Source organism: Pinus tabuliformis, chromosome 4_1 (assembly GCF_031772625.1).
Source record: "Pinus tabuliformis cultivar Carrire ecotype Pingquan chromosome 4_1, CPIR1, whole genome shotgun sequence".
In the NCBI taxonomy this organism is placed as follows: domain Eukaryota; kingdom Viridiplantae; phylum Streptophyta; class Pinopsida; order Pinales; family Pinaceae; genus Pinus; species Pinus tabuliformis.
This window is the reverse complement of record NC_142303.1, coordinates 793,593,832-793,738,010: the sequence shown is the minus strand read 5'-3', so window position 1 is coordinate 793,738,010 and position 144,179 is coordinate 793,593,832. Positions and strand designations below refer to the sequence as shown.

General features: G+C 39.9%; 1 protein-coding gene and 1 pseudogene across 1 annotated transcript; both read right to left on the bottom strand.

Moving 5' to 3' along the window:
- Positions 1-20,491: 20,491 nt before the first annotated feature.
- LOC149178588 (DExH-box ATP-dependent RNA helicase DExH6-like) lies at positions 20,492-29,831 on the bottom strand (annotated as a pseudogene).
- A 17,728-nt stretch (positions 29,832-47,559) lies between these two features.
- LOC149178587 (uncharacterized) lies at positions 47,560-115,996 on the bottom strand. Its single transcript, XM_089420391.1, has 6 exons — positions 115,658-115,996; positions 55,179-55,311; positions 54,847-54,950; positions 49,324-49,495; positions 49,069-49,209; positions 47,560-48,976 (listed from the first exon to the last, which is right to left on the bottom strand). The coding sequence occupies exons 1-6, from the start codon at positions 115,705-115,707 to the stop codon at positions 48,326-48,328; spliced, it is 1,251 nt and encodes a 416-aa protein (XP_089276517.1). The 5' UTR covers positions 115,708-115,996; the 3' UTR covers positions 47,560-48,325.
- Between the last annotated feature and the right edge of the window lie 28,183 nt (positions 115,997-144,179).

Below are 144,179 nucleotides of genomic sequence, written 5' to 3'. Positions count from 1 at the left end.
AGCCATGGATGTCCAAAAATCTATTCATCCCTGGTCTTCCTTGGTAGCATAGACCATAATCACTAGTGCCACGCAAATACCTAAAAACCCGCTTCACTATTTTCCAATGCTCCTTCCCTACTTTTGACATAAACCTGCTCAATACTCCCACTGCATGTGCAATGTCTAGTCTAGTAAAGACCATTTCATATATCAAGCTAACGACTGCACTTGTGTATGGAACACAGGAAATATCCTCTTCCTCTTCTTGTGTCTTGGGACATTGCTCAACAAATAACTTTACACCTACAGGAATAGGAACCTTCACCGGTTTACTATCCTGCATATTAAACCTCTGCAACATTGTCTCAACATATTTCCTCTGGTTTAACCAAAGTGTTGATTTGAGGTAGCATCAGATGTACTCTAGCCATGAAAATTGGTGGAGAGGCTAAAGCACATGAGATCTCCAAGACCCAAAAATGGTTTGGGTAGATTCTAACCAGTTTTGGAGATATTAAAATAATTAATATTTTTAATGGAGTTCCTAAGTCTAAACATAGGAAAAATAAAATATTAATGGGTATTAATATAAAATTGGGTTAGAAGGTTCCAAAAGTCATGGATCAAGCCAAATTTAATCGTAGTCGTTGATTAGATATTTAATCTCAACTGTTGATGGAGCAACGAGAAAAGTATAAGAGGAGGCTTGAGGGTCAGTTGGAGGATACACCAGAGTGATCAGTCATTCTATTCTCTAGAGCGGGGTTTGCTAAGAGAGATAGAATCAATGATCAGTTGCAACGAGGGTCAGTGAGTACGAGGCAGAGAGGCAGGGACAGTGCCAAGAGACCATCACAGAAGCAAAGAGAGGCAGACGCAGAGCCAGAGGGAGCCACACAGAAGCGCCAGAGACTGCACAGAGCCAGAAGGGCCTGTGTCATCCACGCAGAGGCTACAGGAGTGACGCAAAGAACTAGAGAGGTTGTGCAGAGGCCAGCAGGGCTGATGCAAAGGGTTTCAGGCTAAAGCAGAGGCCAGCAGGGCTGATGCTAAGCTTCAGATTGTGCTAGAGAAGGATTTTGTGGAGCAGGCTTTCTGAATACCTGTTTCTGAAGAGAGGTATTGCTGCCATATTTTTTATCTCTGTCAGGTTAGCCAATTTGGCACCCAGTGTACTCAGAAAAGAGTTTCTTAATAATAAAACCCTCAGATACCTGCACTGGTTTTCCCGCATTGGGTTTTTCTGGGGACATTAGTCCAAAAATAATGGTGTCATTCGTGTGCTTGTTTCTATTTCCTACAGTTGATGATATGTAATATGTTGAGCATGCACTTGTATTTATTTTCAGTATTTACATGGTAAATAACTTGTTAATTAACAGAACAAGTAGGTAGGAATAAATCAGTAAAGTGCATGGAGGGATTCTAACTGGTATACTTAAAAACTTCAACATGGTATCAGAGCGTGGTTGCAGATCATAGGAGAATTGAGGACATCAGCCGAACAGAGCAGCAGCAGCAGAAAACAATTGTCTCGAGTGACAAAAGTTGTTCCTAGTAGCAAATCAGCAAGGAAGGGGTGACGCAGTGCCTACCTCATCAAGTTCGAGCCAAGAAGAGGCTGTGTAGAGGCTAAAGGAGGCAAATACAAGCCCACGCAGAGCCACGCAGAGGCCAAGAGGGCTGACGCAGTTGGTTGGGGGAGCTAGTTTGCCAATGTCGGCACTGTGCAAAGCCTAGGAGCTCTCACCTTCAGGTTGTTTGGTTTTAGGAGGCTATGGATAAGTTGCAGAGTGGAGTTGGTGGGGTAATGTAGTCAAAACAGTACCTAACAGGGCAAGGCCAAGGAGGAGGGAATTTCTATCGAGGGTTTCTAGCCGAGAAATCCAGATCAGTGGTGTAGTTGCACAGATGATCAGAGTAGGGGGCATCGTGACATCGGCAGAAGGGTTTCCAGGAGGGAAATCAAGGCTCAAAGGGAGTCACATCGAGAACTTCCAGGAGGGAAGTAGAAGAGCAGCATGGCACTACACAGAGTAAGAAACCAAGAAAGACTGGACGAAGCCTCAAACTTTGCAGTCTAGAAGGCCAGAATCTTATCCGTACTTGACAGAAATCATGTCAAGCACTTCGCTTTGAGGACGATAGCGATCCTAGTTGACCCAACTAATAACGACAAGTACGAGGAGGCAATGGCAAGGGCCAAGAGCATCATCCTTGACGGGGTCAAGGACCTTGTAGTACCACACATTACCGAGAAGGAAATGAAAAATGAGATGTGGGAGGCCCTAAAGAAATTGTACCAGCATACTTCTGTGCAGAGAAGGATGTTACTATAAAATCAGTTACGGTCATACCAGATGAAGAAGGGAGAACCGATCGACACCTTCCTCGGTCAACTGAATGAGATCCGGGATTAGCTGACTTCCATAGGGGCCACGCCATATCAGGAACTGATGTTGAGAACAACCCTGAACGCAGTCTCACAAGACTAGGAGGTATTTGTCTAGAGTATACTTGGCAGATAGACCCTTCCGCATTGGGAGGAAATGTGGGTGGCTCTTCGCCAAGAAGAGATCAGAAGGCTAAGCAAGATGGGATACAGCGGCAAGGGGATCAGAGTCAAGCAGGAGGAGGACGATGTTGCCCTAGCATCTGAGGGAAAGCAAGAGAAATGGAAGAAGAAGGACCTCTCCAAGGTCAAATTCTTTGTTATGCTCTTAACCTGCGAGAAGATGCCAGAATACCAAATATGCGAAGAAATATACCCAGAGCGCAGAACAATAAGAAATAACAGCATGTATTTTATTATTCAGAAATGAAAGCAATGTTCACTTGCCTCTTCGAGGGGGCAACCTCCAATAGAGTTGGGCTCAAATACAAAATAAAACACGACACTCCTCGAGGGGAGTCTCTATCCTTTATATAGGATTCGTACATGCAATACCATGGGTCAGTACCATGGTTATTATTAATAGCATCTATCTAATAACATGGCCCATTTGCATCTAACTGTGGTCCCTTCTTTAAATGCGGGTCAACCACTTACAATTATTAATATGGGATTTCTTGACTCTTTAACTAACTATAACTATGACTCGACCCTATTACATAAATAAGGGGGTTAAGGTTGGACCCTAACATGCCCTCCCCCATAAAAATAGCCTTATTTTCAAGGCTGAAGATGCTAAAACTGCTGAAGAACAGTGGCTGGTTCCCAGGTCACATCTTCTGGAGAGGTGTCTTTCCACTTGACGAGGACTTCCTTGATCGTGTGGTCACGCAGGTGTCGTTCTCGCGTATCAAGAACCTATTCTAGTTGGAGCCAGATTGAACCTTCTTCATCCAATTCCGGTAGACTAGTTTGAATTCTGCAATGGTTCCCAACCACTTTCTTGAGGCATGAGACATGGAAGACAGGATGGATTTTTGCATTGGGTGGCAAGGCTAGCTTGTAGGCTACTTCTTCGATGCACTGAAGTATTTAATACGATCCGTAGAATTTTGGAGATAATTTCTGACAACCCTTGTCTTTGAGTGATGTTTGATTATATGGTTGCAACCTCAAGAATACCTGATCCCATTCTTGAAATTTACGCTTTGAACAATGTTGGTATGCCTGTTGCTTCATGTGATTTTGAGCTTGATGGAGATTCTCTTTGAGGTGGGCCAGCATGTTTGCGTGGTTCTGTAGGATTTGATCCACTGCTTGTACCTTCGAGTATCCCTGGCTATAAGAAGTAGGTGAAGGAGGGAGTTGACCATAAACTGCTTCATATGGAGTCATTTTGGTGGTGGCATGATAGTTAGTATTATACCACCATTCGGCTAGAGGTAACCACTATACCCATAGATGTTGTTTTTCTGAAGTGAAACACCTGAGGTAGGTCTTCAGACATTTGTTGACTGCTTCAGTTTGACCATCAGTTTGGGGATGATAGGAAGTACTAAGTTGTAGTTGGGTACCTTGTAGCCTAAATAGTTCCTGCCAAAAGTTACTAGTGAAGATCGGGTCACGATCAGACACAATGGAAGTGGGCATGCCATGTAATTTGAAGATCTGGTCCATGAAAGATTGAGCCACCAAAGTTGGTGTAAAAGGGTGGGGTAGGGCACAAAAATGAGCATACTTATAAAGTTCGTCCACAACCACCATGATGACTGACTTGTTGCCTGACTTCGGAAGACTCGTAATGAAATCCATAGAAACCTCTATCCAGATTGAGGTCGGGATGGGCAATGGCTGTAATGTGCCTGGGGATTTGACTGTTTCTCCTTTGTGGCACTGACACACATCACACTCAGCTACAAATGTAAGAATGTCCTTTTTCATGCCTATATAAAAGAATGAACGTCGAGTGCGAGCATAAGTCTTCTGAAAGCCGGAATGGCCTGCAGTGGGAGATGAGTGCAACTCTGCCAAAATGAGACTTTTGAGGGTGGATGTTGGTGATATCACTACTTTGTCCTTGTAACGAAGAATCTCATCCTGCCAAGAATAGCCCACTGTGGAATTTGGATCCACCCGCAATTTATTAATGAGTTGGGAGAGCAAAGGATGTGAAAACCATTCCTTGCAAGCCTCTTCAATCCACTCTGGAATGGGAAGAGAGATTGCTAGCAGGCTGCCTTCCTCCTCAAATTGGCGTGATAAAGCATCCGCTACGACATTTTCGTGCCCTTTCTTGTAAATTATCTCATAATCATATCCCAACATTTTGGCTAGCCATTTATTTTGTTGTGGTGAGGATAGGCGTTGCTCCAAAAAATATTTAAGGCTTTGATGGTTTGTTGGATTTGGAAATGCTTCCCTAATAAGTATGGTCGCTAGGTATCCACTGCATGTAAGACAGCCATCATCTCCTTCTCATAGGTAGATTGTCCAAGATTTGTCCCACTTAGTTGTTGGCTAGTGAAGGCCAAGGGTCGACCTTCCTACGTTAAGACAGCCCCAATACCCGTACCTAAAGCATCACATTCAGTCACAAAAGATTTGGTGAAGTTGGGTAGTGCCAATATGGGAGTGGAACACATGGCATGTTTAAGAGCTATAAATGCCTTTTGCGCTTCATCATTCCAGAGGAATGAATTTTTCTTGAGAAGGTGAGTGAGGGGTCTAGCAATGCGACCATAATTGCGGACAAATTTTTGATAGTAGCCCATGAGACCCAAAAATCCTCTCAAGCTCTTCAAGGTCTTTGGTTGAGGCCAATCCTGCATTGCCTGGATCTTTTTGGGGTCTACCCTGACACCTTCACGCCCCACAATGTGGCCCAAATACTCAACTTCTTCGATGCCAAAAGAGCACTTGGACATCTTGACAAATAATTTATGTTTTCGGAGCAGTTGCAAGAGCAGATCTACATGCTGAAGATGTTTTTCCCAAGTGAGGCTGTAGATGAGGATTTCGTCAAAGAAAACAAGGACAAATTTTCTGAGATATGGTTTGAGAAGGTGATTCATGAGGCTCTAAAAATTGGATGGGGCATTACAGAGACCAAATGGCATGACCAGGAATTCATAATGGCCTTCATGAGTTTGGAAAGCAGTCTTTGGAATGTTTACTTCTTTCATGCGAATTTGGTGATAGCCCGAGCGAAGGTCGAGCTTAGTAAAGAATTGAGCCCCATTTAGTTCATCCAGAAAATCATCAACAACCAGGATGGGAAATTTATCTTTGACTGTCAGCTTGTTGAGGGCCCTAAAGTCTGGACACATACGCCATTCTCCATCTTTCTTGAGCACCATGACCACAGGCGATGAATAAGGACTAATGTTGGGACGAATGACACCTGCTTCCAGGAGTTCCTTGATGATTTTTTCAATTTCATTCTTTTGGGCGAAAGGATATCTATATGGGCGCACATTTGGTGGTTGTGCCCCTGAGACCAAAGTAATGCTATGATCATGTTCCCCTCTTGAGGGTGGAAGCTCATGAGGCTTGTCAAAGACCGGCAGATGGTTGTTTAAGACCTATTGCATCTCAGGATGAATATGAAGAGAAGTGGGTTCAAAGGCCTGGATGGCATTAAATTGGGCTATAACTCCATGGTGGCCCTTTTTTAACAATTTTTCCATCCTATGCGAGTTGATGATAGAGGGAGCACCTTCCTGGAGTCCACGGAGGGTATGTGTGTGATTATTCTACTTAAAGCTCATATATAACTCCTGTAAATCCGTTGTGATTGGGCCGAGTGTGCGGAGCCATTCAGCACCCAAGATAATGTCACAACCACCCATGTTGATGGCAAACATGTGGGTCTTTAGGTGATAATCCCCCATTTGAATTTTGACATTTTCACAGCAGCCTTCACATTTCATTGTCCCCCCATCAGCAATCTGGACCTGGAAATTAGACACTGCTATAACAAAACAATGCACTGCTTCAACGATTCTTTGATGGATAAAGTTATGCGTACTACCACTATCAATCAAGACTACTACAGGGCAATGCTTAAAAAAACCTCTGATTTTGAGAGTTTGGGGAGAAGAAATCCCTGACAAAGCATGAAGCGAGATAACTGGTTCTTCAAGTGTAGCTGGGAGCTCATTGTCTAGCTGGTTGTCCTCATCTTCCTCCTCTAATCCCTCAAATGGTGGGGCTTCCTCAGATGATCTATGATTAGTAGCATCAATTTGAAAGAATTTGGGTTCCTTGCATTTATGCCCCGGGGAGTATTTCTCATCACAGTCGTAACATGATCTTTGCTTTCTTCTTTCCACCATTTCCACTGGTGACACCTTTTGAACCTTAAGTGTTTGGGTAGTGCTCGGAGCCTGGGTGGGGCGACCCTTCGCTATGAAATTTGGATGAGTCAACTGGGCCGCTAATGCACGTTCTACTTCACGAGCTATCGTGCAAGCTACTAGCCATGAGATTGGGTGTTGCAGTGGGACGTGGGATTGTATGGGGTCTTTGAGACCACTGACAAAACATTGCAAGTAGAATTCATCTCCTAGACCTCCTGTGCGGAAGGCTAATGCTTCAAAGGCTTTAATATATTCTTGCATTGTGCCTGTCTATCAGAGCTTAGTAAGACGACCCAAAAAGTTAGATTCATGGTCAAAGCGATCAGAAAGGGCTTTTGAGAATATCGACCAAGTCACTGGCCTTCCATAGCAGCGTTGATGCCACTGCCACCATTGCCATATTTCTTGGTCCAAGTACAGGCTTTCCACACTTAGATTAGTCGCATCATCTCTGATGTGATTAAATGTGAAATATTGCTCTATTTGTGCTAGCCATGTGGCCAGATGAGAGCCATCAAATTTATACATTTCCAGCTTTGGTGGTCAAGACTGGGATTGTTAGTGGTTTCCATAGAAGTGAAGAGAATGGCTAAACTTGCACTCAATGTTTTCATTAAAATCATATGCCTCTTATTGTTCGCCCGACTTGCCCTTTGTGAGTGTGTCCTGTAAGGTCTGGATCTGCTTCGTTAATGCCTCCAATTTGTGTTCAAGGGTGTCTATCTTCTCATTGGCCATAGCTTGAGCTTTGGTTTGTACCATGCACAGATCTGGTGCACTTGTCGTTATTGAAAAAAAAATATTTGGGACCACTCGAAATTTTGACGCTGACAAGTGAATGGTACCACCTTGCTCAGCCCGTCAACTTGATTCTTATGGGCTAAGTCTCCTATAAGCGTCCCGAGAGGAGTTTTAGTCCTCGCTTGGGAATACTGCAGTAGTTGATTCCCAAAAAAGTTCATTTTGCCCAATGTCCTGGGAGAATCACACCCAGGTATAGGAGCCACACAAATAGTTAGATCTGTCAGCAAAACCTTCAACTGCGGGCGGATCTGATTGTTGTGACTGCTACAGAACCCAAACTGCTAGATCTGAATGGCGGATCTGATAAATCTGATTGGCGGATCTGATAGATGTGAATGGCGGATCTAATAGATCTGAATGGCGGAACTGATTGTTGCGGCTGCGACAGAACCCAACCTGCTAGATCTGATCTAGAAAAGATGATGCGTGATTGAGAGAGAGACAAGGGAACTATGGTCTCAAGGAATGTCAGGTGCTACAAATCGCAATATACATAAGGATCTAACAGTAGTACTCGGCCTAATCTTTCAGGGCACTAACCAAGGAGGATCAACCGTACCCTTAGCCGTACAACCCGACTACCCTATCGTATGCACGAGTAATCTCCCCGAGTGTTGTTCTCGGTGTACTGTAGCAGCAAGACGGCCAACGGTTTATCTATGGCAAGGTTTCAAGAGAGCCTAGGGGGCTTCCGATATACCCAGAGGGTACTTGGAAGACAGTCCATGTGCGGTTCTGTCTAATGCGCTACTACTCAAAGGGGTACCCATAAGGGTTACAAGGGAGTCCAACAAGCATGACCACCTCTTGTATTTCTTGCATGCATGCCTCCCCAAATCCACAGGTTTATGCACTCAATGACAGATCCTATGGTTTAAAGACGCTGGAACACGTCTCTAGCCAAAAAAAATTCTGTTAAAAATGGAGATCCCACCGGCCCTGGAAAGTTCTCTAATACCACTTGTTATGCTCTTGACCTGTGAGAAGATGCCAAAATACCAAATATGCAAATAAATATACCTAGAACATAGAACAATAAGAAAAAACAGCATGTATTTTATTATTCAAAAATGAAAGCAATGTTCACTTGCCTCTTCGAGGGGGCAACCTCCAATAGAGTTGGGCTCAAATACAAAATAAGACACGATGCTCCTTGAGGGGAGTCTCTATCCTTTATATAGGATTCGTACATGCAATACCATGGGTCAGTACCATGGTTCTTATTAATACCATCTATCTAATACCATGGCCCATTTGCAACTAATTGTGGTCCCTTCTTTAAAAGTGAGTCAACCACTTACAATTATTAATATGGGCTTTATTGACTCTTTAACTAACTATAACTATGACTCGACCCTATTACATAAATAAGGGGATTAGTGTTGGACCCTAACATGCTTCCACTATGGGGAGTTGGGTCATTATGCGACCTAGTGTCCAAGGAAGAAGAACAAGGGAGAGGCCTCCGAGATCAAGGCAGTGCTAGCAAGGGCAGAGAAGGAAGTGGAGACAGACGATGATTGTGCCATGAGTGCACACACGCCACTTGAGCGGAAGTGGGGAGACATCGAGTTGTAGTCAAACGAACTACAGGCGATAAGGGGCAGGGTCCTCGAGGTACCCAGCCTCTTGGATTAGACCTTGCTACGGACGCCCCGAAGAGGAGTAGCAGGACTAGCAGATGTGAGTAGAGATGGATGTGGATGGAGTGGCAGAGAGTGCTATAATGCAGGAGTCTCGGGACAACGTGAGGCTAGCAGGCTGCAACAGTGCAAGAGGCACGGGATTGTTACATCAGTGCAAGATGGCACAGAAAGGTGTGCAACGGTGCAAGATGCAAGGAGTTGTTACAGCAGCGCATAGGTCAGTAGAGGGATCACTTGTTAGCGACAGAGGGAGTGTCTCTAGCCTGACAGGGATGTCAGAGTTGGGTGGATCAGTTACTTACTTCTTAGTATATGTGTTGCAGTGCAGTAGCAGTATGCAGTAGCACGATGTAGCATGATGAGAGGGGGTTGCAGTGTAGATGTAGTGTTGGGAGAAAGAACCAGCAGCAGCACAAATGCAGAGGGAGTTGTCGTACAAATCCAGCAGTGGCAGTGGCAGGGCCATGGGCAGTAGTAAAGGATGCAACAGTGTAGAGGATGTTGGGCGGAATTTGTCGTACGGATGCAGCAATGGCAGTGGCAGGGCCATGGGCAGCAATACAGGATGCAGCAGTGCAGAGGATGTTGGGTGGGGAGGCTTAGCATTAGCACAGGTACCGGTGATGTATAATTAGTGTGATGCTCAGTGTGGAGTATTACTAGAGCATAGTCCTCGCTAAGAGGGAGTGTTGATTTGAGGTAGCATCGGATGTGCTCTAGCCATGAAAATTGGTGGAGAGGCTCAAGCACATGAGATATCCAAGACCCAGAAATGGTTTGGGAAAATTCTAACCGATTTGGGAGATATTAAAATAATTAATATTTTTAATGGAGTTCCTAAGTCTAAACTTAGGAAAACTAAAATATTAATGGGCATTAATATAAAATTGGGTTAGAAGGTTCCAAAAGTCATCGATCAAGCCAAATCTAATATTATCTGTTGACTAGAGATTTGATCTCGACCGTTGATGGACCAACGAGAAAAGTATAAGAGGAGGCTTGAGGGTCAATTGGAGAATACACCAGAGTAATCAGTCATTCTATTCTCTAGAGTGGGGTTTGCTAAGAGAGGTAGAATCAGTGATCATCTGCAACGAGGGGCAGTGATTATGAGGCAGAGAGGCAAGGCCAGTGCCAAGAGACCATCGCAGAAGTAGAGAGAGGCAAACGCAGAGCTAGAGGGAGCCACGCAAAAGTAACAGGGACTGAGCAGAGCTAGAAGGGCTTGCGTCATCCATGCAGAGGTTGTAGGAGTGACGCAGAGAGCCAGAGAGGCTGTGCAGAGCCTCAGTAGGCTGACGCAAAGGGTTTCAGGTTGATGCAGAGGCCAACAGGGTTGACGTTGAGCTTCAGATTGTGCTGGAGAAGGATTTCGTGGAGCAGGCTTTCCGAATACCTATTTTCGAAGAGAGGTATTACTGCCAGATTTTTTTATCTCTATCAGGTTAGCCAGTTTGGCACCCAGTGTACTCAGAAAAGAGCTTCTTAATAATAAAACCCTCAGATAGCTACACCGGTTTTCCCGCATTGGGTTTTTCCAGGGACATTAGTCCAAAAATAACGATGTCATTTGTGTGCTTGTTTCTGTTTCCTTCAGTTGATGATCTGTAATATGTTGAGCATGCACTTGTATATATTTTTCAGTATTTACATGGTAAATAACTTGTTAATTAACAGAACAAGTAGGTAGGAATAAATCAGTAAAGTGCATGGAGGTTTTATGAATGGTAGACTTAGAAACTTCAACACAGAGGTTCCTCTTTTCTTGATCTCGTTTAATTTCCATGCCCAAAATACAGTTTGCAGCACGAAGATCTTTCATGTCGAATTTGGAGGACAATTGGGTTTTCAAATCCTGGATAATTTCTGTGTTATTTCCAAATCAGCAACATATCATCCACATACAAGACCAAAAAAATATGGTCACCAATTAATTTAAAATACACACAGTGATCTGCTTTGCTTCTGGTGAAGCCAAGTCCCCATATATATGTATCAAATTTTGCATACCACATCCTTGGTGATTGTTTTAACCCATACAGAGACTTTTTTAACTAGCATATCAGTTCTTTCTTACCCTTCACCGTAAAGCCTTCATGTTGCTTGATGTAGATCTCTTCTTCCAGACCCCCAAGAAGAAATGTTGTCTTCACATCCATCTGTTCTACCTCAAAATCAAAAGCAATAACAGCAATAAAAGTAATCTAATAGAAGCTACCTTGGCAAAAGGAGAAAAAATATCACCAAAATCAATTCTCGGCCCCTGGGAATAACATTTTGCTACCAACTGAGATTTGTATTTTTGCACCTTGCCTTTTTCATTCATCTTCTTCTTAAACACCCATTTGCTTCCAATGGGTTTCCTTCCAGACGGCAACTCCACCAAATCCCAAGCCTCATTTTTGTCCAAATATGTCATTTCATCAACCATGACCTCTTTCTATAGTTTGCCATCCTCTAAATCTACTACCTCACTGACAGTTCTGGGATCATCATCAGTAATGGATAAAGCAAAATTTGAACAAAAAGCAGATGAACTATACATTTTTGGTTGCCTTCTTTCTCAAAATAATCTTCTCACAACTGGATTTTGTGGCTCTTCATCTTCTTATTATTGTTTTGTTGTCTAGTCTGATTCTTCCTCCTTTAGCTCAAACTCTATCTTTTCAAGTTCCTTTGGTAGGACTTCATGTTTAATAACATATTTCGTCTCTCTAAACACCACATTTTGTTTATACACAACCTTCCTTGTTTTTGGGTTCCAAAGCTTATAACCTTTTAAACCATCCTTATACCCAATAAAGATGCACCTTTCAGATTTACTATCCAAATGTGTTTTTTTCTCCTTTGGAACATGTACATATGCATCACAGCCAAATACCCTCATATATGAAAAAGAGGGTTTCTTACCAGTCCATACCTCATGTGGATTCTTATCCTCCAACGTTGATGAAGGTGATTTGTTGACTAGGTAACATGCAGTCTCCATTGCCTTTGCCCAGAATTCTTTTCCTAGCCGACACCACTAAGCACGCTTCTTGTCTTTTCCATCAATGTCCTATTCATTCTTTCTGTAATTCTATTTTGTTGAAGTGTGTATGGAGTATTCTTATATCGTACTATACCACACTTATTACATAACTCTTCAAATTCCTTATTGCAGAACTCTCCACTATTATCTATCCTCAACACCTTTATCTTCTTCTCTGTCTGGTTTTCTACTAGAGCCTTAAATTCTTTAACCTGTCAAAGACTTCAGATTTCTCCCTGAGGAAATATATCCATGTATTCCTTGAGAAGTCATCTATAAATTATACATACTACAAAGACTTACCCAATGATGGAACTGACATAGGTCCAAACACATCATTGTGCACAAGATCTAATATCCATTTCGCCCTCTTAGCACCAGAGGGAAAACTCACTCGATTTTGCTTCCCATATACACAATGTTCACAAAAATCTAAATCCAGAGAGAAATTAGACATGCCTTCTACCATACCATTACCATGAAGTATTCGAAGGCCCTTCTCTTCAATATGTCCATGCCTTTGATGTTATATCATGGTCTTTTCTCCAAAGACCACTAGATTTTCTGCTCTACTTCCAGGATCCACAAAATTGTTGCACCCATCAATAGCAGTACTACCCAAAAGTTTGTACAGAGTTCCAATATGAACTCCCCGCATCAATACCAGTGCTCCTCGAACCATATTGCAAGTATCTTTCTCGAATATTGTTTTTACACCTGCATCATCCATCTTGCTTACATAAATCATATTTCTGGCCAATGCAGGAATATGTAGAACACCCAAAAGTGTTCTAATCCTTCCACCTTGCAACTTCAGCTTGAATTTTCTGTGTCCGACGATTCTAGTCTTCCTATCACCCCCTAAGAAGACATTACCACCCTAATATTTCTCATACTCGCAAAACCATTCCCTATGGGGAGTGAAGTGAAAGGATGCACCTGAGGCAATCAACCATGCCTCATGATCTACATGTGTACTTGAAGAAGAACCCGAGTACACATCCCCACCTTCATATGAGGTGGTTTTCGCCTCTGCAAAAGGAGCATCATCAGATCCCTTTCCTTTCTCATGAGCTTTAGATCTATAGTCCTTTTTGAAGTGCCCTTCTTTTCAATATTTCAAATACACCTTTACAAGTTTTCCTGGAGATTTAGATCCCCCTCTAGATTTAGATCTCCCGCTCGAGGAATTATTTTTGTTTCTATTCTAGGACCATCCTCGTACAGACAAGGTACCTCCATTCTGGCCCTCCATATTTCTTTTTCCCATCTCCTTCGACAACAAGGATGAGACTATTTCAACAAAATTCAAGGTAGTTGTATTGCTACCTATTGCAACAACCAGACTATCCCACGAATCTGGTAGAGAACACAACAAACTGATGCACTTATCTTCATCCAAAATTTTAATATCAACATATAGAAATTAGCTTACCACAGTATTAAAGGCATTCAGATGCTCTGTCACTGAGTCTCCTTCCTTCATCCTTAGGTTATACAGTTTTTTCCGTAGAAACAGTTTGTTCACCGGAGACTTAGATTGGTACAAAGGCCCTAACTTGTCCCACAAATCCTTCACCATAGCTTCCCTAGATACATTCAACAATAGTAAATCTGATATACACAACCGTATTGTACTCTTTTCTTTCTAATCCAACTTCGCCCAGTCTTCATCTGACATTGTCATTGGTTTAGTACCTGGATCTACTGCAATCCACTGATCTTTATCCACCAGCAGATTCTCCATCTTGATTTTCCACAACTCAAAACTTTGACCATTAAATTTTTCGATCTTTATATTTCCACTGCTCGCCATTTTCTTTTACCGCAAGAATCGATCATGTAGATCTCCCACTGAACAGGGCCTACCATAGGCCCGAGAAAAACCACTGAGCAACAAAGGCATCCCCTTGAAGTGGAAACAACTCTGATACCAAATGTAGGTTTTAACCCTGTACAGAAATTGCATGCATATGAATTCTAAAAACATAAAATAAACAATGGCGAGAACTTAAAACATAAAACAGATATACAAAGAGATTTTTCCCTAGATCCCAAAACCGAGACTACTAGATTGATTTTCCATGTTCCTTTCAATGTTACAATATATATATATATATATATATATATATATATATATATACATGTCGAAGCATTCATAAACCCCAATCCACTAAACCTAGATTAGAACATAACCATAGTTCCCTTAATTGGATCTACAAAATACCATGGGCAAAAAACCATATGCAAAACCCATGCACAAAACCATAGGTAGGTCCGCCTACCTAATATAGGTTCCAAAAAAAAAATCTCGAGGTGCTTCCCTGGACCCTGTACAAGGGGGCTACCGCCCCCATGAAACCCCCAAACAGGGGGGGTTGCACCCCCATGCTGCGCCCGGAGCAACGAACAGGGGGAACCTATCACCCCCCCCTTGTGACCCCCCATGCATGCGACTAGTCGTGGAAAGAATATAACACACACCTAACATTCTCCCACTTGTTTTCTTTTCCACACAAGGGATCACAGGAGAGCTTAGTCATTGGTCAACCCTTGGGCGAGGAAAGAATATAACACACACCCAATAGAAACATCAAGAGCATCAATCATCAAGAAGGACTAACCCTCTCATCATATTGAAATGGAATAATTAAAAGCATCAAAGAAGGCCTCAAAACCCCTCATCCAAAGAAGGGCTCCACACTTAAAGCATTCTTGGGAATCTCACATATTCTACAATCATTATCACAAGGAAGGAATATTGAAGCACTTTTGGGTTTGTTTTTTCGGGCTATGTTCTCCACATGTGAGAAATATTAAGACATCCTTCTACAGCAGCAAGTGTAGAATTACATCCACCATCAAGGATCAAGTTCTTTGCCAAGAAAGGTATCCCTTGTAAGCCGAAATAAAAATAAAAAGAAGACAAGTCAAGCAAAGTAGAAAGGAGGAAAAATTTTCCATCTTCTAACCACACGTGTGAACTAGGGTTATTTCATAATACGCTGCAATTGCAAATATGCTACATAAAGCCAAAATTATGAAGAAGGGCTGAAATTTGAGGTTGTGAAACAAGTTTAACTAGCGTTGTCTTGAAGGAATAAAAGCACGAAAAAACGTTGTCATCGTCATCAAGGAATCAATTTGATCTCCCTTTGAGCCAAGGATCAATTTTGAAGAAAGACATCTTCACCAAGAAGACAGCTTCTATTATCTACATCATCATCAAAATCAAGAAGGCATCAAGTTGAAAATTTATCATCTAGGTGTATCTTCACTTGACAAGTAAGTATTTTTATATCTATATTTGATTATGTTAAAATGATTTCATATTACAAGGAGAGCAACAAATTGGTTGATCATCAAACTTTCTTGCATGGAAGAAGAGGATAGATTTGATCCTCATAGAAAATGAAGTCGTTGGTCATGTTAAGGGTTTAAGTGTCGAACCACCGAAAAAAAGAAGCTCAAGCTCTACAAGATGAAGATATAAAAAAAAGAATTAATAGCCTCGTACTTTATGAGGGTGTTAGAAATAAGAGACCAACTCCAAGAATTGGGAGAAATAATGTCTAACAAGGAAACGACTACCATAGTGCTCAATGCACTACCAGAGGAATGGAGCAATTTCACATCAAGCATTTATGGGAAGAAGGAAGCTACTCCATTCAACAAACTATGGTCATTGTGAAAAATCGAAGAAAACAGGCTGAAGGAAAAAATCGATGTAGGATCAAGCGAGCAAGCTCAAGCATTTACTGCTATGGCTAGACGAAAAGGGAATTTTGGAAAGCTTGGTCCTCAGAAAAAGAAGAACATGTCGAAGATCCAATGCTATGGTTTTCATGAATATCGGCACTACAAGAGATATTGTCCAAAGCTCAATAATGAAAGCAACAAAAGAGGAAGGGAAGAAGCCGATATCACTAAATAAGTGGAAGAAGTTGAAAAGAAGAAATCCAAGAAGGAAGAAGTAAAAGATCTCTACTATGATTGAGATAGTCTTCCTCACCTAGTTCTTTTCAAGTTTATGTTTAAAGTTTTTTGTTGTAAAGTATAACTATCATGGTAGGAATTGTTAGAAGCATGATAGGATACATCATATTAGGAGATGGCATCATAAAAGAAAGAGCTCGTGACACCATCATAAAGAAGCATGAAAGATAGCTGAAATAGAAATCTATGGTTGTCACCTATAGAAGGATGTAGCCCTTGGTAACCTCATTAGAAGCACAAGTAGTACTTATGAGAAAAATAAATTCATCTAGCATAGAGCTAATCATACATCATTCAAAAGGAGAATTTTCAAGATGAGGATGATCAAGATCCTTTGTTGGAATCTTCATTGGAAGGTTCGACTACTGGAAGAAGCAAGTTTCTCATCGGGAATTACAACTTGTATGGGATTCATGGGATGATGGTATGATGTCAAAAGAAGTGAAGAAGGTCAAGGGATTTAAGTTCTTTCAATCAAGGAAGTTGTCAAAGGAAGTCTATATGACCAAAAGAAAGAGATGAGGTATGTATGATTGTACTTCTTAAAATAGAGTAACGTCATATGGTTGCAGATATCATGAATGAGTGCTCTACCTCAATAGCATGATCAAAAGAAAGGATTTCCTCCTATGAAAAGATGCATGAAGGCATGGTTCGCACATTGACTAGATGAAATCAACATAATATGTCTTCATATGAAATATGAGGTGGTTGAGAAATTTGAAGGAACTATGATTGGAAGTTCCTGAGAGGAAATCTATGAATAAAGAAAGGAAGAGATCATGAAAAATGAAACTATGGAAAAGCCAATAAACATCCAAGGACTAGAAGATTTGTCTATGATATCTCCATGGAAAAGATATGAAGATCTTTATAAAGTCTGAAAAATAAAGACACCCTTGACGTTGTATATATTTTTTGAGATGTGTCAATATATATGAAGGATGCTAATGCAAACAAGGAGATGTTATGATGAAAAACCATCACAAAGGTATTTTTGATTTATTGTTCACTTTCTATTTTTGAACAATATTTGTATGGGCTAATGCAGAGCTACCAAAGGAAGAGTTATAGATGTCATCTACAACTGACACTCATGTGGTAGGATGAAAGATATTGAAGGAAACATGATGCAAAGAAGGTATAAAGGAAAGGTCAGAGATGGAATAATGGATCACTTTCCAATGAAAGAAATGATGGCATGATTGACATGATTCATGAATGAAAGTGATGGATGGTCAATGCCCTACAAAGAAGTCCCAAAAAGATGAAGACTCCTGAATAAAGAAAAATAAGTTCATGGCATCAGAAAATGGAGTTTGGTCAAGTCCCTAATTAAGAGGGAGCTTGGGTACATTTCTTTTATAGGAATGGGTACATTCCTTCACTAGAATGGGCATATAGAGGGAGAGATAGACACATCATTCTTGTCTTCACCTTGGAAGATAGAATGGAGGATTGGGTAAGCATCTAACATCCGGTAGTCTTTGAGGATTTGATAGGGCAATATCCAAGATAAGAGTAGTCGTAGAGGACCTATATTCTTTGAGGACTGGGAATCCAATATAAGATAGTCCTGGTGGAACATACTCTGAGAGAACCCGAATGGGGTATGTTCCAAGATAGACAATGATGAGGGTGTCTGTAAATCATTGGTTTCGCCAGCATTGTGCTCTGATCTTATGGAGAGATAGATTTGTTAGTCAAGGCCTTTCTATGTGACAATGTTGGATGATATGATGTTAAACAAATGGGTTACAATCCGACTCTTCTTATGAGAATTCTTCAGATTGAGAATGCCCAAGTACCTTGTATGAATTATGAATGCCTCCCTAGTTAAGAGGGAGTGTTGAAATATGTAACTAGGTTCAATCTCCATAATGGCATATGTAATCGAGATTTTATGTATTTAATGAAAAGAGAAAAAGAAAGTTATTATTTGTGTTCTTGAGGCATGGGTTTCATGCTCAAGGAAAATTTATTTTTAGGCCAAGCACCCATTGAGTGCTTCTAGGTTTGTCATAAATTCAATTGAGTCATTGTCATGTATTGAAAACCCATTTGGGCATGTTACATATTGTAAAGAAAAAATTATCGAGTCAAAATAGAGTCAAAAGACCCTCCAAGACCTCGTCATGGCACAAAGATCAAGTCGGCCTACATGAAGGGATAAGTCAGCCTCAAGATAACAATTTGTACCCCTCACAAGTCTATAAATAAGAAGGCATTCGACCTCATTTGCACACTCACTCAAGGAAGTTCGATCTCCTCAAGATAGAAAAGGACGAAGAAGAAGAAAAAGATCAAGATCAAAGTTTTTGGGCCTCTCTCTCTCTCTCTTTTGTTAGGGTTTCTACAATTTTTGGGCTAGACGATATTCTAAATCTGCGTCAAAGTTGTGAAGTTGCAAGGTCGAAGTTGTGAAGCTGCAAGGTCGAAGCTGTGAAGCTACCTCTAGATCGAAGTTGTGAAGCTACTAGGTCGAAGCTGCAGAAATTGTTGTTGGGGTCGAATTTGTTGGAAGGTCGAAGTTTGTTGTTGGAAGTTGTGTAAGGAAATCTCATCAAGAAGGGAAGATGACTTGCTCTTAGACGGCCTTCGTCAAGGGTGGTCTTGGAATTTTTCAATTGAATTTCAATAAGAAGAGAAGGATTTTGATGGGTTTTCCTCTTAGTTGGAGAGGTTTTGGCCCTGGATGATCGCCTATATCTTGTGTCCTATTGTCTCATTGTTATTTATGATTTGGTAGTTGTTTTATGATAGAGAACACTAATAATAATAAAGGAAATAAGAAGTTAATAAAGTAAAGTAAAAATACATCACAAGCAGTTATCAAAGTAAGAGAAATCACCTACGCTTGTTGTCCCCTAGATTTCTCAATAGATTGAAGGGTATCCCTTGAGAAAATCATACTTTCAATTGCATTAGATTCAAGATTAGGATTATGTACATTGATATGATCTTGAAAAACCATGGGATCAGCTTTCACTCTAGGTCCCATGCAATTATTGAACCATTCCAAGTTATCCCCCATAAGATATAAAGCATGAGAAGGGGATGAAAGTCAAAGAGAGGGATTAGCAACTTGTTTTTCAGATTTCCCAATTTTAACATCATCATAAGGAGGGACCCAAATTGGTATTGAGAAAGGAGGAGGAAAAGGAACAAAATGAATAGTAGGTTATGTTGTCATTCTCAAGGGACAATTCATGGTTGTGGGGAACCCGTGCCCGAGACATCTTCAAATTAATTAAAAATAATTTGAAACCAATGGAAGGAAGGACAAGCCATGAGGGCTTGCAAGCAAAGCTTCTAGTTCCAAAACCCTAGCTTTCCAAAGTAGAATGTCCAAAGAGGCTATGAGAATTGCAGGGTGGAGGTGTAAAGCAGAAAATGGAAGAGACAGAGTTTTGGCATAGGAAATCAAGAATTTTTGCTTTAACTCTGTAGAAAGAATAATGTAAGACTGAGAAAATATAAATGAAATTTTTGGATGTGGAGCGCTTCATTAAGGGATTCAAGATTAATTTTAATGAGTACAATTAAGTAAATTCATCAAAAACTAAATCAAAGCACCAGTTGCATCTTACATTGTCCAAGAGAGGAAAATACATCAATTTGAATGTTAAAACTCAAGAGAGAAACAATCACTACAACTTCCTAATGTTGGAATCAAACTGCAATTTCATCTTCAGATTTCAGAGAGAATGTTTTGTTTGTTTTGTTTACATTATCAATCATGAATGACTCTGCCCTTCCAAACCTCTTCAAAATATAAAATATATTGTCCCTCCTTTTATCCCCTCCCTCATATCCGCCTCCCTCATAGGCCAACAATAATTATTAAGTAGTTAAAAAATGGTTTTGATGAATTTTGAAACTGATTCAGTTATTAAAATTGCCTTTCCTCCTTTTAAATTTACATTTAAATATTATATATAAAATAAAATATATATAATACTTATTTCAAAAGTTACTCCACTTATAACATAATTTTGGGTTTTCGACCCAAAAATGAAGAATACACATACGTGAGCACTAGTCATAATAAAGGAGGAGCGAGTGGGCCCGAATACTATGGCATTCATGTCCATAAAAATCACAAGGAACTTGATCAAAACCGTAAACTCTTTCACGGAGGCACCTTAGGCGGTTTTTTAAGATGAGGAGGGTGATATCGTAAATGATCATGGCTGTAGATCTTTAGATGGATGGTTTTTCAGAATCCACCTACGGCACCACTTTCCTTCTTAATTGTCGTGCATTTTGTGGTCTCGTAATCTCATGGATCTAAGCACAAATGCTATGAACCGTCGATTGGAAAACAGAGTATCCATCATTTAAATACCTCTTCACCTTGCGCTTCTTCCTTGTTGACCTGTGAAGACGTGCCTTGTTGTCATCTTCATCCACACTGCATTTTGTCTCCCCATCATCTATTTCTTCATCAGGATCATGCGAAGCAACCACCATTTCTGTAGCAAGTAATAGTAGTGGATAGAGCTAGACTAGAGTACAGTTTTTAATGGACATTGATGCCTCATCGTGTGTTACCTCATCAAACACAAATAGAGGCATGTTCAAGAATTCCTTTCTCTGTGAATTCGAATTGTAATATACCAACCTAAAATTTGCAGAATGAGTATGAATACGTACTTTTTCACCTCTGGCAGTCTGCACTACTGCTTTCTGACCATTGGGAAGAGGTGGCAACGAGATTCAATACCATTGGATACAAACCTGCTAATAGAGCTGCACGTAGAATACCCGGATGCTGAGCATTCAAGATGAAGGACTGTAAATCCTTTTAGACTAATCCGTTCTAAGTAAGCTCATTCCACAACTGCTTACGTATACCATCCAACATAAAATTCTTAGCACAGAATGCAATTTACTGTCCATTTTCTTTGCTTCTCTCCACTGATCAAATATTGTAACCACTGCCAAAAGATCACTGTAGCCACCATAGCATGACATGAACTCCATCTTTTCTACAAAGGCTCATTTTTTTGTGATGTCAATGGCAAAACAAAAGGCTCTCTGTAGCCTGCAGCACAGGCTATTGTCAAAGCAAGATCAAGGCAGTTCAATAATATTGCAAATAGTAACATCTTGCTTGTTGAGGAGGGATGAACTGGTACGGAACCCAACTGCTTTCCCAGTTCTGTAAGGTTTTCACCTTGCGTTAAAACCCCTACATCTTCGAGAAATGTGATATCATTACGAACAAGAAGATCGACTGGTGCCTCAATTACTTTGTAAACGAATTCACTAATATGACAATCAGGATCTAGTATCTTGACCTGCGAACATAGCTACTCCAAATAATATATACGGACCCGGTAAGTGAACCCTGTTAAGCTCTATTAATTTTTTAGCAACTGCTGGTTACAATTATGGAAGTAAACTGCAGTCTTTCCTTAATTTCTGGAAACCAACTGCTGCTTACAATTATGGAAGTAAACTGCAGTGTTTCCTTAATTTCTGGAAACCAATTGCAGTAATTTCCTTAAATTAAGGAAATCAACTGATGTTAATAAATTTATTGTTGGAAGCTTCTGAAGTGGTCCATGTCCATTACTCCTTTGTCTGTAGTATATGGTATGTGATTATGGCATCCGGCATGATTTGTATGGAACTATAATCTGCAATGAACCTCTGAAAACAACAGTGAAGAATAATTGAAATTTAGCTATATAGTCATTGTTACAGTCTTGGTCTAGTAAATTTTGCAGCTCGACTTACTAGATATTGTGGGTTTGTTTGGCACTGTTGTAAAGATGGTCGTGGTTTTCATTAAAAGGTATTTAAAGTTTATTTATTTTGAGGAGAAATCTTGCCATTATTTGGAGTAATACTGATATTTATCCCAGTTTTTACTCATATAGTTTTTTGTATGAAGTTTATCTAAAAATGACAATTTGACTTATTCATTTTACTAAACATTTTTTTTTAACTCTAGTTAAATAAATGTTTATAATTTTATAAGAATTTTTTTTTTTTAAGAGTTTGATTAGTGCGGTAATTGTTTCTGCCATCCATATATATATATATATATATATATATTGATTTATATTAAACTGTGTATATTTTTGTTTATGCAATTTATAATGGATAATGTCTAGTGATCCATATAATTTTATTTTTGCAGCTCCACTTACTAGATATTGTGGGTTTGTCTGGCACTGTTGTAAAGATGGTCGTGGTTTTCATTAAAAGGTATTTAAAGTTTATTTATTTTGAGGAGAAATCTTGCCATTATTTGGAGTAATACTGATATTTATCCCAGTTTTTACTCATATAGTTTTTTGTATGAAGTTTATCTAAAAATGACAATTTGACTTATTCATTTTACTAAACATTTTTTTTTAACTCTAGTTAAATAAATGTTTATAATTTTATAAGAATTTTTTTTTTTTAAGAGTTTGATTAGTGTGGTAATTGTTTCTGCCATCCATATATATATATATATATATATATATATATATTGATTTATATTAAACTGTGTATATTTTTGTTTATGCAATTTATAATGGATAATGTCTAGTGATCCATATAATTTTAATTAATTAGAGAATAGCCACAGCATCTTTAATTAAATAAAATTATATATTATGATTGGTGTGATCACATGAAGATTATTTAGACATTAAATTGTAATTAATTAGACTAAATATAATAAATTTTATCCCACAGGAATTTTTATTATATTTATGTAATTAATTAGGATAAAGTTTCATAACCTACTTGCAGGAGTTACGAATTAATAAGTTTTATCATAAAGTTCAGAATTATAAAAAATTGAATCTGTTTGAATTGAAAATTTAGCCCACAAGCAATTTTTATGTCATTAGATTCAATTTTGGGCATGATTTACATTGGTAAAACATGAAATTTTATCTAAGCCTCAATTTTAACATAAGCATGTGATTTTTAATTTTGATGCAGTCGTACAACCTGCAAATTTCTCTAAAATTCGTTGTGACATTCCCAAACTTAAGCGAGATAACTATTAGGTTTGGAAGGAGAGGATTCTCCTTCATTTGGGGTGGATGGACATAGATTATGCTATTAGGAAAGATGAACCACCGGCACTCACTAATACTAGCACTGCAGCAGACATCACGCTTTATGAACGATGGGAGCGATCCAATCGTCTAAGCATGATGTTCATTAAGACTAAAATTTCAGCCGGTATTCGTGGTTCCGTTGATCAGCATGAAAAGGTCCGAGACTTGTTGAAGGCCATTGATGATCAATTCGTCACCTCAGACAAGGCACTAGCAAGCACCCTAATCATGAAGTTTTCATCCCTAAGGCTCACCAGTGTGAAAGGTGTGCGCGAGCACATCATGCAGATGAGGGACACTGTGGCTCAATTGAAGAAACTCGAGGTTGAAATATTGGAGTCTTTCCTAGTGCATTACATCCTGAACACCCTTCCGCACCAATATGGACCTTTCAAAATCTCATACAACACACATAAGGATAAATGGTCAATTAATGAACTCATGACCATGTGTGTTCAAGAGGAAGAGAGACTGGTGATGGAACTGGGAGAGAGTGCAATGCTGGTAATGCATGGAAAGGGCAAATCTCAAGCCAATCGGAAAGGGAAAGGTAAAGTACCTCCCCAAGCCGATATCAAAAAGGATTCCAAGTGTTTCTTCTGTAAAAAGAAGGGACACATGAAGAAGGAATGTGCCAAATTTCAGAAATGGCTTGCGGAAAAAGGTAATTTAATCTCGTTTGTTTATTATGAATCAAATATGGTTAACGTCAATATTAACACATGGTGGATTGATTCTGGATCAACAATTCACATTTCGAATTCTTTGCAGGGTTTGCAAAACCTAAGGAAACCAGTGGGAAGTGAGCAAAGCATCTTATCAGGAAACAAGATGGGCTCGCATGTGGAAGCTATAGGAACATGTTATTTAACTTTAAGTAGTGGCTTTGTTTTAGAATTAGAAAAGACCTTTTATGTTCCAAGTTTTTCTAGAAACTTGATTTCAGTTTCAAGGCTTGTACCTTTTGGATATTCCTTAAACTTTTCAGAAAAATCTTTCAGTCTATTTTATAAATCTGATTATGTTGAGAATGGTATTTTGTCTAATGGTCTTTACTGCATTAATTTACAAAACAATGTCACTTATGATTTAATGCATGTTCACACTGGCACTAAAAGATGTGTTATTAATGAAGATTCCTTTAAATTATGGCACCAGAGACTAGGTCATATCTCCATAGAAAGAATTAAAAGATTGGTAAATGAAGGGGTACTTAATACTCTGGATTTTACTGATTTTGAGACTTGTGTGGACTGCATAAAGGGAAAGCAGACCAACAAGTCAAAGAAAGGTGCCAATAGGAGTTCGGACATATTAAAGATCATACATATTGATATATGTAGTCCAGACATGGACTCACATGGTCAGAGATACTTCATCTCCTTTATAAATGATTACTCATGATCTATGTATCTCTACATGCTTCATAAAAAGAGCGAAGCATTAGATGCCTTTAAGATATTTAAGGCTGAAGTAGAGAAACAATGCGACAAGCAAATTAAGATCGTGAGATCAGATAGAGGTGGAGAATATTATGGTAGATACACAGAATATGGACAAGCACCTGGGCCGTTCGCTAAATTTCTTCAAGAGCGTGGGATTGTTGCCCAATACACCATGCCTGGTTCACCCGACCAGAATGGTGTAGCAGAAAGAAGAAACCGAACTTTATTGGACATGGTGCGGAGTATGCTTAGCAGCTTCAATCTTCCTAAATCCTTGTGGATTGAAGCACTTAAGACGGCAATGTATATATTAAACCGAGTTCCAACCAAGGCGGTTCCTAAAACGCCATTTGAATTATGGAAAAGTTGGAAACCGAGTTTGCGACATATGCGCGTTTGGGGATGCCCGTCTGAAGTGAGAATTTATAATCCACAAGAGAAGAAGCTGGACCCAAGGACCATTAGTGGGTATTTCATTGGATATGCTGAAAGGTCTAAAGGTTACAGATTTTATTGTCCATCTCACAGCACTAGGATTGTGGAATCAAGAAATGCAAAGTTTCTTGAAAATGACTTGATCAGTGGGAGCGATCAAACCAGGAACATAGTTTCTGAGAAGGATCATTCAGAGTTTCAACCTTCCACCTCAAGTGATAGATTGGTTATTGTTCATAGCACCCCTCAAGTACAAACTGGTGTTGAACAACCAATTGTTGAAGTTCCACAAGTTGCTGACGACATTCCAGTAGATCAGGTAGTTCAAGAGTTGCCAAGAACTTTTGAACAACAAGTTGAACCACATATTTCTCAGGAAGATGATGGTATAACATTAAGAAGATCTACTAGACCAAAGAGATCAGCAATTCCTAATGATTATGTTGTGTATCTACAAGAATCTGACTACAACATTGGAGAGGAAAATGATCCCGAGCCATTTTCACAAGCCATGAGTTGTAAAGAATCAGAACTATGGTACAATGCCATGAAGGAAGAGATGAATTCCATAAAGAGTAACGAAGTCTGGGATCTTGTTGAGTTGTCTAATGGTGCAAAAGCCATTGGATGTAAATGGGTCTTTAAGACAAAGAAAGACTCATTGGGCAACATTGACAAATACAAGGCAAGACTTGTTGCTAAGGGATTCACTCAGAAAGAAGGAATCGACTACACAGAGACTTTTTCTCCTGTATCTAAGAAAGATTCCTTGCGCGTTATTATGGCATTAGTAGCCCATTTTGACTTGGAGTTGCAACAAATGGATGTGAAAACGACTTTTCTTAATGGAGATCTAGAGGAGGAGGTTTACATGAAACAACCTGAAGGATTCCCCTCTAGTGATGGTGAACAATTGGTTTGCAAGCTCAAGAAGTCATTATACGGTTTAAAACAAGCATCCCGCCAATGGTATTTGAAATTCCATAATGTAATTTCTTCTTTTGGTTTTGTAGAAAACATTATGGATCAATGTATATACCTGAAAGTTAGTGGGAGTAAAATTTGTTTTCTTGTTTTATATGTGGATGACATTTTGCTAGCAACCAATGATAAGGGTTTGCTACATGAGGTGAAACAATTCCTCTCTAAAAATTTTGATATGAAGGATATGGGTGAGGCATCTTATGTCATTGGCATTAAGATCCATAGAGACAGATTTCGAGGCATCTTGGGTCTATCACAGGAAACCTATATTAATAAAATTTTAGAGAGATTTCGGATGAAGGATTGTTCACCAAGTGTAGCTCCCATTGTGAAGGGTGATAGGTTCAATTTGAACCAATGCCCGAAGAACGACTTTGAAAGGGAACAAATGAAGAACATTCCATATGCTTCTGCTGTCGGAAACCTAATGTATGCTCAAGTCTGCACAAGACTTGACATTGCATTTGTTGTGGGAATGTTGGGACGATATCAGAGTGATCCAGGTTTAGACCACTGGAGAGCTGCAAAGAAAGTAATAAGGTACCTTCAAGGAACCAAAGACTACATGCTTATGTATAGACGGACAGACAACTTGGAAGTAATTGGCTACTCAGATTCTGACTTTGCTCGATGTGTTGATTCACGTAAATCAACATCAGGTTACATTTTTATGATGGTCGGTGGAGTTGTATCATGGAGGAGTGCCAAGCAGACCTTGATTGCCACTTCCACTATGGAAGCCGAGTTCGTCTCTTGTTTTGAGGCTACTTTACATGGTGTATGGCTTAAGAGTTTCATTTCTGGGCTTAGAATTATGGATTCTATCTCTAAGCCATTGAGAATATATTGTGATAATTCATCTGTTGTTTTTATGGCTAAAAACAACAAAAGTGGGAGTTGAAATAAACACATCGACATTAAGTATTTAGCTATAAGGGAACGTGTTAAAGAAAAGAAAGTGGTCATTGAGCACGTCAGCGCTGAGTTGATGATCGTTGATCCTTTGACTAAGGGCATGCCACCATTTAAATTCAAGGATCATGTAATGAATATGGGACTTGGTTCCATTATGTAGTTTCTCATTGTATGGACAATGTTATTTTAATGAAATTCTTAATTATTGTGATGTTTTTTCTCATATTTATGTGCACCTTAAGTTGATTTGAAAAAATTCATTTAAGAAGGACCAAGAATAAACATAAGGTTTATTCATTAAGAAATTGTTGCCACATAAATTATAATAAGAATAAATACATAGTAATACATGGAAGATAATACTCGTCATTAGAGGACTTATCGCCATGATTCATGTATCTATTACTTAATACAGATTATCAATGGGTTTTAAGTTGAGACATTAAGTTAGGAAGTATGGACCAAGTGGGAGAATGTTAAGCTCCATTAATTTTTTTACCAACTGCTGCCTACAATTATGGAAGTAAACTGCAGTCTTTCCTTAATTTCTAGAAACCAACTGCAGTAATTTCCTTAAATTAAGGAAATCAACTGCAGTTAATAAATTTATTGTTGGGAGCTTCTGAAGTGGTCCATTACTCCATCTGGAGTTCTCTACCTTGATCTGTGGAACACCTGACACATAGCCATCAGAAGCTTGATGGAAGCTTGGCTATAAATTTATCTGTTTGGTCCCCAAGCTTGCATCTCAATCCCCTTCAGTTTTTACACCATCAAGCTGAGAGAGCAGAGCTTGGAAGTGCCTTCAGACTTTCTGTATTCTTTTCTTTCTGCTTGGATGAAGATTGTGTTACGATATTTTTAGGCGTGGATAAAACAAGGCAGCAGCTGCTGCTCCTCATTTGAATGACTTTGGATTGAAGCTGGAGCGCTGTTTTCAGTCAAGAAAGCAAGTGGACTGTGGAAGCGTAATAGGAAAGTTTTGGTTTGCAGCAAGAGCGTTATCAATGGCTGGAGGTAATTTATTTTCCCTGGGCATTAAACCTTCATTTTGATTCTTTAAAGAAATTAATTCCGAATGTAAAGAATCGTATTTCTGCTTGCATTTTTACTGGGCATAAAAGTTTATTCCAGTTTTTACGATTCTTTAAGTTTTTATGATTTCTTTAAAGTTCTAATTCCGCATATAGAATCACTGTCATAAACTAACAAACCCAGGGACATTAATGATAGAGAAACCATTGAAATACTTCAAAAACAATTTGGCATCAAGAGTGGAGATCATTAATATCATGCGCAAATCTGGCCGAGAAGGAAGCAAATCTCTGAGTATAATCAGCATAAAATCAGCATAGCGATCTCCTTCATGGATTTCATCCACAATAATATGAGTCGCATCGACGCCATAGGAGCTGCTTGTACTTTGGCTTTGTCTTACATCTGTATGAGAATGTTGACTTCCTGAGCCAATCAATTTTCGCAATAGAACACCATTTGTACAGAACATCAAAGATGAATGCTTTCCACCTTTTGACTCCAGTCTTATCTGATGCCCAACAGTCCCTCCAACATTTTCTCCTATTTCCACAGCTATTCTATCTGCAACTGATGTACCCGATATTCTCTGAGGTTGTGTACATAGTATTTTACGGCTTTTGCCTTAGTTCCACATATGACCCAATATAAATTGAGGGGCCTGAGTTGTTTTCTCACAACCAGTTTCACCAGCAATGAGCACAACCTATTCTGATGAGAGTCCACTGTTGATGTAATGGGATCTTTAAAAGATTCTATTGGTAACTTTGATCTCTGTTATCACTGCGGCTCTCCCAGCATGAACAGCAAAGTTTAGACCTTCACTCACTTTGCCACGACAAACATCAAAAAAGACCGAGCGAAATTCACAATTGCGTTGCTCTCAAACTTTGAAGCCTGCATTTTGCACTAAACAAGAGATTCTCTTCTACAGTAAAGTTTCCATGTATGATATCGTCTTGGGGCACAAAGCCAATAATTTTTTCGTATGGGTGTATTGAATCTATTTTTCCATTAATAAACACAGAACCAATCACAACACAGCCAGTTGTCTTGCCAGCTAGAGCATTCAAAAAGGTTGTTTTTCCAACTATAGTAGCAATACGTCCTGGCAATAGTTTCCCGGTAACATTTGCTAATATTTTCTTCCCATTTCATTTAAGATTGAGGATAAGATCCTTGAAAGAAACTTCAGTTTTAGGTCAGGTTTGAACCCCATATAAACCAGCCTTTTCAATTATTTCTGTCAATGGCAGGCGAATTTTCTCTCTCATCTTTTCCTTTTCTATTTCACCATAAGCATACTCAAGAATATGAGAACGTCTCTGGCTAGTATGAGGTGTCTGTCCTTTGTGTTTCTTAACATTGTAAGCAGTAAAAGCTGATGTGGGAGCCTCTTGAAGATAATCTAGTTCATCAATAGAAGCGAGGTGGATATCATACAGGTCACTTGTTTCTTTAGAAACAAATTTTGTTTCTATGGATGATCCTTGGAGCATATTACCTTCAGTAACAGATGATTGCACAAATCTTGACACATCATCAGAGAGGAATGTACAAGGAACAAAAATCTCTTGTTCTTCTACTGCTTACGAGATTGGTCGCATGAAAATGTATCACTGAAGTATATTTGGACATTCGTTTCCCTTAACTTTGCAGCTTCTCTCACTAATCTCCATCGTTCATATGCTTGTGTTCTTTCTCTTGCAGACAAAGCTGCTGCTTCTCTGGAATTCATTTTTCTTCTTTCACGAATGATAAGAATGTGATCGAAGCAGTTATAGATGAGCAGAAACAGAATTATGATCACAAAAATAAGCATGATTCCATGGGCTCAAACATCTTGATTAACCGTATTTGAATGACATGATGTTAGTGCATAGCATCTTTTCTCTGAACTAGAGCCTAATCTACAATAGTGTCCACTGCTACAAGCTATTTTTTGGGTAGTAGTTGGACAGTAAAATCTGGCTGGGCAGAAAACTTCTTGTGTGCTCCCAACATCATCCCATAGATCTGCTGCTCCACATGAGTGATTTCCCTTTCCAGGTGGTAATTGGTAGTGATATCTTCACCAATACGAGTTACATAAGCCGGTTGATTCATTCTAAGCAAATCAATCCTTTTGCAAACATCTTGATAGCCATACCTATCAAAGTTTCGATGAAGCTCCATAGCGAGTTGTTCAAATGAATGAATGGAAGCAGCGAGTAAAGTTTGACACCATTTCTTAACTCGATCTTCAAGAGTGAGGGTGAACAATTTACTAGCGATGTCTTCACAATTGATATCATAATATTCAAAAAAATTGAGAAATAAATATATATGTTGAGCTATGAATGTTTCACCCTCGCCATCAAACTTCAAATTTGACAAGTCATCAATTAATTCCATGGGGATTGAAAGATTTGATCTATTAGAAAAACACTTTGGGATTATGATTTGGGAAAAAGTCATTTAAGATGAGAGATTTAAAAGAGACTCAACGGGCACAGCTTGTCATTTGGCCCTCCTTTTAGTGCTAATTGTTGACGGTGTTGGAAATCCTTCAACTAAGGGGGTCTCCCCAATGTGAAGTCCCAATTAAACCTCACACCATTTGGAGTAGAAGCCCCATCTGAAGTATCGGCCCATCCACCATAACTTTAAAGTTTGCCTTCACTGCAATGAATAACATGATAGATTATGCAGATAACCTTTCAAATTAGCAAGTTGACACTATGAAACACCAATTACAATGTGTAAAAACAGATTTTCACGAGAGGGAAGTGAGAGTGAATCTCTATAAGGAAAGTAATAGTACTATTCTAAGAGAGGCACATGACAGCAGGAAAATATTCGTTAATTATCTGGCGAAATAGTTCACAAAGACACAACGAATATTAAAGCAAATACAACACACATTCAACAAGATAAGTACCAAAGCCAAAGAAGTAGTTCAATTTCCTTAGTACATATAAACAAAACATATACTGCAAACATCTAAATAATAGTCTTACAATATTCACGATAAATGCATGAAAATGTGTTCGCTCAGCGAGCTTTTGATTATTAGGAAAAAGATTCAAGTACACAATTACAATGGCGAACCACTATCTCCAATAGTGGAACATTGAGTCACTTCTTATTTCTCCAAAGAATGATCTTCTCTCCTATGCTAAGCTAGAGAAGCCAAGGCTAACTCTCCAAAGGCTAAGCCTCCAAAAGCCATTTTCTTGAGTTATGAGGTTTCTTTTATAACAAGAAGAATGAACTTTCATATCTTCTATGACTCTTGAGTTACCCTCGTGACTCTTTTACTTCTAATGTGACCTTTGGACTTCTATATGACTTTTGGGCTTTTCATTAAGACTCTTTTGTCCATATATGACTGTGACTTTTCATATTCCACCTATGACTCTTGGACTTCCACACATTACATTTTTTCCTTTCTATTTGATAATTACATCATTACATCCACAAATGATGTGGCAAGACACATGGACACACGTGACATTGTGATGACATTGGTACAAGTCACAACTTGATTCATGATGAGATGGCAATGCCAAGTTGTTCTTTTTGTTGCTTTGTCTTTAATCTTCGTGAGAGGTTTGTTGAGTACTTCATCTCTGTGAAAGATCTATTTTTTTCTTCATTTTCACCCCCAAAAGGGTTGAATCATATGGAGTCTTCATGTGGTCCTGATCTTTGGTCTTTTGTCGTAAACTAGTGTCCCTTCATCTTCTTGCTTGATGACTTCTTCATGGTTCCCGCTTCACAAGTGTCTTATAGCATAGTCTCATTCTCCTCCTTTCTGAGCATCATCCTGTCATGTCAAAGTACAGTACCTGCAGATGAAATTCACTCATGACAAGACGACATCAACCCGGACATAACCTATTCTAGCCTTCTTCATGAAAACCACTGAGTGACCTGGAACCGAGTACTGAACATGGAGGAAGGCTCAAGAATTGCACAGTGTGCAATTACAAAGGACAGGAGTGAAGGACTGAGGCTTGCAACTGTGCAATGTGCAATTCTGGAGGCCTGAGAAGCAGGGTTGCGCAGTTGAGGGTCACAGTGAGGCAAGCTTGCCCACTGTAACTATGCAATGTGCAGTTCTGAAAGGAGACTAGGTAGTTGGATTGCGTAGTTGCGCAGTTCAAGGAGACAGGGAGATAGATTGTTGCTTGCAATTGCGCAATGCGCAAGAAGAGGCTGACTGGGAGGCAATACTGTGCAGTTTTGAGGGGCGGGATGCAATCCTTGAGTACTATGACTGCGCAATGCACAGTCCTTGGAGGAAATGACTACGCATTGTGCAATTCCAAGAGGCAAGGAAGGTTGATTGAGGCCTTAGACTGCGCAATGCGCAATTCTGTGAGGAAGACTGAAGGAAGGTTGACTGGAGAAGGATCAATTACAAAAAATGAGTAAGTGTGGGATCAAAGATCATATAGATGGGACCAGAACATGACTTGAACGTGATCACACACTTATAGACGATCAACCACTCGAAAATGAAGCATTTATCAACATGTCCTCATTGAAACAATGGCAAAACAACACTTACGTCCAAGTGCAACACTTAAGATACGCTTTGTGACACAAGTGACGACATTAATGAAACACTGCTCAAGACTTGGGGAATGAGTCTAACGCATGTCTTTATGATGGATAGAACACAGTAAAGCGGGAGAATGCATAAGAGTTTCCCTTCACGAATTTACAAATGACTCCCTTTTACTAGATGTGACACTTCCCTAACCAAAAGATGACACTTACGAAAGTAAGAAAAACATGAAAATCACACTTGCAAAAGCTAAAGAAAGTGGAAGCAACACATGTTATAGCAAAAAATGTCACTTGTAGGAGTCAAATCAAGCAAAAACAATAGTCACAAAAGTCAAAGTGACACTAATGAAAACCAAAGTGCACAGAAGTGGCAATTGAGAGAACTCACTGGGGTGATGATACAATTGCAACTATCAATGAGAAATCTATCATCTCAGGATTGTGCATTGACTGTCTACAAGGATTGCATAATCTTTGTCTTTAGGGAGTGCACAATCACTATCCTTGGAGATTGCGCAAGCACTATTAGCAAGGATTGTGTAGTGCTTTACTTGCTAGGGTGTGCTTTGACTGTTGAGCTTGTTTGAAAGGAAAACGCTTGTAAATGCATGAAAGGATAAGCATGTGTGAACGAGTGCCTTCAATAGCTAGAACCTCAAAGGAAGACTTGAACACTTAGAAAATCATCAACCAATCTCGAAGCGGCTATGAACAATAAAGGAACGACTAATCATAGTGTTGATTTTGGGTAGCATCAGATGTGCTCTAGCTCCGTAATTTTGTGGAGGGGCTAGAATACATGAGATCTTCAGAACCCAGAAATCGTTTGGAGAAATTACACCCAAATGAAGAGTTATTAAAATAATTAATATTTTTAATGGGTTCCTAAGTCTAAACTTAAGAAATTAAAAATATTAATGGGTATTAATAAAAATATGGGTGAGAAGGTTCTAAGAGACGAGGATGTTTGTTTTAATCTTAGCTGTTGATTAGAGACTTAATCTCAGCCGTTGATTCATCAACAGGAAAAGTATAAGAGAAGGCTTGAGGGTCAATTCATCAACAGGAAAAGTATAAGAGGAGGCTTGAGGGTCAGTTGGAGATACACCTGTGAGATCTGTTAAAGTCGGTCTGGTCATCCCTCCGTCAGAGATCAAAGCTCTTTGTGCATTTCAATTTTAGGTGTCCCGCTCCATTCACTCAGCTGCATTTCGCTAGGGACATGTCATAATCTGACGGAGAAAGTCATGCTACTCATTTTCCCTCATGTCTGGCCCCTGCTGGTTCAGGTCTTGATCCACAATCACTAAAATTCATGATAGCCAAGGTCTGGTCATATTACAGGTCAAAATCCTTTTTATTGCTGGGTCTAGGAAATCATCAATGTGGTTTTTGAAAAAACTTGTCCAGAACAAAGTCATGCAGGCCAGAGGGAGATCTTATACAGTTGTGGTTCAAGAAAGCGTCATCATCACCTAAAGAAACATCGACTCTTCTTCCAAACTCTGTTTTGAAGAAAAGTCAAACAACGTCAACTATGACAAAATTTTCCAAAAAATCGACAGTTGACATTTTCAAATGCAGTCATGGATTTCAAAGCCAGAGGCCCAGTCACACAGTCCCCGCAAAGAAATGCCGAAAATTTTATCATGAGAGCCAAAATTTCAAAGAAAAAGGGAAAAAGCAGAATGTTTTAAAGTCAATAAAAAGTGCAAAACTTGAACATTATAAAGTGGGTTTTCAAAGAAGAAAAAATTGAACCCAACTCTCTCAAAGCCTATATATATTTGTTTTGACCCAAGACTAAGTCATTGTGTTATGAAAAAGCTTGAGAGAGGCATTGTTGAAGAAAAGAGAGCTAAGGAGGAGGAATTCGAGTAAGGAGGGCAGATTGCTAGGTGGCGCGGCGCACACACCAGGGCGCGCGACGCACACGGAGGGCGCGACGCATTGGCAGCCAGCCCACAGTGCAAAATCCACAAGGGCGCGACGCACTCACAGTGCGCAGCGCACTGGGCTTGGCGCGCGACGCACACAGCCAGGGGCATAAAAACAGTGCCAAACCGTTTCAAATCTTTGTGAAAGCTATCAAATCACGAGGTAGGCCTTATGACACCTCTTCTCCATCAATTTGGTCAATGTTTAGCTGTTTGTAAGATGTTTGAAAGGTATCCAAAAGCACAATGGCCTTCCATGGAAAAAGCAACAAGAAAAACGGTTGATGGGGTTGCCAGATGGTAATGATTAGCACCAAGGTCACTTTCCTCCCCTTGTCCCCTCACTCCTCATCATTTTCACCTCCATTCCTCCTTGTCTCCCAAGCAAACCCCCTAGAAAACTCCACTAAGCCCCTCCCCCTATTTTTCAAGCAAATTCGGGTGAAATTCACAGTGCGCGGCGCACACCCAAGGTGGCGCGGCACACTCAGGGCGCGTGGCGCACTGGGAGCCCGGCCACAGTGTTAACACTGCACTGGCGCGGCGCATACCCGGTGCGCGCGCACAAGCCTGTGAGCCTAAAAAAGCACCAAATCTCCCAAATTTTTGTAAATTGGCTCTCAACATTGCAAAAGCGCCCCTAGATCTTTTAATCATTGATCCTTAACTCAAGGAAAAATATATTTTGGTGGCCATGAAATCAAAGGAAAATTTTTATTAAGCAAACACAAAAATGACACAAAGAGGGACAAAGAGCTAGGGTTTTGCTACAGTAACATGATAGCTTGATATGCTCCTATCCTATCTCTATCTGCTAAATTCTCCTGGAGCAAGTTTTCCTAATAGTTACCCTAGCTACATTGTAAACATATCCCTTTGTCCCCTTTACTCCTATAGCTCAAAATGTCCTTAACCCTACCCCATCAAAACCATACCCCAAACACTCCCAAATCCCTGATAAATTTCTCCTTTAAACCCCTATTCCCCTTTTCATCATTCCCCTCCTAACACTCCCCTGTTTTATTGTCCCCTTGGTAACAGATTTTCAAAGCATTCATCAGTGTCATTGGATTCAAAGGGCAGCACTAAACTCAGGGTACAAGCAGCAGTGATGGCATCAGAAAATTCATCAGATTATGAGGGGGATACACACAGTGACACATCTTCAGGAGAGAGGGCCCATAGGAGACATCACCAGAGTGGCAGACATCTCAGAGACGAGCCCAACACCCTCACAGAGCTACAGGCATGCCCACTTGCCATGTCTTGTTTCCAGCACTTGGCATGTTATGAATTTTTCCAAAGGGTGGCAAATGTCAGAGTACATCATGAGTTGGCCCGCCTTTTTGCACTTCATCTACAGGGAGGCCAATCTGTACTGGCTGGGGTCACTTTCACCTTGACACCGGAGGCTATATCAGTGGCAACAGGGATACCTAACGTTGGAGAGCAGTGGCATAAGAAGAAGAAAGTGGAGAGGCATCACTATGAGCCTTATATCAAGAACAGCTGCTTGAGCCAGCTCACTAGAGTTTTTCCATTCAGATTTTTGAGGGATGAGTATGCCCCACTCATGAGATTGATCATGAAATATTTCAGTTGCGAGGGGAGGTTTTCTCGCCTTTATGCCTATCACATCCGCTTGCTCATGCACTTCACCAGGGTGAAGATGATGAGCCTCCCATTTTTCATCTGCAACAACATTGAGAAGATGAAAAACTTCATGCAGTGCAAGACCCCACGACAGTAGCTAAACAGTGTCTATCATTTTGCTCTCATCCGGATTTTGGTGGACCATCAGTTGGGATTACAGGGTATAGCTTGGGAGGACTTCATTTCCCGTGATTTCTTCAGCGCGCCACCGGTGATATCAGAGGCAGAACATGAGGTGGGAGGTCCTTCACATCAGGCTGAGCATGAGCTGGGAGGTCCTTCATATCAGTTTGAGCCTAAGATGGGAAGTCCTTCACATCAGTTTGAGAGTCATGAGACTGCCACCATGCCAGTTTTCATCACATATCAGAGAGGTTATCCGAAAGGCACCAGACCGTTGTTTGCAGCAGCAAAGCGAGTGTTATCTCCACCTGGGGTGGAAGGGGCCTCGCTTCCGCCATCAACATCACAGGAGCAGGGTAAGGGCAAGGAGCCAGTGCATGAGGAGGGGCCATCAGGTGAGCAGGAGACCGAGTTTGTTCTCCTCCAGGATGATGAGCCAGATGCAGAACCCACCAATGAGGAGCTTATAGAGATCATCAAAGAGCAGCAATCAGAGATTGAAGACTTGACCATTGATCTAGAAAGGGCCAAGTGGAACATGAACTACCTGGAGCGGAGAAACAAACAGCTTGAGGACCAACAGACGATCATGGAGCTGCAGAACATCCGTGAGCAGTGCCAAGTTGCTCAAAGAAGAAGGGTTCCGCTCACCTCTTTGGAGCAAGAAATCAATGAAGACCGGGAGTCCAACCTTGAGAGGGTCAACATGCATTTGGAGAGGCTGTTGGAAAAAGCAAACAGGGAGAAAGACATGCTGAGACGCTTGACTCATCACTACCAGGCCCGCAACATGAGTTCCAAGGCGAGAATCAGGAGCCTAAAGGCAAAATTAAGCAAAGCGAGAAAAGAGGCAAAAGAGGCAAAGGAGCAAGATCGGCTTCGAATCTTGGCTGAGGCTTCCTTGGCACAGCAAAGCACTTCATAGGGAACCTCCAGCCCAAATTTCAAAAAATTTGGGCAAATTTTGGTCACAGGCAAAATTTTTGGGCACAAAACAGGAAATTCCTCCCTGTGCGCCGCGCCACTGGCACGACGCTAAAATTCTAGCACTCTAATCGAGGAATGGCTTGCATATTCGGATTCAACATCGAAAAATACGTCTACTAGTGTCCGGGCAAGAAATTTTGACAAGTTTTGGGTCTCCTAAAGGTCAAAAAACACTCAAAAATGGCCTCTCTGCCACTTTTTGGACACACAGAAAGCAGTCTTGGGAGAATGAAGTTTTGGAGGGGAAAATGAGCTTCAAATTCAGAAATTCTAGTTGGGTTGGAAAGTAGACAGGACAAGATTTCCAACAAGCCCACTTGGGCACATTTTGGACACCTGCAAGTGCCCCAAAACAGGCTCCAAAGTGGCGCGACGCACAGGGAATTTGGCGCGGTGCACAGGGAAAAAACTGCCAAATTGCTCCCGTTTCGCGAAATTTCGGGTCGCGACTTCTCCAAGTGGGCCCGGTCATCTACTCTTCGGTTTTTTGGCACCAAGGGCGCCTTTTAAAGAATTTTCTCTCCAGGTGGGCATCTATCCAAGTGGCAAAAGAATGCAAAGGGTCACCCCAGCCAAATGTCATGCTTGAGAGCGTTGCACCTATAGCTGATGGTTGGCTCTCCATCTCCTTTTCGAAATGATTTGAGTAACTTCCCAACCCCTGGGCGTTCCATCTCTTCTCTACACTTTCTATATATTGTAAGCAAGTTATTTGCAAAGGGTTGGCTGGCTTGTAACTTCTGGGAGACTGTGGGAAAGAAACTCTGTTTCTGCACTGTGTATTTTTTGACAGAGAGTTAATGAAAGGCAGCGGCTCTGTTTCATGAGATTCTTGTGGTTGTGAGTGTAGCAAATGTGTTCTTATGTTCCATATGTATCTTGTTATGTTTCATAATTCATTTCATGTTTCATTTCAGTGAAATTTTCTAAGTGAGATTAGGTAGAATTCAATTTATATTGCTCTGCCTGTGGAAAAATTTCATGTGCAGTGCTATTCTTCTGTTGAAAAGGATTCATGCGACCATGCCCTTTTCACTATCTTCGGCAATCTTTCCATTCCGCGTCACCTTAAGTTGAAATTGTTGCGCTTCCCGCCTACCTTGCCTCACGGAATAATCTGTGCCTTCATTCTCAATTCTCTGTTCTTTGCTAAGCGCCAGTCCCATATACATCCCAGAAGCTCGGTCACTTTCAAAAATCTTTTCCAAAATCACTTTTCACTTACTAGCCTAAGGTAAACATCGCATTGTAAGTCATCTCAGACCATTTTGCTTACCCATTCGTTGAGTGTGATTCAGAGAGAGCCCTCTCCTGCTCTGGTAGGGCTAGCTACCAGACTGAGCGTAGTTTGTGGTTACCCTAATTTTTGCCTTTTTCAGCCTAAGGCAGATTTAGGTGATAACAAGATCAAAGAGTTCGATTTTTCTGGGGCGTGGTTTGCTGAGAAAATCGATCTAGTGATCTAAGTTGCAGTGAGAGGGGCAGTTCGGCAAAGGGACTTCAGTCCAAGGCTAAGAATACATAGCAGAGAGGTAGAGCAGCACTAAGAAAGACAATGCAGCGCCAAAGAGGGTGACGCAGAAGCCAGAGGAGCTGACGCAACCATTCGGAGGCAGCGCTAGGATTTCCATGAGGCAGAGAGAGAAGCAGTTCAACATATCGATTTTTGAGCAAGGAAGGCTCACTGGGAGGGTGACGCAGTTCCAGCGCAGAGCTTGGAGCAGCCATCGCTGCCCAACACTGGGAACAGCATTGTCATCTGTGGGGTTTGATCATCTAGTTCCTAGATTTGCCAAAATATTTGTCTCCAGATAGAGTTACTTCTGCCAAGTTTATTCTCTGTTGGGTGAGCCGGATTTGGCACCCTAGTTGTATTTAGAAATTTGCTTAATAATACAAACCCTCTATATGTTGCACCGGTTTTCCCGAATTGGGTTTTTTCGAGGATGATTGTCCAAAAATAACGGTGTCCCTTGTGTGATTGTCTCATTTTATTTCAGTTCCTGATCTGCATGTATGTGTAGTCTGCAATAGTGTTTTCATCGCTCTTTAAATAATTAAATAACTTGTTGAATGTAAAGAACAATTAGGAGTTGATAAACCAGTGATTGCATTAGGATTTCTAATGTGTAGATTCAAAAATTTTCACATGGTATCAGAGCATTGCAAATCATAGGAGACAGAAGACACCAGTCGAGAGATTCAGCGAATTTGCTACAGAGAAGCAGTTGTCCCGAGTGACAGCGTTGTTTCAAAGGCAGAGGAGAAACTGCAAGAGAGACGCAGAGGCTCAAGCAATTCCTGCATCAGCATTTCGAACCTGCAGAGGGTGACGCAAAGCCAAAGAGGAGCCCACGCAGTGATTGCATCAACTCTCTGGGCCAGTGCAGAACCTGACAGGTTCAAATCAGTCAGTTGTCGGGGCTGGAGACGCAGAGAAGATTTGATCTAAGGAGCTGGTGGGACACTGTTGTTGTTGGTGCAAAATAGTGTCTATGGAGATAGAGCCGAGGTAGAGGGAGTCACCACCTTGACAGATTTTTGGCCAAAGAAATCTAGATCTGGGTTGCAGCAGCAAAGGAGGATTTCAGAGAAGTGATTCGACATTTGACCGAAGGATTTCTGTGAAGGAAATCAGGACTCAGAGGGAGTCTAGAGGAGCTTGTTCCTTAGAGGGTTTCTTGCACCAAAAAAATCCAAATCCAAGTCTTGCTATATTGACAGTAGGAGAGAGAGAAGAGAACTAGTCCTATTTTTTAGCAGAGATGGCAGGGAATAGGTTGAGGGATAAAGACAGATTGGATGGAGCATCTAATTTTGTCATTTGGAAGGCCAGGATCCTGGCAATCCTATACAAACATCGCATCAAGGACTATGCCTTGAAGGTAGTTGCTATTATGGTCGACGTTGATCTGTTAAAGAAGTACGGGGAGGCCCAGGCTAAGGCCAAGTGCATGATCCTAGACGGGGTCAAAGATCATGTAGTACCACACATTGCTGAGAAGGCCATAGCAAGGGAGATGTGGGAGGTGTTGACCACCTTGTACTAGGGCTCTTCCGTCCAACAAAAGATGTTATTAGAAAATCAGCTGAGATAGTACCGGATGCAGAGGGGAGAGGAGATCGATCCCTTCCTTCTCAGGTTGCAAGGGATTCACAACCAGTGGACTTCCATGGGGTCTACACCAGATCTTGAGTTCATGGTCAGCACTGCCCTAAATGCAGTCACCGAGTACTGGGAGACTTTTATCCAAAGTATCTTGGGCAGAGCGACTCTCCCCAGTTGGGAGGAGATGTGTGCAGCTCTTCAACAAGAAGAGTTCAAGAGGTTGACCAAGACAAAGAGTAGCAGAAAGGGAGCTCTGGTCAAGGAGGAGGAGGAGGATGCAGCTCTCGCATCATCAGGGCAGCAAGGACAGCAAAAGAGAAAGAAGAAGGACATAACCAAGGTCAGATGCTTCAATTATGGGGAACTGGGACATTATAACACTCAGTGCCCCCGGAAGAAGGGCAAGGAGGAGGCTTCTGACTCAAAGGTTGCTCCAACAAAAGCTGACAAGGAAAGCGAGGATGATTGTTATGTCATGATTGCTCATGCGCCTCTGGAGAAGAGGTGGGGCGACATGGAGTTGTAGTCGAGAGGACTACATGGTGGGCAGGATCCTTAAAGTGCCCAAACTCTTGGATCACATACGGCTACGAGAGCCCTTAATGACAATAGCAAAATGATGGGTGTCGGTTGGAGCGAGGTGTGATGGAGCAATAGTGGCAGAGCTAGAGTGCCAAAGTCTGAGGCAGCTCAGTGGATGTTGTAACAATGCAAGAGGCACAGAGCAGTTTGCAACAGCGCAGTAGCAACAGAGGGTCATCACAGATTAGCAACAGAGGTAGCTTCAGCGTCACGAGGCATCCATATTGACCAACATGTCAATTTTTGGGTGAAGTTTCAGTGACTTACTTCTCGATAACTAAGTTGCAGTGTAGCAGTTAGTAGTGGCAATGCTATGGGCAGCATGATGCAACATTTTTGAAAGGGAGCTACAGTGCAGATGTAGCAGTGACAGTGGCAGAGTCATAGGCAGCATGCAGTAGTGCAGATGTAGCAGTGACAGTGGCAGAGTCATGGGCAGCAGTGCAGCATGCAGCAGTGCAGGATGCAACAGTGAAGTAGATGAAGGGCAGCAGACCAAGCATCAGCAGCGCAGAGGACCGATGCAATAGATCAGTGTAGTACTTTTGTTGAGAAGTATTACTAGAGCACATTCCTTGCTAAGAGGTTGATTTTGGGTAGCATCGGAAGTGATCTAGCTCCGAAATTTTGTAGAGGGGCTAGAATACATGAAATCTCTAGAACCCAAAAATTGTTTGGAGAAATTCCACCCGGATGAGGATTTATTAAAATAATTAATATTTTTAATGGGTTCCTAAGTCTAAACTTAAGAAAATAAAAATATTAATGGGTATTAATAAAAATATGGGCGAGAAGGTTCTGAGAGATGAGGATCAAGTCTGTTTTAATCTTAGTCGTTGATTAGGGACTTAATATCAGCCGTTGATTCATCAACAGGAAGAGTATAAGAGGAGGCTTGAGGGTCAGTTGGAGATACACTTGTGAAATCAAAGAGTTCGATTTTTCTGGGGCATGGCTTGCTGAGAAAATCGATCTAGTGATCTAAGTTGCAGTGAGAGGGGCAGTTCGGCAGAGGGACTTCAATCCAAGGCCGAGAATACATAGCAGAGAGGAAGAGCAGCACCAGGAGAGACAACGCAGCTCCAGAGAGGGTGACGCAAAAGCCAGAGGGGCTAACGCAGTCATTCAGAGGCAGCACTGGGGTTTCTGTGTGGCAGAGAGAGCAGCAGTTCAACATATCGATTTCTGAGCAAGGAAGGCTCAATGGGAGGGTGACGCAATTCCAACGCAGAGCTTGGAGCAGCTATCGCTGCCCAGCACTGGGAACAGCATTGTCATATGTGTGATTTGATCATCCAGCTATTGGATTTGCCAAAATATCTGTCTACAGATAGAGGTACTTCTGCCAAGTTTATTCTCTATTGGGTGAGTCGAATTTGTCACCCTAGTTGTATTTAGAAATCTGGTTAATAATACAAACCCTCTATATTTTGCACCAGTTTCCCCGATTTGGGTTTTTCCAAGGACAATTGTCCAAAAATAACGGTGTCCCTTGTGTGATTGTCTCATTTTATTTCAGTTCATGATCTGCATGTATGTGTAGTCTGCAATAGTGTTTTCATCATTATTTAAATAATTAAATAACTTGTTGAATGTAAAGAACAAGTAGGAGATGATAAACCAGTGATTGCAGTAGGATTTCTAATGTGTAGATTCAGAAATTTTCACACATAGGATCACAGGTAGGCTCCAAAATACAAGTGTACGCAAAATTTTGGAGGGCATTTCTCACAGCGACAACACCCAACTTTCATAAGAAATGAGATCTCTTTCATCTAATTTCTCCTTATCATTAAACCCTTAAGTTCCCCTTAGCCCTTCAATTGTGCCCCTGTTGATTTCGATGATTAAAATATCATTTTCTTCACTTGTTTTCGTACCCACAACATTGGGTACAAAACCCATTGCTTGGGTACACTGCCCATAGACCACTTGTGGGTCAACTTCTCCCAAATCCAATACCTAAGGGTTGTGGGAGTACCTCCCAAGCTACAAAAATCAACCATCGGTGGACGTCCAAGGCCTTGGTCTTCATGATTACCATTCTGTTATAAAGAAGCCAATGGTCCTTGGTACAATTCAAAGGTAGATGGATGCCAAAGATGGAACTCGAACAAGAATGTACATGAATTTGTGAAGATGTGAGGTTGGTTTTCAAAAATGCAATGACTTACAATAATGATCAGAGTGATGTTCACTTAATGGAAAAAACTCTCTCGCAAAAGTTTGAAGAGAAATGGAATACATTGTAGCCAAAATTCATTGAGGAGACGAGGAAGGAAGCAAGGATGAAGAAGGGGATGATTTGGTGAACTCGTTGTTGGAATGACTCTTCAGCATTGAAACAAATGGTCTTCCCTCAGGATCAATAGTTTCAAGAAGTGTTTCAGGTCTGGGGGCCACTGATATACAATCTGACCGATACTTTATTGGGAAGAATCATTACATAGCATGGTTGATACTCTAATCATGTGAACATTTCTACAGTTATAGGATTGTGGACCAGATACATAATCTGGCACCCACTGAGGCACGGGTCGTAGGAGCGTTATGAAATAGATTAGGAGATAGAATGCACTATGCATCTTCCAGACTTGACCAAAATTAAACCTAGACAAATTAGCAGAGCATAATTTGTATCTGTCTTCCATTGTCTGCCATGTCACCTGTTATATGCATTACCTATGAACTTGAGGAAATGCAACTATGGTAAGCATTGCATAGCTTGACTCTATGGACCTGAGGAGTTACAACAAAGGAATCTCAGGCCTCTAGCATACGTTGAAACGTAGATATGATCATGGGATCATTACAATAGAGCTGGCTTGGATAGTAGAAAATTTATGATGAGTTACATAATTTATATACTAAGACTGAGACTGAGACTAGCCATGTTACATGGACTGGAAGAACGTAGAGGACTGAAAGAACGTTACATGGACTGGCATACCTAGGACTTAAAGAACGTTAAACAGTTACACAGTCTGAAGAAGGATTGACACAGTGCACAAGAGTGGCAGTGTAAGTAACAGTTACTAATCCAAAGATGCCTGATGCAGCGTAAGTACCAATCATTAGTGATATCCTTTAGGATTGAGATGCCTTACATAACAGTCTACGTTACTGCAGACCTAAGAAACTTTGTGGGCCTGTGAAGTATGCATTACAAGCAATATGTGTATGTGTTACACCTGACAATGCGGACCTATGGTATCATAGAAGCATTACATAATCAGAATACTGTGTACCTGGGCAATCTGCAGATCTCTAGGAATGATAGATTAGTTGCCAACCCCTTTACATTCACAGCAGATGGCAGAGCAAAGCAAAGCAACTACAATCAACCTGTTGAGCATGAGAAGACCCATTATGAATCCCTTGACTTTGTAGAGGATCGAACTGTGAATGTACTACGTAGATCCCATGGCTGGATTTCTTGTGGCCTTCATGACAATGTACATGGAGAGTCACTGCTCTTGAAATCTCATACGTAAAATTTTTGAGGTGGAATTTGGTGTTGCTAACATGGAGGAGCATAAACTGAGAATCCTATCAAAAGATTTAGCCACAGCAGTCCGCTTCTTTGACAAGAAGATTCGGCCACTGAAAATGGACGAAGATCAGATGAGAGATTTTTATTTCCAGTACCTGCAAGCAACTATTCTATTTATTTTGATACTTGCTCTTGTGACAAACAAAATCATTGAGGAATAAGTGATCTATACATGGGTTTCATCTTCTTAATCATCCTATTCCTCTTTCTATTTTTTCTTGCTAACAGGCTTCCTGTGATTGTGGGTCTCTCCAAAAATTGAACAACTAAATAATAAGAATAAGTTGGCAATCATCGTCTCATCTTTCAGATAACAAACTCATAGACCTTATATGGTTTGCAATGTTCATTTTATGCATATGTTTCTCAAGAGAGAGGAAAAGAAAAAAGGTCCTTTCTATATATGGTAGAAAATGGGGAGATAATTACAAGGATCCAGTAGCGTCTTTTTAAGGTGGCTTAATGATATTTTTAATCTCAGGATATTGCTGAGTGGACGTATTTTCTTTGTAACAAAGATGACTTCCCATCGCCACCCGAGGACAATGGAGGTACCTCTTTTTGTACAGTAATGGACTATTGTTGGTTACATTATTTCAACGGAAAATTATTCAATTGGTCTCCCATACCAGATTGATATGTTTTCAGTTAGTTGATGCAGTCAAAAACAGATAATGAATACATAGCTTAAAAGCAACATTGTGCATATATTCATGGAAGTACTAAAAAAAAATTAAGTTATCAAATTTTTTTCATTACCATATTGTTTGTTATTTATTGGAGCAGATATTGTTATATTTGGACACTGATTGGAGCAGATACTGACGGTCTAGAAGACTAATAGTTTGTATGTTACATATTCAAAAGGCTTTGTATGCTCATTCATTGATTGAAGAAAAGACAAAACAAACTCGTTCAACGGTGTATCAAAAGGAAAAGTAACTGTGAAAGGATGTTTGGTGATAGTCGTGGCATTCTCTAGGTGATGTATTTCATGTCTCTATCTGTCAAAACACTTGTTCAAAAGATTAGTCACGTGTATGGCCACCATTGTTGGCACCTCTTTTGAAGAAACTATAGAACTAAAGAAAATTGCAAGAAGAACCCATGAGGTGACCAAGAGGGTCATTCAAATGCACAAATATGACAAGAAGGTTTGCAGGTTTGCAAGTGTCGAGTTTTTGACCCCCTTGTCATTGATGTCAAAGGGGGAGGTAGAGAGAAATAAGGAGAAATGTTTCTCGAAACAAAAAAGGGGAGGACCAAATCAGTGTTGCCATCAATGCCAAAGGGGGAGATTGTTAGCATGATGGTGATATTTCTCGAGAGATATTATGTCTTGTGAGATATTTATGAGTTTGTCTTGAGAGATATTGCTCAATGATCAAAGGTTATTTGTATATTGTTGTTGAGATAATGGTGCTTGTATTCTGAGTATGATGATGTTGACAGAGTGTGTTGCTGAGCAGTGAGGTATGTTGCAAAGGTGCTTGAAAATGTTGTGATGTAAATGGTTGCAGATGTTGTGATGTAAATGCTTGAAGATTGATGTAATTAGTTGCAAAAGGAAAACCTCAGGTTTTCCAAATGAAGTTACATTGTTTGACATTGTTTTGTCCTTCGCTTATGCAATTGTTACAGTGGTTGATGTTAATATTTTAGTATTATTTAAGGGATCATTTATTTTGTTTTGATATTCAAAATTTGGAAGAATGTGAAACGAATAGGTGTAATACAAAGATAGCTTTGGAATACAAAGAGGTTGCATTAGAATACAAACAGGCAACTAGTTATATAAAAATGAAATTTTTGTAATGCAGTTGGGGTTACTGAGTTGATTTGAGTTGTTGTGAGACCCGATTCGACATTTTACCTAGCAAAGAGAGAAAGAGGAAGAAGAGTAAATATGGAGCAGAATTGAGGAAGAGGGCTAGATGAGACAAAGAACTATAAAGGGAGCAGAGATCATGTACAGAACAGAGACAAAGAGAAGGAGGTATTCAGAACTAAAGACCAAGTAAGCCAGCATATTAAAACTTTATGTATCAAGGGATTGGTGTCTCCTTTTAGGTCGTAGCCTGAAAAAGAACAGGTTGGAGTTTGTAGAAGTGACAGTGGGTGCTTCCAGTGAGTTGTAGCTTGCAGAAGAAAAACAAGGTTGAAACCTCATGTAGGTAGGAGCCTACAAAAATTGTTGTAAGTGGGAGTGGGTGCTTCCAGCAAGTTGTAGCTTGCAAAATAGAAGAGAGGTTGAAGCCTCCTATAGGTGGGTGCCTACAAAAGTGATGTAAAAAGGGAGTAGGTGCTTTCATTTACATCACAAAACAAAATTCGTGGTTTTCTCCCTTTATGGGTTTCCACTTATATTTGGTGTCTACATGTGTTGCTCTTATGTGTTGATTCTTATGTTGTGATTTAATATTGTTTATATGTTAAATCTACTATTCATATGATATTTTGTTGTTAATATAATAGTTTAGATAACTATCGGAAAGAAAAGTAAAAATTGATAATTGATGACCATTAATGCACTATACTGATTCACCCCCCTGTTAGTATAGTCAAGTTTCCAATAGTTCACAACTCAAACTTGTGATTCCAACGAATCCCTGCCAGATTTTGGACAAATTTCACTGGAAAATATGCCCAGAAAAACTCCAAGATGTAGAACAATTAGACTACAGTGTTGATGTTATCTTGATTGCAGCCAGCTGGACACCTTCTATGTTTGTCTTGCTCTTGGCTTCTAGCCCTAAAGCTATTTGGCTTGTTATTTTATGTTTAACTATTAAAGCATTGATTGTTAACACTTATGATGTAACCCATCGGCAGATGCCAGATGCCAAGATTTTTGCTTGTAGCAGATGCTTTATGCGGCCCACTTTTTTTTTAAAGAAAATGCCTCTACATATCATTATAATAATATAATAGATTTTAAAGAAGGCATTTTTTAAAAAGAGAATAATTAAGTTCAAATAGGATTCAGCATTCTAGCCAAACACAATACATTGCCTTAGCATAGCAGAATTTACTAACCAACTTGGAAAATAGCATTCAAGCTGGTCAGCAACACACTGAACTAATCTTACAATGCAATTACAGTATATAGTTGCATTATGAAACTTGAATACAATATGCTTCTACTTTGTGACTAATGGAATCAGGTATTCATTTTTTTTGGTGTGCAGATTGACACCAACATCTCAATTACTATTGACTCAAATACTCCAGAGTAGAAACTCCAAGTCTTGTTGCCAACAGCCACTATAATTGAACTCAGGATGATAGTCCCAAGTCTTTTAGAAGAGATTGAAAAAGCTCAATTTATGAGGTCTGGAATCAAATTAACGATGAAGCAGATCAAGAATATGAAGAATCAGGTAAAGGTTTGGTCAAAAATATTGGTTACGTTATCCATTGCAGTCAAATATCACTGATTTGATCAATGCTTAAATGCTAACTGCTGATTTCTGAGGATCAGGGTATGACTTGTAAGCACATTCATAAAGCTGTTTTTACCATTAGACAGCTTTAAACTGACAGCCTCAAAAAGAACCTCAATTTCAAGAGGCTTCTTCATCTCAAATATACTTTTCATTGAATTGACACCTCCATATCAACATTACAAATTTTGAACGCCATCTTCAAAGGATCAAAAGCTGCTTAGCTTCTATTCCCTATAGCAGGTAGGTCTCGTTCAGAAAACAGCCATTGAATGAATCCCTCTTTCTCTATCTTTCTTGCCTAAAGAAGCTGGTCTCAGAACCTTCTCGGGAGATGCCATGAGGAGTCTTTGCCTTGAAATCAAAAATTCTGACTTTAGCAAGATCTGCTGCAGCACGAGCAGCTGCTGCTGCACGATCTGCAGCTGCCACTGCTGCTTGGGCACCAGCCATAACATCGGGGAAATCCACAGTGGTTTTAGCTTTAGGGCTTGAGATGGAACATGCCTGGATTTCAACTTTTTTGTCAATAGGCACGTGGGGGGCTGATGAAGAAATGATGGGAACAGACTGCTTCTCCATAACCATGTCATTACATATAAAAGAAGTTGAAGTTGGTGAGCTTTTATTTGCAGCTGAAGCAAGTAATTGGCTGGAGGCAACCTGCAACATCGTATTATGCCTGCCTCTGGTGTAAGTAAATTTGGGAAAAACTTGTTCCATTTGATGTGATCTTGCAATAGGACTTTGTGATCCTGTCACGGAAACATTTTGTGCCTCTCTCCGTTGTGACACTGCCCTGCCAGGAACTTCTGGAAGCTCTAGAACATCATCAGATGTCTCTGGTATAGGACCTTTGACTGGAGTGGGATGGGATTCTTTTTCTTCCTCAACACTACGTTCCACTTTCACCCCACTCAAAATATGATTTGATCCATCCTGACAAAAGAAAATTATACCAATCAGATGCTTCAGATACTTATGTAACATCTGTGCTGCTGTTGTAAAAGGAATTCAAGTAAAGAACTCACCAGCAAATCTTCATGCAACTTAAAGAACTCTGCTTCTGTAGCAGAAGAATCCCATCCTACTTCATGTTCTCTGGCTATTTCTTTCAGTGTCTTCAATTTTATCTCAGCATCTGGAGCACGAACTGATAGTTTTTCGATAATCTATATTGCAACATAGAACAATATTCACACTGACAAGAAACTATAAAGTAAATCATAAAAGTGTATTACAGAAAGCTTTGATGATATAACATACAAAAATTAATTCTAATTCACCTGGCGGTTCACACCACAATCAGGTCGAAGTTCTGCAGCAGCTACAACAAATTCCTTTCCATATTTGGCAACAAACAAATTGCGGATACGTAGTAGTTCTGGTAGGTCAGAACATCTAGGTGCAGCATATATTAAGGTGGCTATTGCTTCCCGCAAGTCTAAGGGGCATTCCCTGCAATTGCCAAGAATTTGTTTCAGCAATAAGGTCCTCTTGTATGTGTAAATGTGTACCAAAACAACAGATGAAGCATGATAACCCAGTAAACTATACTAAAAATGAGCAAATGATAATGAATGACTCCAGCCATTTTCTTGAGTTTCTTTGCAGAGGAAAAATCAGTTGATCGATCAAGCTCCAATCAATATCATCCTCTGAAGTTAATATGTATTCATCTCTTAGCACCACTAAGTGGCATAATTACATCGTTCAGGCATCATAATGTCAGAACGTCAAGAAGCAACGCATCCATAGCACTGGATTAATAGAGCAGGTTGCCTGATCTGAGCGACCATACCCCAAAACATGGGTAAAAACAGAATTCAGTATGAGCGGTGGGTGATTTGAACAACTTGCTATATGACAACATGGTTGTCTAGCTCTAAATTTTATCAATAACTAAACAGATTTGCCAACAATAGTATTGGCCATGAACAAATCTATTCATTCAAGTTGTAAGAGCTCATGGCACTAAACATGAAAACATAACTTGGATCCATCTTGAAAAATTATAAAGGATAATACTTAGAATGATAACCAACATACTAATTGACTTAACACCATACCTAGACTAGTCGACTTAACACCATACCTATGTACTCCTAGCTTTGTATCATGACCCATAACTGATAAGAAATTGTTCCCACACTAAACTTCAGGATACAAAATTCAATTCTCTATCCAACAAAATGTTTGTCCCCTGTTACACCTCATATTCACTATAGTGCACCTGACACTTTCACCAAATGTGACCCATCATGCAGGCAGGTTGCTATGTTTATCATGATAAGCTGAAAGTGTGACTATTGTTGTACTCATGTATTGTATTGGGCCATGCTGGGATGACTTATGTAAAAATGTGTGGCCTAGGTGGTAACCCAGACCCCATTGTGGTCGGTCATGGCAAGTCCTTTTAGTCCCCATTCCAAGACATGCATTGTTCTTATGGCTCCGGCTGACTATCCCTTGATGGCAGTGACTCACCATCATGCCATCCATTTGTCATTTGGGTAGATATGCGAGTGGATTGATCTACTAGGACACGTGATCTGAGAGAACCTCTAGTCTCATTCACTTCTTTTGTATGTAGAAGTGTTGCTCACATTGTAAAGGCTGTCATATCTACTTGGAAGCACACTTATCTTATGCCCTAGCATGGACCCCCATCTTATGTATTGTCACACTTCAGTTGTGGACTCTTGAGATGATTCTGCAATTGCTCATACAATTTCACATTTCCTAAGGTAGACTCATAGATATTGATGCAATTCACATATCCCAAGGCATTGGTCACATCCTCTGAGGCACATTTGGGCTATTTTCACTTGCATGGTTCTCCTCCTGACATGCCACATTGAAGATCTTCGGCATAGTTTGAGCCATTTATCACTTGATTCGAGGGTCGACCCACATGTAGAGACTTCACGCTAGTTGTTGGGGGATATTATGACTTTATTTGGATGGTCACTTTCCATGTTTTGTTGGGGGTTCCTTTCATGACTTCAGGACATGGTCATGTTGACCACTGGAGTGGCACCTGATGATTATATGAACACTCCATGCCCAAGGATGATCCAGAGGACACTTGTACCATCAGATATCGTTAGTCAATAGAGTTTTTTAACTCTACTTCTATTTTCTCATCATCTTTCTTATACCTAGATTCCACATCCTATGGGGAATTGTAATAAGTGATACTAGTAATGATGAGTTTTGAGTCTGTAGGATGTTGGGACTCGATCAGCAAACGAATACACCTTGGAGTGTTTTTTTTATCTAGTTAATTATCCCCTTTTTTTCAGAGGTGGATAATTTTTTAGGTTTTTTCACTCACTTTTTACCCCAAAACTGGGGTGACAGTTTGAAGGTTGAGCAATTTATGGTCATTGTCTATTTGAAACAAATTTTACTTTCCAGTAAATTACTTGTATCATTTTAATTCATTGATGAAACACATGCAACACTTGTAAGCTAATTTTATTCCTCCATTTGAAGTTATAATTGCAACTTATGTTGAACACTATTTCATTCTCAAGCATTGCAAATCAATCTCTTTGAAGCATTTGCATGTATCATTATTTTAATTTGGGGAATTAACACAATTTGCATTTCATCTAGGCATTTTAGTGTAGGAAGGCCCCAAGCCTTATTAAAATTTTACCTCCAACATAAGTTGGTTGAAGTAGACATCTTAGGGATCCTCTACTCCTCTATTGACTCCTCACTGTGAGATCCATATCATTGGGCGAAGGTGAGGTCTGAGGATTGAAGAGTTAAATTATAATCTTGTTGTAGAGCTAATTAATAAAATTAACCAAGAGCACTTTCCATTACATTTACTTTACTCGTCTCTTGATGGTTTGAGTTTTTATATGCAAAGTCTATTCCAAAAGCAAGTATTGCAATTATTTCAAGCAAGTGTTTTCTTTTCATGTTTCAAGTCTAATTGCATATTGATGTCTTGGTTTAGCACTTCCTTTCTTTTACATTTCCAAGTTAATTACTAATTTTTGGGTTTTGGCAAGACATGTTTCACATGTTTTGATTTATAAAGTTGATTATCTCAAAAGCATTTTGTATCTTACATATCTTGTGCTAACAATTCTTATTTACATTTCAGGGTGAATTTGTTTTCTCTTTTGAGAGCATTGCATTTTACTTTGAGCAAATTCCTTGTAAGGCACTAGTTTTATGGTTTTTAATCATATTAATGATTGCCATTGTTATTTCAAGTTGCTCACTTCATATTTGCTCATAAATCCTTAAAAGTAATCCATTTTCACTATAACACTCTCCCAGAAGCTCACATCTTTTAACTTACTTTTCATTAGGGACCACCCCCCTTAGCTAACCTAGGAGATAGCTCAAACGGAGAGAGTCGGGATTAGTGTGACAGCCCCTTCTCTGAGTTCCCTGCCACCAACCACACCTTGTGGGGTTGAAGGATTTTCTCACTGACTTATAGGTAGGTGTAGGTGGCAGGGTCAACAGGTCACACCTTGAAGGCATCATATGAGGACATATGAGCATGATTTAGGAAGTCTTCCACTTCTTGGAGCCTTATTCACTTATCCATGAGGTCACTCCACCTTTGAAGGCTAGACATTGACCATTGAAGGTTACAAATTGAAGGCTAGATTGTAGAAAACTTGAGCATTTCACCATCAATATTTATGCACCAAATAAGAAGCAAAATAGAGAAGCTTCGAGAATTGACACCAACATCCACAAAAAAAGTAACATATGCTCCAAGAAAGATATATTAATTAAAGATCCAAGGAGTGAAGGCATGCAAGAGAGCTAGGTCACTACCTCAATAAATATTCAAGTGGTCAAATATATAAAAAAAATGTGTGCAATAAGGTTAGCACTCCATCAAGGAGTGTTAGACACATCATAACAAAGTGGTTTATGTGTGCAATTCCCTCATATCTCCTAGGGTGTTCTAACCAGGAGGCTTCAAAGTTCAAACTCATCACTTCAAGAAATAACTATTGAAATATCTAGACAATGTGAACAAGGAGCAAGTATAGTAGGCATCTCCAATAAGAATGATATCCAAAAGTGCAAACCATAGGAAATGTGGCATCCAAAGTGCTAGAGCACTCCATTTTAATGAAGATTAATCATAATCAAACCATGGTAAAACAACCTTAATTTAACCATCATACCAATGAGCAAATTATTAAAACTAGAAACCTAGGGAGACCCTAAATTGATGGTTGCCACTCAATGAAATGCACTAAGTGTTAAATAATTCCTAGCCAAAATAAACCAAACATGCCAACACTATCAGAGAATGAGGCTGTACCATATTGTCGAGAGTTTAACCATTAGGCACATACTAATTCATCAACCCGGCCATGATTACAAAACTAGAACATCTCATCCCACGCTTATTAGCAACAATCAACCAAAGATATGCAACCATGAAGAAGGAACCAAGCCAAGTCAATCCAACACAAAGGAACAATGGATCTCCTCCAATCAGAGCATCATCACAAAGTAGAAATATTAAGTGTATACACCCAAACCATCAAGAACTCCATAGATATCATGCTGCAAATCATATCTTCTGATGAAAATCACAAGAGTTACCCTCACAAAATATGGCGGGTTGACGAGACCCATACCCAAGTATGGGAATGTTGAGAGCACAATACATAGCTCAACTTGCATTTTCATGATAACAAGTTTACAATAAGAGAGGGGAACCTGAAATTGGATATCGTTATTCTAGAGAGGAATATAGCACAATTTGAGCATACAATGTGTAATATTTAATCCAGACCTCTATTTATGCATTGTCACTATTCATTTAACCTTTCTAACGCACAGCATCCAATACTACATTGCTGACATTGAATAGAACAACAATCAATGGAACTGTCCTAAGACATAACATTGGTAATTCAACAAACAAAATGCACACTAGCTCAATGTACAACATAGCTGGCATGTGATCAATCATCATTCTACAAGTATTAATTATTACATTTCCCATGGCTTGTCAAATAATAGAATCTTTAAGAAATTCCCCACATGTAGATGCTGGAAAATATCTGGGTGCTTGGATGGAGATAAATCATAAAACAAAGCCAAAATAAGACTGCATAAACTGGGCCATGCCAGACTTTACAAAACAATGACTTCACATTAGCTTTAGAATTTCTTAGTGATTCCTATATTGCTTATTCAACTCAATCAGTATTGTGAACAAGGAACAAATAATGCATATACAAAGAAACTAAGAGTAATATAACATAATGAGACTTATGGAAAATCAAGCTGTTATAGGAAAGGGTAGAAATGAAGACATCATAGATTAGGCTAATTCAGTAAAGCTGATGTGGATGAGCTGTACGCCAGACCACCACCTTTAGTGTAGCCTACGTCTTCAAAAAAATATTATATATTTCAATGGTTTTAGTAAGCCCTTATATAAGAGACTTATTCCATAACAGATATATCATAGTGTCTTATACCAATACCTCTCATACAGATAATAAATCTGTAAAAAATCCTGAGTATATATACTAAGACTGTGGTCTCAAAAGGAGTGAATAATTTAAGTATAATAAAGGTGAGTAACTAGATCCATACATGAAAACTGCAGGAAAGCATTTTCTCTTCCAAACTTCAGACCAACCAAATAAACCTGACTGAATCCAAATTTTGAAGCATATCAAGATTAACAAGCTAAACAACTTGAAAAACAGACAAAACAGCACATACTTTGTACACAGCATTGAATCCTATGCATAGAATCTGGACACTATTCACAGAAAGCTAAACGATTAACTAACCTTTGAGCTTCAATAATTGGGAGCCGAACAACCAAAAGTTCACCAAAAAGCTCAACAATTTCATATGCAGCCAGAATGTTTTGTTCTCGTATGACGTGTTCCACCTGAAATGTAAAACAAGGTACAAAACTTAGTTGCATGAATGCATTGGCAAGTCTCCATAAGAATATCCATTTTCTGTTTATCAGAGTTTAAATGATGCATGTATGGGCAAAAGCATAAAAGACAGCTCGGAGATTTAGTCATAAAATGATAAATGCGTGCCCATAGGGTCAACTTTTCTCTTGAATAAGCATTCCACTTTATATATTATTAAGAGTTTGTTCACACACCCGAATACGAGCAGTAGCCTCCTGCCCAACCTGTAAAAACTGTGCAATCTCCTTCTTCATTTGATTCAACTGTATCTCCCTCTTGTTCCTCAGCAACTTAATGCGTGAAATAGTCAGCTTCAATAAGGTTTTGCTATTGGCAAGAGATTCAGTAGTTATAATCAGATATAACACTTGCTAGAACAAAAACTCAGAAGTACGAAATTTAGGTTGCTTTCCAGTGGATTCTATACAACTATATGTGAGAAATAAAAGTAGAAACCCGCCTTAAACTTGAGTAATAATTTCAGAGACAATTATATTAATATCATAACCAAAAAGAGGAGATTAGAACAACAATCAGAAGAATAAATGTGTTCCAGTGGGCAGGTTTGTACATTCAGGAATATGTTAAAAGTAAGTTTCGGCAGATGACAATCAGGCTACTCACTAATTACTTACTGCCAGAATGTGTGTGATACCAATGAACACATATTTGGACCTCATGAAATTTTCTTGTGTAAGTGCCATAAGAAAGATAAAAGAACAGGGCATTCAAGCTTTCAATTGATTGGTTAGCACCTTTCAAATGACAAATCTTTCTTTCTTCTATTACATGTAATGTATTTCTATTTCTATTTCATACATTTTCACTCCTTGCAATCAATGGTTATGGGCCCTGTTGACCACTCTGTGTCAACTATCCTATAGCAGTACACTTTTTTGCAAAGGGATTCCATCATGTTCGAGCATTCAGAGCATCATGAATTCATCATCATCAATCATCAGTTCGTCAGAATTGTAAACCCATTTTGCAAAATGTTAGAAACTTGATTGATAGTGATGCCTCAAGGCACTTCACTGGGTATAAGGAAGCTCTTTCAAATCTGATTAAAAATGATACAAATTTGGAAATTATCCTTGGAGACAATGCCACCTATCCCGTGAAGGGAGTTGGGAATGTTACTCTTCAATTGAATCAAGGTAGCACCATTCGTCTACAACTTACAAGAAGTACTAAATGTACCTGATCTAAAGAAGAACCTGGTATCTATCTCGACAATGGAGGACAAAGGATTCAAGGTGTCATTCATCGATGGAAAGGTACGTGTGTGGAATAAAAATTTCAAAGATGCATTTACACTTGGATTCAGTGTTGATAACCTATATCAAGTTGGAGGAAGTCCATTGGGAGCTATGTCTTGCGACGCATCACTTCAATCCGAATTATGGCACCGGAGGTTTGCTCATCTACATTATATGCGAGGAAGATGGTGACAGGGATGCCCGAATTTAAAGTAGAACATGAAGGTGTTTGTCAGGGGTGTGCCGAAGGAAAGTATACAAGGGGACCATTCCCCTCAAGTGATAGCAAGACTACCAACATATTGCAATTGGTTCATTCTAATCTATCTAGTATGATGCCCGTGAACCTAAGTTGCACGAAATGCCAAAACGTTTCGGAGTTTCTGAAATGAGTACATTTAGAAACGTCACCTTCTAAAAATGGAAATGACAGTTGAAACGTCATATATGTATAGATAAATAAAAAAGAAAGTTATAAATAAGTGAATAACACATTATCTTCCAAGAAAACGGGGAATAAGACCCATAGATGAAAATTTAGAAGGAAAACCAAGTCTATATTAACTCTCATAGATGATTACATGATGGTCGAGTTTCGGTTGAGTTTTAGCCGAGTTTCAGAGTTTCGGATACAAGAACGGCCTGAAACATCAAGTTCCTGGAAGTTTTGTGCAACATAGCCGTGAACTCATTGGGAGGATATTTATATTATGTTATCCTTATGGATGATTTCTCTTGCAAGACTTGGATATATTTTTTGAAGAAGAAGGACGAAGTATTCTCATGGTTCCATTCTTTCAAAGCTTTGGTCGAAAATCAAACCGGGAAGAAGATCAAAATATTGAGGACCAATAATGGAACTGAATATGAATCAAATGAGTTCAATAATTATTATAGAGAAGTTGGCATTAAGAGGGAGACTACTACTGCATATACTCCTAAGCAAAATGGTGTTGCTGAAAAAGAGAATCGTTCTATCGTAGAAGCCACTTGTGCCATGCTTCATGATCAAAGCCTTCCGAAGTTCTTATGGGCCGAAGTTGCAAACACCGCCGTGTATGTTCAAAACAGATGCCCTCATCAAGCATTGGACTCCAAAACTCCCGAAGAAGTTTTCACCGATAAGAAACCTGATGTTTCTCACTTTAGAGTTTTTGGTAGCCCCGTATATTTTCATGTGCCGAAAGAAAATAAAAGCAAATTGGATGCTTCTGGGAAGAAAGGAACATTTGTGGGCTATAGTGAAAATTCTAAGGCATATAGAATCTATGTGCCTAGTCAAAGAGAAGTGGAGATAAGTCATGATGTCACCTTCGATAAGGATGTTGCCCTTGGAAAGATTAGTAACCTTCCTATTCCAAGGAAGAACAAAGAAGCAGATTCAAGAAAGCGAGGAGAACCGCAGGATGAGTCGATGCCCGATGCTGAAGAACCAATGGATCCCATTGATCCACCCCCTCATGAGCCCTCCTCCTCAAAAGGAGACCCACTTGGCTTAGGGAAACTCTTGAAGATGCCGAGAGACATGTTGCACCTAGGGGGACATTTCGTGAAAGTAAGAAGCCGAATAGGTACCAAGGGTACTTAACTGCAATGAGCACCATTGTTCAATCTGAGCCTGGCATGTTCAAAGAAGTTGTGAAGCACCAAGTTTGGAAGGATGCTATGAACGAAGAGTATGAGTCGATTATGAAGAATGATGTCTGGAATGTGGTCCCTAGACCCAAGGACAAATCCGTTGTCACCTCGAAATGGCTCTACAAGATCAAGCATGGAGCTAATGGAAGTGTTGAAAAGTTCAAGGCCAAATTTGTTGCTCGAGGCTTCTCTCAAAAGGAAGGTATAGATTAAGATGAAATATTTGCACCAATTGCCCGCTACACCACCATCCGTTCGATTATAGCCCTTGTTGCCTCGCAAGGATGGAATCTACACCAGATAGATGTCAAGTCCGCTTTCTTACATGGTTCAATTAAGGAGGAAGTCTATGTAGAACAACCCAAGGGGTTCGAATTTCAAGATCGTCAAACACATGTATGCAAATTGAAGAAAGCCCTCTATGGGTTGAAGCAAGCCCCCCAAGCTTGGTATGAGAGGATCGACAGTTATCTGATGAAGCTAGGATTTACGAGAAGTAAAGTTGATCAGAGCCTTTACTTCAAGGTTGAGAATGATAGACCTCTCATCTTGGTACTTTATGTGGACGATCTCTTTCTGACTGGTGCAGACCCTCTCATTCATCCAATGTAAGAGGGAGTTGGCTTCCGAATTTGAGATGAAGGACCTAGGATTGATGCATTACTTCCTAGGGTTGGAAGTCTAGCAAAAGCCAGGTGAGATTTTCCTTTAATCAAGGAAAATACATTGTGAAGCTACTTGAAGATTTGGGATGGTGGACTGCAAGTCTGTGACTACTCCGATGGAACTTAACTTCAAGAAGTTATGCGAAAGTGCTGCTGGGCCCGATTTGGGAAATCCTTCTAAGTATTGTCAACTCGTGGGGGCCCTGATGTTCTTGGTGAACTCTCATCCGTACATATGCTTTGCAATGAATACATTGAGTCAGTTTATGGTCGAGCCTCATCACATACATTGGATTGCTGCCAAGAATCTCTTAAGATATCTCAGGGGTACAATCACTTATGGACTGTGATATACTACCAGGAATGTGAGGCTCCATGGTTATTCTGACGTTGACTAGGCTAGCAGTGTGGTGAATCATAAAAGCACATCGGGATGTTACTTCTCTCTAGGTTCAGTTTCGATATCCTGGATAAGCAGGAAGCAGAAGTCGATTTCTTTAAGCACCGGTGAGGCCGAATACATTGTTGCTAGTATGGCCTCCTGTGAAGCTATTTGGTTGAGGAAGCTCTTTAGCGAGTTGTTTGGACATGTGTTGGATACCACTGTGATCTATTGCGACAACCAGAGTGGGATTCGTCTTTCTAATAATCCCGTGTTTCATGACCATTCCAAGCATATTGATATCAAGTACCACTTTATCCGAGATATGGTACAATGGGTAGCAATAAGGCTCCAACACATTGGGACTGATGATCAGGTCGCCGATATTCTTACGAAACCCCTGGGGAAGGTCAAATTCTTAACCTTTCGTGAATGACTTGGAGTCGTGGAGAGACCCTCTTATGAGGGTTCCGTATGAGATGGATGTTGAGCTCTGGGAACTTCAAAGGGCTTGGGGTACTTCTTGGAGCAATGAGCGACCATAGGGTGAGTGGTTCACCTTCCCCTAATGGTGTGCAATGTACAAGGTGAGTGCTTCACCTTCCCCTATGACACCCCACGCTGAGATATGCATAGGATGAGTGGTTCACCTTCTCCTATGGCATATGAGTAGGATGATTGGTTCATCTTCTCTTGTCAGCACATCCTACCCATGTAGTCTGGGACTCATGGGAAGTACCTCTCATCTGACCAATGAGTAGGGAAATGAGGATAGGAACCATAGCACTACCGATGGATGCATTGTGTATTACCGTGCTCCCTATGCTAGGATGTTTGATATTGATCTGGGATCAATGGAAACTGACTTCGGGTCAATTAAGAGTGGTATGACACACTCTCTATTGTTGGAGACTGACTTCGGGTCACTGGAGAATGGTATGATACATTCTCGATCATTTCTTCTTTCTTCATGGTTTAGCAGAGCAGAGCAGAGATAGGGATGGTACAGATTGTTAGACAATTTGGCAGGTGAAGTTCTCCCTAGTTGAGAGGGAGTGTTAAATTTGGCAACTAGGGCCAAACTTCACCTTGGACAACTCATATGATACAACTAATATTTTTATTGGATTCCTCTCTCCGAGACCTGTAGGATTGATCTAAAGATCATCTCATTCTGACATGTACAATTGGAATTATGAATTTATTTTTTTTATGGACAAATTCTCAAGGTCGGCCAACAAACTAATGTAGGCTCAGAAGCCCAATAGCCACGTCTATTCATCCTCAATGTTTGCATATAAATACAAGATGCCTCCTCTTCACTTAGACACTTCACTCACTCACATTCTTCTCTCTCCTTCGTTGAATGGGTACGGATTTCTGAGGCAGCTCTCCACACGTGCGAAGAAGGAAGAGTTTGTCCCTGCGTTGACCAAAGTTGTAGGAAGGTTGTTTTGACCAATGTTGACCTGTTTTGACTGCGTTTTTGTAAGGGAGATCTCTGTTTGGGTAGGCCGCATTTCTGGGCACAGAAATCGAGGTTGTTTGACTAGCGTTGACTGCAGAAGGGTTTGTTGCAATGTTGACTTTCGTTGACTAGATTTGACTGGATATTTTCAAACTATTTTTGGGCTGATTTGACTAGTTGTTGGAGGCCGAGTTGACCGAGTTTGACCGAACTGTTTTGGAGGTCAAAATCTACCCTGTTGACCAGTGTTGACTTTCTAGTTAGGGCTTTTTGTTACTGTTGTTTGACTGGTCAGATTTCACTTTGATTGGGCAAGTAAATATTGTATATTGTACTCTCTCTTTCTGTTGAACTTTTGAAGAATAATAATAAGAATTGATCAAGGGTTTCCCCACATTGGGGTTTGTCCCTGGCTAGTGCCATATCTTGTGTCCTTTTGTCTTGGCTTGTCTTCTACTGTTATTGTTTATGTTCTATCTGCATTTTACTATCATGTTGATGTGATTGCTAAACTAGATATTGATATTGGGCTAATAAGAAAATTGAAGTAAAATTGCTCTTAAGCATAGAACATACCATTGTTATCTAAAATTAACAAATCTTGTCCTTCACACTTTCTCTAGCTCTTCCCTTGCTCTTACTCTTCACTTGCTCTCACACTTCTCTTGCACACACTCAACACTAGCTCTCCTTCACAATGAACATGCTACTCTCAACTTTCACTTGCTCTTGCTTAAATAGATGAGAAAGGAGAGGAGTTACAAAATGAATTCATACCTTGAGCCAATAATAGGAGAATCGAATTCCATGAAGAAGGAGTTACTTGAGGAAAAGTGTAACTCATCCCAAGAATAGAGAGAGAGGTACACTTGTCTTGAGGAGTTACAATTCAAATTAGGGAGAGAGAGAGTTACACTTAAACATGAGAGAATATTTGGTGAGAGTTACAAATCGAATTGAATGAGGGAGTTACAAGTGCATTTAATGAGGAGTTACACTTTTGCCATACATTGAATTAGAGAGGGAGAGTTACATTCTCTTAAGTGTGGAGTTACTATTTTATTCCAAGAGAGAGGTTTGATTTTCCAAGTAAGATTCTCAATTTAATTTACTTATTCCATGAGAGAATTTGTTTTTATTAATCTATTAAAGGTGAATGACTTTAGACTATTTTATAAATAATAGTATCATAATAATAATAATACTAGTAAGCATAAAAATATTAATTCTTGACTTGTATAATCATGATTGATTTTATTTTAAAGTGGATTCCATATGTCGATATCATCCTTGATCATTTAGACATGACTTTCTATTTTTGGAAAGTCACTTCCAAATTGAGATGTGACTTACTATTTTTGGAAAGTCATATTAGAATTGTTAGAAATGAAATTTTATTATAGGTGGTTCAAACAAAACTGAAAGATATGATTTCTTCTAGGAGAAATTCATCCCTGAATTGTCAAATTTTAACATATTCACAATGATATACATATTTATACAATGTCTTATGACCCTTGGTTTTCATATTCCAAGTGATCTCTTGGACTCCAATGACTATTCATATTCTACATCATAACCCTTAGTGGATTAGGTGTCCAACATTCCCACCCTTAATCCGAAGGGTATATATGAGTCCAAGAAGAGAGCTTAAACACATAAATGCAAAAATGCACAAATGCATGGCACAATTGGATGATTGTGCTCTATGAAATGATGGTATAAGGTAGGAGAAATCGAGGTCTCAACTGGAGGTGGTTTAAGGTTGACCACCAACACTGGAATGCTTGGTGTAGCTCCTGGAACAATTCCAAATCTGGTTAGAAGTTGAAGTCTTCTGCTGGAGGAAGTGCTCCCTAATGCTTTGAAAGCATGGGAGACCACTGAGGTCTCAACCAACTTTGGAATGCTTGGCATAGTTCCTAGAATAGTTCCGAATTTGGCTAAAAGTTGAAGTCTCCTGCCAGTAGAAGTGCTCCCTAATGTTCTAAATGAGAGACCAATAAGATCTCAACTAGTGGTTGTTTAAGGAAGGCCACCAACCAAAAAATATTCTCATGGGGCATGACTCTATCTCTGGCTACAAATCTAAATTTGGGTATGGCTAACTCTGGCTCTGGGCTCATGCAATAGGCTCAGGTTATGGCTCAGGCTCACTTGATGTATCTTTGAAGCTTGTAGATGACCCTCAATTCCCCCCTATCAAATACAAGGTGAGAAGATGAAGAAATCTCAACTACAAGACGTGTCAATACTCGAGAACAAATTTTGTGGTATGACTAAAATATCTTCTGAGTTGTTGAAGACCATTGCCAAGAAGCGATCCATCAAAGGCGAATCTTCGTTCTTGCATGAGGCTTGTTTCTGAAGCATCTGTTTGAATAATGAGTATTTTTATGACAATGCTCACACGGGTGAAGATCAAAACAGTGATCTTTCACATGGCCAACTCTATCACAATGTTGGCATTTGACAATTTTTTATTGTTGTGGAAGAGTAGGATTTGGAAGAGGTGAAGATGCACCGTCTTGAATAAATCCAACACTATGAAATTGAATGGGCTTAGTGTAGTCTGGTATATGAAAGGACACATCCTTGTCATATCCAAGACTAGTTCTATTCTTGTTATTAACAACTTCTTCCCAAGGTCTGATGATGGGCTTGGGAAGTGTAGCCTGAACTTCTACGTCTTTATGAAAAAGTTCCCTTGAAATGGGCACTTGATGGCAATCAACCTCAACGTCACTGATCTGATTAGTTTCTGACTCATGATGGGAGTTAGTGTCAAACAGAGAATTGTTCTGAACAAAAAACAGTTCAGAATTATGTCTTTTCTATTGTAACGCATCTTGCTATAGTTGTGATTCGAGTTGCAAAATATCGATCTTTTCCTGTGGATGTTGTAGACTGATTCTAATATCGACAAGAGAGGCTTTGGCAATTTTCACTGTATCACAATCAGTGTAGTGTATCAGAGTTTTTAGGAACTCTAATACCTTAGTAATTCTGGCCATTTAGTTAACAACTCACGCTCAACAAATGAGGAGATAATGAGAAAAATATATCCACTTGTACTCTTAGCACATTAAAAGGAAGAGACTATAGATATCAAAAATGGTTATGAACAATCTTCCAGATGCACTAAGTTCAAATAAAGTGACCAAAAAAGTTGGTCTCAAAGATTAAAAAAAATGACACCATTGATAGACAAACACTCTTCCTTTCATTGGATTAGCAATAATAACGTGTGAGCCCTCACTGCTCTAAGAGGCAAGAGACAAAACTATGGTCGTTGCACTATCAAATTGTCAGATCATTTACTTGTTGAGCAGTACATAATTTGAGCAAACAATGTAGTTATTATGTATGCAATTAATGAGTCAAATACTCTCTTCTATCAAGAAGTAGCTGTGAAGGCTACTACTAGTGCTTAGTATCTAAAACTGAGAGTGCATCTGGTCATGGATCAGGAACTTGAATTAAAGCTTTTGCCTTTATTTCCACAAGTTTTGGCACGTAAGGTACAATTGTTTATTGTCTTTAGAAAACCACGTGCAATGCTTCATTAACTAACATCTCTGCAAACTGGCCATTAACTGGAATCTCTACAAAAGCTTCCATCATTGAATTTAATTGTGCCATTGAAATCATACTTTTAGAATCTTTGAACTTTGTTTCAGTTGCCACTACAATCTATCATGAATGATAGGAATGGAATACGAAACCAAGTTGAAGAAAACAAGAGATCATTTAGATATTCAAACACAAAAAGTTGTCTAGTTTACTGTTGCAAAAGCATCTGTAAGCACACTGCATCAGAACTTTTAAAATACTTAATTTTATTAGCCTTAGAGACCCATTTTCAGAAGAATGGACTGGCTTCGAAAACCTCTTAATAATAGGGAAACGAGAATGTATTCTACTAAGTGCATCTAATAACAAACATTCTCCACTTCTTCAATCGTCCTAGAACTCTAGTTAACGACGTCTCTTTGAACTCTGTTCTTACTCGCATTTTACAACAATGTTATACTTGGCAACTGATCCGTAAACTGTTGTGGATATTACACTGGACAGTTTGTCAGAATTAGATCTAATAATATTATATTAAAACTCTGAAAATTATACACTATTACAACTTATTAAACTTCTAGATATGTAGATTTTATTGTAATTAGTGCATGCATGCTAATGGAAATTATGTAGAAAAGTAGAGAACGACAAAATAACCTCACACACATATGACACAAGATATGCTCTCTGGGAAACCCTTTCGAGAGAAAACCCACCTAGAAGGTGAGGCCGCTTCGTTCTCTCTTGGCAATCCCTCCTATCTCCAAAGGTGAAGGTGGAAAATATCCAGAACAAGTCTCAAATGGGGACCTTCCTATAGAAGTGTGGAACAAAATGGGGACCTTCCCTATCTCTCTTGGCAATCCCTCATCTATGGAACAAAATGCTCTCGAAAGAATGGAATGCCTCTTCCTCCTAGTGGCCCGATTATAACACAGCCCGATAGCCTACTAGTGGTTAATTTTGACTACATCAACTCTTAACTAGAGTTACAATATAGACTCTTTTAGAGTCTTTTACATCACAAACATGTGGCTAGCCCCTTTTCCATGAATAATGGGGGCTGACGCGGCATCCTCCCGAACTATAGGTGTGAAAACAAGAAGGTCAACTTCTGAGTGGCATAACTTTTGCATACGAACTTCGATTGACGCGCTTCTTGCGTCGTTGGAAAGATCTATGTGTAGAATAGCATGAAAAGGTGTTGCGCTAAAGCAGCAAAGTTTTACCCCCAAAAAACGTCGTTTGATGCCTCAAAACGCTCCTGAAAGGTTTCAGACCTCGTTTCGCCAAACTTGGTCCCGTCGGTAAAAACAATCTCATGAGTTGATTCCTCCACTTTTTCCACTCCAAATGCATCAAGATGGATGACAAACAATATAATGATCCAATTCAAATCACACTTCTCCATTTTGGGAGGCTTTTGGTGACCAAAAGCTTTTACTAAATGAGGTGAGGAAATTTTTCCTCCACCTTCTCTCTAGTGTACCATTTAGCTTGGCTTAGAAGTTGTCCCTTCAACCCAATCTGCCAAAGGTCATGCTACCCTTGTCTTACAATTCTGGACCTCTTTTGCAAAACTGTATCTTCTGTCAACTCTGCCCGAGCGTCTGGTGCCAAATCCTCCACATAAGGCTCATAGAGTTTCAAATCCTCCTGATCTAGCATGGAAGGCTCATAGAGTTTCAAATTCTCTACATTCACAACTAAGTAAATGCACATATATGGTGGTAAACGAAGTCGATAAGCATTATCACCCACCTTTTCCAGTATCTCAAAGGGACCATACCTTAGATTCTTGATTTTCTTACCAAGCCTTTGCAGCCTCTCCTTGTTCAACTGTAGCCATACTCTGTCTCCCACCTTAAATGACTTCTCTGTTCTGTGTCGATCATGCCTGGCCTTATACTTCTCCTGCAACTTCTGCAGTGTTTCCTGTACCTGTAGATGGATCTACCTGATTTTCTCTATAAATTTTTCAGCCCTCAAAGCATCTCCTGTAAGATCTTCCCTCACTCCTCCTTGCTGCCCATATGCAATATCCAAAGGTGAAGGTGGAAAATATCCAAAACAAGTCTCAAATGGGGACTTTCCTATAGAAGTGTGGACTGCTCTGTTATAAGAATGTTGTATATATACCAGATTTTCATCCCAGGTCTTCGAATGCTTCTAGTTGTATCCCCTCGGAAGTTGCACCAAAAACTTGTTGACTACTTTTGTATGCCCATCTATCTGTGGATAGAATGTTGTAGATCTCTTCAACTTTGTGTCCATCTTCTCCCACAATGTAATCCAAAATGCACTAAGAAATCTCGTGTCCCTGTCTAAAATGATGTTCCTTGGTATCTCAAAGTGCACCCAAACATGTCCAAAGAACAAGTTTGTTGCTTCTTGTCCGTTGATGGTCTTTCTATAGGGCATCAGAACACACATCTTGTTGAACCTGTCAACTACCACGAACAAGTAGTCATGTCCCTTCCTGGTTGTCGGTAAACCTCCCACAAAGTCCATGGAAATGTTTTCCCAAGGACAAGTAGGTATAGGTAAGGGATGATATAGACCCTGTTTCCTGTTACTAGGCTTGTTGGTACAACAAAGCATTCATCCTCTTATGAACCTAACTACCTGCTCTTGCATCTTGGGCCAATACACATACCTCTACAAGTTAGCCACAGTCTTCCCTGCACTAAAGTGCCTTGCAGCCTTGGAGGTGTAAGCCTCTCTAATCGGCTACAAACGCTCACCTTTAAGAACACGTAGCTTATCTAGCTTGCAGAGTAACCCATCTTGAAGATGGTAGTCAACGGTGTTGTCACCATCATGCACATGATTGTTGATTTGGGGTAGCATCGAATGTGCTCTAGCCACGAAATTTGGTGGACAAGTTGCGGCACATGAGATCTCCCGTACCCAGAAAGGGTTTGGGCAGATTCTAAACAGATCAGGAGATATTAAAATAATTAATATTTTTAATAGAGTCCCTAAGTCTAAACTTAGGGAAAATAAAATATTAATGTGTATTAATATGAATCTGTGTTAGAGTGGTCCAAAAGACATGGATCAAGCCAGATCTAATCTTAGCCGTTGATTAGGGACTTAATCTCAGCCGTTGATATGTCAACAGGAAAAGTATAAGAGGAGGCTTGAGGGTCACTTGTAGAACACACCAGTTGATCAGTCATTCTATTCTCTAGAGCGGGGTTTGCTAAGAAAGATAGAGTCAGTGATCAGGAGAGCAGCTGAGGGGCATTGAGTACAGAGAAATAGAGAAGGCAGAGATTGTGCCGAGAGACCAGCACAACAACCAAGGAGAGTGACGCAGACCCAGCAACGGCTCACGCAGGGCCACGCAAAGACAACCAAGTGCTGCGCAAAGCACCAGAGAGGCCAACATGTCTGACGCAGAGGCCCAGAGAGCTAACGCAGGGCCTCTTGGAGCTAATGCAAGCCAAGAAAGGTTGACGCAGGGCCAATGTGAGATTGAGAGGGGCTAACGCAGTCCAGATTGGGCAAACATTGGGGTTGCAGAGCAATTTTGTGTTGAGGAGCTGCCGGAAGGACTTTCCGAGGTTTCAGCCAGGAGATTTCTCTCAAACTATGACGTATAGCTGCTAAGGAAATTCTCTGTTGGGTAGCCCAGTTTCAACACCCAGATTGTACCCTGATATTGCTTAATAAGAAAACCCTCAGATAGCTGCACCGGTTTTCCCGCGTTGGGTTTTTATGAGAACATTGGTCCAAAAATAATGGTGTCATGTGGTGTGTTTGTTCTTGTTACTTTTAGTTGTTGATCTGTAATATGTTGAGCATGCACTGGTATTTATTTTCAGTATTTACTTTGTAAATAACTTGTTGTAGAAAAAATCACAAGTAGGTTGGAATAAATCAAAAAAAGTGCATGAAGGGTTTCTAACTAAGGAAAATTAGAAACTTCAACATGGTATCAGAGCGTGATTGCAGATCACAAGAGGACTAAAAAACATCAGCCGAGCGGAGCAATAGCAGTAGAAAACAGTTGTCCCAAGGTGACAGAAGTTGTTTCTAGCAGCGCAAAAGCCAAGAAGTGTGACATAGAGCTAGCCAAAGCCACGCAGAAGAAGTCGAGAATTGCGCAGAGCCTCAGAGAGGCCAGCGTTGCTGACGCAGAGGGCCAGAGGGCTGACGCAGGGCATCCCAGGGCTGATGCAAACCCATCTAAGGTGACGCAGAGCCAGCGTGGGGCAGAAAGGGGCTGACGCAATTCACAAAGAGGTAGTTGTTGGAGTCTAGAAGGCTATAGGAATATTGCAGAGTGGCGCTGGTCAGGTACTGTAGTCAGAACAATACCTGACAGAGTAGGGCCAGAGGAGTTGTTACTGAGGGTTTCTAGCCGAGGACCCTGGATCAGCGGTGAAGTGGCACAAGACGATCAGAGTAGGGGGCATCTCGACAAGCGGCAAAAGGATATCTAGGAGCGAAATCAGGACTCAAAGGGAGTCCAGAAGAGAACTTCCAGACGGGAAGTAGAGACTCAGAGGAGTCGAACAGAGAACTGCTAGGTGGGAAGTAGAGGAGCGTCATGGCACTACACGGGGTAAGAGACCAGGATAGACTGGACGGAGCATTGAACTTCGCACTCTGGAAGGCCAGAATCTTATTAGTGCTCGACAGGAACTTCTTACTGTAGTTGCCATCCGAAAATCTCAGAGACAGATCCAAATTTTTCTGTGTGTAAATGCAAAGAGCCTAGCTATGTATATATAGTAGTTTGTCTCTATAAATAAGCCGACATGATGTAGTGAAGGGATGTGTCTCCAAAATAAGTGAGTCGACATGTGTTTCTATTTCTTCTTAAGGCCGACATCAAGAGGAGAGCTTGTGCTTGTCGTTGGAGGAATTTCTAGACATTTTATAGACTCATATACATTGTTATATCCCTAAGAATGGTTCTTCATACATGACATAGATTCTTTGACTCTAATGACAAATCCCAAAGCTCTCAATGGGAGCCATCTAAAATAAAATCACTTGCTCATGAAACCCATGAAGCAAGGATTACAAAAAAATAATTTTATTTTCTTCATTACATCATTTACAAAAGTCAAGATTTCATGTCATTATGAAGACCGAACCTAGTTACACTTTTCAACACTCCCTCTTAACTAGGGAGGTATTCATGATGGTACTTCGTCATCCTCAATCTAAATAATTTCTCATAAGAAGAATCCGAATTAGTAACTCATTTGTATAGCATCATATCAACCAGCATTGTTACATAGCAAGGCTTTGACTAATAGCTCCTTATCTCCACAAGATCTGAGCTCAATGCTAGTGAGACCAATGATTTATAGACACCCTCATCATTGTCTCTCTCGGAACATCCCTACCCGGGTGCTTAGGGTGTGTTCCATGAGGACTATTCTTATCTTAGACTTCCCAATCCTCAAAGAATATCGGTCCTCCACAACTACTCTTCCATTGGATGCCCTATCTCATCCCCAAAGAGTATCGGATGCCAAATGATTACCCAATCCTCCATTTTGTCTTCCCAGGTGAAGACCAGAATGACTTGTCTATCAGACTCTATCTCTTCCTCTCAAATAGGGAGGACATATTCCAATAAAGGAATGTACCCATTCCCACCAAAAAGGAATGTACTTAAGTTCCCTCTTGGCTTAGGAATTTCCAAGTTTCTTCCAAGTAAGAAACTTCTTTTCAGGCTCCCTCCTAACTAGGGACCTATAGTGGCTCCTCATGTGCAACAACAAGTTGCCTGAAGAACTCCTCTCTTCTTCGATATCATCAATTTCTTTTGTCATGGAGTCTTCATCTTTCGAGGACTTCTTCATAGGGCACAAACCATCCATCACTTTCGTCCATGAGTTAGTCATGTCCCCATTTCATCAAAATGTGGTTCATCAGTTTTCCATCTAGATTTTCTTTATGTCATTCTACTTTCATGCCATATTTTCCGAAAGGATCTTACATCCCTCAATATGGTCCTCTTGGAAGTCATTCATAGATCTTCCTTTTGGCAGACCTACATAAACCCATCCAGATATTAGTTCAAAAATAAGAGATGAAAACTTAAATTACCTTTGTGATGATCTTTCATCATGACATCTTCCTGTAAGTATCAGCATCCCGCATTCATGTTGACACATCTCTCAAATATATCCATTGTCAAGGGTCTCCATCTTTTCCAGACTTCCATCAAAGTCTTTATATCTTTCTGGGAGATTTCCTAGTCAAATCTTCTTCGTCTTTCGAATGTTGATTGCTTTTACCATGATTGCATATCTCACGATCTCTTCCTTTCACACATTTCATTCCCAGAGGCTTCAAATCAAAGTTCCTCTATTGTAGTCATCCATCTCATACTTCATATGACATATTATGTTGATTTCATCTAGTGTGCATCCTTTCAAAGGAGGAGATCCTTTTCCCTTGATCATGCTTCCCAAGATAGAAGTAGTGATCCATGTTACCTGCAACCATACGACATGAAATTATAATCTTAAATACAAGCATACATACCTCATTTTCCTTTTGGTCATCTAGGCTTCTTTCAGCATCTTCCTTGATTGAAAAGATCTTCAACCGCTTGATCTGCTTCATCTCTCATGTCATCGTACCATCATCCCATGAACTCGACAAGTTGGAGTTCCTAATGAAACTCTTGCTTCCTTTCTAGATCGGTGAACCCTCCAATGAGGATTTCATCACAGAATCTTAAGGATCTTGCATATCCCTATCCCGCAAATGTTTCCTTCTTGATGTATAATGAGCCCTGTATTGGATGACTTCTTCCTTTCCTTAAGTTTGCAATGAGGTTCCCAAGATCTATATCCTTCACATTTGACTGCCATGGATTTTGTTCTAGACATCCTTCATGTTTCCTATGGTGATGCCGAGCTCTTGTTTCTAATGATGCCACGATGCATCTTATTATTTATTATAGCCATATCCTATAACATAAGATTTAGAAGCTATGTCGAGACCTTTTGTGAGGGAGACTATCTCAATCATAGTAGAGATCTCTTACTTCCTCTTTTCTTGGACTTCTTCACATAAGCTTCCTCCACTTCTTTCGTGATATGGCCTTCTTCTCCTCTTTTGATATTGTCCCTTTAAGACAATCTTTCCTGTAATGTCCATAATTTTACATTCATAGCTTTGAATCTCAAATATGCTATTCTTTCTTCTATAAGGACCAAATTTTTCAAAACTTCCTTTCCTTCTTGCAAATGTTTGAGTCCTTTAGCCTTTAACACTTTTTCCCTCAACTTGTCTTCTTCTATCTTGAATAGAAACTACAAGTTGTCGAATGAGGTACCTTCCTTATTCCCATGGACAATTGTAACATTGTTCATCAGTTAGTGCGTTTAGAACAATGATGATTATCTTCTTATCATCTCTCCCGGATCTCGCAGTTGAGATCTTATGAAGATATCCCTTCATTCTTTGATACCTTCAATTTTGTGTAGATCAAATCTAAGTCATGTGACCTTCTTTATCGCATCTTCAGAGAATATTCTTACGAGCTTATCATATACATCTCTTTGATGTCTCCAATATTGCTATATGAGGGGACCTTTCATAAGAATCCCTTTCCATGAATTCAAAGGAGACCTTTTTCATTATGTGTTCAATGTCTTCACCTTCTTCGAGGACTATGTCTATCCTCCTTTTTCATGCAAGGAATTTCGATGACCCAACCAGCTTATAGATCTCCTTGCAACACAAAGTCATTTTACCAAATTTATTTAAAGAATGAAAAATACTTACTTGACAAGTGAAGATGAAATCTTCATCTTGATCACTTTGATGATGGTTGAAGAAGATGTATTAGTGCTCCCTCTTGGATGATCTTCTTCCAAATGAAAAAGCCTTTCTTCAATAGAGAAGGTTGCTCCTTTTGATGAGGATGATTTGTTGCTTCCTCGGATGATTTTCTTCAAGGACAAGGAGAGGATCCTTGCTTGCTTTATAACCTTGAAGATGATGACAATGCCTTTTAGCCTTCAAGATACTTCGACTTCTTCAGTAGTGAATGAGTGCAAATTAGAATTGTTTCTAGGGTTTCGACTTTCTTCAAGATGATGTGATCTTCGTCTTTAAAGTTCTTCGAGCTACCTTGCTTTGTAGATAACTTGATGATGACTAGAGGATCCAAAACTTTTGCTGTTGTAGACTACTTCTTCGATCTAGGGTTTTATTCTTCAATGTAGATCTTGATCTTTTGCTTTGATAACCTTCAACTTGCTTAGATGCCTTTCTTGAAACTCGATCCTTGAGTGTCTCTTTGATTTGATGCCCTTCCTTTCACTTTAGCACCTTACTCGGATACCATGTTGACAAATCTAAGGCATCAGCATTAGGTGATTTCTCTTTTATTAGTGACTACTTGTGAATGCTTTTTACGTCTTTAGATTAGGATCTACTTCTTGTTAGATAATTAGTGTTCTTCTTCATCAAAGAATAACCAATGCATGCACATAAATAGACAAGAGACACAATATGCAGGCTATGAGCCAGGGCCAAAACCTCTCACTCTTTGAGAGGAAAACCTGCACAAATTCTTTTCTATAGATTCCAATTGACAAATACCAAGACCAAGACCCTTGACCTATTAGCCACTCCAAGACCAAGCCACAAGTCCTCTTGACTGTCTTCTCTTCTCTTGACTCCTCTTCCTCTTTGATCTTCTGAGCATTGAAACATTGACATCATTGAGATCTCATCTAGATCTCTTCTCATGGGACCTTCTTACTGTCATCATCAACAAACTGAAGATGTCCTAGTTGTCTCTACCTTCTCTATCCAAGTTTCATCTCCTGTACTGAACCCAGGCACCCGAATTGTACTCAAGAGGGATCTGAATTCCCTTTATCACAAAATTGTAGCCTTCTTCACCGAGTAGGAGACCTGAAACAAAGGGGATCTGATTTTTCCTTGCTGCCACTGTTTATTAGACTTCTTTGTTGTCCCTTCATTAACTTCCTTGTTGCTCCTTCCAACTGAGTTCATCTCTGTTTAGAGATTTGAATTGATCTTTGTAATACCCAACCGAAAATTTAGCGAGATGCAGAGATCTAAACTTTCCTTTACTGCCTTTTGTCCTCCGAAATCACAGAAATACCACCGAACTTCTGACTGTAGTTGCCATCCGAAAATCTCAGAGACAGCTCCGAAAATGTGAAGAGTTTAGCTATGTATATATAGTAGTTTGTCTCCATAAATAAGCCGACATGATGTAGTGAAAGGATGTGTCTCCAAAATAAGTGAGCCGACATGTGTTTCTATTTCTTCTTAAGGTCGACATCAAGAGGAGAGCTTGTGCTTGTCATTGGAGGGCTTTCTAGACATTTTATAGACTCATATACATTGTTATATCCCTAAGAAGGGTTCTTCATACATGACATAGACTCTTTGACTCTAATGACAAATCCTAAGGCTCTCCATGGGAGCCATCTAAAATAAAATCACTTGCTCAAGAAACCCATGAAGCAAGGCTTACAAAAATAATTTTATTTTCTTCATTACATCATTTACAAAAGTCACAATTTCATGTCATTATGAAGACCGAACCTAGTTACACATTTCAACATTTAGTCCATAGCATTGTGGTGCCTAAATTGTTGGAGGACCTCGGATAAATTGCCCTGGTCAGGAATCTAGTCCATGGCATTGTGGTGCCTAAAATTCTTCATGGTTCATGTGTTCTGAGATCTTCTTTGCACTTATACTGATGAATACCTCCCTAGTTAGGAGGGAGTGTTGAAATTTGTAACTACGTTCGGCCTTCATAAATATATTTGAGATGTACTTATCAAAAGAATGAAGAAAATATTTTTATCATTATTATTATTATGACTTATTAAAGCATGGGTTTCATGCTTGGGTCATCATGTTTTAGGTCAAAGTCCCCATTGAGGACTTCTAGGATTTATTCTGAGTCATTAGAGTCATTGTACATTTAAAGAGACCCTTCTTGGGCTTTCGGATCATGTAAAAAGAATTATTTTTGAGTCAAAAATGAATTTAGTCTCCTCCACACCAAGTCGGCCTCAAGACAAGTAATTCGACCTCCCCAGAAGGCTATAAATACAAGGAGCTCGAATTCATTTGGAGCATCTCATTCTCCCTCACATAGTTCGATCTTTGAAGCTAGAAGCTGGAAAAGTGCGAAATTGTCTAAGGGTTGGAAAAGAAGTTGGAAAGAAGTGTGAGTTTCTAGAGGAAGATAGAAGGGCTAAAGATCAAAAATTTGGGACAAGTCTCACTCAATTCCGAGGTGTATCAAGGGAGATCGAAGTCTTCCAAGTTTGGTCGAAGCTACTATTGAATCGAAGTTGTTGCTAATGCTGCTAGGTCGAAGTTGCTTGTGAAGGGCTGACATTTGCAAAAAGGATTGAGGGTTGACTTGGTGTGGAAGGAATCTTTGTTTGGATCTAGAGACTTGGATTATCTCGAGAAACTATAGAAGGAAGAATTGTTGACTGGGTTTTGCCCTAGATTTCCACCTGCATCTGTTGTCCTTGTGTTATTTTTTTGGTAATTGCTTGATGAACTAAAAGACTTCAAAAAGCACTTCACATGATCAATAAGCAGGATCTGGTCAAAATAGAACCATTACATTGTCACAACTTTTGGCTCGGCAATCAAATTAGTACATAGTGCACATGCATAATCGACGATGGTCCCCCACATCATATTAGGATGCACATGCTACCAACATGGAAAGAATGCAACACAAATTCAACACTGACTCCTCTTGGCCCTATTCAGGCCTCCTTTGAAACCTCCTTTCCTCACCTTCCCAATGAGGACTAGGTTTTGGATCTCCTCTACTCTAGCTACAACTATCTCTTACCTTGTCTCCTCTTGGATGGAATCGTACCAAAGCTTCTCAAAAGAGATCAACTTTTCATAAGCAAAAACACCGTAGACAAAGGCCTCCCAAGTGTTGATTTTTGGTAGCATCGGATGTGCTCTAAGTCTCAAAATTTGGTAGACACATGCATTCTCCAATACCCAAAAATCGTTTTGGGAAATTCCACCCGGAGATAGTTTTATTAAAATAATTAATTATTCTTAACGGAACCCTAATTCTAAACTTAGGAAATTAAAATAATTAAAGGGTATTAATCTAACTGTGGGTGAAACTTCTCGAAGAAGACGAGGATCAAGCCAAAATGATCTAAGCCATTAATTGGAAGTTAATCTAGGTTGTTGGTTGTCCAACAGAAAGATATAAGAAGAGGCTTGAGGGGCACTTGGAGAACACACAGAGAGAAGATCAGAAGTTCGATTTTCTAAAGCAGAGCAGCTGTCGGAGCAATTTTCAATAGTGATCTTTTGCAGGGAGGGATTGGGATAGTATCTGAAGGTAGACCTTTCCCAGTCGAAGAATACTCAGCAGAGGAGAGAGAGAGAGATCTAGTAGAGGCAGCACAGAGCCAGAGAGGCTGACGTAGGGCCATGCAGAGGCAGCACAGAATCCTTGAGGGAGTTCGAAATTTGCTAGAGGGTTCGATTTCTGTCGCTGGAAGCCAGGGTGTGAGACCGAGAGAGCAGAAGTCAGAATCTCAGAGGCAAATCGATCAGTTGGGAGGAGTGACGCAGTTCCTAGACAATGTGACATTGGGCTGACGCAGACACAGCGCAGAGGCAGCCAGGGGCTATTCATTCAAGGGTTGAATCAGCCAAGACTTCCAGTGATAGTGTGAGGTAATCTCACAAATCTCTCTGTTAGTAATATTCTATGTACCTGGATTGCTAGAAAGGCATCCAAAGATTGTATTCAGAAATTACTACTGCATAATAATAAAACCCTCAGCTATTGCACCAATTTTCCCGCATTGGGTTTTTTCGGGGACATTTGTCCAAAAATAATTGTGTAGATGTGTTGTATTTCTTTCCTGTTCAGTTTCTTGTTTCCGCTTATAGTATTAGTTTCGATATTTACTGTAGGAAACGGTAAGTAACTTGATTCAAAAATTAACAAGTAGGAGAAACTTAATTAGTTGTTGCAGTAGAAATTTGGGCATCCAAATTTTCACACCAAGTACTAGCATTTATTCCTATGAGCATTGAAACCTCATTCTCGTTCTTTTCTCCAATAACAAAAAGTTGATAATTAATCTTATAGATCTACATCAAGTAGCTAGCCACTGTGTCCATGCCACTCATGCAAGCACTAGTGAGCTTGTTTCTCTACAACATGTTAGAGACATTGACACGTTGATCAAGAGAGACCAATGTTTCATACATATCTTGTATCAATATACTTGTGATATGAGGGATCAAGTAGTCCTTCATAGAATCCAGTATGATACTCTTCACCTTAAAAATATTAACAAGTTGTTGGGGATCAATGGGAAATATAGCCTTCCCCTTGATAATGATCTTAGGTCAACCTCCTCCAACAATATCTAAAGATAGCACTTCCAAAGATGATATTAGAGGCTCCCCTCCAGTTGATCACTTTCTCTAAGACCAAATGTGTTCACCATTCCTACAATCTCCTTGATCGCACCTCAAAATAACATATCAACCAACGAAAATGGATCAACAAACTATCAAAGGTACCAAATGCATGTCATGAGCATAAACAACACTCCAATCACTAGAGTTTCATGAGAATCTCACCCAAAGACACCTCTTATATCCAAGTTCCTATATAAAGCATAGATCACTCCAATCTCTAGAGATTTTTGAGAACCACACCCACAGAAATTCTCCAACAATAACCCCTTTCTCATAGGAAACAACCCTTTCCATACATGAATTAAAAGATCCCAGTTGTACCATGTTAAATTTTCAACACATGGTAAGCAAATATGCACTCCTAAAACCTAAATCCTCAACTAGGAATCAAAAACTAATTATTTACCTACAAACATAACAAAATAGGAATGCTAGATCCATGAATAAATCAATCTAAAAAATGGAACAGGAAGCTTTGTTGCTGCAAAATCTACAAGGTTATCACTAGACCAAGTGATAAAAATGAGGTAGTAGCCCACTATCACCACGGCTACTACCCTGCTTTTTATGGACTTTCACCAATGGGAGGAGTCCCAATAGAAGGTCATCTATAAGGGGTATTCTAGGTATAGAGGTATGAGATGACCAATAGGCTTCTAAGTGAAAGACATAGCTTAAGTACAAGGCTCCAATCAATGAATTGGGGCAATTCGCTTTCCTTAGAGAGGTCGAATTTATGCAACACAAGACCTAGGGCTTGATTAATAGGTTGAGAGTTGAGATGGCCAAAGGTCAAGGTGCCGAGAAAGGATATCCAACAATGTATTTCAGCAAGCTTAAGGCACATGAAACCCTCAATAAGAGCCCAAGTTGAAACTAAACCAAAGCTAGGGTTTTTCCCTAGGGAAAACAACTAGGGCAAGGAAAATTATGGATGAAATTGGAATGAATTCCTACCAAAGGGGGATGATTTTGTGGAAACCACTCCTCCCTTGATATTCAGACTTTCCAAGATCCAAAATATCCTTTCCTAGCCAATTCGCACTAGGCCATAGGTGGCCACTTGGCCTTGAGAGGGTCGAATTAGGTTAAAGGAGAGAAAAAGGAAAAATTGTGGGTATATTGTGATTTGATCACCCACAAAGGAAGGTTCTTTATTTTGGCTAAAACTTGCAAAGGAGTAAGGATATTTTGATGCCCTAGCATCAAAACCCTAACTATTACCTTTGTGAGGGATTGAAAGTCACTTGGGAGAGCTAATGTAAGATCACCAAGGGGATTTTCATTCATATATCATACTATGAGTAATGCATGCAATAAGATGACCTAACTTTAATAAAATTGATCTTAACAAAATTAGGGCACAATATTTAACCTAGATCACCAATTTATTCCATACATTAGACATGAAATCAGAAATTTTCAATAAAAGGCACTTACAAGATAATATGCATGTACAATCCAATCATCAATCCAAGATAACTTCTCCAAAGACAAGACAATAGCTCCAAGACAAGATTTGCTCCATAGATCACATCTCTCCAATAGGAAAAGAGGTTGAAATTCTAAAGAAGAGAGGCCCAGTTCATAAGTGATGATGATGAGAAACAAAATGATCCTCTCCTCTATTTATATGAGGTACAATGTCTAAGTAGCCTAGAAGCCCCTAGGAAAACAAGTAAAGTCACAATGATGAATTGAGTTACAAGCCAACCCACTAGCTTAGATCAAAAATCAAATGATTTTCCCACACATGTGAGCCATAGGGCTATGAATGTTGAAGTCATCCATGCGTTGAGCTCTATGTGGCATGCATTGAGGCTTTTGAGTGCCAAGCAAGGTGTAGAAGCCTCTAAAAATCATCCCCTGAGGGTTGGCCCTCAAGTTTCTGTCAATATCCCTTTGTGGACCCCAAAATCCAACTTGGGGAACCAAAGGTGGTCTCATGGGTCTCCAAATGGCCATAGTGTCAGTCTTTGCTCAAACATTGAGGGCTTCCAAGGTGGCGCTATCCCTCCCATGTCTCAAGGGGTCAGACCCTCCTCTGGACCCTAGATCAGTTGTCATCCCTCTCAAAGTGCTAAGATCGGCCTGGGTACATGCTAGGTCCAGGTGCATCATTCCAAAAGGTCATCAAATCCAGGGCAAAGTGCCAGGATTGTGTGGGTGCTAGAGGTGCCCAAGGGTGTGTGTGATGCTCTACTGCTACTTGGAGTCCCATGGCTCTCAACACTTCACTTGTGGGTGCCAATATGCTTCTCTGGAGGCCCAGGTACCCATGGGTCAGGTGCCCAGGTCATGGTTGTGAAACCACCTGACAATCACAACACAAACTCTAGTGAAAACAACTAGTCATCAGGTACAATAGTCAGTTTTGCATATAAGTGGACTAATCTTAAATGTAATGGGCTATTTAATACTTCATACAAGGTTTCCATTCCAAATTTGGGGTCTTGAACTCACAGTGGTGTTTCCTCCCTAGGTAGGAGTGGCTAAAGGACAACCCCATTAGGTGTTTCCAGTCCCCAAGGGCAAGTAATATTTCCTCAGTCTACCCTTCAATTGATAGGTCTCAGTGAATATAATAATGATGAAATGGAGGGGAGAGGCCTTTATGGTCAAGTGCCATGGTCAAAGGGCCCAGCAAGGTGCGGGTCCACATCCTGAGTGTATAGATGGGAGGAGGGAGAAATTGTGGATACATGAGTTACTGACCCGGCCTTTGTTTTCCACCCCTCTTGTGTGCCTTTTACTTTTGCTTGATCTTTCCTTGCATTACTGCTCGTAGCTCAAAGGGTTAGAGCTTGCTTTGTATGATGTAAGGCAGTTGTATTACCCCTTAAGGATGGGTTTGTTCATCACCCATCGAGATTGGGACATGCAAGGGTTCTTTCTCTTTGATGTATGAGGCAAAATTGTGCCCAAGAAACGTGTGATGGCCATATGAGTGAGGTAGAGCTCATGCTAGGCTTTTGCCGACATGCTAATTTGTATGTCCCGCCCATCTTTTGCATTTTGATATTCTTTTCTTTTATTTTACTTTGTGGCCATTATATGCTTTTTCCTTTTATTTTAGTTGCAACAACCTCCCAAGGCAAAGTCCCCGGCCTTGCCCAGGTATGTCAATGTATGGGTGCCAAATCCCAAACAACCAATGGTCAGTTGAACCCGAAGAGTGGATGTGAGGTAAGAGCTTGTAATGTATGATGGAAAGTGGTAAGTATGGAATAGGGATCGATGAGACTACACTATCTCAATCAAGGCTTCCCAAGTAGTGCCCCTCCTCTACCCATTGGGCCATTACGGGAGGTCCGACTAGACTAATGTCAAAGATTAACCCCCCATTTAAGGTGAAGGAACAAAATCACGATTAAAACCCCTCCTTTGTCCAGGATGCCCCATAATTCATATCAAAAACCCAAAAAACAAACAAGCATAAGCACCTGATTGCAAAATGAATAAGTACCTTTTGATCAGAATCCCACCTTCAGTCATGTGCTCTTGTTAGATGGGTGAGAAGTCATATGACTAATACAGGTGGCAGAGATATACAATGACACGTCATAATCTAGTAGTAGTTGGCTCGGGGCTGTTGGCTAGCCAGCTGAATGTAGATGAATGGGAGAAAAAATTCTCCTATAGGGTTACCCATTTTGATGCGTAACAAGCTTAACTTGCAGCATTCAATTATATCACTCTCTATGAACTAAAAGAAAGAATTACAACGCAATATGCTCAAACATTTTGCTATCTAACCATCCCACAATTGCAACCTAAGTCTCCTTTATAGAACAAGATAAACTAGGTTAACAATGAATGTGGGAATGTGGGAATACTAGTGGTGCACCTAGCTTAGATAGGTAAACCCTAACCCTAATCTACCTAGATGAACATCCACTACATGGTTGAGTTGTCTAGGATACTCTGTCCACAAAGACTTGATTGGGTGCATGAAAATATGTACCTCTCTCCTTGAAACTAAAGCCCTATCTAAATCTAGAACACCACTAAGCCATGTGCTTTCCTAAAATTAGAACTATTTCTGGAGACAGCATTTCTATACATCGGATTGTTAAGGATAGTGCGTACATGCACCTTAACCACTAAATACCTATAATCTGTTGCACCAAAGAGGCTTCCCTAATGCACCTTCAACCATGTGCCCTCCTCATCACTACAATCTGCACAAGAATCAATGCGAAACTAAACCGAGAACAAGTAGAAAGCAACAAGTATAATCTACCAATTTTGGTGATTGGATGCATGATTCACATGATGCCAATTAAAAACATTTGATTGATGTGTTGAATCCACTAGTCCACATGGGTCCAATTGAGAACTTCTTGCTCATTCTTAAGCAAGGGTTTACAACGTGTTGGGGGTGAAAAGAGTGTAATGGAGTTCAACAAGAGGGTAGGCTACCATAGTTACAATGATATATGTTTTTAAACAATTTAAATGTTTTGTTTTGTTTTTCCCTAAAGATATGAACTTTAAGGAAATCTAACATAAGAAGAAACAAAAATATTTTGAGTTGAATATGTTTGACCCAGCCATTGCACACATAAAGGTTCTACATTCTTTTGTAGATTCTGTTGTCAAGTAGCAAGCCAGTGGACCATGACTTGATAGAGAGGAAAAGGTTTGAGACATGTTGTCAAGTAATGATATAGAGTCGTCCACTTGAGATAACTTATAGAGAGCATAATGAAAGAAATAGAATCAAATTTAATCTACGGTTTGCAATTGCGAACATTGATATTGGAGATATTGTTGCTCAATGACACCATAATGCAACAATGGATGGTATATTATGTATTTTTTTAGGGACTTCGGTCTAAATTAATCTTTGATGGTTGATCAGAATTTTGAGGTGAACATTGACGATGGCATGAAATGATTCCATGATTGATGGGTAAGTACAATGTCATTTCGATTGGCCTTTGGAGATTCAAAATAAAATTGTTGTAAAGATGAGAAAGTATAATTTGAAGATGAGAGAAGAGACAAGATTATGGAGGATTTGTGTTGTTGCAGACAAGGAAATATTGAGTGGCCCAGTACTTGGGAAGAAGCAATGGCATTAGCCATGACATGTGAAACTTGGATCATTCGTTGCAATGTTGCACAAAGCGGGTGCATTTTTTGGAAGCGAAGCGTCAGAAGCGTCATTTTCCAAAAATCCTCGATAGCGAAGCATCCCAGAAGCTATATATTTCATTTATATTCAAAAAAACATCCAAAATGCCCAATTAGTTGCAAAATATATCAAAGCATGCATATTGTACACAAATCAAGATAGAAATGGCATCCATAGTACATTAATGATTAATTATTCGAGCATCAACCATCTAGAATCTAGGTTCTACTCTTGTCTAGCCTTTGCCTAATCGAAGCCTTAAAATATGCTAGAAAAATCTTAACATGCCTGATCAATGATTTTGACTTGAGTGAAGGGTAAATTTTTCCAAGGCGATGACAAAGGAGTTCAACAATCAACACCACCAACACTAGGGTACATATAGGGCTTGGTGCTCTTGATTAAATGCCAATCACATACCCTCATACATGATATAATCTAATGAAATTCCACAATCCCATTGATCCTGAAATCCTAAAAATTGTAAGTTTGTTAAATTTTGAATGGGATATGAAATTATATTTTCTCCATGTGAAATCCGATGAGGTTGGAACCACTCTCAAACATTTTGAATCATTTCATGGCAATGTTAAAAATGTAAGAATGAAATGAAAGATAAAGGAACATCAAAGGAGCAGCTTGGTAGTGTTCGAGAAGCCCCACTTTAACCATAGGTCAATGAAAAAAAGTAAATAAAAGTGAGTCGTGGAACCGTACAGACAGGTCCTGGAATCGTGGTGGAACCATGCTGGAACCGCTTTGGAACCGTACTGGAACCGCAGCAAAACCATGCCAAAACCGCAATTTGGGCCTGCGGAACCATCACAGTTCCGGTTTCTGAACTGATGGAGGGTATGGTTCCTACAACACTAATTTTGTGGTTTTGTTGAGAAATTAGCAATGTTGCGAAAATCGTTATCGGGATTAATTCGGCAAGGGGAAAAAATCGAAAAAAATAAATAAAAAAATATAAAATAAAATAAAATAAAAAATAAAATAAAATAAAAATAAAAATAAATAAAAATAAAAAATTGTAAAAATCGGGAAAAAAATCGTAAAATACAAAAATATTCATTTTTTTCAATTTTTTTAATATCTAAAGCATCTACAACATAAAATAAATACATTGACACATAAATATGATAAAAGAACTAATATATAAGATGTGTAATATCATTTCTAGTGCTACATCACACATGTGACATAACAGTGAATCATGTCCTGAACAGTCAGCCCTGACTCCTGAGTCCCAACTCAGCCTCCAAATATCAACAAAAATACAATAATGTATCTCATATCATGAGTCATAATGTCATATACAACGAAATGAACCAAATAACTAATACTACTGATTTCCTCTGCCCCTCTTGCGAGAAAATGCAATAGCTTTCCCTCTAGATGTAGATGCTGATGGAGTTGGCAGTGAACTCTGCTGTGCTCTAGAAGCTGAAGAACTAGGAGCTACAAGTGGTAGACCACGTCCTCTACTGGTGACAGGGGTAGCCTGGGTAGGTTGTGTCAACTCCTCCTCCTATTGCTCCTCCTCCTCCTCATCAAAAAATCGGCAAAATTAAATTAAGAAAAAAAAAATCGCGATTTTTTCAAAATGAAAAAATCACTGAATTAATCGCACGATATTATCGGGAAAATGAAAAAATCGCGATTTTTCGATGTTATCACAATAAAATCGCGATTTTCGCAACGCTGGAAATTAGTGTGGTTCTCTGAAGTAAAACAAGAAATATTTCATTGGGAGGTAGCTATGGTTGAGTGTAAGTGTTGAACGAGGTGGTCCAAGGCTCAATAACATTAATGTCTAGTTTCAGGCAAGAGCATTGATGCTGATCTGAGATTATGCATGAATTGATAGGAGGTCTTGAGGCCATCTCATAATTTGATGTCCGGTTGTAAATGCGGAGATGTATAAAAGATTTGGGAGGAGACCAATCAAGCATCTGTTTGGAATATGTAACGTGTCAAATATTACATTACAGAGGGAAGACTTTGGCAAGAATGTCGGTTTGCACATTATTGCAAATATTCCACTGAGTGGGGACGTTGAAAATATCGGTGATTTGGAATATACAGCTTGAGTGGGCCTAATGGTTAAGAGCATGTGTTTCCTCCTAAGAGGTCACAGGTTCAAAACCAGAGGGGGGTAGAGTATGTATGCCTTCGTAGACTTAGCAGTCAAATCGTTGTGCGGAGGTGGGTCCCTTGTCCCACAAACAAGGGGGTCTCGTACACCAATTTGGTGTCTGGCTTGGCTGTGACCTTAAAAATGGATATTATATTATTATTATTATTAATGTTTGGAAGTATGAATAGTGACACTCATCATTACATAATGATAACTCTTCGTAATCTCTCATGATGAGGATTGAGACATTATAACATTCAACTTCATTGTATTGTTTTGATGAGGCTGGTAATGCAATTGCTGTTTCGCAGTGGAGATTTTTACCCTAACAGGGGTTTTCTCCACTCTAATCCCAATATCTTGTTCTTTCGTGTTGATGTTTACATGTTCATATTGTTTGTTTCCTGCATTTATCTCATTGGTTGTTTATGGCACATGTTGCTGCATTTTCAATTGTTTAACAAGAGGAATAAGGGGCTCAGAAAGAGGGGGGAAATGATAAAATTTTCAATTCATGGTAAGTAGACCTGCAATCCTAAACAAACCCTAATAACTGAAAACTGATAGCTTATCAAAACAGCAAGCAAAGAAATGCTATATCTACAAACACATGAAACTGAAAATTATGGCAACAAGCACAAATCTGCAACACTCAATCACACTCTGTCTATTAACTCCAAAACAGAAAATTGCATAGCAACTCACTTGGCAAAATCTATAAGACATATCTCAATGGTCCACCCATATCTCTCCTTTGTAGAACAGGAGAAAATTAGGATTTACATGCTAAATTTGACCATCCAGTGGTGCACCTTCTCTAAAAAGAAGCAAACCCTAAACTCTCCTAGAATAGTATGCCTAAGTCTACATCAAAGGTTATCCTAGAACAGTGTGCTAACTGAAGAAGACTGCCAGCATGCATCTTCAAGCTTTGAGATCAATACCTAAGCTAAAAACAGGTAAAAAACTTAACTCATGCAATTTTCCTAAATTTAAAACAGCAGCTAACTAGTGTAAAAGTCCCAAACCTAGATGACTGATGTCCTTATGATTGTTGATTTCTGTAGCATCAGATGTCTTCTTGCCTCGAGATATTGCAGAGAGGCTAAGACACATACATTCTCCAATACCCAGCAATCATTTGGGAAAATTCCACCTAAAGATGGTTTAATTAAAATAATAACCTTTTTAAATGATTTCCTAAGTCTAAACTTAGGAAATCTGGTTAATTAAAGGGTATTAATTAAATCAGGTGTGAATCTTCTAGAAGAAGACGAGGATCAACTCCTAGTTAATGTTAGCCCTTTATTATGTTTTAATCTTGGCCGTTGGAGCTCCAACGAGAGATTATAAGGAGTTCGATGGGAACTTGGAGAACACATCGAGTGAGGGATTAGAGATCGAATTTGTCAAGAAGTAGCAGCGTTGAGTTGTCAGAGCAAGATCAAGTGATCTTCTTGCGGTGAGAGGTAGGGATAGTAGTCTAGAGGAGAGTTTTCCAGATCTGGAGAGTGCAAGGCAGAGAAGGAATAGAGCAGTTCAGTGAGGCAGCGTAGTGCCACGCAGAGGCAGCGCAGAGCTTCAGAGGGAGTTCGAATTCTAGCTAGGAGAGTCGAGATCCCGTGCCAGAAGCCAGGGTGTGAGACCGAAGGGCCAGAAGGTTGAATTTCTAGACAGCAGGAGATCAGCAGAGGAGGTGACGCAGAGCTTCGTAGGATTGATGCAAAAGCTGTGTAGAGGCAACATAGGGCCAGTCAGCCAACCCTTGATCAATGTCGGATCTCCTAGATCAGTGTGAGATTTTTCTCACTAAACTCTTTGCCAATTTTTCTTTGTATCGGATAGCCAGTTTGGGCAACGATTTGTACTCAAAAACTACTGCATAATAATAAAACCCTCAGCTACTGCACCGGTTTTCCCACATTGGGTTTTTCCTGGGACATTGTCCAAAAACCACTGTGTAGATGTGTGTGTTTATTTCTCTCCAGTGTTGTATTTAACTTCCGCAGTATTTATTTGGTGTAGGTTGCAGTGTATGTATTTCAATATTTGTCGTATAAAACTGCAAGTAATTTGTTCAAGTGATTAACAAATAGAAGAAATATCATCAGTTTGTTGCAGTAGGAATCGAGTAACCGATTTTCCACATGGTATCGGAGCACAAATCGTGAACAAGAGAGCTCAGAGCAGAAGGAAAGAAGGAGGTTCGAAATCCTACCTTGGCAGCAATTCGAAACCCCAGAGGCAACCCAGTGCTTGGGCCAAGGAGATCGAAGTTTTGAGTGAGTCGACAGAGAAATTCGATTCTCCAGATCGAAACTTTCTAGAGGCAGAAGGGAACAGCGCAGTTTCCTTGCAGAGCAGATATTCAGCGGGGACACAGTGATTTTGCAGCAATTACTAGCAGAATAGCGTCAGAAGGAGAGAATAGCACATATTGAGGGAATTTCTTCCTGAGAGGACTTCCAGCCAAGAAGTCTGAATTTTTCTAGCAGAGCAACAGTAGCTGTGTGCAAGATTTCTCACTCCAGAAGGGAGTGCGAATAGTTGGGCAACATCTGCACAGAGAAGAGGGACCAGTTCGACTTTTTCAGGAGAGATGGCATCAGTTGGGTTGATCAAGATCGGTTGGACAGAACCTCCAACTATGTAATCTAGAAGGCTAGGATATCCTGCCTTCTAAATGAGCATGATCTCAAAACTTATGTCGATAGTGTGATAGTTATATCTGCCAATGCAGATCCGCTCAAGAAGTACAAGAGCGAGATGGCGAAGACTAATAGGATCATTCTCGACGGGGTTCAAGATCATGTAGTATCCCATATAGCCAGCAAGGATATTGCCCAGCAAATGTGGGAAGCCTTAACTACGCTATACGAAGGATATTCCGAGTAGTGAAAGATGTACTTAGAGGAGAAGTTGAGATGCACGAGGATGCAGAAGGGGGAGCGAGTGAACCCCTTCCTTACGAGGTTTCAAGATGTCCGGGATCAGCTAACTTCAGTAGGTTTAGCGCCCCAGCACTCAGAGTTTGTACGATTGGCACTAAATAGCGCTTTTGAAGAATGGCAAGTTTTCATCCAGAGTATCCTGGGCAGAGAAAAACTGCTAGATTGGGAACGTGTTCAGAAGGAGACAAGGCGTGATCTGGTGAAGGCCAACATCAGTGGCAGTAGTAGCATTGGGACGAAGAAGGTGAAGGAAGAAGAGGATGTGGCCCTTGCATCAAAGGGGCAGCATGAGCAGCGCAGAAGAAAGGACATTTCGAAGATCAAGTGCTTCAGGTGTGGTGAGTTGGGCAACTACAATAGTCAGTGTCCTTTCAGAAAGAAGGACAAGGAAGAGAAGTAGGATCACCACGCTGCATCCGCTGAGATCGATAGGTTGTCCTCCAAACTAGAGGAAGAATTTGCTATGATTGTCGAGATGCCTCCAGGGGTGAGATGGGGCGATTTGGAGTTTTAGCCCTAGAGAGCTACAGGATGGGCAGGATCCTTGAGTTCACCTCTTGGATCAAGACCTTGCTGCAGGAGCCCATAGTCAGCAGTAGTAGGATGGACCAGTGGCAGTTGGTGCAGTCAGGTGCCAGAGTGACAGATGCAGTGGCTAGTAGCGGTCAGATACTAAGCAGCACAGAGCAGAGTTGACAGCACTGCAGGTGGCACAGTGCAGAGTCAGCAGCAATGCAGTGGCTTCAATGATAGCATAGAGGCTAGCAGTAGTTAGAACTTGGACGAAGGATGCATCATACTGAACACAATTGGATCAGTATTTTGGATGCTTTTTCGTTGCAGATGTTGCAGCAGCAGCAGATGGAGAGGGAGTTGTCGTGCAGATGCAGTGTTGGCAGCAATTCAGCAGGGCCAGCAGCAGCACAGATGCAACTCATATCAAATTTGTGCAATGGTTGGTGGGCAGTAGAGCTAGACATCAACAACGCAGCAGGAGATGGTGCAGAGACAGAGTGGTGCTTCAGTGGGTTACAGCACTAGAGCACATTCCTCGCTAAGAGAAAGTGTTGATTTTTGTATCATCGGATGTGCTCTTGCCTCGATATTTTGCAAAGAGGCTATGACACATGCATTCTCCAATACCTAGAAATCGTTTGGGAAAATTCCACCTAGAGATGGTTTAATTAAAATAATTAACCTTTCTAAATCATTTCGTAAGTCTAAATTTAGGAAATCTGGTTAATTAAAGGGTATTAACTAAATCGGGTGTGAATCTTCTAGAAGAAGACGAGGATCAAATCCCAGTTAAATTTAGCCCTTTATTATGTTTTAATCTTGGTCGTTGGAGCTCCAACGAGAGATTACAAGGAGTTCGATGGGCACTTGGAGAACACATCGAGTGAGAGATCAGAGATCAAATTTCTCAAGAAGTAGTAGCGTTGAATTGTCGAAGAAAGATCGAGTGATCTTCTTGCAGTGAGGGGCAAGGATAGTAGTCCGGAGGAGATTTTTCCAGATCCGGAGAGTGCAAGACAAAGAAGGCATAGAGCAGTTCAGTGAGGCAGCGCAGAGCTTCAAAGTGTGAAAATTTCTGAATCTACACATCAAAAATCCTACATCACTGGTTTACTGTCTCCTACTTGTTCTTTACATTCAACAAGTTATATAATTATTTAAACAGCGATGAAAACACTATTGCAAACTACACATACATACAGACCCTGAACTGAAATAGAACGAGACAAATACACAAGGGACACCGCTATTTTTGACAAACGTCCCCGGAAAAACCCAATTCGGGAAAACCGGTGCAGCATATAGAGGGTTTGTATTATTAAGCAGATTTATGAATACAACTAGGGTGCCAATTCTGGCTCACCCAACAAAGAATAAACCTGGAAAAAGTACCTCTATCCAGAGACAGATATTTTGGCGAACCCAACAACTAGATGATCAAACCCCACAGATGACAATGTTGTACCCAGTGCTAGGCAACGATGGCTGCTCCAAGCTCTGCGCTGGAACTGCGTCACCCTCCCAGTGAGCCTTCCTGGCTCAAAAATCGATATGTTGAACTGTTGCTCTCTCTGCCTCATAGAAACCCCAGCGCTGCCTCCAAATCACTGCATCAGCCCCTCTGGCTTCTGCGTCACCCTCTTTGGAGCTGCGTTGTCTCTCCTGGTGTTGCTCTGCCTCTCTACTATGTGTTCTCGGCCTTGGACTGAAGTCCCTCTGCCGAACTGCCCCTCTTACTGCATCTCAAATCACTAGCTCGACTTTCTCAGCAAACCTCGCCCTAGGAAAATCGAACTCTTTGATCTCACAGTATATCTCCAACTGACCCTCAAGCCTCCTCTTATACTTTTCCTGTTGATGAATCAACGGCCAAGATTAAATCCCTAATCAACGACTAAGATTAAAACAGACTTGATCCTCATCACTAGAAGTTTATCACCCATATTCTTATTAATACCCATTAATATTTTTATTTTCCTAAGTTTAGACTTAGGAACCCATTAAAAATATTAATTATTTCAATAGCTCCTCATCCGGGTGGAATTTCTCCAAACGATTTCTGGGTTTTGGAGATCTCATGTGTTCTAGCCCCTCCACCAAATTTCGGAGCTAGAGCACATCCAATGCTACCCAAAATCAACACAAAGGGAGTTCGAATTCTGTTAAATTTGGACAACTAGGTCCAAACTCCATGTTCTGATGCTCAGATTAAGAGGCTAATATTTTTGTTGGATTCCTCTTTCTGAGAGGTGTAAAATCCATATAAAAATAGTCTTAATCCGATGAGCAGAACTTATATTTTGAATTTATTATTCTTAATAAATTATATGTGCAAGGTCAGCCAGTTTTGTAATGTAGGCTCACATGCCCAACAGATGTGTCACACACCCTTATTGATGGATATATATACAGGTAAAGTTGGAGAGAATTTGATTATAACACAACTCACATGCTAGGGTTTCGCAGAAGTTTGACCAGCGTTGAGGGTTGTTGTGACACATGCTGGTTAGAGGGTTGTAGTGACACATGCTGGGCTGGCTGACCAAAGGAGACTTTGCTGGTTGAAGCATCCTGCTGACCGCCGAAACGAACACATACATTTTTCTTGTTTCTGATTTGTCTTCTATAAGATCTGCTTATATGTTCTATCTGCATTTTGCTTATCTACTTGTATGATTGCTGTGAGAAAAGTGAAATTGCTCTTAGCATAGAACATCTACAAAACTTAACATGGTATCAGAGCTGAGGTGAAGACAAACTCTATCTATATCAATCATCGGGTCTTTAGATCTCAAGGGAGAAATGGCACAGTTCTAATGTGTCTAATCTATGCGGTGGTCGCATAGAGTTCCTGTTCGAGATTCGGTGGGACAGTGAGAGATGATTTTAGGGTTGCGCAGGTCGGACGAGTGCTCAGGTTCATTCGGAGGACAGCGCAGAAGTTTATGTCTAAACAACGAACTGTTGTGGTCGTTGGAAGCGGTTCACAAGTGTAAAGCTTACAGGAGTTTGCGCAGGCTATCTATGGCATAACCTTATGAACCGAATAGTGTTGGGTAGACAAGACTACGTATATGGTAGCGCAGTCCCATTCGGGTGTTGGAGTTCTCGAATCAATACGCAGAATTACATATGCGTTGTCGGCTGTTGATCCAATATAAGTGAAGCGTTGACGAACGCGAGAATTGTGATATAATATGCAGGTCTATTGAAGGGTCGCCGCGTGGACAGAAATCTGTGTTAAAACGCAGGTCAGTTGAACGACTGTCACGTGGCCAGGAATTGACAGGACCGCAGAGAGATACCCGAACGACGGACTATCGAAGCATTACATCTGTGGGCGGCTGGGTGTATGTGAAGCGCAGGTTTGTTGACGATCTGTAACGTGGACAGATATCTCCAGGACGTTGGTGGACATCACGTGAACGGAAGACGGCAAACGCTGAAGTTGCATACAGTGGACAGTCGGGACGACGCGTGGTCAGAGATATATGGCACAGAAGTGTTAATGGTCTGACGCGTGGGCAGTTAGATATACACGCGGGTTTATATATATAAAACGCCGTATGATCAGTTGCGGGTTTATATTTATAAGCTGGAGTGTTAAGGCAAGCAGCAAGGGAGTTGCGCCAACAACACGTGGACAGAAGGCCACGAGTGCTGAAGTTGCAGAGGCGGTAAAGCAGTCGGGGCTTGGCAATGACACGCGGTCAGGTTGTTGACCTGACGCGTGAACAGTCATAAATAAACCCAGGTTTGAATATACGTATGCTAGCACGCTGGAACATACGGCAAATACGTAGACCAAGATATATAATTTACACAGGTTTACGGGTGCTGGTGTGTTCAGACAACCACACGGGATTTTATAAGTCCACGGGTTATTGGTTGACAGATCTACAGTTGAATGGTTGCCAGTAGACACGTGGACAAGAACAGAATCGTTGACACACGCGTGGACAGTTATATATATATACGCAGGTTTACACATATATATACGTTGGTACGTTGGAGCAAACAGCAACACGTGGACAGTTATATATATACGTAGGTTTATATATATACGCTGAGACGTTTGGAGCAAACAGCGAAGGAGATAACGCGGGTTTGCTGAGATAACACGTGGACAGGTTATAGCCTCGGTTGTGGACAGATTATAGCCTTGGTTGTAGACTGGTTTATGACAGTCTTATACACAGTTTGGTGCAGGTTTATGTAAGTGTCTCGGTGGGTACCCACTTACATAGAAAACTGCAGTTTTGATGTATTACTATTAAGGCCTCTCGTGCCTTGTTGTATTGGTTATGAGTATGGTCGTGTGTTAGCCGGCATACTCATGTACATGTATTATTGAAAAGAAGTTTGAAGGCTGTATAGTAGGGCTGTCGTAGCAGCCACAGAAAGCCCTAACCAGGGCCGAAATTTCAGGGTCCTGTGCATTGGTCGAAATGTATTTGTGGACAGAAATATGACGTCTATCACAGTGTCACTTACTCTTATGACAGTTATGCATAGCAGTAATATTGTTCTCTTGACAAGTGAAGAATGGAGATGATATATGGAAGAGATATTTGTTCCTATGACAATAATGTTTGGGCAGCGACTTTAGTGATATTTGGACAATGTTTCTTGATGTAAGGAAGTGATTCTTGTATGACAGTGATTTATATGGCTGTGACATGACAATGATATATAGGGCAGCATGATGATAATCACAACTATTGCAGCATGGCGTCATATGCAGTGATGCAGCAAGTGGACCTAGATGTAGTACTATGATAGGTGTAGCCGTCACTTTGGAGAATCAGTTGAAGCAGAATGTCCTCAACTGATCTCATCGTTATAGAAGATCATCTATGCTCAGATCTAGACAAGCCAAAGTGTTGACTTATGTTGTAAATGTACTCTCTCTCTCTTTCTCTGTTGAACCTTGAAGATAAAAGAAGAATTGATCAAGGGTTTCCCCACACATGAAACAAGGATGAAAGAATTTGATAATGAAAGAAATATTGCTGTGTACATTCAAAACCGATGCCCTCATTCCGCTTTGGACTCCAAAACTCCCGAAGAGGTTTTCTCTGGTAAGAAACCTGATGTCTCACATTTTAGAATTTTTGGATGTCCTGTCTATTTTCATGTGCCGAAAGAAAAGAGAAGTAAGCTGGATGCTCCTGGGAAGAGAGGAATGTTTGTGGGCTACAGTGAGACTTCTAAGGCATATAGAGTCTATGTACCTGGTCAAAGGGAAGTAGAGAAAAGCCATGATGTCACTTTTGACGAAGATGCTTCCCTGAAGAAAGTAGTAGATCTTCCTAGATCTGAAGAAAACCATGAAGAAAGACCTGGAAATCTGGAAGAACCCCAGCATGAGACTATGCCTGATGTTGAAGGGCCAATGGACCCTATTGATCCTTCCCCTTCTCTAGGAAAGAGGCCATCATGGCTCAGGGACACCCTCAAAGATGTTGAGGGTCATGCTGCCCCAAGGGGAACATTCCGAGAAAGCAAGAAGCCGTGTAGATACCAAGGGTATCTAGCTGCCATAAGTACTATTATACAATCTGAACCTGGATCTTTTGAGGAAGCCATCAAGCATCAAGTCTGGAAGGATGCTATGCATGAAGAATATGAGGCTATTATGAAGAATGATGTCTGTGATGTGGTCCCGAGACCAAAGGACAAATCTGTTGTCACCACTAAATGGCTCTACAAGATTAAACATGGATCTGATGGGAGTGCTGAAAAGTTTAAGGCAAGATTTGTTGCCCGTAGCTTCTCTCAAAAGGAAGGAATTGACTATGACGATATATTTGCACCTGTGGCTCGATATACCACCATCCGATCCATCATAGCCCTTGCTGCTACGCAAGGATGGAGTCTTCATCAGATGGATGTCAAGACCGCTTTTCTGCATGGTGCAATAAAGGAAGAGGTGTATGTAGAACAACCTCTGGGATTTGAAGTTCAAGATCGAGACACTTATGTCTGCAGGTTGAAGAAAGCCCTCTATGGGTTAAAGCAAGCACCCAGAGCTTGGTATGAGAGGATGGATCGTTACTTGATGAAGCTGGGCTTCACTCGAAGCCATGCTGATCCAAACCTTTACTTTAAGGTTGTGGAAGGCAATCCTCTCATTCTAGTGCTGTATGTGGACGACCTCTTCGTGACAGGTGATGACCCTCTCATTCATCAATGTAAGAGGGAGCTTGCTGCTGAGTTCGAGATGAAAGACCTAGGACTGATGCACTATTTCCTAGGCCTGGAGGTCTGGCAGAGACCTGGAGAGATTTTCCTTTCTCAAGGAAAGTATATTGTGAAGCTTCTGGAAAGATTTGGGATGGTGGACTGTAAGTCCGTGTTGACACCAATGGAACTCAACTTTAAGAAGTTGAGTGGCAGCGCTGCAGGGCCTATCTTGGCCAATCCTACTGAGTATCGTCAACTCATAGGAGCTTTGATGTTCTTAGTGAACACCCGTCCGGACATATGTTTTGCAGTGAATACTTTGAGTCAACAGATGGTTGAGCCTCATCATTTTCACTGGGTTGGTGCCAAGAATCTTTTGAGATATCTTCGTGGGCACGATAAACCATGGGCTGAGATACACTGCCGGGAGTGTGATACTCCGGGGATATACTGATGCTGATTGGGCTGGCAGTGTGGTGGATCGTAAGAGCACATCTGGATGCTGTTTCAATCTTGGTTCTGCTTCGATCTCATGGATGAGCAGGAAGCAGAAGTCGGTGGCTTTGAGCACCGCGGAGGCCGAATACATTGCTGCTAGTATGGCCTGTTGTGAAGCAGTTTGGTTGAGGAAGCTCTTTAGTGAGCTGTTCCAACATGTGCTAGATACCACTGTAATACTCTGTGATAATCAGAGTGGGATTCGTATGACTGAGAATCCTGTGTTCCACGACCGATCCAAGCATATTGATATCAGGTACCACTTTATCCGGGATATGGTACAGCGAGGCGCCGTAAGGCTCGATCATATAGGAACTGATGAGCAGGTCGCGGATATTCTCACTAAGCCCCTGGGGAAGGTCAAGTTCCTAACCTTCCGTGAGAGTCTTGGTGTCGTGGAAAGACCCTATGATGTGGGTCCTGTTGGACGATGAGCTCTGGGAGCTCTGGGGGGCTTTGGGGATAGCTTCTCGGAGCTATAAGCACTCATAATGCTTCTGCCCCACCCTTGTGATTATTGAGCTGGTTCGCCACTTATTTAATCTGTGCCCCGTATGCATCCTACCCATTGAGTTCAGGGCTCATGGGAAGTACCTCTCATTTGGCCAATGAGGTGTGGAAAAGCTAGAGACTATTAGCAAAGACTGATGGACGCATCAGAGATTGCCGTACTCTCTATCTAGGATGGCATGGTCCAACCACTTGATCTGGGATCAAGATTTGTGAGGTCTGGGACCTCTGGACTGATTATGTCAGTCGGGGAATGATGTCTTTGTGACTAACCCACTTCTGTTCTGGAATAAAGAAGCCAGCAAAGCAAGTTTCGGCGGGATGACTCACGATGTTAATTGCACTAATAGATGGAGTTCTCCCTAGTTGAGAGGGAGTGTTAAATTTGGACAACTAGGTCCAAACTCCATGTTCTGATGCTCAGATTAAGAGGCTAATATTTTTGTTGGATTCCTCTTTCTGAGAGGTGTAAAATCCATATAAAAATAGTCTTAATCCGATGAGCAGAACTTAGATTTTGAATTTATTATTCTTAATAAATTATATGTGCAAGGTCAGCCAGTTTTGTAATGTAGGCTCACATGCCCAACAGATGTGTCACACACCCTCATTGATGGATATATATACAGGTAAAGTTGGAGAGAATTTGATTATAACACAACTCACATGCTAGGGTTTCGCAGAAGTTTGACCAGCGTTGAGGGTTGTTGTGACACATGCTGGTTAGAGGGTTGTAGTGACACATGCTGGGCTGGCTGACCAAAGGAGACTTTGCTGGTTGAAGCATCCTGCTGACCGCCGAAACGAACACATACATTTTTCTTGTTTCTGATTTGTCTTCTATAAGATCTGCTTATATGTTCTATCTGCATTTTGCTTATCTACTTGTATGATTGCTGTGAGAAAAGTGAAATTGCTCTTAGCATAGAACATCTACAAAACTTAACAAATTCCAACTGGGAGAGTCAAGATCCAGTGCCAGAAGCCGGGGTGTGAAACCGAAGGGCGAGAAGGTCGAATTTCCAGACAGCAGGAGATCAGCAGAGGAGGTGACGCAAAGCCCAGCCAGTGTAACGTAGAGTTGCGTAGGATTGATGCAAAAGCTGCGCAGAGGCAGCATGGGGCCAGTGAGTCATCCCCCGATCAGTGTCGGATCTCCCGAATCAATGTGAGATTTTTCTCACTAAACTCTGCCAATTTTTCTCTGTATCGGATAGCCAATTTGGGCATCCAACGATTTGTACTCAAAAACTACTGCATAACAATAACATTGGGTTTTTCCAGGGACATTGTCCAAAAACAACTGTGTAGATGTGTGTTTATTTCTCTCCAGTGCTGTGTTTAATTTCCGCGGTATTTATTTGGTGTAGGCTACAATGTATGTATTTCAATATTTGTTGTAGAAAACTGAAAGTAATTTGTTCAAGTGATTAACAAATAGGAGAAATATCATCAGTTTGCTGCAGTAGGAATCGCGTAACCGATTTTTCACAATAATCTCAATTAAACAAATAACATGCTGAATTTAACTAACCAGAAATTAAATTTCAGACCATAGCATCAACCACACAATAGCTGAAAATCAAATGGAGGAAGGATAAAACAGTTTCTCACAGACAAGGTAATTTCTCATTCAAATCAGCTTTTCATTCCTTTGAAAACCTTACAAGGAAACCTCCAGTCTGTTAGAACCGAGTAGTAGTATGGTTAATAAATCGGATTGAAACCGAGTTGTACAGCCTGCCTGGGAGAGGTGCAGCCTAATGGAAAACAAAGGAAATAGCAGGAACTGTTCTATGGCCTCTCCACAAGACTGTACAGATCTTCTTGTATGGCGGCTGGCCTGTACAGATGTTTCTTTCCTAAATCACCCTGTTCTATCTATCTTTGTCTTGCCCCTGGTCACTCAACCTGCTCAACCATTCAACTATGTCCAAGTCCTCTGTCTTGACCTGTCTTTATACTTTTGGCTAAGAACAAAACCCTAATCGAATTTTCAAGTTACTCCTAGTCTAATCCATGCATTCATGAAATACACTTTTTAGACTCAACAGCTAAAAATAAGAATTTTTACTTTTTTAATTAAGTTAATTACAAAATATAATTACTTTTTTGAAAATAAAAAATATCTCGAACTACTTCTCGCACATTCAGAAACTTGTGTGAAGTTCCTGTCAAATTATATTTCTCAACAACTAAAGCCATACTAAGACCTGAAAAGCAGTTCCTAAACTAAGAAAAGGCAGTACCTTCCTAACTGGAACAGCACTTCTAAATAAGGATGGTTCTTCCTAAATCTAGAAAACATCTATTAAATATATCAAAAGCTAAAGGTGGCGCATGCATGCTGCAAATATGAATGCATCTCACATACAGGCTGTCTTCTTAACTGCTGCTCTGCCCTTAATACAACTGTGCCTCCCTCATACCAGCACAAGGACCAAGACTGTATGAATATGCTAAGTGCACTGTTGCTGAAGCTGCCACAGATTCTGCTGATCATGCTGCACAACAATAAGAAGGAGAACACATGCGGAGCAACAGGTAAACTAAAAAAAAATTGTGTACAAACAGAACAACCTAGGACTAGTAGAACAAAATAAACCAACTTAGTTACAAGGTTCTGCAACTTATTGGAATGTCAATTTAAGGGATGCACAACAACCTATTGATGAATGAGGAAGTTTCCAACAGAAATGGTTTGTATGCTCTAAGTTACCAGATCCGGCACATTGGGGTCCAGGATCCGCAGATCCACTAATCCAATTCAGATCCGGATCCGGATCTGCCTTGATCCATCCAGGAAACAGAAATGTGGCAGATCCCTGTTTGTTGGAAATGGATCCCGTATTTTGGAAATGCATCCAGTGTAAAGTACGACCAGATTTCAAGTTTATTGCAGCACAGTTTTTAGTTTTAAGTTATTTTGTGCTTAATTCGATGATGTGGTCCCTCTTTGTCTTGTTCCATGAGTTTGTTGACCACACAAGGATAGCAACAGCGCTCTTGTTCCATGAGTTTGTCGGCCGCACAAGGATAGCAACAGCGCAACAGAGAAGGATTTGCCGGGCAACGACCCCACTCGTGTCTCGGGTTTGGAATTCGTTTAATTTTAAATTTTGTGTGTAAAATATTTGATTTTCTTTCAGAGCTTTGTTTGACATTTAAGCAAATGCCATTTGCTAGATGATATCGACAACACACAGATTTCTTCCTAACAGCAACGAAATACAATTAGATGATATTCAATAAACTATAATGCCAACTACAAAAGCTATAAGGCAACGAGAATGAAAATCTTTGGTGGGATTGTGCAGATTCAGCTTTGCGCTTGGTGGCCAGAGTCTGTGCCTGCCAAACAATAGCAACCATCTGTGAGTGGCCTGACAAACAGTACAAGACCTCCAGTTTCTTCACACTTCCACACGAAAGAAAATAAGTTTTAAAAATGGGATATAAGTGCATAAACCAAAGGTTTGCACATTTACAACCCCTCTGTCAACTCTAGCTTCATTTCATCGTATAAGAAATATAAACTAATTTCCCCAAACTAACTGACCAAGCTTGCTCCACTGTATTAATATTTCCTCTGGGATGGAACAATTAGAAAAGGCTATAACCTTGTCCCAACCTTACGATGTCATAAATTAACTACCTTTTTTTAATTGTAAAAAGGTTCAGCAGTTTTGTTCTATATCAGTCCTCCAAATAGTTTTTAATGTCAGATCCCTTAGAATTACAAAATACCCTGAAGTTGAGGGACTTAACACAAAAGTTAGACCAGAGTAGCCACGACAAACTTCCTAAGTAATTGATAGAGTCCCACATAACTCCTATCAGTTTCTTCAAAGGTGACTGATTTATCAATATTCAAATTTTCACAGTTCCCAGCTATAAGTGAACAACAAACTTAGAATTGGAGGAATCATTAATGGAAATATGCTTTGGCTTTCTTTTCTATTCTTCATGTGAAATTTGAAATTTCTGAAGATGCAGATATAAATGGAGAAAAAATCCAAAGACACAAAAGAAAATAATGTGCAGTCCATAAAATCAAAGATGTAAACTTTTTTGCATGTATATTTATTATTAGTGAACCCAGAAGCCAAAAGCCCATTAGAGTAAAAATCATATATTTTTTTAACATAACAAGCTAGAGAGTTTAAAATGTAGATGTATGCAAATCAAAACGAATTGTGTTAATTAAGTGCTAAATGTAAATTAATGTTTTGTTGTGTAATAATTAATTTTTATTTTTTAATTTTATTTTAATTAAATTAATGAAAATGTAATCAAAGCATACAGATTAAATTATTAATGAAATGTTGTGTATTTTAATTAAATTAATTTTTATGTACTTTAATTTTTAATTTGTATGTATTTTAATTTTTAATTTTGTGTATTCATGATAGTTTGAATTTTGGATTTTCTCATATATGCAATCACACACTATAGCCTACAACCTATAGAAATGGAACCATCACAGCAGAGTGAAAGGGAAATCATCAAAACAGACCCAAAATCTCCTTTATGGCAGTATGTGGAGATTATTGGAAAAAATCTCAGAGGTGGTTCATATAAATGGAAGTGCAATGAATGTCAAGATATCAAAAATGGCTCATATACCAGAGTGAAGGCCCATTGACTAGACAAACTAACACAAGGGTGCAAGTATGCACCGGGCCAAAAGATGCAAATGGCAAACCTGGCCAAGGTTTGAGTCCTGCAAAAATTAAATTCTATGCATCTTTGCAAGATGTTGCTAATAGGAAGCTTGCCAAGGGAAAACACCCTATGCAAAGCTCTACAACTAGACCTCCATTGCCATCTAGGCCTTGCTACCACAACTAATAAAAGACCCACTCTAGACCCTCTTGAAGCAGCTTTAAATAATCAAGGTAGAGACAGTCGATTAACATGTAGCTTGTTGCATCTATCCAAATGGGCTAGCATTCAATTGGTGCATTCCCCTTATTGGCAACAAATGATTTAGGTGGTTAATGAAGCACCAAAAGGGTACAAAACCCTTGGATATGAAAAGGTCTTGTTAAATTTGGAACATGTTTTTAGTTACTTCACAGATACATATTAGCCCATTTATCAATCCATTTTGATTCCATTAGAAATCACATAACTCATTATCATATAAGTAGTAACTGAAGAAAGAACATAAATGATAGGAGCAAAAGACAAGTCAAGACAAGAGAACTCAAGGATATGGCTCAAGCCAGGGAAAAACCCCAAGATGGGGAAAACCCTTTGTCAATTCTTCTTATCATTAATATCAAATGTTCAACAGAGAGAGAGAAAACAATAATTCAAAGTCAAAATGACTTGTAAATGTGAAGGTCTAATACCACTGCCCTTAGACAAGGAGATGGCTCAAACAAAGTTGCAAATCTAGCATTTTGTCCAAGCTCCAAGGACTGGTGACTTATCTGCAATTCTGGTATGACTGGCTAGGGCATAAACACAGTCTGTTATAGCCCCTATTCATTGCCTTCTAGACCTTCTATTGATTGTAGCTTCCCTTCAGACAGTCTTTTCTAGATACACGATGCCCTTAGGCCTTCTTCTAGGCTTCAAAAACCAATTGTACAGCCTCCTGATGAGGCATAACTGACTGCGGCTTCCTAGCTGAAGATTCTCGACCTCCAAAACAGGGTACTTAAGGTTTGCAGCCTGGCTGTAGGTGACCCAAACAAATGCGGCTTGCTTCAAGGATAGATTTACCATAAAGATCACGCCCCAAAACATCCTTAGATCAACCTTTATACACAGTGGCAGCTTCAGCTCAAACCTTGGACCTGTAATAGAAGATAAGGAAGCTCAGAACAATCCACACATAGGCCCAGAGTTGTCCCTAGGAGGTTCGGTCTTCTGGCTAAAGAATTTAGCCCAGCAAACAGCCCTGCCAAGACAATAGCCTAGCCCTTCCTCCTTCGCTGGAAACACCTTTCTCCTGCGGCTATTTCAAAGAGTAAATATTGTGAGATAGATGTGTGAAATGAGGTAGTAGGTACTTCTATATATATTAGTCATTGGGGTTGAAGGAACGTGACTATTGGGCTTGATGAGCCAACATAAAGGAGAGGCCAACCTTGATAATTTATATGTGAGAGAACATAAATTCAAAAATCCATTTCTCATTATCCAAATTTGATGATCTATAGGTCGATTTTGGTCCTCTCGAAAAAAGGAGTTCAATGCCACAATTATCTTCCCCAAAGGAGTTGTCCAAAGTGGAATTTGGCCCTAGTTTCCATTTTTAACACTCCCTCTCAACTAGGGAGAATTCCACCTGTCAAACCATTAGCCATTGTCACTGTTCATTATGCCATTCTGTCATCATAAACCATCTTTGCAGCTCGTCTCATCTCTATTGAACACTGATATAGCTAATGAAGAAGAATTAATCTAGAGTGAGTCACAAGACGTTACCACTCTCCACTGACAACAGTCAGTCCACATAACCAAGGGTCAAACCCCAATCAGACTTGATCCCAAGTGAACAAGTTGTTGAACATCATGCATCCTAGACATAGGGAGTACGGCAGTACACGATGCGTCCATCGGTAGTGCTATGGTCCCTATCCACTTTTCCCAACTCATTGGCCAAATGAGAGGTACTTCCCATGTGTCCCGGACTACATGGATAGGATGATACTGGAGCAGTAGCAGGGAAAGAATAAATCACATCCTGCTCACAACCACACATAGGGAAAGGATGAACCACATCCTACAGTCACATATTACAACCATTGTAGGGAAAGGATAAAACACATCTACACGCATGCAAATTACCGAGAGTAGGGAAAGGATTAACCACGTACTACATGCATGCCAACCAGCAATCGTAGGAAGGATCCTACGCATGGGGAAAGGGTGAACCACATCCCACCAACATGTCAAGCATTGATCGTAGGGCATGAACATCCTACAAGTGGGGAAAGGATGAACTACATCCCTCTTACATGTCCACATGTGACAACAAGCAAATGCCTATATGCATCTCTCATTGGGGTATCCGCGAGAGAAGGTGAACCACTCATCCTACTCATATGCCATAGGAGAAGGTGAACCACTCATCCTATGCATATCTCATCAATTGTAGGGGAAGGCGAACCACTCACCCTATGTGTCATATATCATCATGAGGTATCACAAGGGAAGGTGAACCACTCACCTTGTACCTAGTGTACCTATAGAGGAAGGTGAACCACTCACCCTATGGTCGCTCATAACATCAAGAAGTACCTCAGGCCCCCAGAAGCTCCAGAGCTCAATGTCCAACTCAAGCGAGACCCTCTTAATAGGGTTTATCCATGACTTCCAGCCTTTCTCTGAAGGAAGATAATTCTGTCCTTACCAAGAGGTTAGCACGGATGACAGTAACCTTCACATTCAACCAGAAATAATAGAGCTTGATTGATTTCCTCTGTACCATATCTGAATAAAGGTATCCAATATAAGGAGTTGTCATGAATTCTTTAAAAGATGAATCGCAATATGCAACGATATTTACCAGCATGTGCTCAAATGGCTTATTGAAGAGCTTCCTCAACCAACTGGCTTCATAATCATGCATGTTGTTTTATATATTCAACCTCAATGGTGCTCTCAGAGCAACAGTCTTCAGTCTTTGATTCATCCACGAAATAAAGGTGGATTCCAGGAGATACAGAACTTCGATGTGCTCTTTCCATTCTTCACATAGACAGCTCACATTCCAGGTAAAGTACGTCAAGGCATAGATAGATAGGCGGCCCTAAAATATAGCAAGCTATATATATATGATCAGGTGTTTAATCAAAACACCAGAATCCCCACAAATCGTCTATGTTAAGCAAGAAGTGCATCAAGGCTAGGACTTTGACTTTAAAAGTCATCTCCCTCCCATTTTGATAAATGAGAGGACCGTCATCTGTTAATGGTTGCATCTGTGACCATGGCTTCCTCTAAGTATTGAGCTGTCTGCAACCTGCTATCTTTCCTGGTATTATTCCTTTAGTCCATTTGCCAAGATTGTTCTTTTAGTTAATGAATCATAATGCAGCTTTGGAGATATAGCTATACATTCTGCCAGGGATTTTGTAGCTCCCTCTGAAGTCTTGTTTTAGTTGGACATCAAGCCTTCATTAATCTGCCCCTCGATTTTAATATGAAGATTTATCATACAACAACTGCATCTGTAAATCTCTTTACTCCAAGTCAGAGAGAAAATTAGCATCATGGTCCTTCTTCACCCAGGGTGAAGAATGCCTCCCATGAGATCATCTAATCAACCAGATGATTCATGACGGCTACCAATCCATCATACGGAGGTCCTTCTCATCCAGGCATTTGAATCCATGCCACCATTCTTCATGAAGTCAATGATCCTCCCACTGTTCTTTATGATTATAGAGGCTGCTGCAAGGGACTGATCCATGTCCTTAAAAAAAACGTCGAAGGTTGCAACCTTCATTACAATATTTGATTGTTTCAAGATTTCCGTCTGATTAGACTCCAAACAGAGATCTCATGGATCTTTCCAGATTCTTAATAGGACATACTGATATAGACAGCTTCAAATCTGATTATGGCAGAGTTTTTGATTCAGAGTCCTGATCTAACATCTTCAGCCATACTCTAGAATTTGATATTGGATGATGAACACTTATAGTTGCCAAGAATCAATGATATAGAGATAGTACAATCGTTGACTTATTTCTCAAGTCAATGGAGGATCTGAACTGATTTATTTAGTTTATTAAGAGAAGTATTTTGTATCATTATTGGCATCATAAGCTCATAATCAACAATTTAACCAGATGTGAGGACTTGATGATGTACTCCTGTAATCTCTGAAGATGTCTACTCATGAAGAATATGCCACTGAAGATGCCTTCCAAGAATAGTATCCACAAGACTGTTGATTCATACTTCACTGTCAACCTATACACATCTTTGCCACAGCTATACAAGCCTGAGATGATCTTTCAGGATTACTTTTTTCAATGAGGTTGATATAGGGCTTCAAGTTGAATTTCAAAAACGATTCCAGTGTCTGAAGCTTTCCTTCTTTCCAACGTAACCAAATATTCACTCATGTGAACAACCTAGGATTTTGGTAGAAGCTCTTACTTAATCACAGTATTGTCACTGTAAATCAAAATTCTATAGACTCAAGTAGATCAGACTGTGTATATGTATATAAATATGCTGAAGTCGTTGTTCTTATTTCACTGAGACTCATACTCTCTCCACAGGTCAACGAATAATCTTCTTACTGTAGGAGACTGATAGCATGAGCTTTCTGTTGTGAGATGATAAGCCTTATTTCATAAACCTGAGATGGCATAAAACAAGACAACAGTGATATCCTTTACTGCTGATTCTGTTGAAATACTTTGAAATGTTGAGTCAGATTTACCACAGAATTTTCATGTAGACAAATCTTGGCACATAAGATTAGGAGTAGAATACTCAGAGTTTTGTTCTTCAGGAGGGTAGAATGACTTTTTCAGGACAGTATCTCAAATGAGTGTTGTTTGCTTCACCCCTCTATTCAAAGCCGCTATGTTTGAAACATGCTTTCATATTGTTTAAGGATCATATCAATCCAATGACTCGCTGTCTTCTCAGTTATAGTGCTTTTCTTTTGAATTAGAATGTTCCTTAGAAAGTCACCCTTACCAAGCACTTACAAAGCCTGATCTGAGGTCCTAGGAGGCTCCTTCAATTACTGATTTCTGCTTAGATTAGGGCTTGATATTACCATAATTTCAAAAACTAGAACTCACAGGGCACCACAGTCTAGGACACAGATTTTCATTCAATGTAGATGTCATGAATTATAGTTACATGATTGTTCAAACACCGTCCAAACATTGTATTTACAATGACTAAAATTTTGTCCAATCTTCATTACACACATGGACCTTTGATATAAGACATCATAAACAATGTTCTATCCCTAGCAAAAATACCCAAAGTTTTGAATATACCTTTTGGGTCACAGAGTTTTGTGTCTCTTTTCTGATGAATCTCGGCAGCATAGGTAATACTCTTGACCCTGGTTATTGAAATTGCCTTGCTTTATCCTTTTGGGAATGAACGGCCTTACTCCAGCTGTATGATTGGTGTTTTGTCCCTTCAAAACAAGTATTGCAGCTCTTCAAGTAAGATACCACAGTGGCTCAGCCCCATCTCCAAAGTCAAGGAAGATTTCAACCTGAAAAATAGAATATCCTTCCACAGACAAATGCCCATGAGTGTCTTTGAATTCGGCTAGAAATAAGGAATTAGACATTCAAAATGAGCACAGATTTGACCTACTCATCGTAACTATGCCCAAAAATTTGATTTAATGCCACAAGGAGCTCGGCCTGGGAATGCCTCAGAATTTTGATGTGATGGGGATTTGTCAACAAGTTTCTTAGTGATTGCATTCTCTCTTTCTTGGGCTTGTCCTCACCTAGCTCTGATCCCATGTTAAATTTAGAACATGTTCCAAATTTAACAGGTCCGCACTACTTTGTTGGCATCAGAGAGACAATCTATGGATAGACAACTACAATCAATCCAGAATACATGGGCAGAAACAGGGGTGTCCATCATTTCTGATGGATGGAGAGACCAAAGAAATCGCCCATTAATTAATGTTATTACAATATGCCCCAAAGGGGCAATGTTTTTTAATGTTGTTGATCGCAGTGGAATAAAGAAAGATGCATTTTTCATATCCACAATTCTTATTGATGCAATAGAAAGTGTGGAGCCACATAATGTTGTCCAAATTATTACAGACAATGCACACGTTTGTAAAGTTGCAGGTTTGATTGTGGAGAGTCGATATGATCACATCTTTTGGATTCCATGTGCAGTACATTCATTGAACCTTATGCTTGCCAAGATTGATGAGATTGAATGGATTAATGAAATATATGTAGCAGCAAAAGAAATCCAAATGTTCATAACCAATCATTCAATGTCCCAGGCCATATATCAAGGTTTTGCAAAGTTGGAGCTACTGAAAGTACTCTTTTTTTAATCAATATTATTTGTATTGGAAATTCTTAATTTTAATTACAAATTTATATATGATTTCTCATTTGAGATTTGACTTTTTGAAACTTGTAAGTTGTTGAAACCCATTTTGCCTCCCACACTCTTGTCATAAAGAGGCTTGTGGAGGTGAGACAAACATTACAAGCAATGGTCATTGACCCTCTTTGGGAATCATGGAGGACTTCCACTTCTGATAGAGGGCAAAAAATCAAGTCCATCATTCTTGATGATGCATGGTGGCATAAGGTCCAATACCTTCCATGGTTTACTAAACCAATCTTGGCCTTGATCAGGACATCTGACATAGATACACCTTGCTTGGGGGAAGTTTATGAAAACATTTATAGTATGATGGAGAGGATAAGGGAAATTATTAAGGCAAGTGAAAATGACATTTTTGAAACATTTTATTATGAAGTGAAAAACATAGTTACCGAAAGGTGGAACAAAATGACCACACCATTACACCTTTTGGCCTATACATTGCACCTCAAATATTATCATTCCAAAATTTTGTCTTTACCTGGTAAAACAACATCAAACAAGGATTTTAAAGTGAAATAAGGATAAAAGACATCTTTGAGGAAAATATATAGAGATGTGGGAGTTGCAATGAAAGTACACCAAGAATTTGGAGGATTTGTACAATCTACTAGTAACTTTTCAAATCCAGTAGTTATGGATGATCGAGGGCATCCTGATCCTATTACTTAGTGGGGATAGTATTCATCTCTCGACTCTAGCCACTAGGTTCTTATCACAAGTTGTTAGTTCCTCATCAGCTGAGAGGAATTGGAATACATATGGCTTCATCCATTCATTGAAGCGAAACAAGCTAGGAGCAGCAAAGGTTGAGGATCTTGTGTATGTTCATTCCAACCTCCATCTTCTATCACATGCTAAACCAAAGTATAAAAAAGGTCCATGCCACTCTTCCAATTTATCAATATATAGACCAAAAAGAGTAGGGGATAGAGGGCAACCTTGCTTGACTCCAATGTCACTTCTAAAGCTTTCTGAAATACCTGCTGAGTTTCTAATTTTGACTTTCACTTCTTCATAAAGTCTATGGACAGCGGCTCTATAATACACAAGAATTTCAAGTTCTTCCATTCTATGCCACAACTTATCCCTAGGGACTGTGTCAAAAGCTTTTTTGAAGTCAACAAAGCAGCTAAATACTTCTTCTTTGTTCTCCCAAACCTTTTCAACAATGTGATACCATGATCCACTGTAAAAAAAATTGGCCCAAAACCCGCTTGTCCTCTTCCCCTCTTTTGTTAACTTTAGCTATGTTCTATGTTAGAGCAATTTATTTCAATTTTCACAGTTAGCTCAATATCTTTTCCAGATTAGCAATCACATCAGCATTAAAGTAAACTGCAGATAAAACATAAACATAAATCGCAGAAGACAAGCCAAGATAAGAGGACACAAGATGTGGCGCTAGCCAGGGACAAACTCCAATGTGGGGAAACCCTTGATCAATTCTTCTTATATGTTCTTCAATAGTTCAGCAGAGAGAGAGAGATAGTACATTTACAACAGAAGTCAACATTTTGACTTAGAGCATATATCTTCTCTAAGAAGATGATACATGAGATCAGTTGAAGACATGTTGCTTCAACTGATTCTCCAAGATGACGACTTCACCTATCATCATGTTGCATCTCATCATCATGTTGTACCTCACCGTGTTGCACCATGCTACACCCATCATCACAATGTTGGACCTCATGACCATGTTGTACACATCATACCTATGTTGCATCTCATCATGCTTCACTAACCATGACTGTACCCATCATTGTACTACTGAGCTCTTCATTGCACTATGTTGCACTGTACTTGCAGCTCCCATTGTTGTACCAATGTTGCACCATGTACCATTGACCACCATGCTGCTCCATAACTTCTGTCATGCTGCCATACTGCCTTAGTCATGCTGCCACACAGCCTTAGTAGCTAGATAGACTATGATCCCACAGTCCTAGGAAACACACATTGTTGATTTGTGTGTTATAGGAGCTAGATATGGGTAGTAGTTCCTTTATCTAGACTGCTAATAAGAACCTTTTGTGACAGCACATAGGATCCCCTCACCTAAAGAGACCTCTCTCTTTAATTTGATTGGGCTTTAGGACAGTGGGCAAGATGTGCACCTAAAACACAACAATGTCTCTTTCTTACAGTAGGTAGGAGGTGTAGACGATTGTGTTTGCTGATGTTCCTTACTGTGACTAGTTAGGGCACCCATGTGCTACAACAACCCTCAAACAATCACCTAAAACATCCCTCAAAAACTGCGGCCTTGTCAAGGGAGGGTCTCCTCCATTCGTGTCATTGTTCTAGGTACTTTTCAGCCCAAGAAGCCTCCATGCTATCCCTATTTTAGATACACAAGGCCTACGACCTACCACAAGGATTGTTGTCACCTATTAGCCAACCACACAGTGTCACCCTTACCTTAGAGCTGCCCACAAACAGTCTGCAATTCTCCTTACCTAACTCGGCCTCTTTGTAGCATGGAAAAACCCTCCACGCAGTGACCAAGAGGTTTTATCAGCACTAAAACACCCATGCTATCCCTACCTTCTTTGCTGGTTAGGGCAACGATTTAGAGAACCTCTTTACTGCCTCTTTTCCAGCGTTTAAGGGTTGTCTCAAACAGCGTATAGATTAGGGCATTTAGGGTATGATAAGACTGCGTTTAGGGTCAGCTGTTAGGCCTCCTTCACCGTGCTAGATCTCCCTTTGAACTGCGGCCAAACCTTCACAAGACCTGCGGCTAGGGCATCCTTCTTTTACAGCGAATAGGGTCTCCTTCTAGACCTGCGTTTAGGGCTTCCTCCTCTTAGACTTCTCTTCCACTAAAACCCAAAACAAGTGGAGAGAAATCAAGAGTGAAGTGTGTGTCCAAAATTCCAAATGACAATCAAGTCACCTCTTTTTATACTAAAATGTTGAGCACATGTGGGGTTTATTTGGTTGTTGGCCGACCTTGACGAATTGTCTTATAACACAAATAAATTCATAAATCCATGAATACTTATCAAAATCGGATATTCTTTAGATCAATCCTACACCTCTCGATGAGAGGGATCCAAGAAAAATATCAGCTGCCATAAATAAGATGACCCACAAGGAGTTTGGCCCTAGTTTCCAATTTTAACACTCCCTCTCAACTAGGGAGAACTCCATCCGCTGATCCATCTGTCCGACTGTACTATCTCTGCCATCAGTGCCCTGCACTGCTCTGCTCTGCTCTACTCTGATCTGCTCTGCTCTGCTCTGCTCTACTCTGATCTGCTCTGCTCTGCCCTATTGAACCATGAAGAAGAAGAATTGATCGAGAATGTCTCACACCATTCTCTACTGACCCAAAGTCAGTTTCATATGAAGAGAGTGTGTCATACCACTCTTACTGACACGAAGTCAATTCCATTAATCCCAGATCAATATCACAAGAGAGTGTCTCAAACCACTCATACTGATCCCAGATCAGTTTCATTGACCCCAGATCAATAGAGGTCATCCTAGCATAGGGAGTACGGTAGATACAACGATGCGTCCATTGATAGTCCTATTATGGTCCCTAACCCCATTTCCCTGCTCATTGATCAGATGAGAGGTACTTCCCTGCTCATGAGTAGGATGCCTCGACAAGAGAACTAATCATCCTGTCCTACAGGCTACAGGAGAACTAATCATCCTGGCTCACAGGAGAACAAATCATTTTGTCCCAAAGTTGCCTCGGGGTCGACAAGAGAACTAATCATCCTGTCCTACAGGCTACAGGAGAACTAATCATCCTGGCTCACAGGGGAACGAATCATCCTGTCCCAAAGTCACCTCAAGGTGTCACAAGGGAAGGCTAAGCTATTCACCTTGTACACAGCGCACCATTAGGGGAGGGTGAGTTGCCCTATGGTCGTGTGTTGCTCCAGTAAGTACCCCAAGCCCCCTAGAGCTCCCAGAGCTCAATGCATGCAACATGCTCTCTCAACAACTCCAAGTCGTTCAGGAAAGTCATAGATTTGACCTTTCCCAAGGGCTTTGACAAAATGTCTACGACCTGTACATCAATCTCAATGCGATGGAGCCTCCTCGCTTATCGACTTACCATATCCCAGATAAGGTAGTATCTGATGTCTATCTGCTGGAGAAATCATCAAATACGGGATTCCTCAACAATCGAATCCCCCCTGGTTGTCACAGAGGATCACGGTGGTATTCATCATGTGTACAAATAGCTCACTGAAGAGCTTCCACAACCAAGCAGCTTCATACGAGATCATACTCGTGGCTATGTATTCGGTCTCGGCGGTGCTTCTAGCAACCGACTTCTGCTTCCTGCTCATCCATGATATCGAAGCAGAACCCAAAAGAACCAGCACTGAGAAGTGCTCTAGTGATCCTCCATACTGCCAGCCCAGTCAGCATTCGAATAATCATGCAGCTTCATATTTCCGGGAGTGTATCTCAATTCATGAGAGATTGTGCCCCGAAGATATCTCAGAAGATTCTTGGCACCAATTCAGTGAGGCTCAACCAAATATGAGCTCACCATGCTAGCTGCAAAACATATATTTGGACAGAAGTTCACCAAGAACATCAATGCAAATGAGTTTATGAAACTCAGAGGCATTTCCCAAATCTGGTCCGGCATCACCATCATATAACTTCTGAAAGTTAAGATCCTCGAGGTAGTCATGGGCTTGCAATTTACCATTCCATATCCAGAATCCAACTCCCTCTTACTTCTGCAAGTGAGAGGGTCTGCACCTATCAGAAATAGGTCGTTCTCAGAAGGTGTCGGTATGAGAGGTCTATCATCCACAACCTTCAAACAATGGTTTGGATCGGCTTCACTCTTAGTGAATCTCAGCTTCATCTGACAGCTATCAATCCTCTCATATCAAACCCAGGGTGATTTGCTTCAAGCCATAGAGGGATTTCTTCCACCTGCACACATGAGATTCCCGATCATGAATCTCAAACCTCCTCGGGTTGTTCCAAACCTGTGGACCTGCTATATGAGGGGAATGGTCCCCTTGTAAGATTTTCCTTCGGTACATCTCAGACATGTACCTTCATGCTCCTTTTGAATTCAGGCATCTCTGTCATCATCTGACTCACAGACCTTCGGTGCTATGTGTCAACTGACATGGTCCCCAATGGACTTTCTACAATTTGATACAAATTGCCAACCCTAAACCCACGAGTAAAAGCATATTTTAAAATTCTATTCTCAAACATGTACCTTTCCATCGATGAATGCCACCCTGAAACCTTTGACTTCCATTGCCGAAATGGACACCAAATTAGAGAGAGAGCACCCTTCTATTCGATGGAGGGCCTTGAAGCACTACAATCAATAAGCCAAATTCCCAAAGAATCTGAAGGAGAGGGCCAATACAAGATAACACTTCTTTATCTTATCAGAAACAACATTTGATTCTTCATACCTGGGGTTCCTTGCTTTCTCTAAAGAGTCGGTCGTTTCCTTGATGACCTGCACTGTCATTCCTCTGATCATTGAAGATGTCCCTGGAATGATTGTTATCATCATCAAGTGATGTGTCCCTGCCATTCGGACACTCCTTCGCATAATGGCCGAACTTATTTCAACCAAGGCATCTGCCTTTTCTTCCTCCCTTAGATCCGGACTTCCCATAGAAGTGATCTTCAGGTAGGCCATTAGAAACTTCCGCTGCACCATTCTGATAATATTCTCTGCTTCAACTTCACCCTTGGTGAATTAGAAGAGGGATGAGGAATCCATTGATCCTTTTGTCCTTTCCCAACTGCCTTCGGTGATTGCTCTTTCACTCTTGCTTGGGCTTTGTCTTCACCTCAACTCCGATACCATGTTAACTTTAGGTATGTTCCATGCTAGAGCAATTTATTTCAATTTTCACAATTACCTCAATATCTTTTCCATATTAGCAATCACATCAGCATTAAAGTAAACTACAGATAGAACATAAACATAAATCGCAAAAGACAAGCCAAGACAAGAGGACACAAGATATGGCGCTAGCCAGAGACAAACCCCAATGTGGGGAAACGCTTGATCAATTCTTCTTATATGTTCTTCAATAGTTCAGCAGAGAGAGAGAGAGAGATAGTACATTTACAACAGAAGTCAACATTTTGACTTAGAGCATAGATCTTCTCTAAGAAGATGATACATGAGATCAATTGAAGACATGTTGCTTCAACTGATTCTCCAAGGTGACTCCTTCACCTATCATCGTGCTGCATCTCGTCATCATGTTGTACCTCACCATGCTGCACCATGCTGCACCCATCATCACAATGCTAGACCTCATGACCATGTTGTACACATCATACCTATGCTGCATCTCATCATGCTTCACTAACCATGACTGTACCCATCACTGTACTGTTGAGCTCTTCATTGCACTGTACTTGCAGCTCCCATTGTTGTACCAATGTTGCACCATGTACCATTGACTACCATGCTGCTCCATAACTTTTGTCATGCTGCCACACTGCCTTACTCATGCTGCCACACAACCTTAGTAGCTAGATAGACTATGATCCCACAGTCCTAGGAAACACACAATGTTGATATGTGTGTTAGAGGAGCTAGGTATGGGTAGCAGTTCCTTTATCTAGATTGCTGATAAGAACCTTTTGTGACAGCACATAGGATCTCCTCATCTGAAGAGACCTCTCTCTTTAATTTGACTGGTCTTTAGGACAGCGGACAAGATGTGCACCTAAAACACAACAATGTCTCTTTCTTACAGCAGATAGGAGGTGTAGAAGACTATGTTTGTTGTTGTTCCTTACTGTGACTGGTTAGGGCATCCATGTGCTACAACAACCCTCAAACAGTCACCTAAAACACCCCTCAAAAACTGCGGCCTTATCAAGGGAGTGTCTCCTCCATTCGTGTCACTGTTCTGGGTACATTTCAGCCCAAGAAGCCTCCACGCTATCCCTATTTTAGTTACGCAAGGTCTGCGGTCTACCACAGGGATTGTTGTCACCTATTAGCCAACCAAATAGTGTCACCCTTACCTTAAAGCTGCCCACAAACAGTCTACAATTCTCCTTACCTAACTCGGCCTCTTTGTAGCATGGAACAACCCTCCACGCAGTCACCAAGAGGTTCTAACAACCCTAAAACACCCACGTTGTCCCTACCTTCTTTGCTGGTTAGGGCAGCGAGTTAGAGAGCCTCTTTACTGCCTCTTTTCCAGCGTCTAAGGGTTGTCTCAAACAGCGTATAGATTAGGGCATCTAGGGTATGATAAGACTGCGTTTAGGGTCAGCTGTTAGGCCTCCTTCACCGTGCTAGATCTCCCTTTGAACTGCGGCCAAACCTTCACAAGACCTGCGGCTAGGGCATCCTTCTTTTACAACGAATAGGGTCTCCTTCTAGACTTGCGTTTAGGGCTTCCTCCTCTTAGGCTTCTCTTCCACTAAAACCCAAAACAAGTGGAGAGAAATCAAGAGTGAAGTGTGTGTCAAATGACAATCAAGTCACCTCTTTTTATACTAAAACGTTGAGCACATGTGGGGTTTATTTGGTTGTTGGCCGACCTTGACAAATTGTCTTATAACACAAATAAATTCATAACTCCATGAATACTTATCGGAATTGGATGATCTTTAGATCAATCCTACGCCTCTCGATGAGAAGGATCCAAGAAAAATATCAGCTGCCATAAATAAAATGACCCACATGGACTTTGGACCTAGTTGCCAATTTTAACATCTTTTCTTTTACTTCTACCCACTTACTAATTATGTCTTCTACCATGCTGCCGAAAAGCTTTGCAAACAAAGGATTGATCATAATTGTTTTATAGTTGGATGGATTGTCTCCACTTTTAAAAAAGGGTATTGCTAGGCTAGTTGTCCAGTCTCTTGGGAATCCTTGTTGAATGATGTTGTTGAATATTTCTATGATGTGCGGTGCAAGAGTGTTCATTCCCCATTTTAGATACTCTGCTTGAAGGTCAACCAAGTCCTTTGCCTTTCCTGTTTTCAGCTTCTTAATTCCATTTTCCACCTCCTGTAACATGAAGAGCTTTAAATTTGTGTTGATCCTGGGGGGGGGCTCCGCCTCCGATTCTTTCTCATAGAGTTGCCTTGCACATTCAAACCATTGATTGGTTGTAATATTATTTTCAATTTGATTCTTCCTTGGTTGCAGTTCCTGTCAGAAAAGCTTTAGAAAATGAGGAGACTCTCCTCATTCGTGCATCATGTGAGTTTGAAGAGAGAGCTCTTGGCGAGAGTTGGAAGAGGAAGTTGAGGGCTTTGGAGCCCTAGCTATCATAGCAGACTTCAGTGTTGCAATGAGACACCCTAGTTTGGGATTTGTGAGTGAAATCACTCAGATTTCACCGTTGGGCTTCAATGGAGAACAAGATTTCCAGAAAAATATGGAGGTATTAATGTGTTATCAGTTGATTTTAGAAGTTTATTTGGTGTTCTCTATATCTCTTTTGCAGATGGAGGACCTATCAGAAATTTGAGCCTGAGAATCGAGCTTCAAGACTCAAAACATGGCTGAGTTCAAAGTCTGGTGTGGCCTTTCCCATTGTAGTGGCAGTTTGCAGACACTAGGAGTTCGATTGAGCAGCACGAGTACCCAGACTGGACTACTCCTTTATCTCATTTGTGGACGGGATACCCATGTCACCTGGGCTGCATATTGTTGCAAAACTGAGGGTAATGGCCGTGGAGCAGACTCAGTAGCTTAACCAGGCCTAATAACTTAACTCTGGGCTGTGTATTGTTTGGAGGATGGAACGTATGAACTGAAGGAGATAAGACACTGCTACAGGCAGGTCGTATCACACATTTGGGGCATCAAATCACTTCTCAAGGGGCTGCATTTCCCTTCTGAGCATAGCCACAAATTCTGGAGCATTATACAGACAGTCAAAGAACTATTCCTCGCTGCTGTAGCTTCATTAAGGTGACTGTGTACTGTCCCAAGGCATATTTGAAGAGGATTGCTGCTGTCAAAAGACCCTGGTGCAATGTGAAACCGTGTAGCCAATTTCTGGAACAACGTGTGGGTTGCTGGAGCTCTCTGAGGCTGTGTTGGACAGTGTGTAGCAGTGGCACGGCTTAGTATGCAAAGGGGTCACACTCTCAACAATTTCTGAGCAGTGTATGATATTTTTTATATGTGCAGGAGCGCCATTTCTATATCTGTTAACAGCCACAAATGCCAGGTGCCAAATCGTTATCTCTGTTGCGTATTTCATGTGTTGGTTGGTAGTATGAGGACCGTTGTGTAGTTCTGGGCCAGCGTATTTAATTCTGGGCGATGTCTTCATTACCAAAGGCTGAAACGAAATGCTGAAGGGACTGTTATTTGCATTTAAAATTCATTCCAAGGCTGCAAATAATTATCAGGTTCTATTGTCCCAATAACCTCTATGTATTTAAATTTTTTTATGAAGAAAATACTTTCTATGGATGTCATTCCCTCATATCAGTTGTGTATTGAGTTCTAAGTTTATCACAAACATTATATATATTTATTTGAAATCTGTTCATGAACAATAAACTCTGAGAAAAGCATTCTGGGCATGAAATTCCTATTAAACCATCTACAAAATTAGGCACTTGAACTGTTTGACGGAAAGCACCAATGAAGTTTCCTAAAACACAAACTCAGTACCTGATAACTCAAGGGTGGTGGCTGCCTGAAAGTAGTAATCTGACCGAACCAGAAGAATTTTTTCCGCAAAATGAACTTACAGCAGTGATTGACACTCGAACAAGAAGCATGCTTTCAGACTATTATTAGGGAACAAGATGTGCAACAATTATTAGAATCAATGTGAACTGGCCCTGGTTAATTTACAACAAATTGGAAAGTCACAACCTTAACTGCAACTGGAAAATCCCAGTAGAATTCAGAGACCCTGATTGATAACTGATTGGTGATATCTAAATCTAATATCACCGGCAATATCGGTGACATGCATTGTGGTTTGTTATCTATGTGATGTGTATAAATACAAGTTATTACTACATTAGCATATACCTATGATTGGATTTCGTTGCACCTTAATAATTAATATGATCTTGGATGCTTGTGTGGGTTTGCTCAGATCGTTATGTCAAACTAAAATTGAGTGGCAAGGCTATGCAAAATTCATGTTGATTTGGCAAAACGTGGAAAGAAGATGAAACACAGTGGCAAAGAAAATGAAATACAACCATTTAGCTCCAGAGAAGGTCTTGCCGAGCAATAAATCCACCAGCGACATCTTTTTGCCTCTGCGATCTGCAATCCCTGGCCCTCTTTTTGACAAAGGTTCAGGTCTGGAAATCCGCCAGAAAATCTGTAGGGTGTTTTCAGCGGGTCTGAATGTTCAATTTAAATGATAGAACTCGTAGAGATGTAGCAGAGTCCTTTTAGTGGAATGTGTTGACTCTCTTGGGCTTCCGCAAAAGCCTTTAAAGTTTTGGGTTGAAGGACGGTCATGTAGCGTTTGAAAGTGAATAGAAATAGTCTCAATTAAACCCAGGCCGATCAAGCTAACATAATACGGAAAGACGTGTTCCTCTGTCTTGACCTTGTATTGGACAAGAGGTCTTTGCATTAGGAGATGGTGCCTTGGTAAAGGTATTGTTCCTACTTCAAAAATAAGAAAAGGATAAGAAACCTGATCAATATGGGAATAATTTTCTGACAAGTTTATATGCAATGGGAAGTTAAGTTTTTTAATTTATTAAAAATAAGTTCTTTCGTATATTTTTGTGTGGGATAAGGTTTTCTGACGGTGATTTTTTATGTTTCATTTGGGTGATTTTTTTTTTAGGTTTCATCTATAATTTGAATACCGGTTAATTTGAAACTTGTTCGATCAAATATTTTTTATGTGATTTTTTCTGAAAATCTTTATAAATTAACTAGATATTTAATCTATCGAAGTCATCCGGGATCACATTCTTTTTGGGCCACACAGCGCTAAGTTGATTAGAATTTTTAGTATGTTTACTCAAAGGGGCACAATCACCCCGTGAGATTTGTTCCTAGTTCACTTTATTAACAAAGCCTATCCTCAACTAAGTATGCTAATAAACTTGAGTTATCACTAATTATTAAAATAAATGTGTATTAAAATAATGTGAACAACTTTATTTTAAAAATTTATTAAAAAATATTTAATTAGTTTATAATTCAATAAAAAAAAATATAAAATATTATTAATTTCACATTTATTTTTAAAATATTAAATACAATATATATTCTTATTATATTTTTATTAAAAAATTATTTATCAATTATAAATAGAATTATTTTGAGAGCAGTGGTGCATAGGTTGTATGAAGAGGTGAAAGTCAAAATTAGAACTTAACCAAGCATTTCTAAAAGTAGGTTGCCCACTATCTCCTACTTTTTTTGGTTTATATATCGACAAGCTTGAGGAGTGGTTAAATTCGCAAGGAGGTGATGGTATCTATTTGGGCAAGTTTGTTATAAGGGTTCTTTTGTATGAAATTGGCCTTATTCTGATTGCTAAATCGGTTCTTGGTTTGCAAAAGCACTTACTATCCCTTGAGCATTTTTGTAGAAGTGTGGGGATGCAAGTCAATATCAACAAAACGAAAGTAGTGGTTTTCTCTAAGAAAAGAAAACATAACCATCATAAGTTCTACTTTGAAGGCAACATTCCGGAAGAAGTTGCGGATTACAAATACCTTGGAATTTACTTCAACAAAAATCTAAGTTGGGATGGTTGTAGAAAGAAAAGAACTTTGGGGGGTTGGAAAGCATTTTATGATTTCAAAATAGGAGTAGAGAGATAGAGTTATGGAACTAGAAAACCACTCAAACTCTTTTTGGGCTTCTAGTGATTCTGGTGATTCTCTATGGTTGTGAACTATGGGCCAGCAGTGCATCCGACATGCAGTGGAGACAAATTGAGAAAATTCTGAAGTGTTTGATTACAAACAAATTCAAGATTAAAAGTGCAGTTCTTTATGTTATCTTGTTAAGTGAAACAGGGACTGCTCCTATTGAAGCAATTGCTATGGTGCGAGTCATAAGGTATTTAAAAAAAATTGAGCAAATGGAAGAGGGTAGATGGCCTAAGGCTGTCTTTAATGACAGATTGTGCAAGAGAAAAAAAAAAACTTGGATGCAGCAAAATAACAAATGGTTTAGCAAATGGGGTATTTGCTTGAACGTGTGTCCCATAAACAGCAAAGAGATAAAAGCTTTTATTATGGAAAAGTTCCACAAGCGTACTTGGGATAAGGAGCTAGGAAGACAGAAAAAAATATTGTATTGAAGTGTTTAATCTCACTCATAGACATCAACAAAAAGCATACATAGAGGTCAATATCTCTTAGAGAGCCAAAATCCTTCTTGTTCAGTTAAGGACTAATTCTCATCAACTCCGTTGTGAAACAAGGTGCTAGAAAAGGCCAAAAGAAGTGTGGGAGGAAAGAGTATGCATTTTTTGTTCTTCCGAAAAGTGGAAACAAAAAAACATTTCATTTTAGAATGTGACGCCTTCAAAGACAACAGGGAAAGTTATGCAGATATGTTGGCAGCTTGCTCTTGGAATAATCTATTTAGCAAGGGGTTTGTCGAGAAGCTGGGAGCATTTATTTTGAAGCTTCACAGAAAAAGAGCCAAATACATCAAGCAGATGAAGAAGCAATCTATCTCATAGGCTATCTTTAGTCTCATAGATGTTAAAATAATTTCTTTCTTTCTTCTTTTTTCTATAAAAATTTTGTTTGAAAGTGTTTTTAGTTTTCTAAAAATATGTAATTAAGGTGATTATAATAAAATTTAAAAAAAAAAAAAAATTAAAGAGATTTAAAAAAAAAAATCTTTGAATTTTAAATAGATTTTGTAAATTGTACCTAAAAAAAGTACAAGTATATATATATATATAAAAATAAATAATGAAACAACCGTGTAAATTAGATATTTACTTTGCCATGAAAACTAGATTATATTATTAATAGCAAAAGAAATTCCATCCTCTTTAAAGCAAGGAGCAAATTTATATAATTAAGTCCAAGCATAGGGTTGATTTTAAGATAAAATAAAAATGCTTTTTAAGGTATGTATTATTTTATAATAGCATGGTAAATTTTCTTAAATTTAGAAATTAAGATAATGTAAGAGCTTAGTACTCATGGTAAATTCATTTTTATGGCTTTTGTATTGAATATGTGGTCGAAAAGTTAGACAAATGATATGATGTGACAATGTAAATATTTATTTTGAATTGAAAAAAAAATTGTGTTTGTGTGTTATCATTCTTGAAAATATATTAAAGGCTATCATGTGAAATTAGACTCCTCACTGCAAGGAAAACATTTTGAATTAGTGATGGCCAAGAAGGGTAGGAACAAAAGAAAAAGAAAAAAACCTCCTTTTGTCATAGATGAATTGTTGGTTGTGCAAAGCACCAATAAAATTCATGACTGGGGATTAATGTCATGAGGTGGAATTGATTTAAAATGGACTGAGAGAGATAAAGGCAATCTAAATAAAATAAAGAGACAATGGAAGAGAAAGACTATAGCTATACCCATAAATTATCAGGATGCTACTAAGGGTCAAGGAGGTGTGAATTGAAAAAGAACTATTGATTTGTTTTTCTAGCAAAAAGGAGTAGAGCTCAAGGGGGACTATTGAAAATCATAGTTCATGGTTGGAAGAAATGTGGGAGCCTTTAATCTATTTTCAAGGATTTTCTAAATAAGTATATATGACTACATGGAAATAAATTTGTGTTAAATTCTTTCATTCTGCAATTTAAAGCTATGAGTGGTTTTAAGTAGGAAATCTAAGTGTAACTCTTAGTGTTTTCTTGTATGTTTTGAGTAACTAAATGGATGAATATTTCTAACCTCCTTGTAATGAAAGTATTTGTATATATGTGTATATTTGGAGTAATTTATTGCAGGAAAGCTAGAGGCACCGAGACAGAAGACATTATTTAAGGGTTTGAATTGGAACCCTAACCAGGAACCAACCCTAGCAACCAGTACAAAAGTGGATGTGAACAAGAAATAAAAATATGGGGCTAAGGAAGAATCAATATACATACAATTGTTGTGAAACATATGACATTCTTGTTGTAGTAAATTGTGCTTTTAATAACTGCAGGAAAGTTACAAATATGCATACATAGATTTAAAGCATATACATTTATGTTAGTAAGGTAGAATTATTATAATATAATAAATGTCATAGTTAAGTAAAGAGTATAAAACTTATGCCTGGGTTAGTTGTTCCAGTCCACGACATGGAAAGGAACCTCGTCGATTGGCTAGAGGACAGACAGTCCAGGGAAAAATTAATAGTAGGGCCTAAAGAGAATTTTTAGTAGTCCCCTATGACAAGAGTCCTCTAAGTACCTAGCCTAGTTTTGGGCCTGCTAAATTACAATGATAATTACAAAGCTACTATGAAGCTACTGTAAAAAACAATATATAAATTGTAGTGAAAGAAACCATGTACACATGCATGATAAATAAAGAGAATGGTAATTCCATGAACACCAAAATAGTCATGGTAAATTGCATGTAAGTACACAATAAATTATAATTACATGCTGGCGGGGTAAGAAAAACAGAACCAGATTTTAAGGGCGTACAAACCTAACTAAGAATATAATGACAAGCAATAATTTTAAAATGAAAAAGAATTAGACTATTATGTTTTACCCAAAATGAAAGGACAAAAATTTATTGTGTGACATTACAGGCTTGTCCTCAAATTATATATAAGCTAAAGAAATCATGTCTAAGTATACATATATTATTGACATTCACAATAAATTATAAGAGAACAAGGTGCAATTTCTATTCTAGAAATGAAATAAGGAGAGTTTACATTCTCGACCGCGTAGGTATTGGTCATATATAACAAATTTCAAAATAAGAAAATATGAGAGTTAATAGAAGGGGTAAACCCCCAATGTATAAACACAATTCTTATGAAAAATGTCTACAGAAAAAATGAGCATTTGTCCCAAATACTTTTAATGAAACTTTCCATATAAGGACATAACCAAAGAAGTGTAATTTCAGTCAATTAAGGCACTCTCTATAAAACCCTAAACTCAAGAATTTTTCATGCGAAATAGAAAATTTGAATCATGTTAATGGCATCAATAACTTGTAAAAGATAAAGGTAAATGAGCACTTGTAGCAGTCGTGACAAAAGCAACAGAAATTATGAGTATATATGATTCCAGAAAATGTCAGACCAAAAACCCCAACGCAACTAAAACTAATCTGCAGAAAAAATAAGAAGAGATCCTTAGTTAAATCCTCAAAATTCTTAGGAAATTGTTATAAGAAACGTAGAAGAATTTTCATGGCAACTAGAATTTGTACCTTTTAAAAAGGGAAGTGAAGTATCTACATTAAGACCCTACTTAAGAATGAAAGTATTTCATTATCGAATATGTATACATATAAAGGGAAACCCTTATGAAAGAAGACAAGTTAGGGTTTGTGTTATGTTCTTTCCACGACTAGCCCACGTAGTTAGCCAAGGGGTTAGAGGGGGGGCGGAGCCCGCCCTTCGTTGTGCCGATTGCGTAGCGGGGGGGTCACAGGGGGGTTTGAGGGGTGCAGGTAACCCCACTCTATGGGGTTTGGGGCAATGCCCCGGAAAATTTTGGTTTTGGAGCCTATGTTAGGTTGGGTGGACCCACCTATGGTTTTGTGCATGATTTTCGCACATGTTTTTGGACGCGATGGTTTTTGGTCCATGGTTTTGGACGTGATGGTTTTCGGTCCATGGTATTGGATGCTTCGGCATGTATAAATATGTATTATAACATTGAAAGGAACATAATGAGAAATCAAGCTGGTAGTCTTGGTTTTGGGATCCAGGGGAAAATCTCTGTGTATATGTGTTTTATGTGTTATGCTCTCGGATTGTTTATTTTCTGTGTTTTAGAATTCATATGCAGGTAATTTCTGTACGGGGTTAAAACCTACATTTTGTATCAGAGTTGTTTTGGCTTCAAGGGGATGCCTTTATTGCTGAGGTGTTTCGCTCGAGCCTGTGATAGACCCTGTTCAGTGGGAGAACTGTAAGATCGATTCTGGTGGTGAAAGAAGATGGCGAGCACTGGAAAGATAGAGATCGAGAAATTTAATAATCAGAGTTTTGAGATGTGGAAACTCAAGATTGAGGATCTATTGGTGGATAAAGATCAGTGGATTGCGGTAGATCCAGGTACTAAACCAACGGGAGTGTCCGATGAAGAATGGAAGAAGTTGGATCAGAAGGCAAAGAGCACAATATGATTGTGTGTCTCAGATTCAGTATTGCTGAATGTATAAGGGGAATCCACGACGAAGGCTTTGTGGGACAAGTTAGGGACTTTATACCAATCTAAGTCTGTGGTGAATAAACTGTTCCTACGGAAAACACTGTATAACTTGAGGATGAAAGATGGAGACTCGGTGATAGAGCATCTGAACGCCTTTAATACTGTGGTAAGTCAGTTAGCGTCTATAGATATTAAAATTTCAGATGAAGATAAGTGCATCAATTTGTTGTGTTCTCTACCAGATTCGTGGGATAGTCTGGTTATTGCAATAGGTAGCAATGCAACTGCCTTGCAGTTTGATGAAATAGTCTCATCCTTGCTGACGAAGGAAATTAGATGGAAAAATATGGAGAGCGAGAATGGTGATGCCTTGTCTTTACGAGGACGGTCCCAGAACAGAAACAAAAATAAGTCATCGAGTGGGAGATCTAAATCTAGAGGGAGATCTAAATCTCCAGGAAAACCTGTAAAAGTGGTGTGTTGGAAATGCGGGAAGGAAGGGCACTACAAAAGGGACTATAAATCTAAAGCTCTTGATAAAGGAAAGGGATCTGATGATGCTCCTTCTGTAGAGGTGAAAACCACCTCAGATGAAGGTGGGGATGTGTACTTGGCTTCTTCAAGTACACATGTAGATCATGAGGCATGGTTGATTGACTCAGGTGCATCCTTTCACTTCACTCCCCATAGAGAGTGGTTCTGCGAGCATGAGAAATATGATGGTGGTGATGTCTTCTTAGGGGATGATAGGAAGGCTAAAATCATTGGTCGCGGAAAAGTAAAGTTGAATTTGCAAGGTGAAAGGGTTAGAACACTTCTGGGTGTTCTGCATATTCCTGCATTGGCCAGAAATCTTATTTCTGTAAGCAAGCTAGATGATGCAGGTGTAAAAACAGTGTTTGAGAAGGATACCTGCAAGATGGTTCGGGGAGCATTGGTATTGATGCAGGAGTTTAAATTGGAACTCTGTACAAGCTGCAAGGTAGCACTGTTGTTGATGGGTGCAACAGTTCTGTGGTTTCTGAAAGTGGAGCAGAAAATCTAGTGGTCTCTAGAGAGAAGACCATGTTGTGGCATCAAAGGCTTGGACATATTGTAGAGAAGGGCCTTCGAATACTTCATGGTAAAGGTATGGTAAAAGGTATGAGTAATAGCTCTCTGGATTTTGATTTCTGTGAAAATTATGTATATGGGAAGTAGAATCGGGTGAGTTTCCCCTCTGGTGGTAAGAGGGCGAAACATATATTAAAGCTTATGCATAGTGATGTGTTTGGACCTGGGAAAGTTCCATCACTGGGTAAGTTTGTGTACTATGTATCATTTATAGATGACTTCTCAAGGAATACATGGATACATTTCCTTAAGAATAAATCTGAAGTCTTTGATAGGTTTAAAGAATTCAAGGATCTGGTGGGAAACCAGACAGAGAAGAAGATAAAGGTGCTGAGAACAGAAAATGGTGGAGAGTTTTGCAATAAGGAATTTGAAGAATTTTGTAAGAAGTGTGGTATAGCACGGCAGAAGACTACTCCATATACACCTCAACAAAATGGAGTTGCAAAAAGAATGAACAAGACGTTTATGGAAAGGGCAAGAAGCATGCTCAGTGGTGCTGGGTTAGGACAAGAATTCTGGGCAGAGGCAGTGGAGACAGCATGTTACCTAGTTAATAGATCACCTTCATCAGCGTTGGAGGATAAAACTCCACAAGAGGTATGGACTGGTAAGAAACCCTCTCGTTCACATCTGAGGTATTTGGATGTGATGCATATGTACGTGCTCCAAAGGAGAAATGAACCAAGTTGGATAGTAAATCTGAAAAGTGCATCTTTATTGGGTATAAGGATGGTTTAAAGGGTTATAAGCTTTGGAACCCAGTAACAAGGAAGGTTGTGTATAGCCGAGATGTGGTGTTCAGAAAGGTGAAAGATGTTATTAAACATGAAGTCCAACCAAAGGAACCTGAGAAGATAGAGTTTGAGCTAAAGGAGGAAGAAACAGACTCTACAGCAGAGGAGGAATCATAAGATGAAGAGCCACAAACTTCGGGTGTGAGAAGATCAGTTCAAGAAAGAAGGCAGCCAGAAAGGTATCGTCCATCTGCTTTCTGTTCAAATTTTGTTTAATCTATTACTAATGATGATCCTAGAACTGTGAAGGAAGCAGTTGATTCAGAGGATGGAAAACTTTAGAAAGAGGCCATGGTTGATGAAATGGCATCTTTGCACAAAAATGAGGCTTGGGATCTGGTGGTGTTGCCGGCTGGAAGGAAACCCATTGGCAGCAAATGGGTGTTCAAGAAGAAGACAAATGCAGAAGGAAAGGTGGAGAAATACAAAGCTTGGTTGGTAGCAAAAGGTTATTCCCAGGTGCCGGGAATTGATTTTGGTGATATTTTTTCTCCTGTTGCCAAGGTAACTTCTATTAGATTACTTTTATCTGTTGCTGCTGCTTTTGATTTTGAGGTTGAACAGATGGATGTGAAGACAACATTTCTTCACAGGGATATGGAAGAGGAAATCGACATGAAGCAACCTAAAGGCTTTGTGGTGAAGGGTAAGAAAGAACTAGTATGCAAGTTAAAGAAGTCTCTGTATGGGTTAAAACAGTCACCAAGGATGTGGTATCAGAAATTTGATACATTTATACTAGGACTTGGCTTCACCAGAAGCAAAGTAGATCACTGTGTGTATTTTAAATTAATTGGTGACCATGTTATTTATTTGGTCTTGTATGTGGATGATATGTTGTTGGTTGGAAATGACAAAGAAATTATACAGGATTTAAGACCCAATTGTCCTCCAAATTCGACATGAAAGATCTTGGTGCTACAAACTATATTTTGGGCATGGAAATTAAAAGAGATCGAGCAAAGAGGAAGCTCTGGTGAAACCAAAGGAAGTATGTCGAGACAATATTGCAGAGATTTAATATGCAGGATAGTAAACCGATGAAGGTTCTTATTCCTGTAGGTGTAAAGTTATCTGTTGAACAGTGTCCCAAGACACAAGAAGAGGAAGAGGACATGTCCGGTGTTCCATATGCAAGTGCAATCGGTAGCCTGATGTATGCAATGGTCTGTACTAGACCAGACATTGCACATGTAGTGTGAGTATTGAGCAGGTTTATGTCAAAACGAGAAAAGAAGGATTGGACAACAGTGAAGCGGGTTTTCAGGGATTTGTGTGCCACTAGTGATTATGGTTTGTGCTACCAAGGAAGACCAGGATTGGACAGAGTGTTGGATATTCGTGGCTTTGTTGATGCAGACTAGGCTGGAGATCTGGATTAGAGAAGATCTACAAGTGGGTATGTGTTTAACCTATTTGGAGGAGCAGTCAGTTGGATGAGTAAGAAACGATCTGTAGTGGCACTACCAACTACAGAGGCAAAATACATGGCAGCCACTCATGCAAGCAAGGAAGCAGTTTGGTTGCAGAGATTGTGTTCAAGTATGGGGTTAGTACAGGGAGCTATAAGGATAGACTGTGACAGCCAAAGTACAATTTTCTTGGCAAAGAACCCTGCATATCATTCAAAGACAAAGCACATTGATGTTCAATATCACTTTGTGAGGGGTATGATAGAAGACAAAAAGGTGTTGTTAGTAAAGATGGACACTTTGAAGAATACTGCAGATGCATTGACAAAATTTGTGAGCTCTGAGAAGTTCTCTTGGTGTAGAGAAACAATGGGCATTGCAGGGTTGGATAAATGACTAAGCTCTCTTGTGGCCCCCTATGGAAAGAAAACAACAAGTGGGAGAATGTTGGGTTGTGTTATATTCTTTCCACGACTAGCTCACATAGTTGACCGGGGGGTTAGAGGGGGGGCGGAGCCCCCTTCGTTGCGCTGATTGTGTAGCGGGGGGGGTTATAAGTAACCCCACTCTATGGGGTCCAAGGCAGCGCCCCGAAAAATTTTGGTTTTGGAATGCGATGGTTTTTGGTCCATGGTATTGGATGCTTCGACATGTATAAATATGTATTATAACATTGAATAGAACATAATGAAAAATCAAGCTGGTAGTCCCAATTTTGGGATCCAGCGGAAAATATGTTGGGTTGTGTTATATTCTTTCCACGACTAGCCCACGTAGTTAACCGGGGGGTTAGAGGGGGGGTGAAGCCCCCCCTCGTTGTGCTGATTGCGTAGTGGGGGGGTTACAAGGGGGTTTGAGGGGTGCAGGTAACCCCACTCTATGAGGTCCGGGGCAGTGCCCCGAAAATTTTTGGTTTTGGAATGCGATGGTTTTCGATCCATGGTATTGGATGCTTCAACATGTATAAATATGTATTATAACATTGAAAGGAACATAATGAAAAATCAAGCTGGTAGTCCCGGTTTTGGGATCCAAGGGAAAATCTCTATGTATATGTATTTTATGTGTTATGCTCTCGCATTGTTTATTTTCTGTGTTTTAGAATTCGTACGCAGGTAATTTCTATACGGAATTAAAACCTATAGTTTGAATGTAAGATTAGATTCTGAAGAATTTTAGCTTGCGTAAACCATAAGAATTTGGGTGCCATTATTAAGAACCTTAGAGAAGACGGATGCCATAACCAAAAAGCCTCATGAAAAGTCAGGGTTTGACCTACATATTTAAATACACATTATTAAGCAGAGAAACAAGAACCAACCATCAAAAATACCCAGGACCTTAGCCATAAATACAAAGGATGTTATATGTATAAAAAAAAGTTAAAAACGATAAGGGTAAAGGTCGAATTCAGACCTGGTTGTGAAACCCTACCTCGGTTTGTAGGTAAATCTCCTCTTGTCAGCATTCAGAGCAAGACTAACAAAATCCATTATGTAAATCTTCAAATTTTGAGGAAAAACCCTAGTTTACTAGTCTAATTCTCCTAGTTGTAGAGCTCATTCTCAAATTGGTGCAATTGCAAATGAGGTCAAAGTGACAAAGGGTTCGCGAGTAGGGAGATACTCTAACTAAGTTTGAGCCATAATCACCATAGATTAAACCCTAATCAAATAGTTGTCATCGAGATTACCACATCTCAAAGGGTTAATCCGACTATGGACCACACCTCCAAGTGTAGCTCATCACATGGGCCGAAGGTTGTGAGACCTCCATAGAGGCACAGGGTAGCCATAAAATCCTTAAGGAGTCTAGAACCTTCGATAGCATGAGGGGAGACGTAAAATAAATCTTCGATGGTAAATAAAACAACACAAATAACTCATCAATCATGGTTACATATGTGCAAGCATTGTGTGTGTGTGTGTGTGTATATAAGGTCCACCGTTGATATCATAATAACCCTTTTAATGCAGATATAATTTTATAAGGACAAGACATTGTGTAATGAAATACAAAAACAATAATTACACCCTTGGACTATGAGGAAGGGATGGCTAGGACAACACCTCAATTAATCATATGCTGACATTTAAGGAGAAAACATGGCGTAATAAAAAGGATACATAAGTGAAGTTCCATGCAACATTATTCAAACCTAAGTGACAAGTCGAATCTAATGCAAATATTATATATAAACTCGTATTGATTGAAGAGGTAAAGAGAAACTTGGAAAACAACATGTTTACCTTTGTGAAGAAAAGTTCAAAGCCCCACACACACACACACATATATATACATTAGTGGCAAATTGTAGTTAAATTCTAAGTAATTTTATAGGTATGTTACATATGGTACTATAGCAAAACAGATTTCAAAACTACGGCCTATGGGCTGACAATGATTTTTGTTTAACAAATTTGTTATTTTTTGCACAATAGAAGAATAAAAGTAGATAGAAGAGAGAAACTGTGGCAAAATAGCAGGGATACACTCACATAAGTAAAGAAGGGATCTATATGCATCTGGGTGAACCAGCGCAAATGCAAATGCCTACCATGGAATTATTGAATATAGTGAGAGATTTGAAATCAGAGCTGATGAATCTTTGTGCTAGACATGAGCAATTGTTGAAATATAGTGGAGAACAAAATAAGTTCATTAAAAACCTAACAGATAAATCCAATCCCAAGATTATGGAAATAGTATGGGATGAAGAAAATAGAGGAGAGACATCTAAGTGGAAGACCTCTGAAGAGATGGATAAAAGAAAAGAAGTGAAATATTAGGGGGAGGAAGAGCAAAATTCATCAAAATTTCATTTGAAACCTGGAAAGAAGCCAATGGAACTACAAGGGGAGTTCAAAAAGACCACACACCCAACCTATGATGGGGAATTGGAAAAAGCAGCATAAGCATCACTGCTTAAGATTAATAGGCATTTCCAAGTTTATGACTATTCTACTGAATTAAAGGTAAAGTTAGCTACCTAAAAAGTTAAAAGGAAAAGCTTCCCTATGGTGGGAAGAAGTAAGAATAGTCCATAATTTAGAAAATAAGGAGGTTAAGTGGGAAGAGTTTCAACAACTATTTAAAGAAAAATATTGTAACAACCCCTTGTTGATTTTCCATGTAAATAAAATAAGAGCAAGGTCATGGGACACGTATTCCAAGTTGAATGGTGGGAAAAACATAGTGATGAGCATCACTTGTTTTTTATTTATGCCTATGGAAATTGGCAAAGGCAAAGAGGCAATAATTGGTATTTAAATGTTAAAAAAAAAGGAAAATAAGAGAAAAGGGAGATGAAGAGACACAAATTTTCATGTAAGGGGAATTAGAAGAAAAATGAAGAAAATAGAGACATCAATGATAAAAAGGCTTCAGAGAAATAATTCACAACTTTTTACAGCCTTTTGACAGTTTTAGTTTGATCTCTCCTTTCATTATCTCTCACACTCTTTCACACTTAGATCATTCTTGGAGAATGCTTGGAGCACTCTAGTACTCACTTGTATTTGGAGCAAGGAAGCAAGGACAAGCCAGGAAAGTAAGGAAGCGCAAGGAGACAACGAGATCATCAACTACAGTTCGATTGCTTTGCAAGTAATAGGTTGCATGTATGATCTCCTTGTTGATTTTTGGATGCATGGTGTATGCATGTGATTTCCTGTTTATGTGTTATCATTGGCATGGAGATTTGCTTGGATTGACATTGGTTTCAGCCTTGCCTTTCCACTTCCTAGATAGTCATGGTGTTGTGGGTTTTCCCACTTGTTTTTCTGGTTGGTTCTAATGTAGAAAGAGCAACATGATTCTTTTAGGGAGAGGAAGAAGAAGTGGAAAAGGGGAAAGATAAAAATATGGTAGTCACAACACACCGATGCAAATATCCCAGCAACCACTACAACATTGACAACCATGCAAAGGATAAGTGTTGGAAGTTGCATCTGGAGCTCAACTTGAAGAATAAAAAGAAAGATAACAAGAAGAATAATCTCATGGCCACTGATTCAAGAAACCAAGTAGAAAGAAATTAATACATGGATGAGAAGATTGTTTGTACGGTAGTGCAAAAGGAGGTGAATCTAAGTAACCTTCAGTAATAGGAAGAGGAAGAAATGACCAAACTCTTCCAAATAAAGATATACGTCAAGAAGACAAATATTGATGCTCTTTTTTACTCAAGATTGCGAGTGAATATCATTGCAACAAAGATATTCAACAAATTGGGATTGGAATTTCATGATCATCCAAGCCCATATCTATTGGGATGGGTAAACAAGGATGCAAAGTTGAAGGTAACAAAACAATGAAAATTAGATTTTCCATCAATTCTAATTTTATTGATGAAGTAGACCTAAAGTAGCTCCCCTTGATGTATGTGGATTTATGTTTGGAAGTCCCTACACATATGATACAAAGGCTTATTCAGCTGAATGCAAGCATGTTGCTTTGTGATACACAGACTAAGAGACTTCAAGGAATTTCCTTGACTCTGTCGAGCTTTCCTTGGATCTATGCACGACTCGAAGCATACCCACAATGCAAACAAAGCCTTCATAACCTGTCAATTAACTTACAATCTAAAATAAGGCAAAAAACCATTAAATTTATAAACATATTAGATAAATGAAATCACATACTATATCATATTAGCTAAAGGAATCCAAGCATCCATGCACCTGACTACTTCATACTCTCATGACGGAGTTTGCGGCCTCCAATAAGGCCATGAACCATGATATTTGGAACATGCTACATTATAGAGATCACACACCAAACAAGTTAGTTGAAGCATCTTAAGCAACCATGCATATTCATGCATGTAACTTTGTAAATCATGAGAACATTCACAAACACATAGATCCATAAGTTAAATCAAGGCCATGAAGTCATATAAAGCAAAGAACTCACAATGATAAAATAAAGATCTCAAAAATATTGCGATGGAGTTATTCCATGTAGTAAGCACTTAAATTTCACTCCTAATGAGGTAGCCCACTATTATAGTTATGATAGTGAGCTGCCCAAACTTATAAACATATAAAGATGACATAAACTCGTAAAATCACAGATCATTCTTGAGTGATTTTTAGTTCACCAACCAGGGACATATTAATCATCTTGCACGTAATTAATAAAGTTGCAATCACCTGATTCAAATAACTTGTAATCGCCACAAATACAAAATTTAGTTGGTCAATCATGAATAAACAATGAATTATGCATCCTTGTATAAATGACATGGGGTTAATCATTGTTCATAAATCAAATAAGGCATATTAAAATCTATGGGCTAATATACATAATCCAAGAATACTTATCTGAATCGGTCTGAGATGGTTGGAAAAATAAAGGAGGGTTTTCCACTCTCCTCCCAACCATAGGAAAACTACACTGCAATATTTCTTGCAACTGACCACCCTGAGTCAGATCCAGTGTCTGAGGTATTACTTGCACTGGGGAAGTTTACATCAATGGTTCATTTATTCACTGGACTTCATACCACCCACACAAGCTTAGATAAATAGGGTCTCAAACATAATAAGAGGGATTTCCACCCACAGTCACAAAGCAAAAGCTCAAGATTACGAAGCACCAACTTCAGGTTTCAAGCTCTATAATCAGTGCAATTTTGACCCGAACAAGCTACACCATGTCCCTTGATTACATATGCCACCTTGCATCAGTCTTGAATGCCTTCTAATAGTCACTAGTGTACATCAGCGAGCTAGGACTTAAGACGAGTCCCCAAAATCTCTTGAAGAACCTCCCTCTCTCTCTCCATACCAGTTTTGTCTTTTTCCCACTACTTCTCTTTTGGTTTTCCTTTGGGTCCTTTCGTATCCTATTGTGAGTGTGCCCCTTCCTTTTCTTTCATGTCCTGACATGAAATATCAATGCCCAAACCCCTCTTTTCCAAGTGTCAGGTGATGGCTTCCCACTTCCTCCCTCTTTGGGTTCATATGGACCTATTCATAGCATGCAATATATACCCAACATGCAAACAAATTTTGTATCCCATTAGCACACCACCAATAATTGTGTCTTTTAATTCGGCTGGTAGGGGTCATAATTTTAAGCAAAATAGACGTGCAATAATCCTCCCTCATACCAAGGATCCATAAGGCTATCCAACCTTTAGTTGTGTTAATTAATTAATAATAATGATCATATATTTAATCTGAGGTTAAGTCATGGACCTTCTATTTTAGTGTTACAATCCCAACCATAATACCTCCAATGTTGGCATCATAATAGATGACTAACCCAAAATTTCCATTATGTTGTAGCTATGAGTTTATTTTGCACGAGGATTATGGGTATTATTCCTTTGTGGCCCATTATTCAGTTTATAAATTAGATCTATAAAAGGAAATGGGCTCATCAAAGGTGTAGTGGAAGTAGATGTAGTGGCTTTAGAGAAAGAAACATTAGGCTTGGGAAGCATTCCATAATTACAACTATAAATTTGAAGGGGGATGTCTACAAAATTCATGAAAATATCCCAATTGGTGGGATCTTAAGGGTTTCCTACCAATGAAGTAGTAAAGTGATAAGGGTGTTGGTTGGAAGGACCTACTTCATGTTGGGTTGTTATGACACCCTATTGAGGAAAAGGGGTCTATATCGTTGTGAGGGGTGAAGGAATCCTTAATGGGAACTGGAGCCATGGTTTCCCATAATTTCCTTCATGCATTTAAACTCAACCATTTGCAGGTAGTGTGAGTATAGTGGCCAAATTTTCTGCATAGTGCACAAGGGAAATTGGTTCATAAACCATTGTTATCTTGTGTATGGGTTAGTTGCTGTTACCTTGAGTCTAATTTGGGTTCTTGTTCATGGAATTACCCCCACCTTGTTGGGTTTGTTGTTGGGGGTTGACCCCAAATCCTTGCTTTCACTTTGGTTTCTGTTTATGATTCTTCTTCCCATTGTTTTGTTGGGAAGGGTGATTAGTTGTTCAAACCTTTATTGTTGCCGGTCGTAGGAAGATTGAACAAAATTGACCCTAGGTTATTGTTTGGGTTAGTAGGATTATGTGGGGGTGGTTTAACCATGTTAGGAAATGATGGAGGTGGTCTATATATGTTTATGATGGCATTTCTACCATAGGAAAGATTGCTTCCCACATATGTGTTAAAGTGGGAGATGGCCTCGATGAGCCCATCAACATCATCTAATGCCATTGGTTAAAAGGTTGTGGTCAAGGTGCTTCGAAGATTACAGTGTATATATATCTAGACTAAGTGTGAACTAAGTCAAAATGTTTATCCTTTACAATAGTTTCTTCCTCATTCCAAGGCACAATGGTAGTGACATCTTTTGTTATGACCGGAAAAAGAGTTTTGAGGGGAAAACCTAAAATAAGTTCAAGGGGAATGCCAATCTTGCAAGTCATATCTAATCTATACCTCTCACGAATATGATATGCAATATGGGTAGATGAGTCTGGTCTAAATTTAATAAGAATTTCTACTCTTCTATCATGGAAAATTGAAAGTTGAAGGAAGGTGAGAAATTTGTTATGGTCCCACCCTAACCCCTTACTTGGGTGCATAATTAATGTATGTGGCCCATTAAATAGTCACCTAAAAATGGTTCTCTTTGTTAATAAAACCCAAATTAATTAGTAGGTTCTCATTAGAAGTGGGACCATATGTAATTAATATTCTCTATGGATAGATGCATATTGAGTAGAAGGTTATGTAATGTTTTGTCAAGAATTGTAGTTGCATTTAAAGTATCGCTCTTGGAGGTTGTTCCCTTGAAGAGACAAATGAACATATATTTTCTATTATCAAAGAGATATTTCTTGGGTTCATTTATTTTTTCTTATGTTCTTGAGTGTTACATTATATTTTATGTGAATTACACTACAAGTGGTATTATAATTCTTTCTTTATCACAAAGTCAAAGAATTTTTTTGTGGTTTTTTTAGAGGGAAAAGAGGATAACAGAATTTAAGGGGATTTCTAAAACTTTCATGCAAAATTTGAATAATTAAATCCAAGGAATGAATTCCTCTCTAAAGAATACTTAATTTAAAATAATAAAAATAAAAATAAAAAAGTCCAAAACGGAGTCTGTGAAGTGAAGTTATCAACAATTGAAAATTGACAATTTTTTAGAGTTTTTGCATGAAGTGAAGCTATCAACAACTGAAAATCGACATTTTTTTGGGTTTTTGCATGTGCAAATTTCAATTTCATAATTCAGATTAGTTTTTCGATTTTTTGGGTAGAATTTGAAGAATCTAATCCAAGTACTGGATTCCTCTAAAATATACAACCAGTTAAAAAAAAAAAAAAAAGTCTACAAAGTTGAAGTTACCAACAATTTAAAATATTTTTTTTAAGGGTTTCTTTTGGTGATGGCCACAAACTTTGCAGATTAGATATATTTTGATTAAGAACATATATTTTTTTCCCTAGATTTGAGACTTTTGTGAGAAGAGTAATTATGAGGTATTTCTAGATTACTCACATTAATTTTTTTCATTCACGACGTTTCAAGCCAACAAGTGTGGCTCATCTTCAAGACTATTGGGATGGGGTCCCCTGGGCTAGTTGGGGGTTAAGATAACCCAAATTTTGGTACAATTTTGTAAATAATGTAAAGTCTCTAAGATTTGTGGATGCAGAGCACGTAGATGTTTAGGAGTCAAAGGGGCTTAGCCCCTTGTTTTGGATAAGTTTTGATTCGGTTTTTGAGATTCACCCATGGTCCGCAGACCATGGTATTGTATGAAGAAAGTCTATAAAGAGTTGAGTCTTAGCGAAAGGAAGACATAGAACTAAGTGGAACTGAACTAAGGAATTTGATTGACTGAAGAAGCTAGGGCAGGAAGGCTCTGCTTCCTGCGCTTAGATAGAGAAGCAAAGGCTCCACAGCTAAGTGCGCAGAGGCCTATGTAGAGTCCGCAGCTGAGTGCGCGGACCCCTGCAGCTGTGTGCGCAGGGCAATTTTGAGTCTGTAATCTGTGAATTGAGATCAATAAAGACAAGTTTCTGAAGAATTATTGAATATTTTTGTTCATGTCTATTTATGTTATATTCCATTGATGAATGACTTATTTTATGAAATATTGATTGAATGCTACGCGATTCTCTTGAATAAGTCTTAATAATGTACGCAATGCATGTTTAAATACTTCACGAAGACTCTGGTGATTCCTCTTATGTTTATTAATGACTTAAGTAGATCTGTGTGAATACCAATTTAGGATTGCTTTCTGATGTGCGTAAGTAGGTAAATCGACTGTTATAGGTCTACAAGGTCTGATCGTAGACCTTCGTGAAGGTTTGAAGGCTGTTTAACAGAGTTGCAATAACGTACACTAAGAGTTTATCGATCTGCGCAAAGGTAGATCCAAGGCGTTGGAAGACATCACACTAGTCTCTAGATGCAGAAACTTGGTTCTTGCATCCCCCCACACTGCTTCGGGTGAGACTGCAGCCTGCGCTACGAGGGTTGTTGCTGAAAGGGCCAGTAGTGTAGGGTATTTTTGGTTGGCACAACTACCTATGAACCTGGGTCAGGACCCCCTAAGCCAACAAATGGTTCTGTTGCCGGGACCGGGATTTGCTTGAAAGACATGTGTGATGTCACATCATTGGAATCCAACTAAGAAAGAAACTGAAAAGTGGTTAGATTGGAAGATTCACGAGTTCGCGGTGCAAGAAAACAAGAATCCGTGCATGTCGAAGGAAGAGTGGTTGAATAGGTACTTGTATACAAAGATACACAAGATCTTCTTCTGCACCTTCCCGATTGAATTGTACGAGTGGTTAGCCAAATTGACAGATAGTCAAGGAAGGTGGAAGCTCAATAGTCCTATCGTGTGGACTCTAGAATTAGTGCGACAACTAGAAGCCTCTGCAAAAAAGATCGTGCGAGCTGTCGATCATTGGCTCGATCAAATTCTAGGAGGATTTATTATAGAATTTGCAGTTGATACCTTAGTCAGCTATATCGAAGAATCTTTAAGGGACTGCAAGGTAAGTACTTAAGATCATTAAATACTTGGATTAAAATGTTGTTATGTGAAAAATGGGTGATGCCATTACATTGATGTTCAGAGCTAAGGGAAGTGGACTATTCTTTCGAAATCGGGAGGGATTAGGACCAGAGTATAGTCCCTTGATTGGGCCTCCTTCAAGTGATGACAAAGGGGCAAGGTAGACTATGCTGCGTAGCGCTGTTAAGCTAACCACTTAGGGGATTCCTAGAACAAACCATTCATCGACCCCACTGCCACCTCCACCTCCACCGCATACACCTTCGCTCACACCTCCACCTCCACCTCTCAACATGGCAAATGCAATGAAGATTTCGGTCCTCAAGGGCAATTGGAAGTGAAGAACCGGAGTAGTTCTGGTTTGTTGTGAATTTTGTATGGACATTGCAATAGATTAATGATGACAATATAAATAAGGCATAGTTGGTTATCGCTTTGTAGGATCGCGCGCTAACTTGGTATATTAAGTACTATTCTGATAATACTCTTGCAACGCTAGTAGAGACTAAGGCAACTTTCAACCAAGAGTTTAGTAAACCTAAATCCGACTCAAAGTTAGTAATTGGATTTAAAGATATCATGATGAGCGTCGAGGAGACACCTTGGGAATTTGATAGTGTCAGATTAGAGAGGCTAACATGCAGATCACAGATAGTCAGCATCGTGAATGGTTTATAGCATCGCTTTTGCCCCACTTAAGAACTGCTCTATCACAACAGAAGATAGAAACACAAGCAGAAGCCTTGGAGATCGCCATGAGGCTACATGCATCACCTATTCAGAATACGAACTTGGGAGTACAACAGATCCACTCACAGTTAGAGAGCTTACACTTAGAAATACAGAGTTTGAAGAAAGACAAGGAGATTAAACCAGAAGCGCACACAGAAGTTTGGTGTTTGAAGTGCAAGGGCCATGGGAACGATAAAGATCATTGTCCTGTGTACGTGAATTATATTACAGGGGGGGGGAATTCCCCTGAAGCCAGAAGCTACAACAGGGCTGAGCATGGGAGTTGCACTGTGGTGCTCCATTTGTCAAGTTACTGGGCAACATGAGACAGGTAATTTCCATTTACTTCAGAATTTCGTTTAGACACCCCAGCTGTTGTTTTGTAATTTCTAAAAATATGTGGGCCACGATGAGCGCCACTGTCGAAGCTACGAGCTGATGATGGAAAGAACCCCTACATACCATATGCAAGCAGAAACTCAGCCTACAGATCAAGGCACTGGAGGGGGGCGCAAAGGTTATCAGGGTCAAGGACGGGGCCAAGGAGGAGGAGGATCTAGGAGAGGTCGCGGTCAGATGATCTGCTACAACTATTGACATCTGGGGCACTATGCGTGAGAGTGCCAGAATCCTACACACCCATCATGTCAATACTGCAGACAGTTTGACCATACTATAGAAGAATGCCCGGTGCTAATAGATAAAATGCTAGAAAGAAAATGCAGCCTCAGTAGCCTACGCAGAATCTACATATGATGAGGGCTAAGCCCCGCCAAGAAGATCAAAGCGTTAATATTAGCTAAGAAGTGGAATGATGACTGGCGTTGATAAGGGTAAACAACATGAAGAAGAAAGATGGGTCCACAAAGCACTAGAGAAAGAAGTGGGCTTTGATTTAGATCGCGCTAAGGAAAAATTTATGGAAGCCAAGAAGAACTTCGCTGAGGCCTCCACCTCAGGAAGCCAAGGCAAGATACAAGAACTCAATGTGCCTGCAGATGTTGATCCTTATGTACTCACTACATTTTTGGAGACCTGCATGAAACTGTTGCGCGATAGCAAGGTTGTGGAAGGCCTGCAGGAACTAATAAATAAATGTGCCAGCAAGGAAAAGGCCCCTGGTGAACACCATGCGGTCAGAAAGATTGGGAAACATAAGGCTCGAACAACGCAAGAGATGAGGCTAACCGAGTAGATAGGTGATTATGAAGTGGATCAGGTCATCTTGAATTTGTTGTCTGATGCAAACGTATTATTGAAACAGACATGGGAAAGGATGGGGAGACTTGTGCTGCAGTGGTCTCTGATTCAGTTCAAGATGGCGAACCAAAAAAAAATCATCCCCATGGGACGAATATATGGAGTAATAGTTGATATTGAAGGTGCGAGTGTAGTGGCCGACTTTGGAGTTATATAAATCGTTGACGACAGTAATCCCTACCCTGCGCTTCTGGAAATTTACTGGGCTATTGATATGAATGGGGTCATTAATTTGAAGAAAAGAACGATGTCGTTTGAAAGAAAGTCGCTTCAGGTTATAGTACCACTGGATCATGCAAAAGGGGTGCGCTATACTAAACCAGTCCACGATTATGAAGAAAGTGATGATGAATTGGATCAGATTTACAAAATAACAGTGTGAGATCAAGACTGGATCAATCCAAAAACAGATGGAAGGACTGCATGGGACTGGGAGAATTCCTGCACCTCTGGTTTAGACGAGGAGTTAGAGCATTAGCAGAATCACTTACATGAAGTTTCTATATTGCAATGCAATATGATGATGAAGTCGCTGAGCTATGTTTTGTCGGAGGTAAAAAAATTACCCTATTATGATGGTTTAACTGATGTAGAACTATTTTTGGATGAATTTGAGCGCGAAGTCCCTGAGGACCACCACTTCCAAACATTAGAGTTGGCATTGCGCGCTATGCCTTCATGATGGTGGGTATGCATAAGGATAGTTTTGTTGGATGGAGAGATTACAGAAGAATGATGAAGCTACGGTTTAGGCGTGCTAACACCAAAATGACAGAAATATAATGGACGGGAAGATCCATGCGATCACCTAGCAAAGTAGACTAAAGCATGGGGGACAAAACCACAACCAAAGTTGGTACACGTATTTTTCCATACTGGATACCATCCCCATGAACTGGTATCTTGAAACGGAGCTTCGCCACGACACCGAAAAATGGGATGTATTGAAGGAAGGGTTCTTATTGACTTTCAGTTTTGAGGACGGGTTTGCAAGCATCAATGAAGCACTGTAGGAAATTAAAGTGGTTATCTTCATAACATCGACGGAACCTATGGAATGGACCCAATCAGATTGGAGCACCCAACTGTGCCATGCACTAGAATTCTATAATGTGACCGCTGAAGAGGAAGAAGAAGACCCCATGAACATCAATATTCCAGAAGCGGAAGGACATCGCAAAGTGGAGGGGCCACAAATAGAAAACCCATACATCTCTACACCTTTGAAAATAAAACAAGTAAACTTTAGCACTAAGGAAGAACCAAAGTTCGTGAAAATTGGATATTACTCGAATGATGCTATAGTAGATAAAGTTGTTGAATTACTCTGTGAATACCAGGATCTCTTTCCAACTAAGTTTTCAAATCTAAAGGGCATAATCGATGACTTGGGTGTTATGAAGATCACACTGAAATCAGACGCGAAGCCTATTAAATAGAGGCCTTATCACCTTAGTCCTAAGTATAAGGAAAAGGTTCGTTAGGATCTATATAAGATGCTGGAGGGAGGCATCATAGAACTTGTTGAAGAATCTGATTGGGTGAGCCTGATGGTGGTTCAAGAAAAGAAGCAAAAGGGTGAAATAAGGATCTATGTAGATCTGCGGAAGCTTAACGATGCATATGTCCATGATCCATTTCTGACATTGTTCACATACGAAGTACTAGACAATGTTGGAGGGTAGGAGGCCTATTCCTTTACTGATGGGTTTTCAGGGTATCATCAAATCAAGATTGCGCCAGAGGATAGAAGCAAAACAACCTTCATGACGGAGTGCGGTTGTTTCCAGTACACTGTGATGTTGTTTGGACTAAATAATGTGCTTGCGATATTTTCCCATGTAGTCATAACAACGTTCAAGGAGTTCATTCATAAGTTTCTGGAAGTATACTTTGATGACTGGACGGTGTTTGGATTAGTGAAGCACCATGTAGAAAGTTTGCGCCTGATGTTGGATACATGTCACAGATACCAGATCACACTGAATTTGAAAAAATGCATATTAAGTGTTCCTTTTCGGATCTTGCTGGGTCATGTTGTGTGCAAGCAAGGATTGATGGTGGACACTACAAATATTATGATAATTGTGAACTTGGAGGCCCCTAGGAACGTTAAACAACTGCACGCAACGTTGATATATAAAGGATACTATAGAAAATTTATTAAAGCCTATGCTCAAATTACTGTGCCCATGGAGAAACTGCTAAAGAAGGATGCAACATTTTGTTGGGATGAATAATGTCAGCGTAGCTTAGATGCGTTGAAAGAAAATATGGTCATTGTGCCGATCTCAGTATTTCCCGATTAGAAAAAGGAGTTTCATGTGCATGTGGATGCTTCTTGCATTGCATTGGGTGCAATACTAACACAGACCAGTGAAGGAGAGATGGACCATCCTATATCCTTCACAAGTAGAAATTTTTCAAAGGTTGGGAAAAACTATTTAACGACTGAGCGTGAATAGTTGGGCATGGTGTACGTGCTGTAAAAATTTAGGCATTATCTGTTAGGAGGACATTCCATGATGTACACCGATCAATATGCCTTGAAATGCCTGGTCAACGAGCCTGTGTTGGGGGGGGGGGAGATTTGCAGATGGTTGCTATTATTTCAGGAGTATGACTTTGAAGTCATTGTGAAGCCGAGGATGTTAAATGTCAGACCTGACCATCTGTCACAAATTGAAGCATGAGAAGAAAATAATAATTTGGAGGAAGGGTTTCCAGATTCGCAACTCTTTGCAGTGCGTGTAGCGTATGACCATTTTGCAAACATTATTCACTTTTTGACTACGGGATGGCATCATAAGGCTACATGAGTCAGAAGAAGAAGGAATTAGTAGTGCACACAACCGATTTTTTATTTATTGCATGACATTTGTATAAAATGGGTGCGGATGAAATATTGTGAAGATATGTGTTGGAATTTGAGCGAGACAACATTCTAGGTGAAGCTCGTGGGGGAGCTACGGAAGGCCATTATGCAGGCAAGGAAACTGTGCAGAAGATTTTTCACGCAGGTCTATGGTGGCCAACATTGCATAAATATTCCAAGGCATATTTTAAGGTGTGTGATGCATGCCAAAGAACTCGCAGACCATCACAAAGGGTTGAGTTACCACTACATCCTCAGGTATATTTGCATCCCTTTGACAAGTGGGTGATTTATTTTATGGGGCCAATTTAGCCCCCTTGAAAGAAAACAGGTGCGTGCTATATTATCACTGCAACGAAATATCTAACCAGATGGGTGGAAGCACTGTCGGTTAAGGATTGTACAGGAGCTATGAAAACAAAATTCTTGTTTGAGTATGTCTTAACCAGATTTAGATGCTAAAAGTGTTGATGAGTGACAGGGGTACACACTTTTTGAACGAAATGATTAGTGCATTAACTGAGGAATTCCAGGTCTACCATCAGAAGAGTACACCATATCAACCACAGGTAAACGAAATTGTTGAAGCCTTTAACAAAATTTTGGAGAATGCACTGACAAAGATCTACAACGTGCAACGGAATGACTAGGATGTGCACGTACCTACAATACTGTGGACTTATAGGACTACTTGTAAGAAGATGACTGGGCAAACGTCGTTCAAATTAGTATATGTGGTCGAAGCCGTAATGCCGATGGAATACATTGTGCCTAGTCTATGCATTGCAACTTTAACAAATATATCAGACCGCGATGCCTTAAGGAACGACTCGCGCAACTGATGAAGTTCGAAGAAGATCTATTTTTGGCAATTTTCCATCAACAAATATAGAATGAACACAAAAAACCATGGCATGATCACCATATCAATCTTCGCACATTCAAGGTAAACGATCTTGTCCTCTTATATGATAGTAAATTCACTAATTTTCTGGGAAAATTCCAGATGCATTAGTTAGGGCCATATATTGTCAAATAAATTATAGATGGTGGCGCAGTTCAACTCACCTTATAACTGTCCCTGGCGCAGTTATGATTGAAGTTGTATACAGGGGATCCTGCGCAATGACTATATGGCAACAGGATAGTCTTAGTGCTCCAGGCAGTTACAAGGGAGCGCGACACTATAAACTCACTGCCCGACTTGGTGGACAATGTAAAACTGTCCCTGGCGCAGTTATGATTGAAGTTGTATACAGGGGATCCTGCGCAATGACTATATGGCAACAGGATAGTCTTAGTGCTCCAGGCAGTTACAAGGGAGCGCGACACTATAAACTCACTGCCCGACTTGGTGGACAATGTAGTAAGCAAGCTTCATGGAGAGTGACAAAGATGAAACTGATGAAGCTGCACTCAGGAGGCTGCGCCGAAAGGAAAGGTACCGTGCTACCCAACAGGAAAATGACCGTTGGAGTCATTGTTCATGACTTGATGGTCAGAAGATGGTTAAGAAGAGTGGGGTGGTGACAATTAAGGTGAAAATATTTGAAGATCTGCTGCTAAAACAACATTTATTATCAGAATTTGGGGCGAATGGTCGGATTTGAGTTCAAAAACCCTTATAAATTACGCTTGTCAGTCCAACAGCGAACACTTTGCGCTCTAATATTTGTTACTGAATTTCGTTGTCTGTCTCCTATGAGCTGAGCGTTCTGGGAAGAATTCCTGTCACAAGCAAATGTTTCTCTTGTAGCCCACGAGTTATTTATAGAGAGAATGACTACCACTAACCCCGTCGAAGCCCTGAGTTCGGAAGTCACTGTGTCTGACATACCATGATCAGAAGTTTCGAGTGCAGAGGCTATGCCTGCTTTGCCCATGGCAGCGAGGTCACCTAGGCCGAAACAAACTATGACGAAAGACAAACAACCTGCAATGAAAGAGAACCAACCAGCAACGAAGAAGAAATATAAGAAGTCGATGCTGGTGTGCACGTCACCCAGGAGACCTACCAAAACACAGGCAAAACAGAAGAAAGATAAGGAACCAGAAAGAGTAGTGGACCTAGAGGCGCAACAATTCTAGGGAATGGAGGATATTGATGCTGAAGATGTGGAACCCATGATGAGGCTACCTAAGTATATCCCTATGCGGAAGGGAAAAGCAAAGGTAATGAAGGACCCTGATATCGTGAAGTTTATAGTAGCCACGCCCCTGCTGCCTGAGCAGGTCCCTTTTGAAGGTCCTCGCCTCGCGCTGACCCCGTTGTTAAAAATGGAGGATTAGGACCTCACTGACCACACTAAGTTTCCACATTTAGTGACGGAAAAATATATGTGGCAGATCTATTATGAAGAAACGAGTGTTACAACATTGGAGACGATGGAATGGATCCACGGTGTTGAGAAATCAAGGTTTCTCAATCTGCTATTGGTGCGACATTATCACCGCACCCCCATTAATACGATATGTGTGCGCCAACTCCTCACGCTGGTACATGATGGGTGCTTATGTCTAGGAGAGCTTATCCCCATCACGGACATGTTGATTCATATAATCACGTGAATGCCTTACAAAGGCGTGAACTCGGACAAGGAGTTTGGAGGGAAGACTGAGGAGAAAGAGCTTACAGATAAGATGAAGAAGCATTATAGCCTCCTCAAGAAGTTGCGAGGGTATTCGATTCTTTCTATTACATACCAAAAAGTTCAATTTGCTGCCCAAATTTTAGCAGGGAAGGTTATGAGAAAACTCCACACAGACGAAGTTTCGGTGCCAGTATTTTCACTTACTGCGCAGTGTGTGAAAGGCGTACAATTTAATTGAGCCCGGTACCTTTGTTAAGAGTGCCTAATGAACTACCACGAGGCCCAAGAGGAAACCAAGATGTTCCACTACGCTTAGTTGTTGCTATCAATTGTGTTCATTACATGGAGATTGTCAGAGGATAGCCAATTTCCTCTGCTTGAGGAAGGATTGTCGGAGGCATCGCAATTCGCCTCTTTGTGGTCTACAAAGGATGTCGCGCAGATTACAAAAACAAAGATATTTTGGACTTTTGTGGAAATGGATGTCTATACGGAAATCAATCAGCGTCCAAGGTTGTCCCCAACCTTGTTCACACTAGTGTCAGCCTACGTGGCATTCAAGGATGACTTCCACAGAGTATATCCAAGCACGAAAGGATATAGAGTAATAATGGCACCATTTGCCCTATTTGGTGTCAGAAACAGATGTGGAGGAGGTCGTAGGGTTATGTCCTACAGAGTGGTGCACCCTGTCATAAGTAGATGTTGGAACAATCACGGGTGCAGAAAGTTCTGTTACGCAAAAAAGAAAGGAGGCCGCTAAGAAAGTTGCACGTACCCTAACAGAACAGAAAACGAAGGAAGTTGTAGAAAAGGATCGCATAGAGAAAGAATGTGTTGCTAAGAAGTAGGCAGAACAAGAGCAACGCAAGTCACAGAAAGGTGATAAGTCACCTTTGCCGGAGACAGAGGAAGAAGATATTTTAGGCCAAGGAGGCAGAGGTGATAAAGGGCAGAGCACCCCCTTTATTTTGAAAAGACATGGCACAGAGCAGGAGGGTGGAACATGAAAAAAGCATAAATGTGACAAAACACAGGTTGATCCCATGGTATTAACAGAGGGTGATCTCGATGAGATTGGCAATAAAATTTGGGACACCACAACAGAAGTGTTACAGTAGTTCGAGCAACAATTCATGCAGATGCTTGGGGATGTCCAGAAGGATCTGTGTGAGTTGTAGCTCCAAGCAACCATAATTCAGGAAGTTGCCGGTAAGGTGAGCGATGTGCAAGCCATTTTGGCATGAGGAAAGAGTACAGTCACGGAGATGGACTGGCCTCAGGATGTCAGAATCTTCCCTTTGCTTGAAGGGTCAGTCCAGGCATAAACGAATGAACATGTAGAAATTTTGAATAATATGACACTTATTCAACAGAGATTATCCCAATTATACACTATTGCGGAAAACTTGCATAATACATAACCTCCTCTACGTTGATCATCAATTTACAGAAGCAGAAACAATAACATGCGCACATAGAAGTATCAATCACACATATCAACACAATATTTTCCCGGGGAAAGAATCTCGCTAAAAACCCCAACTATCTGTATATTATATTGATTGAGAACAAGTAACAAACATAGTACAATACACCTCACAAGTATTC

Excerpts from the sequence above, each read along its gene's own strand:
- LOC149178587 (XM_089420391.1), bottom strand. The coding sequence starts at position 115,707 with ATGTCGCTGGTGGATTTATTGCTCGGCAAGACCTTCTCTGGAGCTAAA. Across the intron at positions 49,496-54,846 it reads CCAATTATTGAAGCTCAAAG|GGAATGCCCCTTAGACTTGC; the intron begins GTTAGTTAATCG and ends TGGCAATTGCAG. Across the intron at positions 49,210-49,323 it reads ATTGTGGTGTGAACCGCCAG|ATTATCGAAAAACTATCAGT; the intron begins GTGAATTAGAAT and ends GTTGCAATATAG.